Source organism: Bos javanicus, chromosome 20 (assembly GCF_032452875.1).
Source record: "Bos javanicus breed banteng chromosome 20, ARS-OSU_banteng_1.0, whole genome shotgun sequence".
In the NCBI taxonomy this organism is placed as follows: domain Eukaryota; kingdom Metazoa; phylum Chordata; class Mammalia; order Artiodactyla; family Bovidae; genus Bos; species Bos javanicus.
This window is the reverse complement of record NC_083887.1, coordinates 32390345-32520419: the sequence shown is the minus strand read 5'-3', so window position 1 is coordinate 32520419 and position 130075 is coordinate 32390345. Positions and strand designations below refer to the sequence as shown.

At 37.8% G+C, this 130075-nt stretch overlaps 1 protein-coding gene across 5 annotated transcripts; it reads left to right on the top strand.

Annotated features, from left to right (window-relative positions):
* Nucleotides 1–8387: 8387 nt before the first annotated feature.
* On the top strand, nucleotides 8388–77908 carry FBXO4 (F-box protein 4). Of its 5 annotated transcripts, none has more exons than XR_009731787.1 (8): nucleotides 9100–9370; nucleotides 10603–10838; nucleotides 12758–12978; nucleotides 16948–17023; nucleotides 17135–17310; nucleotides 21064–21239; nucleotides 21652–21845; nucleotides 77810–77908. XR_009731787.1 is itself a non-coding variant. In XM_061393626.1 (7 exons), the coding sequence occupies exons 1-7, from the start codon at nucleotides 8903–8905 to the stop codon at nucleotides 21739–21741; spliced, it is 1125 nt and encodes a 374-aa protein (XP_061249610.1). In that variant the 5' UTR covers nucleotides 8388–8902; the 3' UTR covers nucleotides 21742–22013. The 5 variants fall into 5 exon arrangements, 3 of the variants coding, with proteins under 3 accessions (XP_061249610.1, XP_061249611.1, XP_061249609.1); XR_009731786.1 differs by lacking the exon at nucleotides 77810–77908 and adding an exon at nucleotides 60350–60486; XM_061393626.1 differs by lacking the exons at nucleotides 9100–9370; nucleotides 77810–77908 and adding an exon at nucleotides 8388–9052 and having other exon boundaries at nucleotides 21652–22013.
* Nucleotides 77909–130075: the final 52167 nt, after the last annotated feature.

Sequence of the window (130075 nt, the reverse complement as noted above, 5' to 3'; positions counted from 1 at the left end):
GAGCTTTAGTTCCTCCTCAGAGTTTATAGATAATGTTATAAACCATATCCTTTGAGCTGTTTTGCAAATTTCAAACTTTCACCACATGGAAGAAGTTAAATTGTAGGCCAACCAGAAGAACATAGGTCCCAGACTGATATGAACCAGAAGGATGTTGCTCTTGACTGCCACCAACCAATCAGAAGAATGTCCACAGGCCGATCAGGTACCCTGCAACTCTCTCCCTTACTCTGTCTTTAAAAAACTTTCTCTGAAAGCCATCAGCAAATCTGGGAGTCTTCTTTTGAGCATTAATGGTGCATGCCTCTTGTTTTGTGTCTGCAATAGATGCTGCACTGTCCTTCATGATCTGGGTGTCAGTAGATTGCCTTTAATGCATATAGGCAATGGACTCAAGTTTGGTTTGATAATGTATTGACAGTATTATTCTGGTCCTGATAACCTTCAGACAGAGTAGTTTAGTTGTTAGGAATATGGGTTCTAGAGCCAGAGGCCCTAACCCCAGCTCTCTTGTTTCCTAGCTTTGTGACACCATATAAATTATTTAACCTTTTTGTGCCTTAGCATTCTGTTGTTTAACACAGGAATAATAACCTGCTTCACAGGTTGGAAGAAAAAAACGAGTTAATCTTCGAAGTGCTTATTCAATAAACCAGAAATAGATGTTTTTCTGGAACTCTCTTACTTTTTCTGTGATCCAACAGATGTTGACAATTTGATCTCTGGCTCCTCTGACTTTTCTGAATCCAGCTTGAACATCTGGAAGTTCATCATTCACGTACTGTTGAAACCTGGCTTGGAAAATTTTGAGCATTACTTTGCTAGCGTGTGAAATGACTACAATTGTGCGGTAGTTTGAACATTCTTTAGCATTCCCTTTCTTTGGGATTGGAATGAAAACTGACCTTTTGCAGTCCTGTGGCCACTGCTGAGTTTTCCAAATTTGCTGGCATATTGAGTGCAGCAGTTTCACAGCATCATCTTTTAGGATTTGAAATAGCTAAGCTGGAATTCCGTCACCACTAGCTTTGTTCATAGTGATGCTTCCTAAGGCCCACTTGACTTCGCATTCCAGGATGTCTGGCTCTAGGTGAGTGATCACATCATCATGGTTATCTGGGTCATGGAGATCTTTTTTGTATCGTTTTTCTGTGTAATCTTGTCACCTCTTCTTAATATCTTCTGATTCTGTTAGGTCCATACCATTTCTGTCCTTTATTGTGCCCATCTTTGCATGAAATGTTCCCTTGGTATCTCTTAATTTTCTTGAAGAGATCTCCGATCTTTCCCATTCTGTTGTTTTCCTCTATTTCTTTGCATTGATCACCGAGGAAGGCTTTCTTATCTCTCCATGCTAATTCTTTGGAACTCTGCGTTCAAATAGGTATATCTTTCGTTTTCTCCTTTGCCTTTAGCTTCTCTTCTTTTCTTGGCTGTTTGTAAGGCCTCCTCAGACAACCATTTTGCCTTTTTGGATTTCTTTTTCTTGGGGATGGTCTTGATCACTGCCTCCTTTCAGTGTAATGAACCTTTGTCCAAGTTCTTCAGGCACTCTGTCAGGTCTAATCCCTTGAATCTATTTGTCACTTCCACTGTATAACCTGAAGGGATTTGATTTAGGTCATAAATGGATGGTCTAGTGGTTTTCCCTACTTTCTTCAATTTAAGTCTGAATTTGGCGATAAGGAGTTCATGATCTGAACCACAGTCAGCTCCTGGTCTTGTTTTTGCTGACTGTATAGAGCTTCTCCATCTTTGGCTGCAAAGAATATAATCAATCTGATTTTGGTGTTGACCATCTGGTGATGTCCATGTGTAGAGTCTTCTCTTGTGTTGTTTGGAAGAGGGGGTTTGCTATGACCAGTGCGTTCTCTTGGCAAAACTCTGTTAACCTTTGACCTGCTTCATTTTGTTTTCAAAGGCCAAATTTGCCGGTTACTCCAGGTATCTCTTGACTTCCTACTTTTGCATTCCAGTCCCCTATAATGAAAAGGACATTTTTTTGGGGTGTTAGTTCTAGAAGGTCGTGTAAGTTTTCATAGAACTGTTCAATTTCAGCTTCTTCGGCATTACGGGTTAGGGCATAGACTTAGATTACTGTGATATTGAATGGTGTGCCTTGGAAACAACAGAGATCATTCTGTCATTTTTTAGACTGCATCCAAGAATTGCATTTTGGACTCTTTTATTGACTATGTGGGCTATTCCATTTCTGCTAAGGGATTCTTGCCCACAGTAGTAGATAAAATAGTCATCTGAGTTAAATTCACCCAATGCAGTCCATTTTAGTTCACTGATTCCTAAAATGTCAATCAATGTTCACTCTTGTCATCTTCTATTTGACCGATTCCAAATTACCTAGATTCACCTTACCTGCCTCCTGAGAAATCTGTTTGCACGCCAAGAAGCAACAGTTAGAACTGGATATGTAACAACAGACTGGTTCCAAATCAGGAAAGGAGTATGTCAAGGCTATATATTGTCACCCTGCTTATTTAACTTACATGCAGAATACATCATGCAAAATGCCAGGCTGAATGAAGCACAAGCTGGAATCAAAATTGCCAGGAGAAATATTAATAACCTAAGATATGCAGATGACGTCACCCTTATAGAAAGCAAAGAACTAAAGAGTCTCTTGATAAAAGTGAAAGGAGAGTGAAAAAGGTGGTTTGAAACTAAAGATTCAGAAAACAAAGTCATGGCATCTGGCCCCATCACTTCATGGCAGATAGATGGGGGAACAATGGAAACAGTGAGAGACTTTATATTTTTGGGCTCCAAAATCACTGCAGATGGTGACTGCAGCCATGAAATAAAAAGATGCTTGCTCCTTGGAAGAAAAAGTTATGACCAACCTAGATAGCATATTAAAAAGCAGAGACACTTTGTGAACAAAGGTCTGTCTAGTCAAAGCTGTGATTTTTCCAGTAGTCATGTATGGGTGTGAGAGTTGGACTATAAAGAAAGCTGAGCGCCAAAGAATTGATGCTTTTGAACTGTGGTGTTGAAGAATCTCGAGATTCCCTTGGACTGCAAGGAGATCCAACCAGTCAATCCTAAAGGAAATCAGTCCCGAATATTCATCGGAAGGACTGATGCTGAAGGTGAAACTCCAATCCTTTGGCCACTTGAAGCGAAGAACTGACTCATTTGAAAAGACCCGGATGCTGGAAAAGATTGAGGGCAGGAAGAGAAGGGGGCAATAGAGAATGAGATGTGGTTGGATGGCATCATGGACTCGATGGATGTGAGTTTGAGCAAGCTCCTGGAGTTGGTTCTGGTGTGCTATAGTCCCTAGGGTTGCAGAGTGGGACATGACTAAGCAACTGAAGGGACTATCTGCCTTACTCATCAACCAGAATAATTATCTCCCCGTTTTTTTGGCCTTGTCCCTTTTGGAATATTAGTTCCCCGACCAAGGATTGAAAGTAGGCTTTTAGCAATGAGCACAGAATCGTAACCACTGGGCTGCCTGGGAATTCCCAAATGGCTGGTTCTTGTTCTGGCTAGTGAGCACTCACTAACGTTTGCTTAGTTCAAGTTGTGCTGGCATTCTAAGTGGGAAGCAGTTTTCAGAGAGGAAATTATTGATTGTATAGGCATCTTAAATGTTTACATTTAGTATGGGTGGAAGAAAACCTACAATTTTCAGAAGCTTTTCAGCCCCAGTCTCCAAATGTGTATATACCTGCTATAATATACCAACTTCTACAGTTACGATTCAGCTTCATTTACTGGGCTTCTGGTCTCACACTTAACTTTTGGTCTCATATTTAACTCACAAGTCAGATGCGTTTAATAAATATTAGTCATCTAAACATTATGCATACCCTGTTTCAAAATAGATTAAACTGGTAAATGCACATGACTGAGTAGCATGTAGCTTTAAAAAGCAAAGAGGAATATTTCTTTAAAATGCTATGGAGTGGTATTATTAAGTGAAAAGGTGGAAAAGGTATACAGTACTATTTAAGAAAGTATAAATGTGTTTGTATAACCTTGTTTATATTAAAAAAACAAAAAACAAAAAACAAATGGTTATGGTGAAAGGAGGAGATGGGGGGAGCGGAATCAGATGTAGGGGATCAGGATGTAAACTAGACTACTCTGAATATATGGTTAATTTTGTCCATTGGCTTGGGAATCACGTACTACATTTTTGCAGTTTTTTAAAAATAAGATAACATCAAGAAGAAAACTCCTAAAAATCCAAAACAAAATGAAGCAAATTAACTGTAATTGTGTAGCAAGTTGGTGGCTTCAATATACAGGAATGTTTCAGTTACCTTTCAGTTCAGTCATTCAGTGGTGTCTGACTGTGACCCCATGGACTGCAGCATGCCAGGCCTCCCTGTCCAACTCCCAGAGCCTACTCAAATTCGTGTCCATCATGTCGGTGATGCCATCCAACTATCTTCATCCTCTGTCATCCCCTTCCCCTCCCGCTTTCAATCTTTTCCAACATCAGGATCTTTTCCAATGAGTCAGTTATTCACACCAGATGGCCAAAGTATTGGAGTTTCAGCTTCAGCATCAGTCCTTTCAATGAATATTCAGGACTGATTTCCTTTAGGGTGGACTGGTTGGATCTCCTTGCAGTCCAAGGGACTCTGAAGAGTCTTCTCCAACACCACAGTTCAAAGACATGAATACTTCGGTGCTCAGCTTTCTTTATAGGCCAACTCTCACATCCATACATGACTACCAAAAAAAACCATAGTTTTTACTAGATGGATGGACCTTTGTCGTGTAAAGTAATGTCTCTGCTTTTTAATATGCTGGCTAGGTTGGTCATAGCTTTTCTTCCAAGGAGCAAGCATCTTTTAATTTCATGGTTGCAGTCACCATCTGCAGTGATTTTGGAGCACCCCAAAATAAAGTCTGTGACTGTTTCCATTGCTTCCCCATCTATTTGCTATGAAGTGATGGGACCAAATGCAATGATCTTAGTTTTCTGAATGTTAAGTTTTAAGCCAACTTTTTCACTTTTTCACTTTAATCAAGAGGCTCTTAATTCTTCTTCGCTTTCTGCCATAAGGGTAGTGTCATCTGCATGTCTGAGGTTATTGATGTCTCTCGGCAATACTGATTCCAGCTTGTGCTTCTTCCAGCCCAGCATTTCACATGATGTACTCTGCGTATAAGTTAAATAATCAGGGTGACCGTATACAGCCATGACATACTCCTTTCCTGTTGGAGTCAGTTATCTTTCAGTTCAGTTCAGTTCAGTCGCTCAGTCGTGTCCGACTCTTTGTGATGCCATGAATCGCAGCACAGCAGGCCTCCCTGTCCATCACCAGCTCCTGGAGTTTACTCAGACTCACGTCCATCGGGTCAGTGATGCCATCCAGCCATCTCATCCTCTGTCGTCCCCTTCTCCTCCTGCCCCAATCCCTCCCAGCATCAGAGTCTTTTCCAGTGAGTCAACTCTTGGCATGAGGTGGCCAAAGTACTGGAGTTTCAGCTTTAGCATCATTCCTTCCAAGGAAATCCCAGGGCTGATCTCCTTCAGAATGGACTGGTTGGATCTCCTTGCAGTCCAAGGGACTCTCAAGAGTCTTCTCCAACACCACAGTTCAAAAACATCAATTCTTTGGCGCTCAGCTTTCTTCACAGTCCAACTCTCATATCCATACATGAAACAGTAATTTGGACACCCTTAGTGTGATATCCCCAAGGGCAAAAAGAACTGGAAAGAAATCAACCTCCTTGATACTTACGTTGTTATTAAGTATGAAAATTGAAATGTATGTAATTAGAATTTTCAGTGTAAGAGAAGAGACATGAAATTAAGGTAAAAATTTTATAGTTCTAAATTTGAATAGGGAGTAATAACTCATCCCTTTATGTATATGAAGACCACTAAATAATGTCCAAATACCATTTCCCATTAAAATGAAGTAGGGCTCCTTGGAGATAAAGCCAATTCCAGTCTTGGGGAGGGTATTCAAATGGGTTGATTAGGGATAATTTTTCTTTAATTATCTAATAAAAGGAATTATAAAATTGGAATAGCAACATTTTTCAACTGTAAACAAATAACATTGATAACTGCTAAATCCTTTGAAGTGAGAAGTTTATGGAGCATTCAGTTACAAATGGATCAGACTTTTGAAACCATTAATCAGTTTGATATCAGAAAAGAAGAATGACTTACTTTGAGGCTTCCCTGGGAAGTCATTTTGTAAGAGTTCAGAACCATTTTAGTACTTCATACTTAAACTGATTTATTTGTGTTATTCCTAGAGAGGTAAGAGAAGTGCCAATTAATTTATGGTTCTTTTTCTTGTCTGGAATCCCTTGCAGAACTAAGCCTGAAATTGGATTGGTTATTGGCTTCTAGCAATGGCATGCAAGATAAATGATGAAACTTAATATTCAGATCTCACAGAACCTCTGGGGCTTTATTGGATTTCTGTTATTTGACATTTAGATCCCCAGATAATTTACTTTTGAAGTGTAAATACAAGCTCGTAAGCACTGTGTCCATTATTAAGCATTATCGCACTCTGCTATGTAGAATATAAATACGGATATAGATAGAGATAGAGATGAATATTATGTTAAACATATTATATATTTAATTATTTGTATAAATACACACAACTTATCTATGTTTCCTGTAGCTTATCATGATCCTTACAGGCTTAAATGTTTTTGTGAAGTTGCTGATCCTCTTCTATTTTTGAAGGTTATTTTAAAAATGGGATTAATTTCCCACTCTTGGGCACATATCTGGACAAAACTATAATTCAAAAAATACATGTACCCCATATTCATAGCAGCAGTATTCACACTAGCCATGACATGGAAGCAACTGAATGTCCATGGACAGATGAATGGAGAAAGATGTGGTATATACACATACAATGGAATATTACTGAATCATAAAAAAGAAAATAATGCCATTTGCAGCAACATGACTGGACATAGAGTAAACATAGTGAAGTCAGAGAAAGACAAATACCATATCACTTACGTGTGGAAACTAAAACATGACACAAGTGAACATATCTTCAAAAGGGACTCACAGAGATAGACCACAGACTAAACAGGTAGGAAGGGGAAGGGAGTGGGGGAGGGATGAAGGGGGAGTTCTGGCTTAGCAGAAGCAAACTATTATATATAGAATGGATAAACAACAAGATCCTACTGAATAGCACAGGGAACTATATTCAATAGCCTGTGTTAAACTGTAGCAGAAAAGCATATAAAAAAGTATCAGTTCAGTTCAGTTGCTCAGTCCTGTCCGACTCTTTGCGACCCCATGAATCGCAGCACGCCAGGTCTCCCTGTCCATCACCAGCTCCCGGAGTTCACTCAGACTTACGACCATCGAGTCAGTGATGCCATCCAGCCATCTCATCCTCTGTCGTCCCCTTCTCCTCCTGCCCCCAATCCCTCCCAGCATCAGAGTCTTTTCCAGTGAGTCAACTCTTGGCACGAGGTGGCCAAAGTACTGGAGTTTCAGCTTTAGCATCATTCCTTCCAAAGAAATCCCAGGGCTCATCTCCTTCAGAATGGACTGGTTGGATCTCCTTGCAGTCCAAGGGACTCTCAAGAGTCTTCTCCAACACCACAGTTCAAAAGCATCAATTCTTCGGTGCTTAGCCTTCTTCACAGTCCAACTCTCACATCCATACATGACCATTGGAAAAACCATAGCCTTGACTAGATGGACCTTTGTTGGCAAAGTAACATCTCTGATTTTGAATATGCTATCTAGGTTGGTCATAACTTTCCTTCCAAGGAGTAAACATCTTTTAATTTCATGGCTGCAGTCACCATCTGCAGTGATTTTGTAGCCCCCCAAAATAAAGTCTGACAGTGTTTCCACCGTTTCCCCATCTATTTCCCATGAAGTGATGGGACCAGATACCATGATCTTCGTTTTCTGAATGTTAAGCTTTAAGCCAACTTTTTCACTCTCCACTTTCACTTTCATCAAGAGGCTTTTGAGTTCCTCTTCACTTTCTGCCATAAGAGTGGTGTCATCTGCATATCTGAGGTTATTGATATTTCTCCCAGCAATCTTGATTCCAGCTTGTTTCTTCCAGTCCAGCGTTTCTCATGATGTACCCTGCATAGAAGTTAAATAAGCAGGGTGACAATATACAGCCTTGATGTACTCCTTTCCCTGTTTGGAACCAGTCTGTTGTTCCATGTCCAGTTCTAACTGTTGCTTCCTGACCTGCATACAGATTTCTCAAGAGGCAGGTCAGGTGGTCTGGTATTCCCATCTCTTTCAGAATTTCCCACAGTTTATTGTATATACATATAACTGAATCACTTTGCTGCACACCAGAAATTAACACATTATAAATCAATACTTTAAAAAGTTTGCAACAAAAAAAAAAAAAAAGTTTGCAACAAAAAAGGATTTTTTATATGGGTGATTTGGGTAATACATGAGAATGTTTTAACAACTGAGATAAGAGAATGGTGGGCAGAGGCTGATTCTGAAATTTATAAACCTCCATAGTTGATTATTTTCACGAAGAGAATGGGTAGCTGCATGTCCTGGAAACTGCAGGTTGACTGAGTTAAACCAGGTTTCTGTTTCAGTTCAGTGGCTCAGCCCTGTCCGACTCTTTGTGATCCAATGGACTACTGTACACCAGGCTTCCCTGTCCATCACCAACTCCAGGAGCTTGGTCAAACTCATGTCCATCAGTTGGTGATGCCATCCAACCATCTTCATCCTCTGTCTTCTCCTCCTGCCTTCACTCTTTCCCAGCATCAGGCATTAAGCACCAAATAGTGGAAGAGGGCCATCTATTGCATAAGAGTCGCCCAGACCCAGGCAAAGAGGAAAAGAAATGAGTTCCACACAGAGAGGGACGGCCTTGGGTGAAGTAACGCAGTTACAGAGGGGCAAAGGGCGAGAGCTCTTAAATCAATGGGTGAGGTCAGCGCGCCTGAGGTTGAGGCCTTAAGTGAGGGGCGCAGTGATTTCTGGTGGGAGCTTCAAGCTCCGCTGCGAACCACGCTCAATTGGGCCATCTCTCTTCCCGGCTCTGAAGGTTTCTTCGTCTGCGGTGGGACCGGGGTAGGAGGGCTGGGGTTGGGGAGAACGCAGGGAGCGGGGTGGGGAGGAGGAAGGGAAGGGAAGGGGGAGGAGGCGGGGCGCGGCTGTGCCGCGTCACCGTGCGGCGCGTCCGGAGAGGCGTAGGCAGCCATGGCGGGAAGCGACCCTGGCAGCCGAGGGAGCTCTCCTCAGCCTCCTCACAGCGACTGGGGCCGCCTGGAGGCGGCCTTCCTCAGCGGCTGGAGGAACTTCTGGCAGTCGGTTGGCAAGGAGAGGGCGGCTCCGAGGGCCTCCGCAGAGGAGGTGGACGAGGAGGCCAGTTCTCTGACGCGGCTGCCGGTGAGCATCAGTCGCCGCCCGCGAGGAACCGAGGGAGGGGCGCTCGCTGGGGCGGCCTCTTGGGGGGCCGGGGAGAGGGTAGCCCGCTGGGCCCAGCCTATGTCTGGCCCGGTCCGTGCAGCTTTACGGGCACTGTCGCCACCTGTGGGGCAGCAGTTGAAAAGAGACGCCTTAGCGTTGACGCTTGGTGCCTGGCAGCCGGACCCAAGGTTGCTGCGAAACTCACCTGCAAGGAGCGCCCTGGTAACCTGCCAGGTCATCCTCAGGTTTTCTCCCCCGAAAACGAGTCTGGGGACTGGGACACCCTGAACATCCTGTTGAGGAAATGCTGAGACCATTCCAGACATTCTTGGAAACATGGACAGCATTCAACGTCTGTGTTCTCAGCATCGTTCATCCTAGGCTTCACGTATCAAAACACACTCGGAGGGTTTTGCGGCTGTTTTCTTACCATGTATTTCAAGTAACAAAACCGACAAGTGAAATCAAATAACTAAGTTACAAGGGCCTCAAGTTACAGCAGGCCTTGAGAATTACACATCTCATTCTTTGTTAAACTGTTTAGGAAGATGGGAACACGGCGAGAGAAGAATATCTTAGAAATTAAAATTCTGTATCTTAGCTGGACTGTTGTCACTTCCCTCTGAGGTACATCAGAAATTGAAAACTGCAGGCTTAAATTTCATCCATGGTTCTCCTTGCAGAGATAACAGATTTTTACAGAAAAACACAGGTGACAGATATACTCTTTGATTTGATCTAATGATAAAATCAGAAGTTTGTTCACTTGAAAAGATTTTATTTTGAAGAATAAATTATTTCATTAAGTAATTTAATGCAAATAATGTGGTAGAATATTCATTAGGAGAAATTAAATAAACTGATTATTTTGTTTGAAAAATACCAGAACAATGGGTGGTTTTTCAGGAATGTTTCAGTGTGTCAAAATGAAGTGTTCATTATGATTCTGCCCTGAGGCAGGAAATTAACTTCAGCATGGTAAATTCATTAGTAAAGATAATGACTGTTAAGTTGATCTTTTGCTATTTAGTATAAAAATTGTTTTTTAATTTTGTAATTTATTGTGATAGATTTAATTATTAAAACGATAGATTGTTCAGTTGACCTTTCCCAGTATAATTATTAATTTGTAATTTATTTTTCAAAAAAACCTATCTGCCAAGGTAAATTATTCATCCCCTTTACCCACCTGCTGCTTCCCTCTGTTTCAGATTGATGTACAGCTATATATTTTGTCATTTCTTTCACCTCATGATCTATGTCAGTTGGGAAGTACAAGTCGTTATTGGAATGAAACTGTCCGAGATCCAATTCTGTGGAGATATTTTCTGTTGCGGGATCTTCCTTCTTGGTCTTCTGTTGACTGGAAGTCTCTTCCAGATCTAGAAATCTTAAAAAAGCCTATATCTGAGGTCACCAATGGTGCATTTTTTGACTACATGGCAGTGTAAGTATCTAGTTTTATGAACTAAAAAGAAGATATTAATTTGATTATAGCAAGTCAGTAGCCTAAGTTAGTCTTGGTCCTACAAATTTGTAGCATGAATTTTAGGTCTAAGGGTCCTTTTGTAAGAATTGGGGGTTAGGTTAAATAACATCACTCAGGACCTACTGTAAAGCCAAAAAAAAAAAAAAAAGTCTGTGACAGAAGATAGCACCTTAAAAAAAAAGAATATTTGTGCTTTAGGTGAGGATTGTTTTCCTGTGCTAGACTTAATACATATGGTTTTTTTTCCCCCCATATTTTAAGTTATTTAGAATCCTTATTCCAATACAGATGCCATTACATCAAGTCTTGTGAGACTCGTTGACTAAAATGTGCATGTGTATAATTTTAACTAGTGATGGCTCAGTGGTTAAGAATCCTGCAGTGCGGGAAATGTGGGTTCAATTCCTGGGTCAGCAAGATGCCCTGGAGGAGAAAATGGCAACCCACTCCAGTATTCTTGCCTGGAAAATCCCATGGACAGAGAAGCCTGGAAGGCTATAGTCCACGGGTACTCAAAAGTCAGACATGACTTAGTGACTAAACAGCATAGCACTGTAGTCTCACTTGCTGGTTACTTCCACATTGTCCCACAGCCAGCCGAGACATCAGGTGTATCTGTGGTGCTGTGGAACTATGTTTTCATAGGGATAGTAATAATCATAGTAATGAACATTTGTGATCTGACTCAATGGATATGAATCTGAGCAAACTCTGGGAGATAGTCAAGGACAGGGGAGCCTGGCGTGCTGCAGTCCATGGGGTTGGAGAGAAACGATTTAGTAGCAAACAACATGGCCATTTGTGAGCATATAAATTATTTCTGATTCTTGTTATCTAGAGTTGATTGTTATTGCTCAAATAATGCAAATTTAAAAAACTGAAGTTCAGACTATAAGTGGCTTATATGACTAATTAAAGTGGTGAGGTTTGGCCAAATCTACCTAGCTGCAACGTTGACTTTTTTTTTTTTTCCTTCTTAAATTACAAGATTCCTAAGTAAAGATGATTTTCTTATAAAGTTAGTGATTGTTTTAAAGGGCTTGATTTAAAGCCAGGCTTGATTTAAAGGGCTTTATTTAGATATGAGCAACTCTGTTTTAATTTTTGATGACATGTTGAATCACTTGTTTAGAAATTTATGGCTATTGAAAAAGCTGTTTCTTTCACATGATTCTTAGTTTGCTGGGTAACCTGTAATAAGTACTTATTGAACTGCTAGTGTTAATGGAAGTACTCTAAGAAATTCAGTTATATTGGTAGCTTTTAGTAATTTTTTTCTTTTTTACCTCTAAGGACATTTTTATGCTATCTATGTAGTTTAGTGCAGGGTTTCTCAGTCTTGGCACTATTGACATTTTGCACCGGGTGTTATGGGAACTGTCTTGTGTGTGCATTGTAGCATGTTTAATAGCATCCCAGGATCTGCTAGATGTTAGTAGCACTGCCCTACTCCCCCTGTAGTTGTAATAACAAAAATGTCTCCAGACATCAGCAGATATTCCCAGGGGGTGCAAAATCTCCCCAGGTTGAGAATCACTGCTCAATGTAATGAATTTTAACCATTAAAACACATGTTAGACCAAGTGTTTCATGAGAGAATCTAAATGAAAAAATAGAAAGTAACCACTTCCTGGAGAAGACTTCCTCAGTTACTTAACCACTACTACTACCATAGCACCTTGTGCTTTTTCTGTCATAGCACTTGACATATGTATTATTAATATAATAGTATCTGTCCTCCACTGCCCTCCATGAGGATTAGGACGGTAACCATTGTATCCCTTTTGTCTAGCAAGTTTTCGATGCATTATATATTGTTGAGTGAATAAATGGCTAAGTATTTGTGTTAATTATCTAATTGTGACAATTTTATACAGCTATAAAATGTGCTGTCCACATACAAGAAGATCCTCAAAATCTAGCCGTCCTATGTATGGAGCTGTCACCTCATTTTTACACTCATTGATCATTCAGAATGAACCACGATTTGCCATGTTTGGACCAGGTTTGGAAGAACTAAATACATCTTTGGTGTTGAGTTTGATGTCTTCTGAGGAACTTTGCCCAACAGCTGGTTTGCCTCAGAGGCAGATTGATGGTAATTTTCATGTTAATGTACAATTCATAATAAGTCAAACACTTTGAGCTTGACTCTAGTAATTACATAGAAAAAAATTAGTTTTTTAAATTATTTAACTCTTTGATGTAATGAAATGTACTAATTTGATGGATGGGAGCCCTCACGTCTCTATGGACGGAAAGAATTAATTTACTTTTTTATAAGAGGTAAGCTTTCTCTTACTTAGTCTAAAATATGAGATTATGTGAAAGCAAATTGTATGTTGTTAAAATGTTGTACCATATTTTAAAAGAATGTTACAGTAAAAACCGTTCAGCATCTACTATATTCAAAGTATTTTGATATGTCTTGGAATTTCCAAAAAGAGCTAAATTGTCACCTTACCTTTATTTCTATGAAAAACAACAGGAACAACAACCATGTAGTTAATTTGGTAAGTAGGATTTATAATAAACATGTGTAATAGTGGTCTAGCTTCTGCTTTACTTTTTCATTTGTTGAGGGTACCTATTAGATACTAAAGATGCAGTGATTTAAAACAGACAACATCAAAAATCTCCTCTTTGCCCTGAAAGGTGGTTAGTCTAGGTGAGGGCAGAGACATGTATACAGATGATTAGAATATGGTGTAATGAGCTTCTTTGTAGAAAGTTAAGGGTCATAGAAGGCTCTGCATTGAACATGATGCCTTATATGAGTCATTTTGATAAGCAGGGGTAAGCCATCAAAAAAAGGGTAAAATATTCTAAGCAGTGAGAACTGCATCTCTAAATTCTCAAAGTTTTGGGTGTGCATGACACACTTGAAGTAGCTCTGTGTGTCTAGAGTGGGGCCAAGTGAGAAGATGCTTATATGTCAGACTTAAGCATTATATTGAAGGATTTGAAGCAGAAAAGTAAGATGATCAAAATGGCATTTTAGATAGATCACTCTGGCTCCTGAGTGGAGAACTGATTAGAATGGGCTCCAAAGGCGTGAATACCCATTAAGAAACCACTATAATATTGTGATAAAATATGAAGGATATGGAATTGACTCAATGTGTATCAGCAGTAATAAGAATAATTCCTAGTTTCTGGGTCTTATTTTCATATTGGATGATGGTGTCATTCTTTAGGTTAAAGAAGCACAGGAGTAGGAAGAGAAACTTTTTATACAAGCAGAGATCAGAGATGCCTGCTATAAGCTAGCCATTTGAATGTGAGTCCCATTAGACGAGACATCTCAGCCTTTTTTTTTAAGAGGTTTTTTTGTTTTTGTTTTTTAAACTGTTTTTGGCTGCACTGGGTCTTTGCTGCTGCATGTGGGCTTTTTCTAGTTGTGGCGAGCTGGGGCTACTCTTCATTACAGTGCTCAGTTTCTCATTTTGGTGGCTTCTCTTGTTGCAGAGCATGGGCTTTAGGTATGCAGGCGTCAATAGTTGCAGCATTCAAGCTCAGTCGTTGCGGCTTGCAGGCTCAGTAGTTGTGGTGCACAGACTTGGTTGCTCTGCGACATGTGCGATTATTCTGGACCGTATCCCTTGCATTGGCAGATGGATTCTCAACCACTGGACCACCAGGGAAGTCTCTCTTGTCAGCTTTATTCTTAGTTGTATCTGTAGTGCTAGGCACATAGTAGACATTCAATACGTATTTGATGAATAAATGAATGATTTTATGGAATACTTTATGCATTCATGTGTCAAAAGAAAGACCTGGGCTAGAAGTGAAGATTTAGGAATCATATGAAGTCCATGTGAACTTGGAAGTTTCTGAAAATAAAGAAAATTGTGAGCCAGGTGATATAGTCTTCAGTGAATGTTTGGAGAAAGGGATTATCAAAAGTAGATTCATAAGTGACCAGGTTAAGGATGGGAAGATGGTATTAGAGCTAAATGGTGTGTGTCTCAAAGAGGTGGAGTTTTTTCAAGAGGGTTGGTGAGTAATGGTTTAAGACGTGGCATTGAGAAGTAAAGAGAACACTTATCTCTGTACCCTGAGATGTGATAGAATAAGCAGTTTAGTTACTGGAAGCCCACTGCAAGAGAAGCAGCACCTAGGCACAGGCCAGTTTCTGGTCGGGTCATGAGGTGGAAGGATCCCATTTCAATTAGAGGTTGGGGATATGGGGAAATTGGCTGATTATGAAATAGCCATTTCATTCTGCAGAGTAATTGTGATTGTTTGAAATTGCCAGTCTAACTGCTTCAGATCCTGCAAGGTCAGGGAAGGGTAAAGGGATGAGTCATTGGCAAGGTGGGGCAAAACAGCATGCAAATCTTATTGGACTGAGGTTAGATGCGTTGAGAAGGTAGTTTCTGGAAGTTAAACTGATGAAAACAAAGATCAGAGACATGGTTGTTGTTCAGTTACTCAGTTGTGTCCAATTCTTTGTGATCCCATGGACTATAGCATGCCAGGCTTCCTTCACCATCTGCTGGAGCTTGCTCAAAATGCATATCCATTGAGTCAGTGACACCATCCAACCATCTCGTCCTCTGTTGTCCCCTTCTCCTCCTGACTTCCATCTTTCCCAACATGGTAGAATGTTGTTATGATATCTTTGGGAAGTCCCCTGGTGGTGGAAGACTAGGGCCGCTTTACCTGAAATGCTTACAGACCCCGCTAGGATCTCTATATAATGTGTTGCCTGAAATGGTGATGTAAGATAGTATGGCATGGCTTCTTTAAATGTCTAGATTGGTTATAATGCAGGGATTAAGGATATGAAAGATGGAGTTGTTCTTGGGCTTCCCTGATGGCTCAGATGGCAAAGAATCACCTGCAATGCAGGAGACCTGGGTTCAATCCCTGGGTCTGGAAGATCCCCTGGAGAAGGGCATGGCAACCCACTCAAGTATTCTTGCCTGGAGAATCCCCATGGACTGAGGAGCCTGGTGGGCTACAGTCCATGGGGTCGCAAAGAGTTGGACACAACTGAGCGACTAAGCACAACACAATGAGGTAAGTAGAGGCCATATTATGTTAAAGTTTTATTTATCTGAAGAGCAGCAGCTTTGAAGAGAAGAGACATAATTAAAGACATTTTAAAGCAATCTCTCCAGCTGCTGTCAGAAGATTGGATAGTAGGGAACAGAAGTGGATTAGGAGCATAGTTAGAAATGATTACAGAAGTTCAAGTGAGAGATGATGATATCTAAATTAAAGCTGTGGGGTGGGAATGGAGAGGAGTAGACAGATCTAAAAGGATGTTTATTAATATATAGCAAAAAGACACAAAGCCAAAAAGGAGTAGAAGGATCTTTGCAGGAGGCAAGAGGAGAATCAACCCCTAAGTGTTAACACAAAGGAGGGAAGGAGTTAAGAAAGAAGGACAAATAATAGTGTTGAATGATTTAGATATAAAATATAATAAGTAATATTTAGCACCTGTTACTTACCAGTTATGTATGTGATCTTATTTAATGCTTACAATAACCCTAAAAAATGTGTATTATTTCTGTATTTCAGTGTCAAAACCAAGGCTCACAGAAACATGAGTATATGTGACAAATTCTAGCTCAAATCTAATTCCAAATTTCAGTGTTTTCCGTATTTCTTCAATTTTCTAAGACACCATGAATTTAAAAATGCCTTTTCAGAGTGCAGGGGAAAAACCCATTTGGTTGAATGTATACATGGAGTGTGAGACTAATGAGAAACAAAAAAAAAGTGAAACTAAGTCAGACTTGAGGATAAGTAGAAGTAGTTGTTATTATGCAGCTGCTACGGACAGGTTGATAATAAAGTTAATAATGATAGTGATGATGGTAAAAAAAAAAAAGCAATGTTAAAGCCTAGGAGTTTTTTATTCTGTATCCATGATTTACTATTTTGTGAATGAAAATTGCATATAGCATCTTTTCTTTAACATAAACATTTTATTCCAAAGCTATATATAACTTGTCATAGTTTTTTGTTGTTCTTTTTATACTAAGTAATTTTTGCATTGTCATCTTTTGCTATCTTTATTTTTTGTTTTGATAACTGTAATTTTCTCCTTTAGGTATTGGATCAGGAGTTAGTTTTCAGTTGAACAATCAACATAAATTCAACATCCTAATACTATATTCAACTACAAGGTAAGGCTACCTATTTAGCAGCCTACCTGAGACATCAGTAATAGAATATTTTAGAGGGGGTGAAGCCTGTTTAGTGTCTGTTTATGTTTTATATTTACATTTTTCTTATAGAAAGGAAAGAGATAGAGCAAGAGAAGAACATACAAGTGCAGTTAACAAGATGTTCAGTGTACAAAATGAAGGGGACGATCAACAAGGGAGCCGGTACAGTGTAATTCCACAAATTCAGAAGGTGTGTGAAGTTGTTGATGGGTTCATCTATGTTGCAAATGCTGAAGCTCATAAAAGTAAGCATTATCTTATTTTCTTTTTAAAAGCGCTTTCTTTGCAGAGCAAATAAGAAAGTATTTTTATAGGCTTTATTGTGGCTTGTTAAGAATATCATGGCTAATTTTATCAGTGTGATTCTGTTAATATTACTATCAATATTGGATTCCCCAACCTTGATGTGTGTTAGGATCGCCTGTGGATCTTGTTAAAAACATGGCAGCCTGATTCCTATCCTGATGGATTATGACTCATAGATGTGGGTTGTGTCTTGGCTCTGTTTTTTTAAACAAACTTTACAGAATTCTGATGCACACTGAAGTTTGCTACTATAACTACATAGTATTTTTTTTGTTGTTTCATGCTTCTGTACTTTTAGTTATTGATATTTTGTTTGCTTTTGGCCTTATTCAAATAATTTATGCAGGTAAATGAAAAATTTTAGGTTATTTTAATCATCCAGATAGTAGAGTGTGAGTTAGTAGAGTTGGTGGAGTGTTCAGTAAAGTGGATTAGTTAAGAACACTCTCCATATATTCTGAATAATTGCCATTCATATTGATAAAGAGCATGAAAATAGAATACTATTGGGCCATAAGCCAATATTGTAATTTCTTTCCCAAATCCATTGTGAACAAGGTAGGGCATAAATATGCACTATATTATTCTCACTTGGAAAAAGGTAGAAGCAGTCCACTTCTGAAAGAATTTACAGTTTATAGTGCACTGAAATTATAACAACAGAAGCCAAATGCAGCTCAACTACTGACTAATTGGACTTGTCTCACTGCATAAATGGCCTAACAGGAGAAGAAGCATACCCATTTGTAGAAGTAAATCCTTTTTACCTCAGTCTCTTCTATTCTTCCACATAAAAACCTAGCATTAAATTAAAAAGTATGATACCAAAAAAAAAAAAAAAAAAAATGAAATGACCCGTTCTTAAGAGATAAAGCAGTCAATGGAACTAGACCCAGAAATGGCCTCAATATTGGCACCCTCAGAAAAGGACATAAAAAGAACTATGATTAATATGTTGAAGAATCTAGTAAAAAAAAAAAAAGTGACCAATATATGTGAACAAATAGAGATTTTCAGCGGAGGGAAAGAAGCTATGAAAAAAGTAAAATGGGTGTGCTAAATACCAAAAATACAACAGGTGAATAATTCCTTCAATGGACATATCAACGAAGGAAACCTTTTGTGAATGTGAAGATAGATCAATTGCAATTACTCAAATTAAAGAGATGGGTTTCCCTGGTGGCTCAGTGGTCAAGAATCCGCCTGTCAATGCAGGAGACATGGGTTTGATCTCTATTCCAGGAAGATCCCACATGCTACAGAGTAACTGAACCTTTGTCATAGAGCCTGGGAATCACAACTACTGAGCCTGTGTGCTGCAGTTATTGAAGCCCATGCACCCTAGAGTCTGTGCTCTGCAGCAAGAGAAGGCACTGCAGTGATAAGCCTGTGCACTGCAATTAGAGAGTAGCCCCCACTTGCCACAACTAGAGAAAAGCCCACATAGCAACGAAGACCCAGCACAGCCAGAAATTAATTAAAAAATAAAAATTTTTAAAAAGGAAAAAATTGGTAGTGGAGGGCAGAGCAAGAGCTGGGGAAAACCAATGAAGTGATCTAACTCAGGGTTGACATTTTCTTAAAGGTCTAGGTAGTACATATTTTAGGCATGTGAGCCATATAATCTCTTACAGTTACTCAGCTCTGATACTATAGTGCAAAAGTAGCCATAGACAGTTTGCGAATGAATGGGCTTGGCGGTTTTTACCAAAATAATTACTTATAAAAATATCTATAGTGTGTGGTATGTGGACCCCTGATTCAATTTATATGTGATTGGAGTCCCAAAATATGAAGAGAGTAAGAACAGGGAAAAAGAAATTTCTGAACAAATAATGACCAAAGCTATTTCAAAATTGCTGAAAGACAATAAACCACAGATCCAAGATTCTCAAAGAACTCCAGACGTGGTAAATAAAAAATACAGATACATTGTAGCCAAACTGGTGAAAACAAAAGATAAAGAGAATATCTTGAAGGCAGCCAGGGCAAAACAAAACATACATATAGAGGACCAAAGATAAGGACGGAGACTTTCTGATAGAATTTTGCTGTAAGCTAGACAGTAGCAAAGGGAAATCTTTATAGTATTGAAAAGGGTGGGGTGGGGGGGATAAAATCCAGCAGAGATATCTTTCAAAATGAAGGCAAAATCAAGACATGTTTTGGACAAACAAAATCTGAGAAAGTTCAGTCAGCAAATTTTTATTACAATAAATATTAAAGGAAACTTTAGGGAAAATAGTATACCAGGTGGAAAACTACATTTACAGAAAGGAAGAAAAAGCCTTGGGATAGAAACAGTATAGCTATACATAAAATGTTTTTTTCTAAGTTTAATTTCTTTATCATTATTTAAAGGAAAACATGATATTTTTTAAAATAAAATATATTGTAACAATATTACACAGCACTGGAAAGACAGAAATGGAAATGTTGTAAGGTTCTATATGTGAAGTTATATAATACTTTTTAAAGGTAGACTGTTGTAAGTTTAAAATATACTTTGTAAATCTTTGAGCAACCAACCACCAAAGAAGTATAACAGATATAATTAAATAAGCCAGTAGTGAAGATAAAATGTAATCATTAAAGAAGTCAGTTCAAAAGAGCACAGGAAAAGAGGGCAAAAGGAACAAAGAATAGATGGGACAAGTCAAAATTCAATAAATATGTGATAGACTTAAATGTACTGTGTTGATAATTACATTCAATGTTTGTTTTCTATTAATATATAACAAATTACTGCCAACCTAGTGGCTTAAAAATGCATCTATTTATTAGCTCAGAGTTCTTTATGTCAGCAGTCTGAGTACAGTATGGCTGGGTTGTCAGCCAAGTGACTCACAGGCTGAAATTAGGGTGAGAGATGGGTTACGTCCCTTTCTGGAGGTTCTGGGGGAAAATCTGCTACCTAGCTCACTCAGATTATTGACTGAATTCAGCTTACTTTTGTAGATCTGAGGTCCCTGTTTCCTATCTGGCTGTCAGCTAGGGGCTGCTCTCAGCTTCACAAGCCATCTTCATTTCTTGCCATGTGACCCCTCTGTCTTCAAATCCAGCAATGGAGGATCTCTCTGACTAGGAAGAATCTAATCTGTTTTAAGGGCTTACCTGACTAGACTAGGCTCACTGATTATAGTCTCCCTTTCTTGAAGTCAGCTGTGTCTTGTAATATAGCCTAACCATGTTGGTGATATCCCATGTGTTCACAGATTCTTCCCACACTCAGAGGAGGGAATAGAAAAGAATTTGAGTTATTAGGGTTATTTTAGAATTCTGCCCACCACCAAATGTCAATGACTTACACTCCACTGAAAGGCAGAGATTTTCGATTTCAATAAAAAAGCTAGACTCAATCATATGTTTAAATTTTAGAAACTCTGGCCTTTGAAAGAAAGGGTAGTGACGGCTACAGAATTTGTGAGAAGAAAATACTTTTATCAGAGTAGTTTTGCTTTTAAACCATAGAAACATGTAAGTGGTACTGTTTTGTTCTCTCTGATTTCATCTAAATCCTGATCCTTGCAAGGCTGATTAATGTAGTTTTATGAAAGATCAGTAAATGAACACAGCAATAGAGGGATAGATGCAGTTTGTTATGTTTGGATCCTGGTAATTTTTATAGTTTTCAATTTTGTATTATTATTTTTTAAATAATGAAAATTAAGAACTTTAACTACATTCCTTAGGACATGAATGGCAAGATGAATTTTCTCGTATTATGGCAATGACTGATCCAGCTTTTGGATCTTCCGGGAGACCAATGCTGGTTTTATCTTGTATTTCTCAAGCTAACGTAAAAAGAATGCCCTGTTTTTATTTGGCCCATGAACTGCGCCTGAATCATCTAAACCACCCATGGATGGTAAGGTTCTATTTTCTCTAGTGAGAAAAATCTCATTTTATTTTTCACTCTGATTTCTAATTTATTTTATTTTTCTTTATTCTTTACTATTCATTCTTTTTGAAAGAATAGCATTCTAAAAGTCAGTTTTAATAGCTTAATCAGTGGGAGATATTTGATATCAAAGCTGAGTTCCAAAATAAGTAATAAACTTCATATTGATAGTAATTATAAGACAGAAGAGAAGATGGTATTTTTAATCTAAACTCTCTAGAAGACAAAACCTGGTTATTTACCCACAGTTTACTGGGATTTTTTTAGTCCTATTCGTTTTTGAGTGTCCAAAAAAATGTCCCACATAATTATAAGTATTTGTGCTTAGTTTCTTAGTAAGTTTCTTAGTAACAAATGGTCTCTTTTTATTTGCTTATAGGTCCAGGACACTGAGGCTGAAACTTTAACTGGTTTTTTGAATGGTATTCAGTGGATTCTTGAAGAAGTAGAATCTAAGCATGCAAGATGATCCTCCTCGTCAACCTTGGCAACTGAAAGCATTTGAAACTTGTTACTAAGGTCATGATGTGGATATTTGCTCAAGTCAGCTCATTCTGCCCTGCCTTTTTGCAGGTAGGCTTTATGTTGGACAGCTGTCACCACTTTAATTTTTATATAACTTTTACTTTTTACCTTAGATCAATTACAAGAAAAAAGTTTCAGTGGTAGCATTTGGCCCCAAAATGAACCTTTTAAGATTTTTTAATAACTTTCATATATATATATTTTAATATTAAATTCTGAAAAGAAAAAAAAAAACAAGTTTGTGCCTCTCTCATTCTTCATGATTTCTCTTCTGTTCAGTTCAAAGATTGCCATCGTGGGGAATAGCAACTTTGCTAAGCTTTAAATAGATTCTTTTCAAGGGTCCTTAACTGGTTATCAGAAAATAAGTTTTATCTATTTTTAATAAATATCCTGCTTAAAGATTTGAATATTCACTGAAATTTCATTTACTGGTATGGCCATACAACTTCTTTTTCTTTTCTGAAATAGTCGGAATTAACTTTTTGTCTTATTCAATACTAATTCAGTGAAAATAACTGGAAATTCTTGCTGTTTTCAAATAACCTGAAAGCTCATGAAGTGCTAAAGCCAGATTTTTTTCCTTGCTCATGAAGAAAATATTCCAGAGACATTCATGATCATATGACCTCCTACTCACTAATTGCTTCCACTTTGCAGAGGAAACAATCCTATCTCAGTGGAATTGAGGGATTTAAAAATTACAGTTAAAAAGAGCATTATATTCTCAGTGGTGCTGCACCCAAGAAACAGCCTCCGTCCTACAAGTGGGTGCCATTCTGAAGAAAGGAGCTCTCACATCTTGGGTGCACTTACTCATCCCTTAACTTGAGCATTTGTAGTTGGGGGAAGAGTGAGAAATGCTGACATCCTGCTTTTCCTAGAAAGGAAGCCCTCTGACTTGGGGAGAGAGTGCTGTTTCCTTGACTGCCTTGGTCTAGAATGGAGTTTCTGTCTTTCTGAGCTGGAGGAGGGATGTCTTGGTTCAAATCCCACATACTCTTACTGTTCTTACTGAGTTGTTGTTGTTTTTTGTGTGTGCTGTGTACCCTTAGATTTTAATGATTTTTTAAAATTAATTTTCTCCAGTTTTTCTGGGGAACCATCACATGATATTCTTCATGCTATTATGCCAAAAATATATCCTCTCCACTTTTAATTATGTGTAGTTAGGTGGCTCAGATGGTAAAGAATCTGCCTGCAATGCAGGAGACCTGGATTCAATCCCTGTGTTGGGAAGATCCCCTAGAGGAGGGCATGGCAACCCACTCAGTTATTCTTGCGTGGAGAATCCCCATAGACAAAGGAGCCTGGCAGGCTACAGTCCATGGGTCGCAGAGAGTTGGGCATGACTGTGACTGAGCACATGTTACCTCATTCTTTGCTGATGTTGGTAATGTATTTTCTTTTTTTCTTCGTGATCAATCTGGCTAGAGTTTTATTGATTTTATTATTCTCAAAGAGCCAGCTTTTGGTCTTACTAATTTATTCTATATTCTGTTTCATTGATTTATGCTCTAATCTCTATTTTTCTGCTTTTTAAATTATAAAACTTCAATTTTTTTTTTTTTTATATTATTAAGGTACAAATTTAGGTCATTGTAGGCTTGAGGCACAGTAGTAAAGAAACCTTCTGCCAGTGCAGGAGGTGCAAGAGACAGGTTCCATCCCTAGGTCGGGAAGACCCCTGGGAAAAGGAAATGATAACCCACTGAAGTGTTCTTGCCCAGAAAATTCCATAGAGGAGCCTGATGGGCTACAGTCCATGCGGTTGTGAAGAGTCAGACACTACTGAGTGACTGAGCACGCACATACACATGGGGTTGCAAAGAGTTGAAGATGACTGAGCAGTTCTTCGAGTATGCATGCATTGAAGTATTGCACTTACATATATTGTAAATTCCAGAAGACAGTGTTATCAATTTTTGATGAAACAGTCATATGTATTAAAAAGAAATTAAAAGAAGAAAAAAATTTTTAAATAATAAAAGTAATCTTTTATTCTTTTCAAGATATAGGCATACCTCATTTTATTGTACTTTGCTTTATTACGTTTCATAGATAACTGTGTATTTTACAAATTGAAGTTTTGTGGCAACCCTGCACTGAACATGTCTATCAGCACCATTTTTCCAGCAACATTTGCTCACTTAATATCTCTGTCACATTTTGATAATTCTTACAATATTTCAAGCTTTTTCTTTTTACTGTATTTGTTATGGTGATCTATGATCAGTGATCTTTGATGTTACCACTCTGACTTGCTGATAGCTCAGATGATGATCTGGAGAAGGCAGTGGCACCCGACTCCAGTACTCTTGGCCTGGAAAATCCCATGGACGGAGGAGCCTGGTGGGCTGCAATCCATGGGGTCTCTAAGATTGGGCACGACTCAGCGACTTCACTTTCACTTTTCACTTTCATGCATTGGAGAATGAAATGGCAACCCACTCCAGTGTTCTTGCCTGGAGAATCCCAGGGACGGGGGAGCCTGGTGGGCTGCTGTCTCTGGAGTCGCACAGAGTTGGACACGACTGAAGCGACTTAGCAGCAGCAGCAGATGATGATCAGCATTTTTTAGCAGTTAAGTATTTGTTAAGATATTTACATTTTATTTTTAAAATTAATTAATTTATTTTAATTGGAGGCTAATTACCTCACAATACTATGGTGTTTTTTTGCCATACATTGACATGAATCAGCCAGGGATGTACATGTGTCCCCTATCTCAAACTGCCCTCCCACCTCCCGCTGCATCCCATCCCTCTGGGCCATCCCAGTGTACCAGCTTTGAGTACCCTGTTTCATGCATCAAACTTGGACTGGTGATCTCTTTCACATATGGTAATATATATGTTTCAATGCCATTCTCTCAAATCATCCCACCCTTACCTTCCCCCCTGGAGTCCAAAAGTCTGTTATTTATATCTGTGTCTCTTTTGCTGTCTAGCATATAGGGTTGTCATTACCATCTTTCTAAATTCCATATGCTAATGCTATGCTAAGTCACTTCAGTCATGTCCGACTCTGTGTGACCCCAGAGACGGCAGCCCACCAGGCTCCCCCGTCCCTGGGATTCTCCAGGCAAGAACACTGGAGTGGGTTGCCATTTCCTTCTCCAATGCATGAAAGTGAAAAGTGAAAGTGAAGTCGCTCAGTCGTGTCCGATTCTTCGAGACCCCATGGACTGCAGCCTACCAGGCTCCTCTGTCCATGGGATTCTCCAGGCAAGAGTACTGGAGAATGTACCACTGTACATGTACCACTGTACTGGAGAATGTACCACTGCCTTCTCCCAAATTCCATATATATGTGTTAATATACTGTATTGGTGTTTTTCTTTCTGACTTACTTCACTCTGTATAACAGGCTCCAGTTTCATCCACCTCTTTAGAACTGATTCAAATGTGTTCTTTTTAATATATGAGTAATAGTCCATTGTGTATATGTATCACAACTTTCTTCTCCATTCATCTGGCAATGGACATCTAGGTTGCTTCCATGTCCTAGCTATTGTAAACAGTGCTTCAGTGAACACTGGGGTACACATGTCTCTTTCAATTCTGGTTTCCTTGGTGTGTATGCTCAGCATTAAGATTGCTGGGTCATAAGGCAGTTCTACTTTCAGTTTTTTAAGGAACCTCCACACTGTTTTCCATAGTTGCTGTACTTGTTTGCATTCCCACCAACAGTAAGAGGGTTCCCTTTTTTCTGCATCCTCTCCAGCATTCATTGTTTCTGGACTTTTTGATAGCAGCCATTCTGATCAGTATGAGATGGTACCTCATCATGGTTTTGATTTGCCTTTCTCTGATAATGAGTGATGTTAAGCATCTTTTCATGTGTTTGTTAGCCATCTGTATGTCTTCTTTGGAGAAATGTCTGTTTAGTTCTTTGGCCCATTTTTTGATTGGGTCATTTATTTTTCTGGTATTGAGCCACATGAGCTGTTTATATATTTTTGAGATTAATTCTTTGTCAGTTGCTTCATTTGCTATTATTTTCTCCCACTCTGAAGGCTGTCTTTTCACCTTGCTTATAGTTTCCTTTGTTGTGCAAAAGCTTTTAATTAGGTCCCATTTATTTTTTTTGCTTTTATTTGCATTACTCTGGGAGGTGGGTCTTGCTGTGAAGATCCTCTGGAAGAGATCTTGCTGTGGTTTATGTCAGAGAGTGTTTTGCCTATGTTTTTCTCTAGGAGTTATATAGTTTCTGGTCTTACATTTAGATCTTTAATCCATTTTGAGTTTATTTTTGTGTATGGTGTTAAAAAGTGTTCTAGTTTCATTCTTTTACAGGTGGTTGACCAGTTTTCGCAGCACCACCTGTTAGAGAGATTGTCTTTTCTCCATTGTATGTTTTTGCCTCCTTTGTCAAAGATAAGGTGTCCATAGGTTTGTGGACTTATCTCTGGGCTTTCTGTTTTGTCTACTGCTCTGTATTTCTGTCTTTTTGCCAATACCATACTGTCATATAGCTTTGTAGTGTAGTCTGAAGTCAGGGAGGTTGATTCCTCTAGTTCCATTCTTCTTTCTCAAAATTGCTTTGGCTTTTCGAGGTTTTTTTGTATTTCCATACAAATTGTGAAATTATTTGTTCTAGTTCTCTGAAAAATACTGTTGGTAGCTTGATAGGGATTGCATTGAATCTATAGATTGCCCTGGGTAATATACTCATTTTCACTATATTGATTCTTCTAATCCGTGAACATAGTATATTTCTCCATGTATTTGTGTCATCTTTGATTTCTTTCATCAGTGTTTTATAGTTTTCTATATATAGGTCTTTTGTTTCTTTAGGTAGATTTATTCCTAAGTATTTTATTCTTTCTGTCACAATGGTGAATGGGATTGTTTCCTTAATTTCTCTTTCTGTTTTCTCATTGTTAGTATATAGGAATGCAAGGGATTTCTGAATATTATTTTATATCCTGCAACTTTACTATATTCATTGATTAGCTCTAGTAATTTTCTGATGGTGTCTTTAGGGTTTTCTATGTAGAGAATCATGTCATGTGCAAACAATGAGAGTTTTACTTCTTTTCTAATCTGGATTTCTTTTATTTCTTTTTCTTCTCTAATTGCTGTGACTAAAACTTCCAAAACTATGTTGAATAGTAGTGGTGAGAGTGGGCACCCTTGTCTTGTTCCTGAGTTTAGGGGAAATGCTTTCAATTTTTCACCATTGAGGATAATGTTTGCTGTGGGTTTATCATATATGGCTTTTATTATGTTGAGGTATATTCCTTCTATGCCTGCTTTCTGGAGAGTTTTTATAATAAATGGATGTTGAATTTTGTCAAAGGCTTTCTCTGCATCTATTGAGATAATCATATGGTTTTTATCCTTCAATTTGTTAATGTGGTGTATTACATTGATTGATTTGCGGATATTGAAGAATCCTTGCATCCCTGTGATAAAGCCCACTTGCTCATGATGTATGATCTTTTCAATATGTTGTTGGATTCTGTTTACTAGAATTTTGTTGAGGATTTTTGCATCTGTGTTCATCGTGATGTTGGCTTGTGGTTTTCTTTTCTTGTAGCATCTTTATCTGGTTTTGGTATTAGGATGATGGTGGCCTCATAGATGAGTTTGGGAGTTTACCTTCCTCTGCAACTTTCTGGAAGAGTTTGAGCAGGATAGGTGTTAGCTCTTCTCTAAAGTTTTGGTAGAATTCACCTGTGAAGCCATCTGGTCCTGGGCTTTTGTTTGTTGGAAGATTTTTTATTACATTTTCTATTTCTGAGCTTGGGATGGATCTGTTAAGATTTTCTGTTTCTTCCTGGTTCAGTTTTAGAAGGTTATGGTTTTCTAAGAATTCATCTGTTTCTTCCAAGTTATCCATTTTATTGGCATATAATTGCTGATAGTAGTCTCTTAATGATGCTTTGTATTTCTGTGTTGTCTGTTGTGATTTCTCCATTTTCATTTCTAATTTTGTTGATTTGATTCTTCTCCCTTTTTTTCTTGATAAGTCTGGCTAATGGTTTGTGTATTTTATTTATCTTCCCAAAGAACCAGCTTTTAGTTATGTTGATTTTTGCTATAGTCTCCTTTGTTTCTCTTTCATTTATTTCTGCCCTAATTTTAATGATTTCTTTCCTTCTACTAACCCTGGGGTTCTTCATTTCTTCTTTTTCCAGTTGCTTTAGGTGTAAAGTTAGGTTATTTATCTGATTTTTCTCTTGTTTCTTGAGGTAGGCTTGTATTGCTATGAACCTTCCCCTTAGCACTGCTTTTACTGAATCCCATAGGTTTTGGGTTGTCATGTTTTCATTTTCATTCATTTCTATGCATATTTTATTTCCTTTTTTATTTCTTTCATGATTTGTTGGTTATTCAGAAGCATGTTATTTAGCCTCCATATGTTTGTATTTTTAATAGTTTTTTTCCTGTAGTTGACATCTAATCTTACCACATTGTGATCAGAAAATATGCTTGAAATGATTTCAGTTTTTTTGAATTTACTAAGGCTATATTTATGGCCCAGAATGTGATCTATCCTGGAGAATGTTCTGTGTGCACTTGAGGAAAAGGTGAAATTCATTGTTATGGGGTGAAATGTCCTATTGATATCAATTAGGTCTAGCTGGTCCATTGTATCATTTAAAGTTTGTGTTCCCTTGCTAATTTTCTGTTTGGTTGATCTGTCCATAGGTGTGAGTGGGATATTAAAGTCTCTCACTGTTCTTGTTAATTTCCCCTTTCATACTTGTTAGCATTTGCCTTGTGTATTGAGGTGCTCCTATGTTGGGTGCATATATATTTATAATTGTTACAGCCTCTTCCTGGATTGATCCTTTGATATTATGTAGTATCCTTTGTCTCTTTTCATGGCCTTTATTTCAAAATCTATTTTTATCTGATATGAGTACCGCTACTCCTGCTTTCTTTTGGTCTCTATTTGCATAAAATATCTTTTTCCAGCCCTTCACTTTCAGTCCCTTGGTTTGAGGTGGGTCTCTTGTAAACAGCATATATAGGGGTCTTGTTTTTGTATCCATTCAGCTAGTCTTTATCTTTTGGTTGCTGTATTCAACCCATTTACATTTAAGGTAATTAATGATAGGTATGATCCTGTTGCCATTTACTTTATTATTTTGGGTTTGAATTTATAAACCTTTTCATGTTTCCTGTCTAGAGAAGATCCTTTAGCATTTGTTGAAGAGCTGGTTTGGAGGTGCTGAATTCTTTTGCTTGTCTGTAAAGCTTTTGCTTTCTCCTTTATATTTGAATGAAATCCTTCCTGGGTATAGTAATCTAGGTTGTAGGTTTTTCTTTCATCACTTTAAGTATGTCCTGCCATTCCTTTCTAGCCTGAAGAGTTTCTATTGAAAGATCAGCTGTTGTCCTTATGGGGATACCCTTGTGTGTTATTTGTTGCTTTTCCCTTGCTGCTTTTAATATTTGTTCTTTGTATTTGATCTTTGTTAATTTGATTAATGTGTGTCTTCGCCTTGGGTTTATCCTGTTTGGGACTCTCTGAGTTTCTTGGACTTTGTTGGCTATTTCCTTACCCATTTTAGGGAAGTTTTCAACTATTATCTCTTCAAGTATTTTCTCATGCACTTTCTTTTTTATTTCTTTTTCTGGGACTCCTATGGTTCAGATGTTGGGGCATTTAACATTGTCTCAGAGCTCTCTGAGGTTGTCCTCATTTCTTTTAATTCTTTTTTCCTCTCTGCTTCATTTATTTCTACCATTCTGTCTTCCATCTCACTTTTCCTGTCTTCTGCCTCAGTTATTCTACTGTTGTTTCCCTCCAGAGTGCTTTTGGTCTCAGTTATTGCATTATTCATTGTTGATTGACTCTTCTTTATTTATTCTAAGTCCTTGTTGAATGTTTCTTGCATCTTCTCAATCCTTGTCTCTAATCTATTTATCTGTAACTCCATTTTGTTTTCAAGATTTTGGATCATCTTTACTATCATTCTGAATTCTTTTTCAGGTAGACTCCCTATCTCCTACTCTTTTTGTTTGGTGGGCATTTATCATGTTCCTTTACCTGCTGAATATTTCTCTGCCTTTTCATTTTGTTTAGATTGCTGTGTTTGGGGGTGCCCTTTCTGTTGGCTGGAAGTTTGTGGTTCCTCTTTATTGTGGAGCCTGCTCCCTACGGATGGGGTTGGACTAGTGGCTTGTCAAGGTTTCCTGGTTAGGGGAGCTTGCGTCCATGTTCTGGTGGGTGGAGCTGGATCTCTTCTCTCTGGAGTGCAATGAAGTGTCCAGTAGTGAGTTCTGGGGTGTCTATGGTTTTGGTATGGCTTTGGGCAGCCTGTCTTTTAATGCTCAGGGCTGTGTTCCTGCTTTGCTGGTGAATTAGCCTGGTATGTCTTGTTATGGAACTTGTTGGCTCTTAGGTGGAGCTTGGTTTCAGTGTAGATACGGAGGCTTTTGGATGAGCTCTTGTCTATTAATGTTCCCTGGAATCAGGAGTTCTCTGATGTTCTCAAGTTTTGGAGTTAAGCCTCCTGCCTCTGGCTTTCAGTCTTAGTCTTAGAGTAGCCTCAAGACTTCTCCATCCATACAGCACAGATGATAAAACATCTAAGTTAATGGTGAAACAATTCTCCACAGCAAGGGACACCAAAAAGGTTCACAGAGTTACATGGAAGAGAAGAGGAGGAGGGAGATAGAGGTCACCAGGAGGAGAAGAGGGAGAGTCAAAGGGGAGAGAGCAATCTAGCCAGTAATCAATGCCCTATGTGCTTTCCACAGTCTGTAACACCCAGAGAGATTCACAGTTACTTAGAGAAGAGAAGAGGGAGGAGGGAGATAGAGGTAACCAAGAGGAGAAGAGGGGGAGTCAAAAAGGGAGAGACCAATCTAGCCAGTAATCAGTTCCCTAAGTGTTCTCCACAGCCTAGAATACCCAGAGAGATTCACAAAGTAGAGAAGAGAAGGGGAAGGGAGGAGATAGAGGTGGCCTGGGGGAGAAAAGGGAGTGTCAAAACGGGAGAGAGCAATCAAGTCAGTAATCGCACCCCTAAGTGAAAGTGGATACTGAAGATTAGATTCTTTTTTTTTTTTTTTTAATTGGTGCCCCGCCTCTTTCCCTTTGTGTTGGTCATCTTGGCGAATCAGCCTGAGGGGCCGGGAGAGAAACCAGAGGCGAGAGGCGGCGGGAGCCACGCGCTGGCCTTTACCTGGCTGAAGATTAGATTCTTAAAGGTACATAACTGATAGCAAATACCAAAAAGCAAAGATTAAAAATCTAGTGTAGAGGCTAGACTCTCAAAAATACAATATTAAAAATACAAAACAAAATCACAAAAATTGTGAAAAATATACATGAAGTTTGCTTTAAAATTAGGGTCTTTTTTTGGCAAGGTAACAGGAGGTTATAAAAATGAAAATTAAAGGAGAAATGAACTTGAATTACAAAAATTAAAAAGTGATAATTGTAAAAATATATTTAGGAACGTCTCTGGAGCTGTTGTGGGCAGTGTGGGGTCAGTTCAGTTTCAGATAGTTCCTTGTTCCAGCTTGTACTTGTTCTCAAAGTCTGAAGGCCGCCTCCAATACTTAGTCAGTGTTAACTACAGGGTTTTAATCTATTGCACCTGTCACTTCCAGAGCGAGTCCCTATTCTTTGTTTATTTTGACTTCCTCTATTTGCAAGTCTCTTTGGTGTCTAATTTCTGCCCTGACACAAAGGGGTGAAGGTGGTCACTTATTTAGGCTCACTTGTTCAGTTGTGTCATGGGGAGGGAGGAACACTGCAAACAAATATCGCTGACGTGTATGGGGAGTGCTCGCAGTGTATGGACTGCATTGGCTTTGCCCCAGCTCACAGCAGCATGTGCTTTCCGGGTCTTCACTGCTCTGGCTCCAGGGTGCTCTGCAGGGCACTGTCCAAAGCAGGCCCTATGTTTCATGCACTTCCCAGGTCTAAGCCGCTCAGGTTCAGGTTCTCGGGTTCTCCTCAAGGGCACAGACTCGGTTGAGCGTGCATTTTGTGCCCTTCCCGGGTCTGACCAGCTCAGGTGACCAGGTGCTTGGTGAGCACACTGTTCCAGGTGGGCCGTGTGTCTTAATCACCTCCCTGGTCCTGGCTGCTCGGCTTCCCAGGTGCACTGTGAGAGCACCATCTCAGGTGTGCCATATGTCTCTTTTGGGGAGCTGATCTCAGGCTGCGGCCCTCCTGGCAGATGTCAACCATCCAGGATCCTAGGAAGACACGATTAGCAACTGGGAGCCTGCTCACAGTTTGCTGGAGGATGCTGGTCTCTGGGGCTGAGATTAGAGCAGCCCCTTGCCTTCCGGCTCTGGCTGTTGCACACCTTCCTCTCTGCCTCCGGTGGTGGTAGGGAGGGGCCTGTATGCAGCCTGGTAGCTCTCCTTTGGTATTCACTCAATCCTTTTGTTCTGTGAATGAGCCAGGCTGTGAGTTAGAGCCTTTTGCAGGAAAGTTCTCTCTCTTTTTTTTTTCCCTTTCTGGCAATCTCACAGTTTGGGTTGCTATCTCACATTATCCCCTTCAGATTGTCCTCAGGGCATTCAGGCCCAGTCCTTACACTAAGGACCGATGACGCCACCCACACCTCCCTGTCCAGATCCCCCTCGCTGCTGGTGGATACCAGCCTCTGGGCTACTACTTTGCTGGCAGTTGCGGTTAGGTGCCTGTTCTGTGGGTTTTGTTTTTTTTTTTTTCCTCCCAGTTATATTGCCCTCTGAGATTTCAGAACTCCCCACAGACCCGCCTGTGAGAGGGTTTCCTACTGTTTGGAAACTTCTCTTTCACAACTCCCTCCTCAGGACGGATCTCCGTCCCTAATTCTTTTGTCTCTTTTTGTCTTCTATATTTTGTTCTACCTCCTTTCAAAGAGAATGGGCTACCTTTCTGAGTGCCTGGTATTCTCCGCCAGCATACAGAAGTTGTTTTGTGGAAGTTGGTCAGCATTCAAATGATCTTTTGACGAATTTGTGGGGGAGAAAGTGGTCTCCCTGTCCTATTCCTCCACCATCTTGGGACTGCCCCCTTACATTGTATTTTTAAACATAATACTGTTGCACACTTAATAGACTACATGAGTTTGTGCATGCTCAGTCACTCAGTCGTGTGCAACTCTTTGTGACCCCATGGACTGTAGCTTTCAAGGCTCCTCTGTCCATGGGATTTCCCAGGCAAGAATTCTGAAGTGGGTTTCCACTCCAGGGGATCTTCCCAACCAGGATCAAATGCATGTCTCTTGTGTCTCCTGCATTGGCAGGCGAATTCTTCACCACCACACCACCTGGGAAGCCTACAGTATACCGTGAACATAACTTTGTATGTATTGTGTTAGCCAAAAAAATCATTCGTTTTTTCTGTAGGCTGACTCTAGTAGTGCTTAGTTGTCTTTAATTTCATTCAAAGCAATTTTGTTAGATTGTATTGGAACAGTTCTCATATCAGCATGCATTAAAAAACTTACCAGCATTGGTGAATTTTTGTGTAGCCATTTTAATGTTGAAGATGGAAGATAAAAACCTCATTTTTGGCATGTTATGCTGTATTATTTAAAGAATGGTAAAAACATAACTGAAAGCAAAGATTTGTCCCGTGTATTTAGAAGGTGCTGACCCTGATCAAACATGTCAAAAGTGGTTTGCAAAGTTTCATGCTGGAGATTTCTCTCTGGATGATGTTCAGACCAGCTGAAGTTGATAGTGATCAAATCAAGACATAATTGACAACAATCAATGTTATACCATGCAAGAGTTAGCTGACATTCTCAAAATATCCAAATCAAGCATTGAAAATCGTTTGCACCAGCTTGATTATGTTAATTGCTTTGATGTTTGGGTTCCATGTAAGTCAATTGAAAAACTTCTTGACTATATTTCCACATGCAATTCTCTACTGAATGTGACAAAAGCATTCCATTTTTAGAACAAATTGTTATGGGTGATGAAAACTGTATACTGTACCATAATGTGGAATGGAAGAGATTGTGCTTGAACAATCACTAACCACACCAAACGCCAATCTTCATCCAGAAAAGGTGAGGCTATGTATATTGTGGGATTGGAAGGGAGTACTCTATTAGCATCTTCTGGAAAACCAAATGATTAATTCCAACAAGTAGTGCTCCTAGTACTACTAGGAAAACAATAGAATGGGAAAGACTAGAGATCTCTTCAAGAAAATTAGAGATACCAAGGGAACATTTCATGCAAAGATGGACTCAATAAAGGAGAGAAATGATATGGACCTAACAGAAAGAGAAGATATTAAGAAGAGGTGGCAAGATTACACAGAACAATTGTATAAAAAAGATCTTCACAACCCAGATAATCACAATGGTGTGATCATTCACCTACAGCCAGACATCCTGGAATACAATGTAAAGTGGGCCTTAGGAAGTATCACTATGAACAAACCTAATAGAGGTGATGGAATTCCAGTTGAGCTATTTCAAATCCTAAAAGATGATGCTGTGAAAGTGTTGCACTCAATATGCCAGCATATTTGGGTTAGGGAAAACTCAGCAGTGGCTACAGGACTGGAAAAGGTCAGTTTTCATTCCAGTCCCTAAGAAAGGCAATGCCAAATAATGTTTAAACTACTGCACAGTTCCACTCATCTCACATGCTACTAAAGTAATGCTCAAAATTCTCCAAGCCAGGCTTCAACAGTATGTAAACTGTGAGCTTCCAGATGTTCAAGCTGGATTTAGAAAAAGTAAAGGAACCAGAGATCAAATTGCCAGCATCCGTTGGATCATCAAAAAAGCAAGAGCGTTCCAGAAAAACATCTATTTCTGCTTTATTGACTGTGCCAAAGCCTTTGACTGTGTGGATCACAATAAACTGTGGAAAATTCTGAAAGAGATGGGAATACCAGACCACCTGACCTGTCTATTGAGAAATTTGTATGCAGGTCAGGAAGCAACAGTTAGAACTGGACATGGAACAACAGACTGGTCCAAATAGGAAAAGGAGTACGTCAAGGCTGTATATTGTCACCCTGCTTATTTAACGTCTATACAGAGTACATCATGAGAAATGCTGGGCTGGAAGCACAAGCTGGAATCAAGATTGCCGGGAGAAATATCAATAACCTCAGATATGTGGATGACACCACGCTTATGGCAGAAAGTGAAGAAGAACTAAAGAGCCTCTCGATGAGGATGAAAGAGGAGAGTGAAAAAGCTGGCTTACTGTTCATCATTCCGAAAATGAAGATCATGGCATCTGGTCCCATCACTTCATGGCAAATAGATGGGGAAACAGTAGAAACAATGGCAGACTTTATTTTTGGGGGCTCCAAAAATCGCTGCACATGGTGACTGCAGGCATGAAATTAAAAGATGCTTGCTCCTTTGACCAACCTAGACAGCATATTAAAAAGCAGAGACATTACTTTGTCAACAAAGGTCCATCTCATCAAGGCTATGGTTTTTCCAGTAGTCATGTATGGATATGAGAGTTGGACTATAAAGAAATCTGAGCGCCAAAGAATTGATGCTTTTGAACCATGGTGTTGAAGAAGACTTTTGAGAGTCCCTTGGAGCACAAGGAGATCCAACCAGTCCATTCCAAAGGAGATCAGTCCTGAGTGTTCATTGGAGGCACTGATGATAAAGCTGAAGCTCCAATACTTTGGCCACCTGATGCGAAGAGCTGACTCATTTGAAAAGACCCTGATGCTGGGAAAGATTGAGGGCGGGAGGAGAAGGGGATGACAGAAGATGAGATAGTTGGAAGGCATCACCAACTCAATGGACATGAGTTTGGGTAAACTTTGGGACTTGGTGATGGACTGGGAGGCCTGGCGTGCTGTAGCCCATGGGGTCACAGAGAGTCAGACACAACTGAGTAACTGAACTGACTTAGTGCTCCCAGTTAGACCAACTGAAAGCAGTACTTGACAAAAAGTGTCAAGAGTGAGTCAACAGAAAATGCATTATCTTCCATCAGGGTTATGCACAACTGCATGTTTCTTTGATGAATAGGCAAAAACTGTTACAGCTTAGTTGAGATGTTCTGATTCATCCTCTGTATTCATCAAACATTGTAACTTTGGATTTCGATTTATTTCAGTCTTTATAAAATTATCTTAATAGAAAAAGTTTCAGTTTCCTGGAAGACTGTAAAAGGCACCAGGAAGAGTTCTTGGCTCAAAATGATAAAAAGTTTTGGAAGACGCAATTATGAAGTTGCTTGAAGAATGGCAAAAGGGAGTGGAACAAAAGGTGAAACTGTTATTCAGTAAAGTTCTTGGTGCAAATGAAAAATGTGTCTTTTATATTTATTTAAAAACCAAAGAAACTTTTTGGCCAATCCAATATTTGGGAACTGAACAATTTGTGTGATTCTATTGTGATAATTTGCTGTATTGCACTGGTATGCCAATACCAGTACTGGTATGCCAAGGTATGCCAATATATATAAAATCATTGGTTGACAATTTTATTCTCTCAGCCCTTCAAGATGTTCTTTTTTTCTCTTCTATACTCTAATTTCCAATAAGTCATTCACTAATTGCATCTTCAGTCCTTTGAATATAATTTTTTTTTTTTTTACTGCTTTCAAGTTTACTTTTTATCTTTGTTTTCAACACTTTTGTTATAGTGCATCCAGGTATGGTGTCTTTATATTTATCCAACTTGGAGGTTGTTAATGAACATATTGAATATAGAAATTCATCTCATTAACCAAGTTAGGAAATTTGGGGTCATTATTTCTTCAAATATATTTTCTTCTCCTTTCTCTCTTCTCTTCTTCCCTTTTAGGTCTCCATTGTGTAACACCATAAAATATGTTGTTATTTAACCTATCCCTGACTCTTTACTCATTTTTTTTTCAATCTTTGTTCTGTAATTTGGGCAGTTGCAATTGATTAATGTCCCTCAAACTCCTCTTTTGTCTCTATCCTCTTGTTAAATAAACCCCAAGAATTTTTCAATTAGATGTCATGTTCTACAATTTCCTTTTTTTTAAGTTTATTTTTCTTAGATTTTTTTCATTGAGAGGATACGTTCCTTTACATCACTGAGAATGATTGTGATGGCTACTTTAAAATCCTTGTCTGTTAATTTCAAAATCTGAAAGAATGGATTTCAGTTGATATTCTCTTATTAAGGAAAAGAGTGTCATTCTCATTTTTCTTTATTATATTGAAGAATTTTTTATTGTATCCTGAAAAATAAATATACTAAGTTGTGGAGACTCTGGAATCTGTTATTTTTCTCCAATAGTTCATGTTGTTTTCATTTGAACAGTTAACATGTTTAGATACAAATTGCAGGTTCTATCCAGTTTGGGCAATAGCTGTACTCTCAGTTCATGTCTTTGTTTAAGTGAGCAGCATAAGTGGTTTTGAACACAAGATTCAGACAAAGATATAGACAGAGAATTAGGGGATTCCCTTCCTAGATTTTTCTTTTCTAAGACTTCCCCTTGTCTCTCTAATGACTGCAATTGGCCTGCGTTGGTAGGCTCATTCCTCATGCCCCAGAGGCTGTGATTATTCTACCAGTTCCCCATGCTACAATGTATATATACCAATACCTACCCACAATCTACAATTTAAAAAAAAAAGTGGGAAATCACTCTGTCAAACTTCCCAGAGAGTGTATATTTTCTACCAAAATTTGCCTGCTTCTCTTGACTGTTTAGTTGTATCAGGTAACTGCTTTTTTATATTATATTCTCTGTGGAAGAGTTAGCCCAGTAGTAAATTGTTGGACCAAAAATCATTTTGACACTATAGCTATGTCACTTTATATTATTTTTTAGTACTTGCTCTTTTGTTGTTCAGTCACTAAGTTGTGTCTGACTCTCTGGGACCCCATGGGCAGCAGGCTCCTCTGTCCTCCACTATCTCCTGGAGTTTGCTCAAATTCATGTCCATTGAGTTGGTGATGCTATCTAATCATCTCATCCTCTGCTACCCTCTTCTCCTTTTCCCTTTAGTCTTTCCCAATATCAGGGTCTTTTTCAGTGAGGCAGCTCTTCGCGTCAGGTGGCCAAAGTATTAGAACTTCAACATCTGTCCTTCCAATGAATGTTCAAGATTGCTCTAGGAATTGTAATATACATTTGGAAATAGACTCTTAGGTTGACATTTTTCTTTCAGCACTTTAAAGATATAATTAATTACCTTTGGCTTCCATTGTTTTTGATAAGTGTCAGCCATCTATGCTATTTTTGTTCCCTGAATTGATTGAGTTATACTTCCCTGGCTACTTTAACTTTCTCTCTCTCTCTTTTTTTTTTGAAGACACTTATTTATTTTTTCACTGTAGTGAGTCTTTGTTACAGTGCATGGGCTTTCTCTAGTTGCAGTGAATGGAGGCTACTCTTTGTTGTGGTGCGCATGCTTCTCATTGCAGTGGCTTCTCTAGTGCAGCACAGGCTGTAGGTGCGAGGGCTTCAGTAGTTGCAGCACATGGGCTCAGTAGTTGCGGTTCTCAGGCTCTAGAGCTGGGCTCAGTAGTGGTAGGGCACAGGCTTAGTTGCTCCATGGCACATGTGATCTTCCTGGACCACATGGATCACTGGACCACCAGGGAAGCCCTAATTTTTTTTTTTTTAATTTTTAATTTTCAGTGGTTTGATCTGTCTCAGTGTGATTTCTTAGTTTTGAACTAAAGAACTGAACCTCTTGGATCTCTGGCTGACCATCAGTTTTGTAAAATCTTTAGCCAATATATTTAAATATTTCCTTTGTCCAGTTCTTTCTCTTTACAGCTTCTGGAACTCCCAGTTACAAATATATTAGATCATTTGACATTTTGTCCCACAGGTCTCTGATAATATTATTTTTTATTATTTATTTATTTGCCACACCATGCAGCTTATTTTTTTTTCTATTCTACCTAGTTTCTTATATATAATTCATTTTTTAAAAATTGAGTCATACTTTTTAATTCTAAAATTTTCATTCTCTTAGAGCTTCTCTTTTTCTGCTAAAATTAGCTTTTCATTCATTCTTTCTTTTCTACTACATTCTTTAACATATTTAAATACTTATTTTAAAAATCATTTTAAATTAATTTCATCATCTAGGTCATTTGGGAGCCTATCTCTCTATTCACTATACTTTCTCTTGACTTGGGGCCACATTTTTCCTTTTTCAGTATATATTTCCTATTTAAAAAAAATTATATGCAGAGAATTTTTCCTTAAGAGAATAGTAGATTGTGAAATAGGTAATACTTTTTATTTTGTCTTTTGTTTTTTAGGCAATTTCATTCATCCTTCCTATTTTCATCAGTCAGGCTTGGTTGACTTGGAGCTAGACCATGTCTTTATTTAACTTAACTCTTTTGCAAATCAGATCATATCTTTCCATTGATGCCAATCCCCAATATGTTATGCTACCACCAAAGAACTGGTCTCATTGATACCATCTGGAAAGGGATTGGGTTGCCTGTATAGTCAGTTTCAGTTCATCTCTAGATGTAATTCTAGCAGTCTTGAAACCTAAGCACTGAATAAAAATGTAAGAGATTTTTCTGCCTTCTTTGTCTCTTGCTAAAATTCCTGCAGGGATGACTTGGGAGGTTCAACGAGTTGTCTTCACATCTGGAGTTCTTTCATCTGTTCAATACAATATGTTGTGCTAGTCATTTTGTCATTAAAGACTTCAGTGGTATTTTTCTCATCTCAGCAAAATCTTGCTTTCTATGATGGGGCTGCTATTCCATCCAAAGATACCCAAAATAGGCAATTGGTTCCATAAAAGCAGTGTAGCTCTTTGATCACTGAAATAGCCTGATTCTCTTTGGAATTTAGTTTATTCAGATTTCTTTTATATACTATTCTTTGATGACTTAAAGTATGATTTTTATTTTATCCTGTATTATTTTATTGCAATAATAATCTTTTGTGACCTTCTACATTCTATCTGAAAACAACTGTTAGTGGTTTTTACCTGTCTTTTAAACACCTTATCACCTACGATGTCCTAGATTACAATGTTCATTTGTTAAAACATTTTTTGTGTTATGTCCATGCATTATCTGAACTATACTAACTTACTATTATATATTGTGAGAAGTTCTCACATAGTCTCATTTCCTCATGATTTTCATCATTATTTCATTTATACTATACAGTATGATGACATTTTACTATTTTTTGGTGGAATTTTGTTTACCTTTGTATTCTTTGATCCTTGGAATAAGTCCTAAGCAAATTTGTATAACATATGAGATCTTATTCTTGATACCAATCTCATCAAATTAAATTTCCTGTATTTAAAAATTTCTAGTTGCTTATTTTTCTACATACTGTATAAGAAGTTGTTAAAGGTGGTATAACTAAATTATCATGTGTGAGGACCCTAAAATCAGATTGGTACAGATTCAAATCTTAACTGTATTACTTCATGATCTTGGGCAAGAGCCTGAGTTTCCCTAATTTAAAATGAAGATAACAGTAGTATCTACCTTATAAGGATCTTAAAAGTTTTAAATAAATTAAACATTCCTTTGCCAAATTACTATTTTAACTAAAATTTATGTTTTACAGCTAATAGTTTGTATCTCTTAAACCCCTCTTAAGGTCCTATCCTTATTATACCCCTCCCCCTTTCCTGTCCTCATTGGTAACCCTAATTTGTTCTCTGTATCCGTGCATCTGCTTCTTTTAAAAATGCACGATACTGGATGCTTGGGGCAAGTGCACTGGGACGACCCAGAGGGATGGTATGGGGAGGGAGGAGGGAGGAGGGTTCAGGATGGGGAACACATGTATACCTGTGGCGGATTCATTTTGATATTTGGCAAAACTAATACAATTATGTAAAGTTTAAAAATAAAATAAAATTAGAAAAAAAAATGATATACTTTTAAGTCAGAAATCTAGATGAATAATTCACTAATAAAGTAGAAGGTAGTAACTGGTAATAAATCATTTGTTACCTTGTATAGACTTGGCACCCCATTCCAGTACTCTTGCCTGGAAAATCCCATGGATGGAGGAGCCTGGTGGGCTGCAGTCCATGGGGTCACTAAGAGTCGGACACGACTGAGCGACTTCACTTTCACTTTTCACTTTCATGCATTGGAGAAGGAAATGGCAACCCACTCCAGTGTTCTTGCCTGGAGAATCCCAGGGACGGGGGCGCCTGGTGGGCTGCCGTCTATGGGGTTGCTCAGAGTCGGACATGACTGAAGCGACTTAGCAGCAGCAGCAGCATAGACTTATTACTTTAACCTAATTTTTGAGGTTGTTTTTATGAACATTATTATGTTCAAGAACCATTTGAATTTTTTCTTCTTTGAGCTTTCTGTTTATGCCTTTTGCGATTTTTCTATTCAGTTGTTCTTTTTTGCACCTCAAAATTTAAAGGCCTTTGTGTATCAGGGAGACTAATCTTGTCTATGGTGTATGTTGAAAAAGTATTTTTTCCCAATTTATCAATTTGTCTTCTGACTTAACAGACAGTATTTTGAATGTGTAAAGCTTTTTAAAATGTAGTCTAATTTATTAATACTTTCTTTGCCGTTGTTTAGTTGCTAAGTCGTGACTGATTCTTTACCACCCCATGGACTGTAGCACCCCAGGCTCCCCTGTCCCTCACTATATCCCGGAGTTTGCTCAGATTCATGTCCACTGAGTCAGTGATGGTATCTAAACATCTTATCCTCTGTTTCCCCCTTCTCCTTTTGCTTTCAGTCTTTCACAATATCAGGGTCTTTTCCAGTGAGGCGGCTCTCTGCATCAGGTGGCCAAGGTACTGGAGCTTCAGCTTCAGCCTCAGTCCTTCCAATGAATATTCAGGACTGGTTTCCTTTAGGATTGACTGGTTTGGTCTCCTCCTTGCTGTCCAAGGGACTCTCACAAGTCTTCTCCAGCACCACAATTCAAAAGCATCAGTTCTTCAGCACTCAGCCTTCTTCATGGTCCAACTCTCATATCCATATATGACTACTGAAAAAACCATAGCTTTGACTATACAGACCTTTGTCGGCCAAGTGATGCCTCTGGATTTTAATAATGTATATTGAAGAGTGTTCTGCCTATGTTTTCTTCTAAAAGCTTTATGGTTTCTGGTCTTACATTTATGTCTTTAATCCATGTTGGGTTTATTTTTGTATATGGCATTAGAGAATGTTCAGTTCCATTCTTTTACATATAGCTGTCCAATTTTCCCTGCACCACTTATTGACAAGATTGTCTTTTCCCCATTGTATATTCTTGCCTCATTTATCACGGATTAATTGAACATAGGTGTACGTGTTTATTTGGGGGCTCTCTGTTCTATTCCATTGATTTATGTGTCTTTTTTTGTGCCAGCAACAAATGCTGTTTTGATTACTGTAGCTTCATAACGTAGCCTGAAGACAAGGAGTGTGATTCCTCCAGCTCCATTCTTTCTCAAGTTTGCTTTGGCTGTTTGGGGTCTTAATGTTTGCATCAGTTCAGTTCAGTTGCTCAGTTGTGTCCAACTCTTTGTGATCCCATGGACTGCAGCATGCCAGGCTTCCCTATCCATCAACCAACTCCTTGAGCTTTCCCAAACTCATGTCTATCTAGTTGGTGATGCCATTGGTATTTCCATACAAATTTAAAAATTATTCGTTCTAGTTTCGTGAAAAATGCCATTGTATTTTGAAAAATCCCAAAATGTACTTTGATAGGAATTGCATTGAATTTGTATATTACCTTGAGTAGTATAGTCATTTTAACAATATTAATTCTTCCAATTAGGAACACAGTATATCTTTCTGTGTGTCTTTGATTTCTTTCACCAGAGTCTTATAGTCTTATAGATTTTTGAATACCTCATTTACTCTAGGTAGGTTTATTCCTGGGTGTTTTATAGTTTTAGATGTGATGATGAATGGGATTATTTCTCTTTCTGGTAGTTTGTTGTTATTGTATGGAAATGCAGCAGATTTTCTCTGTGTTAATTTTGTACCTGCAATTTACTGAATTCATTGATGAGCTCTAGTAGTTTTTTGGTAGCATCTTTAGGATTTTCTATCTTGTTTCAAGTCATCTGCAAATGACAGTTTTAGTTCCTTCTTTTCAAATAGGATTCTTTTTTTTTTTTTTGGTCTGATTGCTGTGGCTAGGACTTCCAATACTATGGTGAATAAAAGTGGCAAGACTGGACATCCTTGTCTTGTACCTGATCTTAGAGGGAATGCTTTCAGCTTTTCCCTCTTGGGTTTGATGTTAGTTATGGGTTTGTCACCTACAGTCTTTATTATGTATTCCTTCTGTTCCCACTCTCTGGAGAGTTTCTATCAAAAATGAATGTTGAATTTTTAAAAAAAACTTTTTATGCATCTATTGGGATGATCATATGATTTTTATTTTTCAGTTTGTTGATATATGGTGTATCACATTGACTGCAGATACTGAAAATTTGAAACTCTAGTTTCCTATTTTTGTGATGTCTTTGTGTATTTCTTTCATGATGTACTCTGCATATGAGTGAAATAAGCAGGGTGACAATATACAGCCTTGACGTACTCCTTTTCCTATTTGGCACCAGTCTGTTGTTCCATGTCCAGTTCTAACTGTTGCTTCCTGACCTGCATACAGGTTTCTCAAGAGGCAGGTCAGGTGTTCTGGTATTCCCATCTCTTGAAGAATTTTCCACAGTTTATTGTGATCCACACAGTCAAAGGCTTTGGCATAGTCAATAAAGCAGAAATAGATGTTTTTCTGGAACTCTCTTGCTTTTTCCATGATCCAGCTGATGTTGGCAATTTGATCTCTGGTTCCTCTGCCTTTTCTAAAAGCAGCCTGAACATCTGGAAGTTCACAGTTCATGTATTGCTAAAGCCTGGCTTGGAGAATTTTGAGCATTACTTTACTAGCGCATGCTGCTGCTGCTGCTTCTAATTCGCTTCAGTCGTGTCCGACTCTGTGCAACTCCGTAGACAGCAGCCCACCAGGCTCCTCTATCCCTGGGATTCTCCAGGCAAGAACACTGGAGTGGGTTGAGATGAGTGCAATTGTGCGGTAGTTTGAACATTCTTTGGCATTGCCTTTCTTTGGGATTGAAATGAAAACTGACCTTTTCCAGTCCTGTGACCACTGCTGAGTTTTCCAAACACACTGGCATATTGAGTGCAGCACTTTTACAGCATCATCTTTTAGGATTTGAAATAGCTCAACTGGAATTCCATCACCTTCACTAGCTTTGTTCATAGTGATGATTCCTAAGGCCACTTGACTTCGAGTTCCAGGATGGCTGGCTCTAGGTGAGTGATCACACCATCGTGATTATCTGGGTCGTGAAGCTCCTTTTTGTACAGTTCTTCTGTGCATTCTTGCCACCTCTTCTTAATATCTTCTGCTTCTATTAGGTCCATACCATTCTGTCCTTTATTGAGCCCATCTTTACATGAAATGTTCCCTTGGTATCTCTGATTTTCTTGAAGAAATCGCTAGTCTTTCCCATCATGAGAAACACTGGTCTGGATGAAGCACAAGCTGGAATTAAGATTGCTGGAAGAAATATCAATAACCTCATATATGCAGATGACACCACCCTTATGGCAGAAAATGAAGAAGAACTAAAGAGCTGCTTGATGAAAGTGAAAGAGGAGAGTGAAAAAGTTGGCTTAAAGCTCAACATTCAGAAAACTAAGATCATGGCATCCGGTCCTATCACTTCATGGCAAATAGATGGGGAAACAGTGGAAACAGTGGCTTACTTTATTTTTGGGGGCTCCAAAAGCACTGCAGATAGTGACTGCAACCATGAAATAAAAAGACATTTACTCCTTGGAAGGAAAGTTATGACCAACCGAGACAGCATATTAAAAAACAAAGATATTACTTTGTCAACAAAGGTCCATCTCGTCAAGGCTATGGTTTTTCCAGTAGTCAGGAATGGATGTGAGAGTTGGACTGTAATGAAAGCTGAGCACTGAAGAATTGATGCTTTTGAACTATGGTGTTGGAGAAGACTCTTGAGAGTCCCTTGGACTGCCAGGAGATCCAACCAGTCCATCCTTAAGGAGATCAGCCCTGAGTGTTCATTGGAAGGACTGATGTTGAAGCTGAAACTCAATATTTTGGCCACCTAATGCAAAGAGCTGACTCATTTGAAAATATCCTGATGCTGGAAAAGATTGAGGGCAGGAGGAGAAGGGGACAACAGAGGATGAGATGGTTGGATGGCATCACCAACTCAATGGACATGAGTTTGGGTAAACTGTGGGAGATGGTGATGGACAGGGAGGCCGGGCATGTTGCAGTTCATGGGGTCGCAAAGGGTCGGACTCAACTGAGTGACTGAACTAAACTGTATATTTCTTTTTCTTTTATTTTGATATGTTCTTAAATATTGTTAATATTATATGTCATATGAAAATATTTTGTATTTCTTATGTTGTATATTTTTATGGTTGTCTTTTTACAAGTACTTGAATGCCTATTTTCTTAGATTTCTCTTTTAGTGACCCTTTTTACCTCTTTCTGTATTTCATTTTCACTATGTTATTTGCTTTGATTTTTGATTATGGCCCTCTTTATAGTCCCAATGTGTGCTGTTCTTCCTTGGTCATCATACAAGGTATGATGAATTTATCTTCATTTTTTCCCCTGTGTTGCTAACTTTCATTTTACATCTTCTTATTTTTATGTTCATTTCTATTTTAACTTTTAAATATATTCTTTAAGTTTTTTTTTCACATAAATGCTCGTTTAAAGGTATTTAATTTTGATTGGCATGTTTTGTTTTCATTTTTCTTTGTTTTGTATTTGTTTCAGGGTAATCGTTTTCATCATCTGAAATGTTTTGATTTTCACTGTTTTTATTTTCTATACAATACTTTTAATATAGATATTGTCTTCTATCTTTTGTTAATTTTAGGAATGGCTTACATTTTTCTAGGCCAGCATTAACAGTTGTGTGTAGAAAAGGAGGAGTTTGGTAGTGTATTAAATTTCTTAGCTCATGAGTGTCCTCTTCTGTTGTTAATGGTGAAATTCAGGTTCTTTGATTAATGTATACATTCTTTGAGTGTCATGAGAGGATAATGAAGTCTTCTGAAATTTGTTTTATTTTTGTGTAGAAGAGATATTTTTTATTGCTTATTTCCTTCTTTCCCCTCACCCTCAAACTCATATAAATCCTTCTCCTTAAAGTTATTCCCTTTCCAATTCTTTTCCACTCTTCGAGAAGGGGTACAACTCCCACTTCTGATTGCAAACATTTTCAAGGCTTTCCCCCCTGATTCCCCATAACCAGAACTCTGAACATCTGAATATCAAACTTATTCTCAGCATTTATGCCCAAAGGGTAGGACTCTACTTCTTTTGGAAAATATCAATATTCCATACCTTAAATGCTTATTTGCTGCTTTAATGTGGGCTCCAGTAGTGCCTCTAATGTTTATTTCCCTAGTTATTTATAAATTGAAGTCTTTTTCTGTTTTATTCATGCTGTAGACATGAGTTATCAGTGGTTTTACTTATTCTTTCAGATCTGTATGATATTCAGAAGGTGTATGGAGATTCTAATTTAGGTGACCCCATTTATCCTATGGTAGTCTAAAATCAAATCACTTTATTTTTGAACAAATGTAATTGTTAGGCAAGTCTTCTTTCCTTGAACTGCAATTTCCTCCTTATAGTTTTTATCTATCAATTCTAGTTGTGTCTTCTGAAACAAGAAAGAATAAATCAAATATACAGCCCATAAAACCTTCTTTTCTCTGGAATAATTACCCTTTGATCCTTCAACCACTCTTCAGGTGGTAAAACTTCAAGTCACCCCTCCCTGCATCTGATCACTGTCTTTATCAAAGATATTAACTTCTCCAGTTCATAGTTTCCTATACTGTATTTACCAGCATAACTTGGAAACACTGTTGCTACTGGAAGATGCTAACAGTAGCAATTGAAAAGTTCACTCTTAGAACAGTAACTTTCTTTCATGCAAATATAATTATTTATGTAAAGAAATAAAGGAAAATTGAAAATGGGAAAAAGCATGTTTTTATATTTTGCTTTCAACAAAAGACAATCATCAGTTGACTGATCTACAAACACAGCAAGTATTTGTTTTGACTAGAAGAACAGTTCACATGTCTAAATGTTTCTAACCAAATGTAGCAAATAAAAAGTAGAATAGCCTGAATGAATATGAATATTTGTGAATCTTTTAACTAGGAGTCTAAAGCTGCAAACTTAGTGCTAATGAAATAAAAGAGTACTGCTTTGCTTGTTCTCATTTTATGTAGCACTGGCAGTTACACTTTTTAGGTAATGATGCAAGCAGATCCTAGGTTGCTGAAAGTTTCAACACAGAGCACAGTATACTTAGAGGGTTCAGATAGGAAGATGATAGGAAAATGTGGGGAAATTGGATGGGGCAAGTGGGAGTTGAAAAAGAAACGTGAGCATAGGATTTTCTTACCAACTTTGGGGGTGGCTCTTGTTGAAAATGGAAGTATATGAAGTTAAATGAGGCATTTTCTCTATGTGACTTCCCTACCTCCACTTTCAATGTGATTTCATACCTCTATTAAAGGGCAGAGAAATAAATCTGAAGATTTGGATTCAGAAAGAAGTATCAGTTTAAGTCTAGAGGATATGGGAACTTTGCACCGGGAGTACTAGTTTTCTAGTTCAGAAGTGTTCAACTTCTGTTCAGCTTTGACACATAAAGGATGATGTTCCCATGCATTACACAAGGCATTTGCATTATCTAGACTTGCCCTCTGTAATTCTATCTCCCTTTCTCTTTGGAAATATTGGGAGGCAAGTGAAATAAAGTGACTTTAATATGGGATTAAACTTGAATCTTATCAAATTTATTTTAAAGTAAGTCTTCCTAAAAGATGATGCTGTTAAAGTGCTACACTTAATATGCCAGCAAATTTGGAAAACTTAGCAGTGGCCACAGTACTGGAAAAGATCAGTTTTCATTCCAATCCCAAAGAAAGGCAATGCCAAAGAATGTTCAAACTACTGCACAATTGCACTCATCTCACATGCTAGCAAAGTAATGCTCAAAATTCTCCAAGCTAGGCTTCATCAGTACATGAACCGAGAACCTCCAGATGTTCAAGCTGGATTTAGAAAAGGCAGAGGAACCAGAGATCAAATTGCCAACATCCACTGGGTCACAGAAAAATCAAGAGAGTTCCAGAAAAACATATACTTCTGTTTTATTGACTAAGCTAAAGCCTTTGACTGTGTGGATCACAACAAACTGTGGAAAATTCTTAAAGAGATGGGAATACCAAACCACCTTACCTGTCTCCTGAGAAACTTGTATGTAGGTCAAGAAGCAACAGAAGTGGACATGGAACAATGGACTGGTTCCAAATTGGGAAAAGAGTACATCAAGGCTGCATATTGTCACCCTGCTTATTTAACTTATATGCAGAGTGTATCATGTGAAATGACAGGCTGGATGAAGCCCAAGCTGGAATCAAGATTGCTGGGAGAGACATCAATAATATCAGATAGGCAGATGACATCACACTTATGGCAGAAAGTGAAGAAGAACTAAAGAGCATCTTGATGAAGGTGAAAGAGGAGAGTGAAAAAGCTGGCTTAAAATTCAACATTCAAAAAATGAAAATCATGGCATCTGGTCCCATGACTTCATGGCAAATAGATGGGGAAACAATGAAAACAGTGAGAGACTTTATTTTCTTGGGCTCCAAAATCACTGCTGATTGTGACTGCAGCCATGAAATTAAAAGACACTTGCTCCTTGGAAGAAAAGCTATGACCAACCTAGACAGCATATTAGAAAGCAGAAACATTACTTTGCCAACAAAGGTCCATATCGTCAAAGCTATGATTTTTCCAGTAGTCATGTATGGATGTGAGAGTTGGATCATAAAGAAGGCTGAGTGCCAAAGAACTGATGCTTTTGAACTGTGGTGTTGGAGAAGACTCTTGAGAGTCCCTTGGATTGCAAGGAGATCCAATCAGTCATTCCTAAAGGAAGTCAGTCCTGAATATTCATTGAAAGGACTGATGCTGAAGCTGAAGCTCCAGTTCTTTGGCCACCTGATGCAAAGAGCCAACTCACTAGAAAAGACCCTGATGCTGGGAAAGATTGAAGGTGGGAGGAGAAGGGGACAGCAGAGGATGAGAAGGTTGGATGGCGTCACCAACTGGATGGACATTGATCAAGCTCTGGGAGTTGGTGATGGACAGGGAAGCCTAGCGTGCTGCAGTCCATGGAGTCACAGAGAGTCAGACACAACAGTGACTGAACTGAAATGAAATCATCATCATGGTTATAAATAGCTTGATATATAATAGTCTCAGTCCAACATGACTGAGTGACTGGACAAAAACATGATAGTCTCCAAATATTCTACTAATCAGGCTCTCTCAGACATAATAGAACAGAAGGGCTCACAGACCAAATCAAGATAATTTAATCATGTTGTTAGTTGAATCAATTGAAAGCATACAACAAGGAGCAAAGGGAAAGAAGTGAGGTAGGTTAATATACTCAGGGTAGTGTTCAAGCAGGATTAAGTTACTATGCCACCTGAATCCTGTGTTACACATGTTCCTACGTCCTCTTTCTATCCCTCTCCCCACTCCTCCCTTACCTTCTCTTCTTTCCTCTCCCTCCTTCTTCACTCTCCACCTCTCTCTCTCTCTCCTTCTCCTCTCTCATATATGAATTCCAAATTATGTAATTAAGGCCATATAAACACTCTCCTTAAAGCAGAAACCTCTGAGCAAAGCACTGAATCATATAATTATGATGCATCATCCACATCTAGCCAATCTCTCTATTCTGAATTTTCAGTAAAAGGATTTAGTTATTTGAACACCAGCTGTTGCTCTGTTCTCAATATTGCATATAATAGAAGCATTTGTAAACTACTCATGTTGTCTTTTTCTATGTACTTAGGAAGACAGGATGTTAATTTTTATTTTAATCACTTCATAATCATTGATTGCAACAAACAGTTTGTCTGAAATCTGAGGAACATGCAAAAGAGAGACATCAGGGGCTAATCTCAATTAAATTCTTAAATTACATTTTGGAATGAAAACTAAAGCATAGACACTAATGGTATAAAATTTATCTCAGATCATTATTTCTTCAAGAAAATTGGAGATACCAGGGGAAAATTTCATGCAAAGATGGTCATGATAAAGGACAAAAATAGTGAGAACCTAACAGAAGTAGAAGAGGTTAAGAAAGGTGGCAAGAATACACAGAAGAACTATACAAAAAATTCTTAATGACACAGATAACCAGAATGGTGTAGTTACTCACCTAGACAGACATCCTAGAGTGTGAAGTCAAGTGGGCCTTAGGAAGCCTTACTATGAACAAAGCTAGTGAAGGTAATGGAATTCCAGCTGAGTTATTTTGAATCCTAAAAGGTGATGCTGTGAAAGTGCTGCACTTAATATGCCAGCAAATTTGGAAAACTCAGCAGTGGCCACAGGACTGGAAAAGGTCAGTTTACATTCCAATCCCAAAGAAAGGCAATGCCAAAAATGTTCTAACAACCATTAAATTGCCCTCATTTCACCTGCTAGCAAAGTAATGATCAAAATCCTTCAGGCTAGGCTTCAAGAGTACATGAACTGAGTACTTCCAGATGTACAAGTTGAATTTAGAAAAGAGAAAAGGCAGAAGAACTGGAGATTAAATTGCCAACATCCACTGGATCATAGAAAAAGCAAGAAAATTAAAAAAAAAAATCTACTTCTGCTTCATTGACTACACTAAAGGCTTTGACTGTGTTAGTCAGAATAAACTGCAAAATTTTTAGAGATAGGAATACCAGACCACCTTCTGCCTCCTGAGAAACCTGTTTGCAGGTCAAGAAGCAACAGTTAGAGCTAGACATGGAACAACAGACTGGTTCCATATTGGGAAAGGAGTAGGTCAAGGTTGTATGTTGTCACCTGCTTATTTCATTTTTATGCAGAATATATCATGCAACTTGCTGGGCTGTATGAATCTCAAGCTGGAATCAAGATTGCTGGGAGAAATGCCAGCAACTTCAAATATGCAGATACCACTCTAATGGCAGAAAACAAAGAGGAACTGAAGAGCCTCTTGATGAAGGTAAAAGAGAAGAGTGAAAAAGCTGGCTTAAAACTCAACATTCAAAAAACTAAGATCGCTTCTGGTCCCATCACTTCATGGCAAATGGATGGGTAAAATGTGGAAATAGTGGCAGATTTTATTTTCTTGGGCTCCAAAATCACTGCATGCGGTGGCTGCAATCACAAAATTAAAAGACACTTGCTCCTTGGATGAAAAGCTATGACAAACCTAGACAGTGTATTAAAAGGCAGAGACATCACTTTTCTGACAAAGATCTGTACAGTCAAAGCTATGATTTTTCCAGTAGTCATATATAGATGTGAGAGTTGGACCATAAAGGAGACTAAGCTCAAAGAATTGGTGCTTTCAAATAATGGTGCTAGGGAAGACTCTTGAGAGTACTTTGGACAGCAAGGAGATCATACCTGTCAATCCTAAAGGAATCAACACTGAATATTCATTGGGAGAACTGATGCTGAAGCTGAAACTCCATGACTTTGGCCACCTGCTACAAAGAGCTGCCTCACTGAAAAAGACCCTGATGCTGGGAAAGATTGAGGGCAAGAGGAGAAGGGGGTGACAGAGGGTGAGATAATTGGATGGCATCACTTATGACTCAGTGAACATGAATTTGAACCAACTCTGGGAGATAGTGGAGGACGGGAGCCTGGTGTGCTGCAGTTCATGGGATCACAAAGAGTTGGACACGACTTAGCAACTGAACAACATGATAAAATGGACAAATGTGTGGTGTGAGTTGTATGTGTTTATGTTTCTTCACTTCTAGAGAAATTCCAGAGTAAATTGACTAAGCTACATTACCTAGATAAAGCAGAGTTTGCAAATTTGCAAAGTTTTTGACAACTAAAAGGGTTTTTATACATCCTATGTTACTCCCTCTGTGGAGCAGAAAGTGATCATAGGGAATACTGTTTTGTTTTGGTTTTTTTCTGCACTGGGTCTTCGTTGTGGCAGGTGGGCTTTCTCTAGTTATGGTGCAAGCTTCTTGTTGCAGAATATGGGCCATAGAGTGCACAGATTCAGTAGTTGCATCACATGGACTTCTCTAGTTGTGGTGCAAGGACTTAGTTGCTCCATGTCATATGTGATCTTAGTTCCCAGACCAGGGATTGAACCCTCATTGCATGCATTGGAATATGGATTTTCAATCATTGGACCACCAGGGAAGACCCTATGTTGTATCTAAATTTGATATTGTACAACACCTAGAAGATCCTACTTGGGTGAATCTGAAAGGAAAAAACCAGCATTTCAGTGATAATATGCAGACTATATAGATTGAAACTGGTTTTAAAAAGCATGATACAGGAATTTCTAATCAAGATAGTAGATTCAGAGAAACAAAGTTTATATTCCTGAATAAACAACAAGAAACTGAATAAAATATATGAAAAAGTTTTTGTAGGTGTTGAACATTAAGCAATAAAGGGTAGTGATTCCATTCACTATTTGAATAGATGAGATGACCTAAATTGTCCAGCTTATTACCCGCAGATTTCCCAAGCCACAAGGGAGAAAGAGTCCAGATAAAGTGTAGTGGTCTTCCTAAACTGAGAAGATGAAGCTAGGAATCTGGGTACACCAAGAACTGAGAGTTCATAGGGAAGAATATAACAGGAAAAAGCTGTTCAGAGACAGGGAAAGAGCTCTCTGGGGATCTGCAAATCCTATGTGTCTTCGGTTGACTACTGGTCACTGCATGAAGGTGAGAAAACTGCTTGATGTAGAAGGGATTAGAGGAAGTAATACTCAGTATTTACAGAGGGTGCCAGCCAAATGGAAAACTTCATAATTTATGGGATTTGGATAGAGGACTCAGAAGTGTTTTGCCCCAGCAGTAGCAGAATCATTCCTAAATTAAATGCTGCTCTTTCCTTCTAACAGTGCTTATAAACTAGACCTGGATGGCTCAAACTGTTCCTAAATAATAACATCACAGAATAAAGCTCAAGAATATTTAAAAGAATTCAAAAATACACAGCATCCAACAAGACCAAATCAATAATGTCCAATCAAAATTATCAGTATGCACAGAGCAAGGTATATGATCCATAAGGAGAAAAATAATCAAAACCAATCTAAATGGGACGCAGAAGATAGAATTAGTAAACAAGAACAGTAAACAATTGCTATATTTCTAAGTTTAAGAATCTGGAGTAAATATTGCACATATTAAGTAAAGACAGAAAGTGTTAAAAAGACCCTCAAGTTAGACTTCCAGGGATGAAAACTGCAAATGAAAAACATACTATTGGGATTAATGACGAATTAGACACTTTAGACACTGGGGAAGAAATTATTATGGAACTTGAAGACATAGTAATGAAACTATACAAATGACGAACATAAGAATGACTGAAAAAAAAAAAAACAAACCCAGCATTAGTGAGTATTTAATAGTACAGATGTGCCAGAGATTTGATGAATCCTCTTAGCTTTTGCCTGCTTTCAAATGGCTCTATTTTGACTTCATGTTAAAAGGACATTTTTACTGGATACAAAATTATAGATTAACTTTTTTTTACATATCAGTACTTTAAAGATGCTATTTAATTGCTTAACTTTCATTGTGTTTTCTGATAAAAAATCAGCTGTCATTCTCATCATTGTTCATTGTCTGTAATAATATCTTTTTTCATTTCAAGATTTTATCTTTATGCTTTTGATTTCAGCAGTACAACTATGATATTCCTAGGTGTAATTTTTTTTTTAATTTACTGTTCTTGGGTTTCACTGAACTTCTTAGGTCTATGGGTTGAAGTCTTTTCTCAGTTTTGGAAAATTGTTGGTCATTATCTTTTCCAATATTTCTTCTGCTCTGTTCCTTTTTCTTGTTTTGGGTCTCCAGTTACATAAATGATAGCCCATTAGATTTTGTTTCACAGTTATTGAATGTTTTGATCCCTTCCTCTTTAATTTTTTTCACTTTATATTTGAGTTTGACTAATTTCTCTTGTCTTCAAATGCACAGATTCTTTGATGTGTTCAGAATGTGAATGAGGCCATCACAATAATTCCTCATCTTATATTTTATTTTTTTATTTTTAGGATTACCATATGGCTCCTTTTTGTAGTTTTCATCTACATAGGGAACAAATTCCCCATCTGTTCACCATGCTATTCATCTTTTCCATGCAATTCCTTAATATATTTAATCATTGTTATTTTATTTTTGATTAATTAATTTTAATTAGAAGATAATTACTTTACAATATTATGATGGGTTTTTGCCATACATGAGCATGAATTGGCCATAGGTATACATGTGTCCCCCCATCCTGAACCTCTCTCCCCACCCTATCCCTCTAGATTGTCCCAGAGCACTGGCTTTGGGTGCCCTGCTTTATGCATCAAACTTGCACTGACCATCTATTTTATATATGGTAATGTATATATTTCAGTGTTATTCTCTAAAGTCCCTCTGGTAATTCTAACACTTAGACCATGTTTGGACCAGATGTTAATGAACTGTTTGTTCTCTTGAGTGTGAGTCACATGTTTTTTTTCCTTTTTTCATGTCACAGTTTTTTAAATATTTGGATATTGACAATAGAACAATAGAAACTGAAATAAATAATATACCCAGAGAAGGGCACATTCATTCTGTCAAGCCAGTAACATGAAGAATTGAGTTAATCTCATTTAAGATTTAGTTGGATCTGGGCTTAGCTGTTTCTTTAGTTAGGTTTATCTTTACCACAGGCTTCAGATAATTAGTGCAAGGGATCAGAATTTTCATTTCAGTCAGACAAGGGACCTGAGTACCTGGAGGATTTGTTTCCATTCTCCTGCTTTGCTCGCAGCCTTCCTGGGACCCTGCTTGTCTACATCTCAGAGGAATGTCTCTAGGTTCTCTTGCTTCTCTCCCAGCCAAAAATCAGTCATTGCTTTGTACCCAGGGAAGAAGGAAAGTTATGACCAACCTAGACAGCATATTAAAAAGCAGAGACATTACTTTGCCAACAAAGGTCCATCTAGTCAAGGCTATGGTTTTTCCAGTGGTCATGTATGGATGTGAGAGTTGGACTCTAAAGAAAGATGAGGGCAGAATAATTGATGCTTTTGAACTGTGGTGTTGGAGAAGACTCTTGAGAGCTCCTTGGACTGCAAGGAGATCAAGCCAGTCAATCCTAAGGGAAATCAGTCCTGAAAATTCATTGGAAGGACTGATGCTGAAGCTGAAGCTGAAGCTCCAATACTTTGGCCACCTGATGTGAAGAGCTGACTCATTGGAAAATACACTGATGCTGGGAAAGATTGAGGGCAGGAGGAGAAGAGGACGACGGAGGATGAGATGGCTGGATGGCATCATCGACTCAATGGACATGAGTTTGGGTGGACTCTGGGAGTTGGTGATGGACAGGGAGGCCTGGCGTGCTGCGGTTCATGGGGTCGCAAAGAGTCAGACACGACTGAGCGACTGAACTGACTGACCTAAAGATTTCAGTTCAGTTTTTCCTATGCTGCCTTCAGACTTCAAGAAACCTTCTATGCTTAAACCTCAGGAAGAATCTCTTTCAGCTTCCCTGCCCCTCCCTCAGTCATAGATTATCACTGCTCTTACTCTGTGTACAACCGGGAGAATTTAAGGTCCTTGGTAGGGCAGCTCTCTCTCAATATTTCTGCACCTCTTCACCAAAGTTAGGTGCCTGGTGCCTTGTATCTGTAAAGCCTGAGTGCTCAAAAGTTTCTTTTAACATTTCTACTCCAGCCCCAACATTTTTCATGACTACTCTGTGAAGTATTGGTAGGTGGGTGTACTCTGTGTTCTAAAGATTCTAAACTATCATATCAGCTCGCACTTAGTCTACAAAAAATTCTTAAAATTTCAGTAGTTTTCTTCTTAAGTTTCCCCAGTTATCTTCTTATCTTTCTTCTTGCTCTGATGGCTTTGTCCTTTTCTACTGCTTCAGCAAGAATGAAAGAAACTGTTGCATTGCTTCCCTCCAAAGAGAGGTTTGTGACTTTCTGGATTTTAATTCATGAGATATTTTTCTCCATCATTAGCTCTCTTGACAGATTTATAATAAACCATGATTTCATGGGTTATCTGGCTTGTACTATTGTTAGGGTAGAAAGGACATTTTTCTTGCAACTTTCTATATTCTAGGCAGAAGCTGACATCTGACAGTTTACATATAAATGATTGTTTAACCTTTCAACATATATATGTTTTGGAATTGATTTGTTAGAATCATTCATCATATTCTTTCAAATACCCTGGGTGGTGGAAAATCTTTAGTTCCAAAAATCATATCTGCTCTAAAATAAGAATAGCAATCAAAATTAAGTTTATAAGTAATGCTGCTGATGAAATTTAGCAGTATTATTAGCAAAAATGTAAAATAATTAGGCTCATTTCCTTATATTTCTTTTAAACATCTTTTGAAGAAAATTTTATATAAACAGTTCAAAACTGGTTTTGAGTGATGACAGCATCATTAAAATAAGAAAACTCTTTCTTATGTTTAATTATGTGATAGCAATTTAAACCAAATAGTTAGGAAGATGCAATTTTAAAATCCATTTTCATTGCTCATGAGCTATCACCTCACACTATCAGAATGATCATCATCAAAGTCTACAATCAAGAAATCCTGGAAAGGGTGTGGAAAAAAGGGAATCCTTCTACACTATTGGTTGGAGTGTAAACTGGTGCAGCCACTGGGGAGAACAGTATGGAGTTTCCTTAAGAAACTAAAAAGAGCCATCAGATGATCCAGCAATCCCATTCCAGGGCATGTATTTGGAGAAAAACACGGTTTGAGAGGATACTTGCTCCCCAGTGTTCACTGCAGCACTGTTTACAATAGCCAAGATATGAAGGCAATCTAAATGTCCATCAACAGACGAATGGATAAATAAGATTTGGTACTAATACACAATAGACTGTTAGTTATTAAAAATATTGAAATAATGCCATTAGCAGTAACAGGAATGGACCTGGAGATTATCATACTTAACTAAGTGAAGTAAGTCAAACAAAGACAAATATCATATGATATCACTTATGCAGAATCTAAAAAAAATTATACAAATGAGCTTATTTACAAAACAGAAACAGACTCATAGACTTAGAGAATGAATTTATGGTTGCCAGGGAGGAAGAATGAAGGGGGAGGGATAGATTGGGTGTTTGGGATTGACATGTATACACGGCTATATTTAAATTAGATAGCCAACAAGATCCTCCTGTATGGTGCAGGGAACTCTGCTCAGGATTCTGTAATAACCTAAATGGAAAAAGAATTTGGAAAGAATAGATATATGTATGTGTATAACTGAATCACTTTGCCGTACATCTGATACTAACACAACATTGTTAAATATACTCCACTATAAAATAGAAAAAATTTAAGATGATTTTAAGTGCTCATATACCTGCTTCAAATACCTGCTTTTAAAATTCTTTAAAATATTTGATTTTAGTTCTTCTTAATAATGCAATGCAATCGATAATACATTTTTTCCATTTTATGATTTTCTTTGTAAATGCAAAAATAGATTTTTTTTCTTAGTTTAATTGAAAATATGTCATAGCCATCTTTACCTTATTTACAACTGCTTTAATTTCATATGAAGCATTTTCGGAGGAAGATAAATACATTTCATTCACAAAAACGAAAGTCGGAAACTTTTACAAAAATTGAGAAGCACAGAAAAGTGGGACCAGACGTGACACAACTCTCCCGGCAGAGGGCAGCACTCAACGGGAAATCAAATGTCACAGGAGAACGCTTCTGAACTTTTGCATTATGTACCAGAGCCTGGTCAAAGCATCAGGAAACATTATTTTAACATTTATTTTAAATATCGAAAAACATTATTTTAACTAAATTTTAAAGAGTCATAAAATGACTACACTTTCTTTAGAGGCTTAATATTTTGGCTAGGTATTTACTTACAGGTGTTTTTTTCTGTCAATACCATAGTTTCAGTTCAGTTCAGTCTCTCAGTCGTGTCCGACTCTTTGCGACCCCATGAATCGCAGCACGCCAGGCCTCCCTGTCCATCACCAACTCCCGGAGTTCACTCAGACTCACGTCCATCGAGTCAGTGATGCCATCCAGCCATCTCATCCTTTGTCGTCCCCTTATCTTGCCCCCAATCCCTCCCAGCAATCAGGGTCTTTTCCAATGAGTCAACACTTCGCATGAGGTGGCCAAAGTAATGGAGTTTCAGCTTTAGCATCATTCCTTCCAAAGAAATCCCAGGGCTGATCTCCTTCAGAATGGACTGGTTGGGTCTCCTTCCAGTCCAAGGGACTCTCAACAGTCTTCTCCAACACCACAGTTTAAAAGCATCAATTCTTTGGCACTCAGCTTTCTTCACAGTCCAACTCTCACATCCATACGTGACCACAGGAAAAACCATAGCCTTGACTAGATGGACCTTGTTGGCAAAGTAATGTCTCTGCTTTTCAATATGCTATCTAGGTTGGTCATAACTTTCCTTCCAAGGAGTAAGCGTCTTTTAATTTCATGGCTGCAGTCACCATCTGCAGTGATTTTGTAGCCCAAAAAATAAAGTCTGCCACTGTTTCCACTGTTTCCCCATCTATTTCCCATGAAGTGATGGGACCAGATACCATGATCTTCGTTTTCTGAATATAAGCCAACTTTTTCACTCTCCTCTTTTCACCTTCATCAAGAGGCTTTTTAGTTCCTCTTCACTTTCTGCCATAAGGGTGGTGTCATCTGCATATCTGAGGTTATTGATATTTCTCCCAGCAATCTTGATTCCAGCTTGTGCTTCTTCCAGCCCAGCGTTTCTCATGATGTACTCTGCATATAAGTTAAATAAGCAGGGTGACAATATACAGCCTTGATGTACTCCTTTTCCTATTTGGAACCAGTCTGTTGTTCCATGTCCAGTTCTAACTGTTGCTTCCTGACCTGCATATAGATTTCTCAAAAGGCAGGTCAGGTGGTCTGGTATTCCCATCTCTTTCAGAATTTTTCACAGTTTATTGTGATCCACACAGTCAAAGGTTTTGGCATAGTCAATAAAGCAGAAATAGATGTTTTTCTGGAATTCTCTTGCTTTTTCCATAGTTTAAGCACATATAATAATTTATTGTATTGTATATTTACTTATTACTGCTTTCTGTGTAAGATATAATTTCTTCTAATTATTGAAAATGACTTATTTTGAATTTCATTGGTATACTCATGTCTTGACAATTGCAGTATTTATTAAATGCAGTATTCTTATATTTTATGAATGTCGATTATGTCTGCATGAGACATCATTTTCTTTTATCCTCTAGACTGGTTTTTAAGCCTTTTATTTATATGGAAGTTTTTTTTTTTCCATTTAGTGTTGTTTTTGTCATTTTCTAAGTGCAAGTTCCTTTGCAAATGCTTTTGTCTTGGCTTATTTTGGGTGTCCTTATTTTATCTTCTGCAGTTCAGTTACACATGTATCGACACATGGTCAGATACAGAAAGCAAAGGTTGGTGCCTGCCAGCAGTATCCTGCAATTGTATATCCTGTATAATGCCTAACTTTTCCCATTCATCCCTTACTCTTTTCTTATTATGAAATATATATACTTACAGAAAAGTTCATAAAATATACATGTACTGTCAAATGAATACTTAAAAAAGAAATACTGGTATAACCCAAGTCAAAAAATAGAACTTTGGCAGCATCCAAGAACACCCACTTTGTTCATGGCTTCTCCCTGATTATAATTCTATCCCGCACCCTGGAAGTGTACACTCTTCTGGCTTTGTGATAATCATACCTTTGTTTTCTTTTATGCTTTTAAACCTATATGTGCATCTATAAACATTGGTGTGGTTTAGCCTGCTTTGAACTTAATATGAATAATAAGACTCATACTTTTGAACTTATTTTTATCTTTCTTCTTTTGTTCAATATTGTGTTTGCAAGATCATCCATACTATACCATTTGGCTATATAATTTTCTTAGTAACTTATTGTTCCATTGTATACATATTTCAGAACTCATTCATACTATTGTAAGTGGAGTTTAAGGTGTTTACAGGTTTTTTGTTGCCATAAATATTCTTACAAATGTATGCTAGTGTATATATTTACATATTTTTAGGGTGGTATTAGCATACTTTAACATTTCCCTGGTGAAATACCTCTTGGACTTTGATATCCAAACTTCAGAATATAGATGTCTTTGCAATATACTTGTCAGCTGATTTATACTTAAAAAATTGTATTTATGTCTCACAAACTCAATACTACATTTTAAACAAAACAGTATACATGTGGGAGGGGAAATCTGGGTTATATCCAGATAGAATTGTTAAGTATTAATGTTTTGAAAGGTGCAGCTAGAATCACCAAAGGGCATGTGTGATGGTTAATTTTATGTGTCAACTTGACTGAAAGGGTTGCTCAGATATTTGGTTAAACATGATTCTGGATGTATCTTTGAAAGAGTTTCTGGATGAGATTAAGATTTGAATAGAAAGAGTAAGTTAAATAGAGGCCCGTTTCTAATGTAAGTGAGCCTCATCCATTTCATTGAAGGCTTGAATAGAACAAAAGGCTGAATAAAGGAGAATTTTCTCTCTCTGCCTATCTTCTAGCTAGAATATTGATCTCCTGCTTTTAGACTTGGACTTGGATAGGAACTACAACATTGGGTTTCCTGTGTCTTCACCAGATTTCTGGGTTCAACTGCAGATCTTGGAACTTCTCATTCTCCATAATCACGTGAGCCAATCCCTTATAATAAATTATATATGGTATATTACATCAATTGGATATCATAAATCTATATAGCTGTATCTATATCTGCAATTGGCTCTGCTTCTCTGGAGAAGCCAGACTAATACAGCATGTTGATGCATACAATGAAACTGTTTGAAGTAACCACATTAGTCATTTAATGAAAACTTTATTCATTTTATATCTTAACATGACAGCTTGCTACATATATACATATATATAGACATTTTACTCTGACTTATGTTTTAGGAAATTAGTTGAGGTTTTAGATCAATACAAAAACATTATAATTTTCCTTATTTAAAATATTGAGAAATGGATTCAATTAGCATATTTTTAATCAAATGGGGAATTTTGAATATAGTGTATTAGAAGAGACAAAAGGTACTGAAATAGAAAGTAAAGATTATTTACTTAAAAAGTAGTTTGACAAAGAGTATGTACAATACGATTTTATATTGATGTGACACTACAAAGGTGTGTATATTGTGTGTGTGTGTCTGGAAATATAGACATTAAGATAAGTAGTAGTGATGGTCTCTGGTGGTGAAGGATTGATTTAATTATACTTTTCTACAATGTTCATGTGCTGCTTTTGTAATAATTTTTAATCAAGTTATACTTAACACACAATGATATATTAGTTTCAGGTATACAAAATAATGATTCATTATTTTTATACATTATGAAATAATCACCACAGTAAGTTTGGTTGCCATCCGTAACTACACATGATAATAATTTCTTAAATATTAGGTAATAAATTAGATAGTAAAAAGTCAGTCCTGTAATAGATTAGTTTTTTTTTTTAACTGATTAATTTTAATGGAGCATAATTCCTGGTAAAAATTGAGATATAAAAGACAGCTAAATATTTTCTGCCTAATAATAATTCTAATTCTATGCATGACTAGCATCTTATATGCTAGATAATCTTCCTGGAAATAACAATTACCTTGATAATTATTAAAAACACCACTCCATAGGCTCGTAGCTTCCTTAGTGGCTCAGACGGTAAAGAATCTGCCTGCAATGTGGGAGACCTGGGTTTGATCCCTGGACTGGGAAGATCCCCTGGAGAAAGGAATGGCTACCCACTCCAGTATTCTGGCCTGGAGAATTCCATGAACGGAGGAGTCTGGCAGGGGCTGCAAAGAGTCGGACAGGACTGAGCAACTTTAACTTTCTTCCACTTTCACTTTATAGATCATAAGTCACCTAGTGTCTTCCCTCCTGATTATGTGCACTTTAATGTGGGTCTTAAAATAGGTAGAACATGTCTTCCTCTATTCTTCTAGCACTTTATATTTGAAGTTCCATCATTTTCAACCCTGTTGTGTCATATTTAGTTTATTAAAGAAGAAATAAATTGATTAAAATAAATTATGAGGAGTTTGCAGATAGCTGTCTGTAGTTATATACAGAGTATTATACTCGCATTTACTTCATTTACATATATGTATTTTTTAAATGCACCTCTTCTTTCTCCCTGTGACTCTTGAAAGCTTGGATTATAATCTGTCAGTTTTAGTACATTTTTATTCTACATGAGAAATTCTTTTATTGATTGATGCGATCATAAAACAATGATCAATGCATTTTAGTGCATTACAATGATTTTAGTGCATAAGTGAACACAAAAGTGAATAAGTAAGGTTCTTTGTCCTCAAGGAGATCCCAATTCAGAAAAGAGAGGAAGAAGAAATGTGCTAAATAGATCTATGAACAAAATAATTTCCAAACCAATAGAATTTCACTTATTTTATTCAGCAAATATTTATAAGTATTTATTAGGCTCCAGGTTCTATGCTAGAAACTAGGCTTCAGAAAGAAAATATATTGTTTCTCCCTTTGAGTTAGCAATAGTCTAGGATAGTAGACTAATAAAGAGATAAACAGACTAACTACGATCAGTATGATTAGTAGCACTTAATCAGTGGTTCTCAAATAGGGAATATTTTGCTTCCCAGAGGACAGTTGGCAATATCTGCAGACATCTTTGATTGTCACATTTGGCATGTGTATGCTGCTGGCATCTGGTACTAAAATAAAGATACTACTAAATATCCTATGATGAAGAGAACAGCCCTGCACAACAGTTATTAGGTCAACAACATCAACAGCAATGCTCTTGATAAACGTTACACTAATCATTGAGTGTTTTTGGTTTATGTAAGAGAAGTGTCTAATCCAGTAAAGATAAGTAGGGGAGAAGGGATGGAATGTTTTTATAGAGTCTGGAGCTGAAGTTTGAAAGACAAGTGGAGGTCACCAGGCAGAGGGTGTCAGCAAGGTAAGTGAAGAGTGCCATGGGAACATACAAGAAGGAAAGTCTAATTTAGGAGAATGATGAGGAGTGGGCATGTATAGACAACTGTCAAAGAAGGCTTCTTGGGGATATTTGATGGTTTAGTCACTAAGTCGTTTCTGACTCTTGCGACCCCATGGACTGTAGCCTGCCAGGCTCCTCTGTTCATGGGATTCTCCAGCCAAGAATACTGGAGTAGGTTGCCATTTCCTTCTCTAGGGGATGTTTGAGTCATGTTTAAAAGAATGACTAGGTGAGGACATAGGCATATGGGGGATGGTGTTGGAAAAGTTCTCAAATTTCAGTTTCAGATTGAAGTTTATAATTCTGCCAAGTGTCATCTTGAGAAGTGGTGCATTTAAGTCCTGTAAAATAACAAAAAAATTGCATATGCCAATAATAACTTATTTGTACCATAAGGGGATCATCATATTTTAGAGATTACATCATATTTAAGAAAGTAATAGAACTTGGTTGCAATGAATATATAAGAATATTTATTGCAGGTTTAATTTCCAAATATTTGGGAATTTTCCAGATATATCTATTTTATTGATTTCTAGTTTAATTCTATTATGAGCTAAAGACATTGATCTCTATCCTTATAAATTTGGATAAGTTTGTTTTATGGCCAAGAATACTATTTATCTTGCTGAATGTTCCATATACACTTGAAAGAAACAGTTATTCATCAAGAGGGAAGGGACATGCATATGTTGGGCTTCCCGGTGGCTCAGACGGACCTATGGCTGATTCATGTTGATGTTTGGCAGAAACCAACACAATTCTGTAAAGCAATGATCCTTCAATTAAAAAATAAAAAGTTGAAAGAAAAGAAAAGAAAGAAATGCTTATTCAAATGTTAGATTGAGCATTCCATAAATGTAAAAAATATGACCTTATAGTGATAGATTGGTCAATAGTGTTGCTTCTCTCTTACATCTTTACTAATTTCTTGTCTTTGTTCTAGCAATTACTGAGAGAGGAAGTGTCAAACTGTTAATTGTGGGTTTATCTATTTCTCTTTTTAGCACTATTAATTTTTGTTTTATATATTTTGAGATTTTGTTAATAGGGATCTACACATTTAGAATTCCTAAGTATTCTTGGAGAATTGATCATTTATTATTATCTAATTTTTCTCTTAAATATTGATAATATTCCTTGTTCTGATGTAACTGTATGATATTATTATAGCCACCCAAGCTTTCTTGTGTTGGTGTTGCATGGTATATCTTTTCCCATCATTTTACTTTTAATCTAACTATGTTTTTGTATTAAGGAGATTTCCTATAAATAGCATATCATTTAAAAAATTCCAATCTGACAGTCTCTGTTTTTAATTGGCACATTTAGATCATTCACATTTTGTCACTATTGATATGGTTGGATCAAACTCTCTGGTTACTCAAACATTTTCCTTATGATTCCATTTTATTTTCACTATTAATTTACTGTCTATACTTCTTAAAAAACTTTAGTACTTTCCCTAGAGATTATGATGTATTTCTTCAGCTAATCAGTCTGCCTTTATAACATTCTGCTTCATGTGTAGAGTTTTTTTTTTTCCTTATATACCACTGACTTCAAAAGAGTATACAGTCATGCTTACCACTAATTACATTATTAAAAATTCTGAAATCTATATTCCTTAGTCTATGTCTAGCAAATGTTCAATAACTGCCTATCAGGAAGAAAAAGTCCTGATTTATAGTCTTTGATAATTTCTGTGATATAACGTCTCCAACCATGGCCTGTTGCTAGCTACTATTGTGCTATCACTAAATGTAGATTTAGAAAGAAAGGAGACAATCACTGCACTGAGCCAGTACAAGCTGGCTCTAGTACATGATTTTGAGTCCATAAGCTCCCCTGGTATTGCTAAGACATGTCCTTGGTTCTTGGTTACTATTCATATTTACTGGGCCTAAAGCTTTCAATTCTCAGACCTACAAATTTAACTTTCAATATCTAAGAAGTCTGCAATTACCTTTCATCCTCTTGCAGGTTTATCTTCTCGTAATGTTAAAGACTTCAGGTTCATTAAAAATGATCTATCCCTTCCAAAGAATTTCTTTCTACCTTCAAAAAAAACCTACCAGTGTCTCCCATATACCTATTTCTATTAACCATGTCTGAAATCAATCTAAAGACAAAACAAAACAAGTAGATGCATCAGGCCATTCTGTAGTTGAAAGTTATTTGTGACGGTTACCCAGGAGTTGGCTGCACTAGCATTGGAGCTTATAGCAGATTTAATTTGGAAAGGATGTGGGAGGGTTAGAGAGCAGGTTTGCATGTTTTCTTCCCAAGACAATGTGATTCATTGGATTGATATATGTTAGCCCAAAGGTCTGCGTTTTGAAGACCTAAAATGACTGCCTTGGTGTTCACTCATAGTCAGCTACTAACTCTCCCAGTGTGAATCAAGTGGTGACTCTGGCCTAACAAGATGAGATCTTATTTACAATGGAACTGGGGAAATGGAACAACTGTTGAATATTTGGAACCTCCTGGGAGAGTCTGCTGCAAGACAGCCTTAAAAGTGTTTCATTTCCAATGTCTTTATAGAAGAGAGAATCTGAGTCACTTATACTACTACTACTAAGTTGCTTCAGTCGTGTCTGACTCTGTGCGACCCCATAGACAGCAGCCCACCAGGCTCCACCGTCCCTGGGATTCTCCAGGCAAGAACACTGGAGTGGGTTGCCATTTCCTTCTCCAATGCATGAAAGTGAAAAGTGAAAGTGAAGTCGCTCAGTCATGCCGGGTTCTTAGCAACCCCATGGACTGCAGCGCACCAGGCTCCCCCGTCCATGGGATTTTCCAGGCAAGAGTACTGGAGTGGGGTGCCATTGCCTCATAGTAAATGTTTAAATAAAGATTTTGGGGGAGGGGGTGGGTATGTGCTGAAGAGAAAAATTATAGAAGCTCAACATATTTGAGAACTCAAATGCTAAGAGACTGGGAAAGGTCATCACAGACTATTAGTATATATTCAAGAAAACATTTTGAATAATAGTGAAGTTCACTACAAAAACAATTAGATTAATATTTCTTGTGTTGTTGTTTCTTCACATTCCAGGATGAAAACAGTAAAAAAGGGTTGAAGAGTCTTAAATCTCATTTCTCATTTCTTACTCCTTTTTTTAAAATTTTTGCATAACAATCATCACCAATATATCAACTTTCTTCTAAAGGAGGAAGTTGGAACATAAAACACATCTTTATGATAAATAAAAGCATGTAGACAGGAGTTGTAAATCATTTAAATTTTCTTTGGTATAGTGATTCCAAAACATTACTTAGTGAACTATTATTGGTATTAATCACCTTTATAGCCAAGAAATTCAGATTTTTCTCCAAATGTATGGTTTTCCTTTTCTGTGAATTAAAGAATATTTACATAAATTTGTCCTAATAATAACATTTTAAATACATAAGAACCATTTTGTTAGACTATGGCTACTTCTGCTTTTTTTTTTTGTTTGTTTTTTAAAACCATGTATTTTTTCTACAATAAGAGGAATAAATACTCATTATTTTAAAAATTGGAAAATATAGATGATACTTATAAATAAAACAGAAAAATCAACCATAACATGAACATGCAGAGAAAAACCTATTAATATTCATAGAATTTCATCTATACACTTTTATGACATATTTTTAAAATTTGGAATTATACTGTATGAGTTCAGTTCAGATGCTCAGTCATGTCCGACTAGTTGCGACCCCATGGACTGCAGCACCAGCCCTTCTAGTCGATTACCAACTCCGAGATCTTGCTCAAATTCATGTCCATCGACCCATGATGCCATAAAACCATCTCATCCTTTGTTGTCCCCTGCTCCTCCTGCCTTCAGTCTTTCCCAGCATCAGGGTCTTTTCCAATGAATCAGCTCTTTGCATCAGGTGGCCAAAGTATTGGCGCTTCAGCTTCAGCATCAGTCCTTCCAATGAATATTCAGGACTGATTTCCCTTAGGATTGACTGGCTTGATCTCCTTGCAGTCCAAGGGACTCTCAAGTGTCTTCTCCAACACCACAGTTCAAAAGCATCAATTCTTCTGCACTCAGCTTTCTTTATAATCCAACTCTCACACCCTTACATGACTACTGGAAAAACCATAGCTTTGACTAGATGGACCTTTGTTGGTAAAATAATGTCTCTGCTTTTTAATATGCTCTCTAGGTTGGTCATAACTTTCCTTCCAAGGAACAAGCATCTTTTAATTTCATGGCTGTAATCACCATCTGCAGTGATTTTGGAGCCCAAGAAAATAAAGTTTGTCACTGTTTCCACTGTTTCCCCATCTATTTGCCATGAAGTGATGGGAATAGATGCCATGATCTTCATTTTTTGAAAGTTGAGTTTTAAGCCAGCTTTTTCACTCTCCTCTTTCACTTTCATCAAGAGGCTCTTTAGTTCCTCTTCCCTTTCTGCCATAAGGGTGGTGTCATCTGCATATCTGAGGTTATTGATATTTCTCCTGGCAATCTTGATTCCAGCTTGTGTTCACCCAGTCCAGCATTTCATAAGATGTACTCTTCATAGAAATTAAATAAGCAGGGTGGCAATATATGGCTTTGACATACTCCTTTCCCAGTTTGGAACCAGTACATTGTTCCATTTCCAGTTTTAACTGTTGCTTCTTGAAATGCATATAGATTTGTCAGGAGGCAGGTAAGGCAGTCTATATTCCCATTTTTTAAAGAATTTTCCACAGTTTGTTGTGATCTCACAGTCAAAGGCTTTGGCATAGTGAATAAAGCAGAAGTAGATGTTTTTCTGGAACTCTCTTGCTTTTTTGAAGATCCAATTGAATTGGCAATTTGATCTCTGGTTCCTCTGCCTTTTCTAAATCCAGCTTGAACATCTGGAATTTCATGGTTCACGTAGTGTTGAAGCCTCACTTGGAGAATTTTGAACATTACTTTGCTAGTGTGTGAGATGAGTGCAATTGTGTGGTAGTTTGAACATTCTTTGGCATTGCCTTTCTTAGGGATGGGAATGAAAACTGACCTTTTCCAGGCCTGTGGCCACTGCTGAGTTTTCCAAATTTGCTGGCATATTGAGTGCAGCACTTTCAGAGCATCATCTTTTAGGGTTTGAAATAGCTCAACTGGAATTCCATCACCTCCATTAGCTTTATCCATAGTGATGCTTCCTAAGACCCACTTGATTTTGCATTCCAGGATGTCTGGCTCTAGGTGAGTGATCATCGTGGTTATCTGGGTCATGAAGATCTTTTTTGTATAGTTCTTCTGTATATTCTTGTCACCTCTTCTTAATAATATATTATGCTTCTGTTAGGCCCATAGCATTTCTGTCCTTTATTGTGCTCATCTTTGCATGAAATGTTCCCTTGGTATCTTTGATTTTCTTGAAGAGATCTCTAATCTTTCTTTTTTTTTTAAATTATTTTATTTTATTTTTATTTTTAAACTTTACATAATTGTATTAGTTTTGCCAAATATCAAAATGAATCCGCCACAGGTATACATGTGTTCCCCATCCTGAACCCTCCTCCCTCCTCCCTCCCCATACCATCCCTCTGGGTCGTCCCAGTGCTCTAGCCCCAAGCATCCAGTATCGTGCATTGAACCTGGACTGGCATCTCATTTCATACATGATATTTTACATGTTTCAATGCCATTCCCCCAAATCTTCCCACCCTCTCCCTCTCCCACAGAGTCCATAAGACTGTTCTATACATCAGTGTCTCTTTTGCTGTCTCGTACACAGGGTTATTGTTACCATCTTTCTAAATTCAATATATATGCGTTAGTATACTGTATTGGTGTTTTTCCTTCTGGCTTACTTCACTCTGTATAATAGGCTCCAGTTTCATCCACCTCATTAGAACTGATTCAAATGAAGTCTTTTTAATGGCTGAGTAATACTCCATTGTGTATATGTACCACTGCTTTCTTATCCATTCATCTGCTGATGGGCATCTAGGTTGCTTCCATGTCCTGGCTATTATAAACAGTGCTGCGATGAACATTGGGGTACACGTGTCTCTTTCCCTTCTGGTTTCCTCAGTGTGTATGCCCAACAGTGGGATTGTTGGATCATAAGGCAGTTCTATTTCCAGTTTTTTAAGGAATCTCCACACTGTTCTCCATAGTGGCTGTACTAGTTTGCATTCCCACCAACAGTGTAAGAGGGTTCCCTTTTCTCCACACCCTCTCCAGCATTTATTATTTGTAGACTTTTGGATTGCAGCCATTCTGACTGGTGTGAAATGGTACCTCATAGTGGTTTTGATTTGCATTTCTCTGATAATGAGTGATGTTGAGCATCTTTTCATGTGTTTGTTAGCCATCTGTATGTCTTCCTTGGAGAAATGTCTATTTAGTTCTTTGGCCCATTTTTTGATTGGGTCATTTATTTTTCTGGAGTTGAGCTGTAGGAGTTGTTTGTATATTTTTGAGATTAGTTGTTTGTCAGTTGCTTCATTTGCTATTATTTTCTCCCATTCTGAAGGCTGTCTTTTCACCTTGCTAATAGTTTCCTTTGATGTGCAGAAGCTTTTAAGGTTAATTAGGTCCCATTTGTTTATTTTTGCTTTTATTTCCAATATTCTGGGAGGTGGGTCATAGAGGATCCTGCTGTGATGTATGTCAGAGAGTGTTTTGCCTATGTTCTCCTCTAGGAGTTTTATAGTTTCTGGTCTTACGTTTAGATCTTTAATCCATTTTGAGTTTATTTTTGTGTATGGTGTTAGAAAGTGTTCTAGTTTCATTCTTTTACAAGTGGTTGACCAGATTTCCCAGCACCACTTGTTAAAGAGATTGTCTTTAATCCATTGTATATTCTTGCCTCCTTTGTCAAAGATAAGGTGTCCATATGTGCATGGATTTATCTCTGGGCTTTCTATTTTGTTCCATTGATCTATATTTCTGTCTTTGTGCCAGTACCATACTGTCTTGATAACTGTGGCTTTGTAGTAGAGCCTGAAGTCAGGTAGGTTGATTCCTCCAGTTCCATTCTTCTTTCTCAAGATCGCTTGGGCTATTTGAGGTTTTTTGTATTTCCATACAAATTGTGAAATTATTTGTTCTAGCTCTGTGAAGAATACTGTTGGTAGCTTGATAGGGATTGCATTGAATCTATAAATTGCTTTGGGTAGTATACTCATTTTCACTATATTGATTCTTCCAATCCATGAACATGGTATATTTCTCCATCTATTAGTGTCCTCTTTGAGATCTCTAATCTTTCCCATTCTGTTGTTTTCCTTTATTTCTTTGCATTGATCACTGAGGAAGACTTTCTTATCTCTTTGTGCTATTCTTTGGAACTCTGCATTCAGATGGGTATATCTTTCCTTTTTTCCTTTGCCTTTCACTTCTCTTCTTTTCTCAAATGTTTGTGAGGCCTCTGCTTTGCATTTCTTTTTGGGGGGATGGTCTTGATCACTGCCTCCTGTACAATGTCAGGAACCTCCATCCATAGTTCTTCAGGCACTCTGTACATCAGATCTAATCCCTTGAATCTATTTGTCACTTCTACTGTATAATCGTAAGGGATTTGATTTAGGTCATACCTGAATGGTCTAGTGGTTTTCCCTACTTTCTTCAATTTAAGTCTGAATTTGGCAATAACGAGTTTATGGTCTGAGCCACAGTCAGCTCTAAGTCTTATTTTTGCTGACTGTATAGAGTTTCTCCAACTTTGGCGGCAAAGAATATAATCAATCTGATTTTGATATTAACCATATGGTGATGTCCATGTGTAGAGTCTTTTCATATGTTGTTGGAAGTGGGTATTTGCTATGACCAGTGCATTTTCTTGGCAAAACTCTGTTAGCATTTGTCCTGCTTCATTTTGTACTCAAAGGCCTGTTACTCCAAGTATCTCCTGTCTTCCTATTTTTGCATTCCAGTCCCCTATGATGAAAAGGAAATCTTTTTTGGGTGTTAGTTCTAGAAGGTCTTGTAGGTCATCATAGAATTTTCAACTTCAGCTTCTTTGGCATTAGTGGATGGGGTATAGACTTGGATTACTGTGATATTGAGTGGTTTGCCTTGGAAATGAACAGAGATCATCGACAAGAGAATGTTCAATTCCACCAAAAAAAGCTACTCCACCTCCAAGGGCAAAGGAGAAGCCCCAACAAGACAGTAGGAGGGGTGAAATCACGTTTAGAGTCAAACCCCATACCAGCCAGAGATGCTCAAAGGGCTTTAACAAAACCTTGCATGCACCAGGACCCAGAAACTCCACAGAGACTGAGCCACACCTGCCTTTGAGTGTTTGAGTGTCTCCTGTGGAGGCATGGATCAGCAGTAGCTTGCCACAGGGACAGGCTCTCTGGTTGCAGCAGACCTTGGACACACAGTGTGTTGCGTAAGCCCTCTTGGAGGAGGTCACCATTAGCCCCACCATAAAGCCACTGAGCAGATGACCCACAAACTGCAGAGCAATTATACTAAATAAATTCTTGCACTGTTAGGAAAGTTCTAGGACACACAACAGATTTCCCAACTTGAGGATCCAGCAAAGGGACTAAGAACCCCCAGGGAATTTGACTTTGGAGGCCAGTGGGCTTTGATTACAAAACTTCCACAGGACTGGGGAAACAGACTCTTGGAGGGCACAAACAAAACCTTGGCACACCAGGAGCCAGGAGAAAGGAGCAGTGTCCCACAAGAAACTGAATCAGACTTGCTTGTTATGTCTGGCAGAGGTATGGGTCGACAGTGGCCTGTTGCAGCATTTGGGGCACTGAATACAAAAGTGGCGGCTTAAGCCCTTTTGAAGGATCCCCCATTACCATCATTACCCCTACCATAGTTTGGCCTCAGGCCAAAACACAGTCCTGCCCATCAACAGAAAATTGGATCAAAGATTTACTGAGTGTGGCCCTGCCCATCAGAACAAGACCCAGTTCCCCCACAGTCAGTCTATCCAATCAGGAAACTTCTCCACAAGCCTCTTATCCTTATCCATCAGAGGGCAGACAGAATGAAAACCACAGCCACAGAAAACTAACCAAACTGATCACATGAACCACAGCCTTGTCTAACTCAATGAAACTATGAGCCATGCCATGTAGGGCCACCCAAGATGGACAGGTCATAATGGAGAGTTCTGACAAAATGTGGTCCACTGGAGAAGGGAATGGCAAACCACTTCAGCATTATTGCCTTGAGAACCCCATGAACAGTATGAAAAGGCAAAAAGATATGACACTGAAAATGGACTCCCTAGGTTGGTAGGTGCCCAATACACTACTGGAGAAGAGTGGAGAAATAACTCCAGAAAGGATGAAGAGATGGAGCCAAAGCAAAAACACCCAGTTGTGGATGTGACTGGTGATGGAAGTAAAGTCCAATGCTGTAAAGAGCATATTGCATAGGAACCTGGTATGTTAGGTCCATGAATCAAGGTAAATGGAAGTGATCAAACAGGATATGGCAAGAGTGAATATCAACATTTTAGGAATCAGTGAACTAAAATGTACTGCATTGGGTGAATTTAACTCAGATGACCATTATATCTACTACTGTGGGCAAGAATCCTGTAGAAGAAATGGAGTAACCCTCACAGTCAACAGAAGGGTCCGAAATGCAGTCTCTAAAGTGACAGAATGATCTCTATTCGTTTCCAAGGCAAACCATCATACTGTACAGTTTCAAATACAAATATTTCCACCAAGAATATATGAGAGCATTTTCCTGTTCTATATTTCATTTGCTAAATCATATTGAATGCTTCTGGCTTCCCAGTGGCTCAGCAGGTAAGGAATCTGTCTGCAATGCTATGTGCGTTTGATCCCTGAGTTCCTGGTAAGATACTCTGGAGTAGGAAATGGCAGCCTACTCCAGTATTATTGCTGGGAAAATCTCATGGACAGAGGAGCCTGGCAGGCTACAGTCCATATAGTCACTGAGAGTCAGAACTGAGCACACATGAGCATGCATCTTTTACTAAATAAAAAGAACAGTGTGAGCATTTGTCTCAAGTTTTTCAATTATTTCCTTGAAAACTTTCAGTTCAGTTGCTCAGTTGTGTCAGACTCTTTGTGACCCCATGGACTGCAGCATGCCAGGCTTCCCTGTCCATCACCAACTCCTGGAGCCTACCCAAACTCATGTCAATCACATCAGTGATGCCATCCAACCATCTCATCCTCTGTCATCCCTTCTCCTCCCGCCTTCAATCTTTCCCAGCATCAGGGTCTTTTCAAATGAATCAGCTCTTCACATCAGGTGGCCAAAGTATTGAAGTTTCGGCTTCAACATCAGTCCTTCCAATGAATATTCAGGACTGATTTCCTTTAGGATGGACTGGTTTGATCTCCTTGCAGTCCAAGGGACTCTCAAGAGTCTTCTCCAACACCACAGTTCAAAAGCATCAATTCTTTGGTGCTCAGATTTCTTTATAGTCCATCCATTCATGACTACTGGAAAAATCATAGCTTTGACTAGATGGACCTTTGTTGGAAAAGTAATGTCTCTGTTTTTTAATATGATGTCTAGTTTGGTCATAGCTTTTCTTCCAAGGAGCAAGTGTCTTTTAATTTCATGGCTGTAGTCACCATCTGCAGTGATTTTGGAGCCCCCCAAGAGATAAAATCTGTCACTGTTTCCATTGTTTCCCCATCTATTTGCCATGAAGTGATGGGACCAAATGCCATGGTCTTAGTTTTCTGAATGTTGAGTTTTAAGCTGACTTTCTCACTCTCCTCTTTCACTTTCATCAAGAGGCTCTTTAGTTCTTCTTCAATTTCTGCCATAAGGGTGGTGTTATCTGCATATCTGAGATTATTGTTATTTCTCCCGGCAATCTTGATTCCAGCTTGTGCTTCATCCAGCCTGGTATTTTGCATGATGTCCTCTGCATATAAGCTAAATAAGCAGGGTGACAATATACAGCCTTGATGTACTCCTTTCTCAATTTGGAACCAGTCCGTTGTTCCATGTCCAGTTCTAACTATTGCTTCTTGATCTGAATATAGATTTCTCAGGAGGTAGGTCAGATGGTCTGGTATTCCCATCTCTTGAAGAATTTTCCACAGTTTGTTATGATCCAACAGTCAAAGGCTTTGGTGTAATCGATAAAGCAGAAGTATGTTTTTCTGGAACTGTCTTATTTTTTGATGATCCAACAGATGTTGGCAATTTGATTTCTGGTTCCTCTGCCTTTTCTAAATTCAGCTTGAACATCTGGATGTTCTGGTTCACGTAGTGTTGAAGCCTGGCTTGGAGAATTTTGAGCATTACTTTACTAGCGTGTGAGATGAGTGCAATTGGGCAATAGTTTGAACATTCTTTGGCATCGCCTTTCTTTGGGATTGGAATGAATCCTGTGGCCACTGGTGAGTTTTCCAAATTTGCTGGCATATTGAGTACAGCACTTTCACAGCATCATCTTTCAGGATTTGAAATAGCTCAACTGGAATTCCATCACCTCCATTAGCTTTTTGTAGTGATACTTCCTAAGACCCACTTGACTTTGCATTCCAGAATGGCTCTAGGTGAGTGATCACACCATCGTGGTTATCTAGGTCATGAAGATCTTTTTTGTATAGTTCTTCTATATATTCTTGCCACCTCTTCTTAATATCTTTGGCTTCTGTTAGGTCCATAACATTTCTGTCCTCTATTGTGTCCATCTTTGCATGAAATGTTCCCTGGGTATCTCTGATTTTCTTGAAGAGATCTCTAGTCTTTCCCATTCTATTGTTTTCCTTTATTTCTTTGTATTGATCACTGAGGAAGACTTTCTTATCTCTCCATGCTATTCTTTGGAACTCTTTGGTATTCAAATGGGTGTATTTTCCCTTTCCTCCTTTGCCTTTCACTTCTATTCTTTTCTTAGCTATTTGTAAGGCCTCTTTAGACAACCATTTTGCCTTTTTACATTTCTTTTTCTTGGGGATGGTCTTGATCACTGCCTCCTGTACAATGTCAGGAACCTCCTTCCATAGTTCTTCAGGCACTCTGTATATCAGATCTAATCCTTTGAATCTACTTGTCACTTCCACTGTATAATCATAAGGGATTTGATTTAGGTCATACCTGAATGGTCTAGTGGTTTTCCCTACATTCTTCAATTTAAGTCTGAATTTGGCAATAAGGAGTTTATAATCTGACCACAAGTAAGCTCCCAGTCTTGTTTTTGTTGACTATATAGAGCTTCTCCATCTTTGGCTGCAAAGAATATTCAATCTGATTTTGGTATTGACCATCTGATGATGTCCATGTGTAGAGTCATGTTTTGTTAGAAGAGAGTATTTGGTATGACCAGTGCATTTTCTTGCCAAAACTCTGTTACCCTTTGACCTGCTTTATCTGGTACTCCAAGGCCAAATATCCCTGTTACTCCAGGTGTCTCTTGACTTCCTACTTTTGCATTACAGTCACCTATAATGAAAAGGACATCTTTTTGGGGTGTTAGTTCTAGAAGGTCTTGTAAGTCTTCATAGAACTGTTCAACTTCAGCTTCTTTGGCATTAGTGATTGGGGTATAGACTTAGATTACTGTGATATTGAATGGTTTGCCTTGGAAACTAACAGAGATCATTCTGTCGTTTTTGAGATGGCATCCAAGTATTGCATTTCAGACTCTTGTTGACTATGATGGCTACTCCATTTCTTCAAGGGATTCTGACCCACAATAGTAGATATAATGGTCATCTGAGTTAAATTCACCCAGTGCAGTACATTTTAGTTCACTGATTCCTAAAATGTCGATGTTCACTCTTGCCATATCCTGTTTGATCACTTCCATTTTACCTTGATTCATGGACCTAACATGCCAGGTTCCTATGCAATATTGCTCTTTACAGCATTAGACTTTACTTCCATCACCAGTTATATCCACAACTGGGCATAGTTTTTGCTTTGGCTCCATCTCTTCATCCTTTCTGGAGTTATTCCTCCACTCTTCTCCGGTAGCATTTGGGCACCTACCAACCTAGGGAGTCCATTTTCAGTGTCATATCTTTTTGCCTTTTTATACTGTTCTTGGGGTTCTCAAGGCAAAAATTCTGAAGTGGTTTGCCATTGCTTTTTCCAGTGGACCACATTTTGTCAGAACTCTCCAACATGACCCATCTGTCTTGGGTGGCCCTACACAGATTGGCTCATAGTTTCATTGAGTTAGACAAGGCTGTGATCCATGTGATCAGTTTGTTTAGTTTTCTGTGATTGTGGTTTTCATTCTGTCTGCCTTATAATGGATAAGGATAAGAGGCTTATGGAAGTTTGAAAACTTAACCACTAGCCATAGCTCATATGCCAATGACATCTTCACTTGGCTTAGTGATTTAAAATTGTATTTATTCGATGAAAAGTAAGTGAAAACATTAGTTGTTCAGTCCTGTCTGACTCTTTGTGACCTCATGGACTGTAGCCTACCAAGCTCCTCTGTCCTTGAAATTTATTCAGTAGGTACCTCCCAATTTTATTGATGATTCAATTTAATTCAATGTCTTTGATTAATAGCAAGTTTAAAATTTCTTTTATATTTTTATATAAATTGTATTACTTCTGTGAATGATCAGTTCTTTTGTTCATTTCTTTTGGGTTACTAGTGGTTTTTGTAATAATTTTTATGCTTTTTACAAAAGTAATTCATTTTTTATATTATTTATGCCAAATGTTACTCTAATTTTAAAATTAGTTTTTTTCTGATATGTCATATAGTCAAATTTATTGATTTTGCAGTTATGTATTTTATTTATTTATTTTTAGTTTTTAAATTTAATTTTATTTTTTAACATTTATATTGAAGTAAGGACTTTCCTAATAGCTCAGCTGGTAATGAAGATGCCTAAAATGCAGGAGACCCCAGTTCGATTCCTGGATTAGGAAGATCCGCTGGAAAACAGATTGGCTACCCACTCCAGTCTTGGGTTTCCCTTGTGGCTCAGCAGGTAAAGAATCTGCCTGCAATGTGAGAGACCTGAGTTAGATCCCTGGGTTGGGAAGATGCCCTGGCAAAGGGAAAGGCTACCCACCCCAGTATTCTGGCCTGGAGAATTCCATGGACTGTATAGTCCATGGGATCATAAAGAGTCAGACACAACTGAGTGACTTTCACTTTCAATTCATGGCTGATTAACAGTGTTGTGATAGTTTCAGGTGAACAATAAAGGGACTCAGATACATATATCCATTCTGATTCTCACAGTATAGAGCATATTGTGTATTTTCCATAGAACATGAATTAACTTAAGTAAATATGTAATTAATATTTTCTAATGCTTGATTTTGTCTACTAAATTTGCCAAAATCCAAAAATGGAGATGGTATAGACTCTAATGCTACCATTTCAGTGAATTTCTTCAATGTATTATAATTTTCATATTTGATATTAAAACTATCTATTACTGAAGGGCTGCCCAGGTGGTGCAGTGGTAAAGAATCCACCTGCCAATGCAGGAGGATGGTAAAGAGTCTGCCTGCAATGCGGGAGATTGGGTTCGATCTCTGGTTTGGGAAGATCTCCTGGAGCAGGGAATGGCAAGCCACTCCAGTATTCTTGCCTGGAAAATCCCATAGATGGAGGATCCTAGTGGGCTACAGTTCATGGGGGTCACAAAGAGTCAGACACAACTGAGAGACAAAAGAAAGATTGCAAGAAAGCAAACAGAGATGCAAGAGACACAAGTTCATTCCCTGGGTTGGGACTATCCCCTTGAGAAGGAAAAGGCAATCCAGTCCAGTATTCTTGCCTAAAAATTTCCACGGACAGATGAGCCTGGCAGGCTAAAGTCCATGGGGTCGTGAAGAGTTGAATATGACTGGGCAACTGAGCATATACATACATCTAGTACTGAAAGTCTCTTAATGATAGCCATCATCTTATTATGAATTGAAATGCTTATCATTATAATTTAATCCTCTAATATAATTTATGTATCATGATTTTTCTTTGTCCAGTTTTATTATTACCTCTTTTTCATTTTTTAAATTTGCCTTTTTCTACATATCTTGGCCCATAATTTTTTTTTTTACATATTTGTACCATTTTGTTTAATTTCTTTCAGTTCAGTTCAGTCACTCAGTCGTGAACTACTCTTTGCGAAACCATGAATCGCAGCACGCCAGGCCTCCCTGTCCATCACTAACTCCCGGAGTTCACTCAAACTCACGTCCATCGAGTCAGTGATGCCATCCAGCCATCTCATCCTCTGTCGTCCCCTTCTCCTCCTGCCCCCAATCCCTCCCAGCATCAGGGTCTTTTCCAATGAGTCAACTCTTCACATCAAGTGGCCAACGTACTGGAGTTTCAGCTTTAGCGTCAGTGCTTCCAATGACCACCCAGGACTGATCTCCTTTAGGATGGACTGGTTGGATCTCCTTGCAGTCCAAGGGACTCTCAAGAGTCTTCTCCAATACCACAGTTCAAAAGCATCAATTCTTCGGTGCTCAGCATTCTTCACAGTCCGACAACTTTCACATCCATACGTGACCACTGGAAAAACCATAGCCTTGACTAGATGGACCTTTGTTGGCAAAGTAGTATCTCTGCTTTTGAATATGCTATCTAGGTTGGTCATAACTTTCCTTCCAAGGAGTAAGCATCTTTTAATGTCATGGCTGGAATCACCATCTAGAGTGATTTTGGAGCCCCCCAAAATAAAGTCTGCCACTGTTTCCACTGTTTCCCCATCTATTTCCCATGAAGTGATGGGACCAGATGCCGTGATCTTAGATTTCGGAATGCTGAGCTTTAAGCCAACTTTCCCAGTTTCCTCTTTCACTTTCATCAAGAGGCTTTTTAGTTCCTCTTCACTTTCTGCCATAAGGGTGGTGTCATCTGCATATCTGAGGTTATTGATATTTCTCCCAGCAGTCTTGATTCCAGTTTGTGCTTCTTCCAGCCCAGCATTTCTCATGATGTACTCTGTCTAAACTCATTTTATGCTGGAGAATTTAAGCCATTTAAATTTACTGCTGCAATCTGTATATTTGTTCTATTGTATTTCTCTGATTTCATTTGTTAATTTTTGGATAACTTCTTTTCTGTGTCTTTTTAGATATATATTTCTCCAGTATTTGCAATGATAAATGCCCTATTTGAAAATTTCATCAGTATATATATTACACTTAAATTAAACTTCTTTAGTCTGTATCAAATTGTCAGATAATTAAACATTATCATTTTAGTCCCCAGGATTTAAATCCACTTACTTTCTTTTCCTTCTCTCTATCATGCCTCTATAATTGTTAATATAATTTATTATTTTGATAATCTAGTCTAGCAGGTGAGAGCTAGCAAACAGCCGCAATAAAATAGATGATATGGAATTGCCACCTATTTGTGAGTCTCAAATCTTATTCATGGGATGTGTAATAGATTCTAACAATGAGCTGTCCATCAATTTTAGTTTTTAATGTTATAATTTTATATTTTGTGTTTATAAAAGTATTTATTTTGGAAAATGTAAGAATTTAAAACTGATTTAGTCAATTTTATGACTATGCCAAAGCCTTTGACTGTGTGGATCACAATAAACTGTGGAAAATTCTGAAAGAGATGGGAATACAAGACCACCTGACCTGCCTCTTGAGAAACCTATATGCAGGTTGGGAAGCAACAGTTAGAACTAGATATGGAACAACAGACTGGTTCCAGATAGGAAAAGGAGTACATCTAGGCTGTATATTGTCACCCTGCTTATTTAACTTATATGCAGAGGACATCATGAGAAACGCTGGGCTTGAAGAAGCACAAGCTGGAATCAAGATTACCAGGAGAAATATCAATAACCTCAGATATGCAGATGACACCACCCTTACGGCAGAAAGTGAAGAGGAACTAAAAAGCCTCTTGATGAAAGTGAAAGAGGAGACTGGGAAAGTTGACTTAAAGCTCAACATTCAGAAAACTAAGATCACGGCATCTGGTCCCATCACTTCATGGGAAATAGATGGGGAAACAGTGGAAACAGTGGCAGACTTTATTTTGGGGGGCTCCAAAATCACTGCAGATGGTGACTGCAGCCATGAAATTAAAAGATGCTTACTCCTTGGAAGGAAAGTTATGACCAACCTAGATAGCATATTCAAAAGCAGAGATATTACTTTGCCAACAAAGGTCTGTGTAGTCAAGGCTATGGCTTTTCCAGTGGTCATGTATGGATCTGAGAGTTGGACTGTGAAGAAAGCTGAGTGCCAAAGAATTGATGCTTTTGAACTGTGGTATTGGAGAAGACTCTTGAGAGTCCCTTGGACTGCAAGGAGATCCAACCAGTCCATCCTAAAGGAGATCAGTCCTGGGTGGTCATTGGAAGCACTGATGCTAAAGCTGAAACTCCAGTACGTTGGCCACCTGATGCGAAGAGGTGACTCATTGGAAAAGACCCTAATGCTGGGAGGGATTGAGGGCAGGAGGAGAAGGGGACGACAGAGGATGAGATGGCTGGATGGCATCACCGACTCGATGGACGTGAGTTTGAGTGAACTCCGGGAGTTAGTGATGGACAGGGAGGCCTGGTGTGCTGCAATTCATGGCGTCACAAAGAGTCGGATATGACTGAGCAACTCAACTGAACTGAACTGAACTGATAATGTTATCCAGACAAAAAGTGAAACATTTTAATTTACCTTTTATTCAGACTAAATAAATCATCACAGCTACTTTAAATTAACTCATTAGAGCTCAAAGAATAATGTTAAATGTGACAAGAATTTGAGGAATAGCTCAGTTAGGTTTCTGGTTATTTGTAGTAGTTGGACAGGTGTCTGATCTTGTATTACAAGGACATTAAGGTTCATCATCCTTATTCTTGGCTTTGGATCATCTTTTCTAAGATGGAAACTTCCTTAAGGGCAGACACAGTTAGCCCCATGTTTTTCTTCTCCTGTTTTCCTCCACTATAAAGCAGAGGTTTTCATTTCTGTTTTGGCTAGGGGAGTATAAAGATAAATGAAACCCGTGTTGCTAGGTTGAAATTCAGGTAAGAGGATGACAAATGGCTATTATTTTTACTTTTATGTTATAATCTGCTAAATTTTAGTTCATGTAGGAAAACAGCTCTGAGTGATTGCATTCACTTCATCTTTCTTGTTCAGCTTTCTTCCATGCATGAAAACCCCAAATGGGAAACATTCCTAAGTTGTATGGAAAGACTTCTGTTCTAATGATGTGTTTTGTATCTTTCCTCTACATTATCAATGTGCAACACCAATCTAATTTTCTCCAAGTTTTGTTCTCTTCAAAAGATTTTCTGTCTACCCTTCTCAATTCCTCTTACTATGATTTAGACCAGTCTTCATTATTTCCTGCCTAGATTGAACAGCAAAATTCTCTTAACTGATTTCCATGCATCCAGTCTCATTCTTTCCTAAACTCTTTCCCAAACTTCCATCTTTGAGATTTTTTTTTTGAGATTTTTTAAAATCATCAAATCAGAGTATGTCATTACTGTTCTAAATAATCCAAATGCCTCTCATTGCCTTCAAAAAGAGTTTGGCAAGACATGTAATTTCCTTTACAATCTAGTACTGAGACACCTCTATATTTATTTATTAATTTATTTAATAGAGCCTATAACTTTATATTTGACACATAAAAGTTTTCAGATAGTAGGAATAAATCTTTATGGATGTTGCCAATGATGACGGTGGGTGTAGCATTGAAAGAAATAGTTCTGGGAGGCAACGGCAAGCAAAGTCAGTAATAAAAAAGCAGCAAAGTCAAAATCTATCCTTCAATTTATTTATTGGATTTTCTACAATTACTAAGGGACGATACATATTTAAAATGAAGTTTAAAGAATGGCAGGAGAAAAACTCTAGGCTTGATAGGTACTGAAAAAGAAGAAAATAGGCTTAATGTTATGAGCTATGCAGAAGGGAGGTTAAGAGTGCTCTTCAGAAAGTCAGGCTGGATTATAATTCTAGTTCTTCTGTTTACTAACTTGGGATAACTACCTGACTTCTTTGTAATTTGGTTTCTTTGGCCAAATGGATAATACTAGTGTATTTATTTTAAGCTCATTGAGAGAACCTAGTTGATTCACGTAAAGAGCTTGACAAAGTAAACTTTAAAGGAAACTTAGCTATCATTGTTTATATTATTGTATTTACCATATTTACCTAAAAAGAGAAAATAGAGACTTTTGTTAACTAGATATAGAGAGTTAGATGACAGAAGCCATCAACTACTTCCTGGACTACAGGAAAACTCCAATTATTAAAATGTAAATAAGGAAAATAAATATGTTACCACCTGGTTCTTAATTTAAAAGGTAGAACACATTGTTTCCTCCTTCTGCTACTCAATTATTTCAAATATTCTATTTAAAATTTATGATTCTTCTTTTTTTCTTTGAGAATAAAAGGTTACACATTTGATTCATACATGTATTTCAAACTCAGCATTCAGTTATGGTTGTAATAATCCTTGAAATTATAACTTTTTTGGGTAAATTTAGAAAGCATTGAATGAGGTTGGGTGAGAACAATCCTTGAGACAATTTTAGAGTATGTTCAGGTTAAATTGTGATATAATAGCCCTCATTTAGTTTGAAATGATTTTCTTGTCCTCCTGTCAATTTCTTTTATCACTTGGCTCCGTTTTGGGCATAACCACTCAAGAACAAATTTTACTATTTTTGAGTAAAAGCATAAAAAAAAATCTATTGGCTCTAAGATTACTTTCATTTAGGGGGATGTGTATGTGGAGTTGGGAGAGAGAAAAAGGAAGATATAAAAACAAGGAAAGACAGTCATTTTCAGGGAGTTTTCTTGAGTTAAGGACAAATGTAGCCTACTAATTATTTTCTTTCATTCTGTAATAAAATTGAACTTTGATGAGCTTAGGTCCAGGGAACAAAATGTGATGCTACCACTTATATTCATGTATTAAATTCATTGGGTGCTACAGTGGAATGATCTGTTTCTCAGAACTTGTTTGTTTGGGATATTTGTGTGAACTTTTTGAACTTTACTCTTTCACTCAAGTATTAACCCTGGGCAAGACAGTCCACAGATCCCAAATTGTGATGTTATTATAAGCTCTCAGAAGGCCTAATACTGCAAAAATGCATTTGTTCTGAACATAAGGTGGAGGGTTTTGAGTCCTTAAATCCTTCTGTTATTGATTTTCTCAAGCAAGTAAATAATATAACTTTTTTTTTTTTTAACTTTACAATATTGTATTGGTTTTGCCATATATCAAAATGAATCCACCACAGATAGCTTTTGGGTGGGCAAAATAATAAAATTCTAGTATTTATGTAAATTGTTGTGATTTATTTTTTATTTTCATTTCTCTTTGCCTTAATATGGAGATGTTAAAGTCTTCCTGCTCTTTATAGAGAAAAAAACTCTCCCAGTTTAAATCCATTTAGCTTTAATGCCTGATTTCAGTTTCATACAAGTAAAAGCTATATTCTCTCTAACTAAAAATAAATGAAACATAGCACACAGGAGTTTGTTTATGAATGTGCTGTAATCTAAGAATGAGGAGTTTTTCATAGAAAAACCAGACCTCTATGATTTTAACCTTAATGGAAGCAATTAGGCTGGTTGTTATTTGAGATTAGTAGCTATGGTAGTTTAGAAAGGTTTTTTCTTTTTTTTAATAGAATGGAAATCATAAATATCAGCTCTATCTCAAAACAAAGCAACCATTATTTCTCCCAACCTCAGTTTGTTTGCAGCACATCACAAATTCTTTAAATTACCAGTAATATCCTGGCCTTTCCTGACCTGGGGAGTCAAACTACTTTTTTCAAAGGACTTTATCAAATATCTGTCTATGCATACTTATATATATATATATATATATAGTTGGAGGGTCTTCCCATTTCTGAGTCCAGTTTAAGCACTGAAATACTATAGAAATGGAAAAAAAAAACTATACATATGTGTGAATAAGCTCCTTGTGAGTGCTATTGTTGTAAAGGAATGACCTTGAACTTTTTTGACATTTATACAAGCCTGAGTGACATCTTATTGTAATGTCTTTTGTAGCATCTGTGGATTGAAATGTATGGTATACATAGCATTCACATAGTTCAATTCAGTTGTTCAGTCATGTCCAACTCTTTGCGACCTCATGGACTGCAGCATGCCAGGCTTCCCTGTCCATCACCAACTCCCGGAGTTTGCTCAAACTCATGTCCATTGAGTCGGTGATGCCATCCAACCATCTCATTCTCTGTCGTCCCCTTCTCCTCCCGCCTTCAATCTTTTCCAGCATCAAGGTCTTTTCCAATGTCAGTTCTTTGCATCAGGTGGCCAAAGTATTGGAGCTTCAGCTTCAGCATCAGTCCTTCCAATGAATATTCAGGACTGATTTCCTTTAGGATTGAGCATTCAGATAAACTAATGAAATATTTGCTTATGTGCAATTTTATAATCTTCATATAAAAATGAATTATGTTTCTGTCAGAAGATCATGATTCACCATCGTACAACATTCTCTTTCTTCTCCGGCACCTGATAAAAGACGAGCTTCTTTGATGGGACACAACATGGGAAAACACTGAGAAGGGCAAAAGGGAAATTGGGGATCTTCTTGTGTATTAGCTTATCATGTAACATACCTAAATACTGTCTCTGCATGTTCATCTGGCAGAGATGATCCTCAAGGAGGCATCCTCAAATCCTTGAGGATGTGGGGAGGAGAGGTGGGGATTGAGGAAGAGACAGTGATGACTGATGTGCAGGAGCATGTAAGTCATGTGCAAATACTCTTTCTCCTTTCTTTTTCCTCCTCATTTAATTACCACTTCCCCTACTGCTCAGGCCAAAAATCTTAGAAAAAACCTCGAATACACGCTTCCCAGGTGGCACTAGTGGTAAAGAACCTGTCTGCCAATGTGGGAGACATAAGAGATGCGGGTTCAGTCCATGGGTCGAGAAGATCCCCTGGAGGAGGGCATGGAAACCCACTCCAGTATTCTTTCCTGGAAAATCCCATGGACAGAGGAGCCTGGCAGGCTACAGTCCATGGGGTTGCAAAGAGTCAGACATGACTGAAGTGACTTAGCATGCACGGCACTGATTTCTTAGAAATTGGTTCTAGTTTTAAAACATATTTATCCAGCAGACAAAAAAAAATAGATATAGAAGATATGAATAACAAAATTAACTATTTGACTTAACAGAGCTATGTGGAACACTAAACCACCAATGACAGGATTTATATTCCTTCTAAAGCCCATGAATGTTTAGCAAAATAGACCATATGATGTGTCATAAGTTGAACAAATTTCAAAGCATTGAAATCTTTCATTGTATTCCCTGACCACCATGAAATTAAGTTAAATGATTAAAAAAAAATAATGAAGCCACTATAATGCCAACATTGAGCACAATACTAGTGAGCCTGATGAATCTCATTTGGGCTAAAGAATTTTCAGTTCATATTATCAAGGCTTGTAACTTAATTAAATATTATCACTGGCTATTCTTAATCAAAGTGCTTATGAAAAAGTAGATTCAAATGTCAGCAGTGGAGAAATAGTTTAATAGTCTGAATAACTTCTAACTAAATAAACAGATGTAATTAACTTAGTTAAATTTGGAGTGGTATTTTAAAGCCAAACAAAGTATTAATTCAAAATTTAACTCAGAACTTAGCATTCTAAATTCCCATAAGACCTTATTTAGTAAACTGCTATAGAGACAAATGGGAAGACATTAGATTGCTAAGTGATTAGTGTAATTTAGATAATTTTCTTTAAACCTCCCTTTGCATACATAAAAATGTATTTACCTTTGGGCTTATGGCAACCTGACCCAATTAAATAATTTGAAGATCACAACCAGTTAAAACAATAGCAGGAGTCAGGTGCTTTGTGTGTCCTGAATTTTTGAATTTTGAATCGCTCAATTTGTTGAATTGCTCAAGTCAGAACTATCTACTTAGTGATGATTTACTAATTCAAGAAGTGTCTCTACAAAATATTTCCGTTACCTCCTTTTCAGCACCTACTTTTCATTCATCCTAGCTTAAACATCACCCAGTAAGCTTTTTTATTAGCTATGTGACTCACCAGTCTTCACAGTCTAGGCTTTAGCATCAGTTTCTTTAAGACTAGGGGAGAGGAGATATGGCAGGGGAAGAATATATTTGCCTGCCGGGTACACTCTGACTCCAGAGGGACCTACTAGGTTTATAGTGTGTGCATGTGTGCTAAGTCGCTTCAGTCATGTCTGACTCTTTGTGACCCTATGGACTATAGCCCACCAGGTTCCTCTGTCTATGGGATTCTCCAGGCAAGAATACTGGAGTGGATTGCCATTCCTTTCTCTAGGGGATCTTTCCAAACCAGGGATCGAACCCAGGTCTCCCACATTGCACGCAGCTTCTTTTCCATCTCAACTACCAGGGATGGTCTCCTAATTACCCATTTTGTTAAAACTTCAGTGGGCTTTTAGTATAGTATAAGGTTGATGCTATCCCCCTAGAAATTCCTAGTCTTTTCCCTGCTTGATAGTCTTCCAAGAGCTACTTGCAAAAGCTTAGAACTTATTAACTTGCCCAAAATATAGTCTTTGTTTGCTCTTCTGGGCTCCTGAACATTGGTTGAGATAGAAGTAAACCATGCTGATTGGGCTCTTTAGATTTCTCCTATTCAATCTCAAATGGATCTTTGCTACTTGACAATTCCTGTATTAATTCCCTTTGGATTCTGGTATATTTCTTGTTATTCTAAACTTTTTGCTCTCTCCTAAAATCCTTAACCTCAATTTCAGCCCTGCCTTCTCACTCTTAGCAGATAATTATCTCTTAATTCATAGAGTATTTAACAACATACATTGTTTTGTCTTTCTCAATTAAAAAATATTCTACATACCTTCAATTTCCATTTCCTTTTAAAAAGAAATATCCCTCCTCTTATATAATAAATACATACATTGTTCTATTTAGATTTTTCTCTAACTCTTTATGTGTTGTTGAAACTTAGTGCATAGTTGTTTTATTTGAACTAATATTAGGTTCAGCAGTCAGTTCAATACCTACCTGTGAAATGAAAGTATATAGTCTTTGTTTATTTGGGGCACATGAGTAATGATGTTTTACAGTCTTTTAGAGGATCTGAGAACTTAGAAGATGAAGTCAAATTTCTGCCATGGCTCTTTTGGACTCTTAATGAATCCATATTTTTTCTGCTTATCTTCAACCATTGGAAAAGAAACTTGAGGAGAGCAGAAGAGGCAGAGTGGGATCTCCTACTCAGTACTGTGATCCTGGAGGAAACATTTCTCAGCTCTGTTATTATGAATGGGAGGCACCCAGGGAGCTGTTTGGAGCCAGCCTTGCCTTTACAATGGCAGGTTGATTCTTTGGGGGAATGTTTTCAGATTTGAACTGAAAGTGTTTGGGAGTTTTTTCTTCGTATTTGTTTTTAATTAACTGGGACTTTTGAAGAGACTTCCTAAAATAAGTGATTTCTAGAATGGAAAACTGCTCAAGGTGAAATCTTTTCAACAAGTAGCATGCCCCACTCTTTCTACTGCCACATTTGAAGACTTCCAGTTATATAATTCTACCAGCCACTAATTTTTACTGTTTTTTTTAAAAAACAAGCGCATTCTTCAATTATGAATTGTTTCCTTTTAAGTGAAGAACATAAGAAAACTTGAGAGGAGAAAATTGGATCATACTATAATCATTACTTTGTAGCTCACTTTTTTAAATGTAAAAACACATTGTGAAAATTTTTTCATGGATTTAAATATTTAGTATTAATAGCATTATTTTAATGGCCACATTAATATTTTCCCTTCTTCATTAATTTATTCAAAAATATTTTTGAACATCCATGGTGTATCAGGTGATGAGGGTAAGGTAGTAAACAAAATAGATAAAACTTCTCATTCTGAAGCTTACATGTTATTTCTTTATGCACATGTATTAGAACTGTCTTAATCAATCATCTCTTTTTTGGTCTATTAGATTCTTTTTTTTGTTATTACAAATTATAAATCATGTATAGTTGAAAATCCTTTTATTATAGGTTTGTGCATGTTATTATTGTATCATGAAGCAAAGTTCTAGAAATGAAATTATTCAGTTCAATTCAGTTGCTCAGTTGTGTCTCTTTGCAACCCCATGGACTGCAGAGCCAGGCTTCCCTGTCCATCACCAACTCTTTGCAACCCCATGGACTGCAGAGCCAGGCTTCCCTGTCCATCACCAACTCCCGGAGCCTACTCAAACTCGTGTCCATCGCATCAGTGTTGCCACCCAACCATCTCATTCTCTGTCATCCACTTCCCCTCCCACCTTCCATCTTTCCCAGCATCAGGGTCTTTTCCAATGAGTCGATTCTTCACATCAGATGGCCAAAGTATTGGAGTTTCAATATTGGAGCTTCAGCATCAGTCTTTCCAATGAATACTCAGGACTGATTTCCTTTAGGATGGACTGTTTGGATCTCCTTGCAGTCCAAGGGACTCTCTAGAGTCTTCTCCAACACCACAATTCAAAAAACATAAATTTTTGGCGCTCAGCTTTCTTTATAGCTCAACTCTCACATCCATACGTGACTACTGGAAAAACGATAGATTGGACTAGGCGGACCTTCATTGGCAAAGTAATGTTTCTGCTTTTTAATATGCTGTCTTGGTTTGTCATAGCTTTTCTTCCAAGGAGCAAGCATCTTTTAATTTCATGGCTGCAATCACCATCTGCAGTAATTTTGGAGCCCCCCAAAATAAAGCCTGTCACTGTTTCCATTGTTTCCCCATCTATTTGCCATGAACTGATGGGACCAAATGCTATGATCTTAGTTTTCTGAATGTTGAGTTTTAAGCCAACTTTTTCACTGTCCTATTTCACTTTTATCAAGAGGCTTTTTAATTCTTCTTCACTTTCTGCCATAAGGGTGGTGTCATCTGTGTACCTGAGCTTATTGATATTTCTCCAGACAATCTTGATTCCAGCTTGTGCTTCATCCAGCCTGGCATCTTGCATGATGTACTCTGCATAGAAGTTAAATAAGCAGGGTGACAATATACAGCCTTGACATATTCCTTTCCCAATTTGGAACCAGTCTGTTGTTTCACGTCCAGTTCTAACTTTTGTTTCTTGATCTACATACAGATTTCTCAAGAGGTAGGTCAGGTAGTCTGGTATTCCCATCTCTTTAAGAATTTTACACAGTTCATTGTGATCCACACAATCAAAGGCTTTGGTGTAATCAATAAAGAAAAAGTAGATGTTTTTCTGGAACTCTCTTGCAAATTATTAATAGATGGAAAATTATTAATTGCCAGATTCTCTCTAGAAGAGCTAGGTTTTTTCTACATTCTTATCATTGGTTAGTATCACTTAAAATTATTTTTCTATTTCTTTCTTAATTAAAGCAAGAGCCCTTTCTTTCTTGGCTTCCTTTTAGATGAAGGACTGTTTATATCTTGTATATTCCATATATATCCTGTATTTTTAGTTAAATGTCTCAACAAGATAGTAGCAAACCAAATCACAATCTGAGTTGAAAGGATAAATTGCTAAAAATGTAATTGTGTCAATGGCTTTAAACTGATAGCATTTGTTTCTGTATCACTATATACTGACACAAAGCTTGGTATATAATAGACATGCAGTAAGTGTTGAACTTAATTTTTAAAATGTATTCTTCTTAATTAAATATGTGTTCTGCTTTAAATGAAAGAAAGTCTCAATGTTTAGTCTCATTCCTTTGTTTCTTTATTTAGGAATGATTTTTGAATAGAGGTTGATATTACAGTTCATTACCATGGTAACAATCATAATCTCACAAACACCAGGCTTTTTAAATGACACTTAATCACTGAAAAGAAGAGAAGTAAAAAGCAAAGGAGAAAAGGAAAGATATAAGCATCTGAATGCAGAGTTCCAAAGAATAGCAAGGAGAGGTAAGAAAGCCTTCCTTGGCGATCAATGCAAAGAAATAGAGGAAAACAACAGAATGGGAAAGACTAGAGATCTCTTCAAGAAAATTAGAGATACCAAGGGAACATTTCATGCAAAGATGGGCTCAATAAAGAACAGAAATGGTATGTACCTAACAGAAGCAGAAGATATTAAGAAGAGGTGGCAAGAATACACAGAAGAACTGTATAAGAGCTTCATGACCCAGATAATCATGATGGTGTGATCACTGACCTAGAGCCAGACATCCTGGAATGTGAAGTCAAGTGGGCCTTAGAAAGCATCACTACGAACAAAGTAGTAGTGGAGGTGATGGAATTCCAGTTGAGCTATTTCAAATCCTGAAAGATGACACTGTGAAAGTGCTGCACTCAATATGCCAGCAAATTTGGAAAACTCCGCAGTGGCCACAGGACTGGAAAATGTCAGTTTTCATTCCAATCCCAAAGAAAGGTAATGCCAAAGAATGCTCAAACTACCGCACAGTTTCACTCATCTCACATGCTAGTAAAGTAATGCTCAAAATTCTCCAAGCCAGGCTTCAGCAATATGTGAACCATGAACTTCCAGATGTTCAAGCTGGTTTTAGGAAAGGCAGAGGAACCAGAGATCAAACTGCCAACATCTGCTGGATCATGGAAAAAAGCAAGAGAGTTCCAGAAAAACATCTGTTTCTGCTTTATTGACTATGCCAAAGCCTTTGACTGTGTGGATCACAACAAACTGTGGAAAATTCTGAAAGAGATGGGAATACCAGAACACCTGACCTGCCTCTTGAGAAACCTGTATGCAGGTCAGGAAGCAACAGTTAGAACTGGACATGGAACAACAGACTGGTTCCAAATAGGAAAAGGAATACATCTAGGCTGTATATTGTCACCCTGCTTATTTAACTTCTATGCAGAGTACATCATGAGAAGCGCTGGGCTGGAAGAAGTACAGGCTGGAATCAAGATTGCCAGGTGAAATATCAATAATCTCAGATGTGTAGATGACACCACCCTTATAGCAGAAAGTGAAGAGGAACAAAAGAGCCTCTTGATGAAAGTGAAAGAGGAGAAAGAAAACTTTGGCTTAAAGCTCAACATTCAGAAAACAAAGATCATGGCATCTGGTCCCATCACTTCATGGGAAATAGATGGGGAAACAGTGGAAACAGTGTCAGACTTTATTTTGGGGGGCTCCAAAATCACTGCAGATGGTGATTGCAGCCATGAAATTAAAAGACGCTTACTCCTTGGAAGGAAAGTTATGACCAACCTGGAAAGCATATTGAAAAGCAGAGATATTACTTTTCCAACAAAGGTCCATCTAGTCAAGGCTATGGTTTTTCCAGTGGTCATGTATGGATCTGAGAGTTGGACTGTGAAGAAAGCTGAATGCCAAAGAATTGATGCTTTTGAACTGTAGTGTTGGAGAAGACTCTAGAGAGTCCCTTGGACTGCAAGGAGATCCAACCAGTCCATCCTAAAGGAGATCAGTCCTGGGTGTTCACTGGAAGGACTGATACTGAAGCTGAAACTCCAATACTCTGGCCACCTGATGCGAAGAGTTGACTCATTGGAAAAGACCCTGATGCTGGGAGGGATTGTGGGCAGGAGGAGAAGGGGATGACAGAGGATGAGATGTCTGAATGGCATCACCGACCTGATGGACATGAGTTTGAGTGAACTCCAGGAGTTGTTGATGGACAGGGAGGCCTGGTGTGCTGTGATTTATGGGGTCGCAAAGAGTCGGACACGACTGAGCAACTGAACGGAACTGAATCACTGACAAAAGGGCTGAAAATTTTTTTCATTTGTGTTGTGATATCTTAATAGTTAGCAATGGTGTACAAAAGGAAATAATGTAGATATTCAGATAAAAATATGCAATTTTGATTACTTTTTGAGCCATGGGAGAGTTTTGATGTCACTGTATTGTAGGTATATTTTGACCTATCAATGATAAAACATTGTACGATAAAAATGGCAAAGGATTTATAGGACTGAAAATCATGAGGCCTGAATTTTAGGTTCCTCTCTGCAACAAATTACTGCCATCATTTAATTTCCTCATAAAATATATACAGTTTTCTTCTAATTATGACATACAGTTATATTGGGAATGTTGGAGAAGACTCTTGAGAGTTCCTTGGACTGCAAGGAGATACAACCAGTCCATTCTGAAGGAGATCAGCCCTGGGATTTCTTTGGAAGGAATGATGCTAAAGCTGAAACTCCAGTGCTTTGGACACCTCATGCGAAGAGTTGACTGATTGGAAAAGACTCTGATGCTGGGAGGGATTGGGGGCAGGAGGAGAAAGGGACAACAGAGGATGAGATGGCTGGATGGCATCACTGACTCCATGGACGTGAGTCTGGGTGAACTCCGGGAGTTGGTGATGGACAGGGAGGCCTGGCGTGCTGCGATTCATGGGGTCACAGAAGAGTCGGACACGAATGAGCAACTAAACTGAACTGAACTGAATGAACTCATACATGTAAACACATGCTTTAAAGTATGAAGTAAATTGTAAGATGTTACTGTCCTTCTTATAGAAGCTGATTTACATAATTTTATATGACCTAAGCATGATGGAGATTGGATCTTTGGTTTTCACATATATATCACTCTACCTTGTAATGGTTTTTAATAAATGTTTTAAAATTGATTGTGGTGATCATTGTGCAATTCTGTGGATATCATAAAAACTGAATTGCACCCTTTATGAAGTGAATGGTATATAAATTAATTCTCAATAAAGTTGATTTTTTTTAAAGCCCATTAGCTATTGCTGTTCAGTCGTTAAACCACTAAAGAATTTTAGCTGGACATCTTTTCATGTGGTACTCAGCTATCTGGTCATAATAATAGGTTTCCATTCTTAACCTTCCCTTTTGCTGTCTTTCAAAAAATCAGACCCTTTAACCTGATAAAACAAAAGGATTCTGCTTCCTTTAGCCCCTAAGAAGGCAATCCAACGTTCTGTTTAAAAGCAGAGGTATTGTAGCCTGGGGTCCAACCCTCAGCTTTGTCCCTTTAAAGCTGTGTAATAATGATGCTTAGGTCACTCTCTCTGTAGTGAGGATGGCAGGAGTAACTCTTCCATAGATATATGGTGTACATTAAATGAATTAATACAGGTCTTAGAGCATTGACTTTCAAGTAATTTGTTGTTGTTATTGGTCAGTCAATAAGTTGTGTCTGATTCTGCGACTCTGTGGACTACAGCCTGCCAGGCTTCCCTGTCCTTTATTAACTCTTGGAGTTTGCGCAGACTCATGTCCTTTGAGTCTGTGATGCCATCCAACTTCTCATCCTGTGTTGCCCACTTCTCCTGTTCTCAGTCTTTCCCAGCTTCAGGGTCTTTTCCAATGAGTTGGCTCTTTGCATCAGATGGCCAAAATATTGAAGCTTCAGCTTTAGCTTTGGTCCTCCCAATGAATATTTCGGGTTGATTTCCTTTGGGCTTGACTAGTTTGATCTTCTTGCAATCCAAGGGACTCTCAAGAGTCTTTTCCAGCACCACAACTCAAAAGCATCAATTCTTTGGTGCTCAGCTTTCTTTATAGTCCAACTCTCACATCCATACACGACTACTGGAGAAACCATAGCTTTGACTATATGTATCTTTCTCAGCAAAGTGATGTCTCTGCTTTTGAGTATGCTGTCTAGTTTTGTCATAGCTCTTTTCCAAGGAGCAAGCATCTTTCAAATTTGTGGTGGCGGTCACTGTCCGCAGTGATTTTGGAGCCCAAGAAAATAAAATCTGTCACTGCTTCCACTTTTTACCCATCTATTTGCCATGAAGTGATGGGACCAGTTGCCATGATCCCAGTTTTTTGAAAGTTGAATTTTAAGCCAGCTTTTTCACTCTTCTTTCACCCTCATCAAAAGGCTCTTTATTTCACTTTCTGCCATCATAGTGGTATCATCTGCATATCTGAGGTTTTTGATATTTCTCCCAGCAATCTCTATTCCAGCTTGCAATTCATCCAGCCTGGCATTTCACATGATGTACTTTGCATGTAAGTTAAATAAGCAGGGTGACAATATGCAGCCTTCTCATACTCCTTTCCCAATTTTGAGCCAGTCCATTGTTCCATGTCTGGTTCTAACTGCTGCTTCTTGACCTACATACAGGTTTTGTAGGAGACAGGTAAGGTCATCTGGTATTCCCATCTCTTTAGCAATTTTCCAACAGTTTGTTGTGATCCACACAGTCAATGGGTAAAAGCAGCTCTTACTATCAAATCCAAACTGTGACCCTTCTTGTCATATTCTCAAACGCATTAAGGTGTTCTGATATATAAAGAGCTCTCCCTTGAGGATTCCATAATTTAGTAATAGAAAATATGGATAGAAAATTTGAAATGAAAACAGTTCCTTTTATGTATGCTCAGATTTCCTTTTATGTTTACTCAGATTTTTATTCAAGGATATCTTTCTCTTGTATGGTCAGTTTCCTGTAGAAGGAAGAAATAACTATAGTTCTTTAGTCATTTACTTTTGTGAAGTGTGATGCGAGAACATTTGTATATATTAAATAGCTACATCCTTTTTGATAACATAATACATAAACATAATTTAAACATAATTATATGTTTAAAATATCCAGTGTAGACTTCATGTATACTCAAATGGATGTGCCTGGCACACAGAAGTGTTCAATAAATCCTTGAAAAGCTAAATGGATGAATGAGCTCAAACAGTATGAAATTATTTCCAGTTTCACTGAGGTCATGCCCTGGTGCTTAGCAGCAAATTGGTTGTGATGTTATTACCATCACTTTGTGTTTATATATTGCATTTTGCTTTCCAAAGCACGTTTACATCTTATTTTGACAATAGCTTAATACATGTAAGATATGTATTTTGTGATTCCAGTTATACATACTACAATTGCATATGCTTGTGTAATGCATCTTGCTTAGAAACATTTCCATAAGTTGTGTATTAATCATTTCATCCTCAGAACAATTTTTATGAGATAGATTGGACTGGTAACACAGTCTTAATTTTCAAAGGAGAAAAATGTTACTGTACAACTTTATAAGGAATTTAATAATAGAATTAGATAAATTATGGAGTTAAGACAAAAATGGAGACTTAATGCTTCACTTTGACTTGGATTACATGCCCATTTTGGTACCTCCATGGCCTGAAGGAAACAATATTTTAATTGTTCAGACCTGGTACTTATGTTCTCTGTGGAGCTTTTTAAGCTACATAGACTAAGAGAAGGGGGGAAAATTCTTCAAATGAAAATGTGGTTCTGTTTTCAAAAGAAGGATTGGAGGCTGGGTTGGCAAAAGAAATAACTGAATCTTGTGACATCTATCCAGCTTTTTACCACAGTTGCCTGTGACTTGGATTTCTATATTTCTATAAACAAACAGCGAAATGGTCAGTTCCAAGTTGTTTATCACTTCCTTTCTCTAACGTCCCTAACATACCATACCCAGACTATACCAAACATTCTTATAGATTTGCAACAGTCAGGTTTGCTGAAACCATTTTTGAAAATTGAAGTAGTGATGATTTACAGTGTTTTATGAATGAAATAATGCCATTTGCAGCAATTTTGACATTGATGGAACTAGAGATTATCATACTAAGTGAAGTAAGCCAGAAAGAGAAAGACAAATACCATATGATATCAGTTACATGTGGAATCTAAATTATGAAGTCTTTTCTTTAACTTAAAAAATTTATTTTAGTATATTCAGAAAATTTAAATTTTGCAACCAGTAAATTGTTGTTTTTTTAATTAAGAAAGAAACAAAATAGCATGTATGGAGGAGGTAGGTAGTTTTTTTTTTTTTTAATGGTGAATAGAGTAGAAGTACAATGACTCAGATCTTTGAGAGGAAAAGAGAATTCCAAATCTGTTCAAGAGTGCTAAAAATGCTAAAATAGTGTGTTTTATCCTGGATTGAATGAATAACAAAAATAGCAAGAATACTTGAGTACCTAAGATCATAAAAATCACACATATGTTTAAAAATCATTAGGACTGGCTAGCTAGGCAGGCTCCCACCTGGGCGGCCTCATGCCCTCCAGCCACCACCTTGGCTGGCTCTTAATGGCCCAACTGCCACTTCAGCAGGCTCCTGAGCCAACTGCAGCCTTCACGGGCTCAGGGAGCAGATGTCAGTAAGTTGCCCACATGTAGAGGTGGGGCGGAAACCATAGCTGAGCCCCGGGGGTTGAGTGACTTAGGAAGCAGCGCTGAAATCTCTCCCCACAGCTGCATATGCTGTGGATTTATATCTCCACTGCCCTCTTTGTAAATTTAGCACTGGCAGGGCATCTGAATGGACACTGGATGCTACTACAACTGAGATAGGTCTGGTCTTAGCAGCTGTAGACTTTGTGGGTGCGTGCTTGTGGGGCCCAGGCCAGGCCAGGATCTGAGCTGCCTTCAGAGCTTCCACTGTAGGTCAAATGAACACAGTGGTCTTGGGACCAGACTTCAGTTGATCTGTACTGGTGGTCTTGTGAAAACAACACCTGAGGGACCCTAGGGCTGATCTCTGGTATTCCCATAATTGAGGTGGGGTTGAGGGCAGGGCCAACAACAGCAGGTGAAAGGTGACACAAGAGAGCGCACTTGGTGAATGGCTCTGGCAGAGGAATACTCAGAGGCTCCTCTCTCAGTGGGAGAGTTCCAATCGCACCTACCTCATACTTCAGCTCAGAAATGGATCTGGGGGCTTCCATCCCAACAAGTAGGCAGCAGACTCTGCCCTTCACAGGGCAGTGACAACCACAGAGCAAAGAGGAGACCCTGCTCAATATCCAGTGCAAGTTCTGGTCACCACAACGCCAATCACACCCCCTCTCCAGGGGAGAGTGGCCAGCATACACTGAGGAAAGAGACAGCAGGCAGGCATCCATACTAAAAACAGCCCTCGTACCGAAAGCACTAAACATGTGCAGACTACATAGGGATGTGCCCACATATAAATAGCCCTCCAAGACCACAGTAGATAATTGTTTCTTCTGAACTCATACAGCAAGAGAAATATAAGTAAAATGAAGAAGCAGAAGAACCACTTCCAGTCAAAAGATCAAGAGAATTCCCCTGAAATAAGAAACAATGAAACAGACCTCTTCAGTCTAATAAATACTGAGTTCAAAAGGAAATAATAAAAATAATGAAGAAATTAAGAGAGTCTATTGACAAAATTGCAGATTACTATAATTAGAATGTATAAAGAACTAGAAATTATAAGGAAGAACAAATAAAAATTAGAACTTCATTTGCACAGACAAAATCTGAACTAAAATCAATGAATAGCAAAATAAATGATTCAAAAGAACAAAAAAATGATCTGGAAGATAGAATAATGGAAATTACCCAATTAGAACCACAGGCAGAAGCTTAAATGAAAGGGAACTGCCATAAGGCTATCAGCTACTTTCTCTATAGAAATGTTGCAGGCCAGAAGGGATTGGCAAGACATATTTAAAGTCCTAAAAGGGAAAAAATCTTCAACCTAGAATACTCTACTCAGAACATTAACATTTAGAATAGAAGGATAAATAAAGAATTTCTCAGATAAGCAAAGACTAAAAGAATACTTCCAACCCAGAGATCAAACCCAGGTCTCCTGCCTTGCAGGTGGATTCTTTACCAACTGAGTCACAAGGGAAGTCCAAAACCTATCCTAAAGGAAATATTGAAAAGTCTTCTCTAAATAGAAAAGAATTAAGAAGCTATAGGAAAGAGAAAATCACAATTGGAAAGTAAATCACTTAAAGAAAAATATTAGCAAATAACAACACATAAAAAGAATCACACACTACGAACAAGTTGGATTCATCCCAGGGTCACAAAGATTGTTCAACATCCACAAATCAATCAATGTGATATAGCACATCAACAAAAGAAAAGACAAAATCCACATGATCACCTCAATAGATGCAGAAAAATCATGCAGTAAAATTCAATATCCATTCATGATAAAAACCCTTACAAAAGTGGGGTGTAGAGGGAACATATATCAACATAATGAAAGTTATTTATGACAAAACCACAGCCAATATTATAGCTAGTGGTGAGAAGCTGAAAGCCTTCGTGCTAAAATCTGGAAGAAGACAAGCGTGCCCATTCTCACTACTTTTCTTCAATATAGTATTGGAAATCATAGCCACAGCAATCAGACAACAAAAAGAATAAAAGTATTCAAACTGGGAAATTGTTGTTGTTGTGCAGTCGCTCAGTCATGTCCAGCTCTTTGTGATCCCATGGACTGCAGCACACCAGGCTTCCCTGTCCATCACCAACTCCCAGAGCTTACTCAAACTCATGTTCAATGAGTCGGTGATGCCATCCAACCCCATCTTATCCTCTGTCACCCCCTTCTCCTCCAGCCTTCAATCTTTCCTAGCATCAGGGTCTTTTCCAATGAGTCGGCTCTTCTCATCAGGGGGCAGAAGTATTGGAGCTTCAGCTTCAGCATCAGTCCTTCCAATGAATATTCAGGACTGATTTCCCTTAGGATGGACTGGTTTGATCTCCTTGCAGTCCAAGGGACTCTCAACACCAACACTACAGTTCAAAGCATCAGTTCTTCAGCACTCAACCTTCTTTACAGTCCAACTCTCACATCCATACATGACTATTGGAAAAATCATAGCTTTGACAAGACGGACCTTTACTGGCAAAGTAATGTCTCTGCTTTTTAATATGCTATCTAGGTTTGTCATAGCTTTTCTTCAAAGGAACAAACATGTTTTAATTTCATGGCTGCAGTCACCCTCTGCAATGATTTTGGGGCCCAAGAAAATAAAGTCTGTCACTGTTTCTGTTGTTTCCCCATCTATTTACCATAAAGTGATGGGACCAGATGCCATGATCTTCATTTTTTGAATGTTAAGTTTTAAGTCAGCTTTTTCATTCTGCTGTTTCACCTTCAAGAGGCTCTTCAGTTCTTCTTCGCTTTCTGCCAAAAGGGAGGTGTCATCTGCATATCTGAGCTTATTGACATTTCTCCCGGCAATCTTGATTCAAATTGGTAAGGAAGAGGTAAAACTGTCATTATATGCAGCTAATATAATACTATATAGAGGAATCCTAAAGACTCCACACAGGAACTACTAGAACAGAAAACTGAATTCAGCAAAGTAGCAGTATATAAGATTAAAACACAGAATTTAGTTGCATTTCATTACATGAACATTGAAATATAAGAAAAGGAATGTAAACAATCGATCTCTTTTAAAATCCAATTAAAAAAAATACTTGAGAACAAGCCTCACCAAGGAGGTGAAAGACTTATATCATGATAACTACAAAACATTAGTAAAGTAAATTGACGATGATTGAAAGAAATAGAAATACATCCTGTCCTCTTGAATTGAAAGAATTAATACTGTTAAAATAACCATATTACCCAGAACAGTCTACAAATTTAATGTGAGCTCTATCAAATTACCCATTTCATAGAACTAGAACAAATAAGCCTAAAAGTTATACAGAAACTTATAGTCAAAGCTATGGTTTTTTTCAGTAGTCATGTATGGATGTGAAAATTGGACCATAAAGAAGGCAGATACCAAAAGCTTGAGGCTTTTGAATTGTGGTGTTGGAAAAGATGCTTAAGAGTCCCTTGGATTTCAAGATCAAACCAGTCAATCTTAAAGGAAATCAATCCCGAATATTCATCAGAAGGACTGATGCTGAAGCTGAAGCTCCAATACTTCAGCCCCCTGATAAGAAGAGCTGACTCACTGGAAAAGACCCTGATGCTGAAAAAGATTGAGGGCAGGAGGAGAAGGGGGCAACAAAAGATGAGATGGTTGGAGGGCATCACCGACTCAACAGACATGAATTTGAGCAGGCTCTGAGAGATAGTGAAGGATAGGGAAGCCCGACAAGCTGCAGCTCATGGAGTTGCAAAGAGTCAGACATGGCTTAGTGACTGAACAACAACACAGAAGACCCAGAATTGCCAAAATAATAATGAGTAGAAAGAACATAGCAGGAGACTAATCCCCTTCCCTCCTCCAGGTTTAAGACAATGTTGCAAAGATAGTAATCCAAACAGTGTGGTACTGGTACAAAAATAGAAATGCTGATCAATGGAACAGAATAGAGAGCCCAGAAATAAACCCACACAGAATTAATCTTTGACAAAGTAAGCAAAAATATACAGCAGGAAAAAGACAGCTCTTCAGCAAGTGGTGTTGGGGAAGCTGGACAGCTGCATGTAAATCACTGAAGTTAGAACAGACCCTCACATCATACACAAAAACTCAAAATGGCTTAAAGACTTAAATATAACACGAGACACCATAAGACTCCTACAAAAGAACACAGACAAAATATTCTCTGATATAAATCATACCAATGTTTTCTTGGGTCAGTTTCCCAAGGCAATTGAAATAGAAGCAAAAATAAACGTGGAATCTAATCAAATGTATCAGTTTTTGCACAGTGAAGGAAGCTGTAAACAAAACGAAAAGACAGCCTATGGAGTGGGAGAAAATATTTGCAAATGATGAAACCAACATTAAGGGGTTAATTTCTAAAGTATACAAACAGCTAATAAAATTCAATAACAGAAAGCAACCCAATAAAAAAAGGTCAAGAGACCTAAATAGATAGTTCTCCAAGACATAGGTGGCCAATAGACACATAAAAAGATGCTCATCATTTCTAATTATTAGAAAAATGCAAATCAAAATTACAATGAGACAGCACCTCACACTGATCAGAATGCTGCTTCTAAGTAGCTTCAGTCGTGTCCGACTCTGTGCGACCCCATAGATGGCAGCCCACCAGGCTCCTCCGTCCCTGGGATTCTCCAGGCAAGAACACTGGAGTGGGTTGCCATTTCCTTCTCCAATGCATGAAAGTGAAAAGTGAAAGTGAAGTCACTCTGTCGTGTCCGACTCTTCGAGATCCCATGGACTGCAGCCTACCAGGCTCCTCCATCATGGGATTTTCCGGGCAAGAGTACTGGAGTGGGTTGCCATTGCCTTCTCCACTGATCAGAATGACCATTATTTTAAAAGGTAGACTTTTTAATAAATAAATAATAAATGCTAGAGAGGGTGTGGAAAAATGGGAACTCTCTTACACTGTTGCTGGGAATATAAGTTGGTACAGCCAAAATGGGAAGCAGTATGGACATTCCTTAAAAAACTAAAAGTAGAGTTAATATATGATCCAGCAATCCCACTTCTTGGCATATACCCAGACAAAACTGTAATTCAAAAAGATACACGCATACCTATGTTCATAGCAGGACTATTACAATAGCCAAGACATGGAAAGAAGCTGAATGTCCGTTGACAGATGAATAGATAAAGAAAACATGGTAAATGTACACAATGGAATGTTACTCGGCCATTAAAAGGAATAAAATAATGCCATTTACGGCAACATGAATGGGTCTAGAGATTATATGCTAAGTAAGTCTGACAGAGAAAGACAAATTATCTTATAATATTGATTTTATGTGGAGTCTAAAATACAACACAAATGAACATATCTATGAAACAGAAACAGACTCACAGACAGAGAACAGACTTGTGATTGCCAAGGGGGAGGGGGCACGTGGGAGGAAGGGATTGGGAATTTGGGGTTGGCAGATGCAAACTATTATGTATAGGATGGATAAACAACAAGGTCCTACCATATAATACAGGGAACTATTTTCAATATCCTGTATAAACCATAATGAAAAAGAATATATATATATATGCATAACTGAGTAGCAGAAATTAACACAACATTGTAAATCAACTGTACTTCTTTTTTTAAAAATTATTAGGACTGGAAAAAATGATTACAAAAGTTTTGGAAAACGTGTCACATACAGATTCAAAGCTCCATCTGAATCTCTGAAACATAGGCTGATTTTTTACTACTTCAAAGAAGAAGAAATTAGAATAAAGTGGAAATACCCATAAGCAGACAAAAACCTTGGTTTCAGTTCAATTTCTGCCTTTTGGAAAAACCACAGAAGGTTTCTGGGCTTTGAATGGGCAGGTTTGGGCAGAGTTGGCTCTCCCTGAACTTTGCGGTTCTAAGTAGTGCTTTTGAATTGACAGTTGAAGAGGATGTTAAAGACCACGGATTTTATCTTCTTCATCTTACAAGTATGGAAACTGGGGCACAGCGGCATTAATTAATTAATTAATGTGTGAATATCAGACTGGTTATTTTTAAAACTGGGTAGCAAGTTGCCAAAAACAATTGATGGAAACTTGATACATAGGGGAAGAATACAATACTTTTCTCTCACCTCTTCTGCCCGAAATGTTCAACCATTTATAGCTCTTATTACTTGTAGAGAAAAGAGACAAGGTAAAAGGAAGAGGAGAGAGAGAAGAGTAAGGAGAAAAAACACAGCACAAGAATATGAGGGATGCTGGAGAGGGCTCATCCTCTGATGTGATAAAACAGTGAAGCTCTTTCTAAAGAATTAGAATAGGCTTACCTTATGCCCCTCGGTCAAGATTCAAATTGTAAGCTTCATTTGCCTAAGTATACTTAGTATGTTTAGTATCCTAAGTATACTTTCTGATGGTGCTGGATAAATAGCTCTTAGGAGATATTTTGAACTATATTCTTACATTATGCTTCAAACTTTGCTTATCTTGAAAAGCTAGAAATACATTTATAAAACATTTTTAGATGTTCGAAGTTGTTTCAAATGAAGATTTATACTTTTCTCCTCAAGTTACTGAATCACTGAACTAATGTTTCCTAACTGCTAGAGAAGAAATCTTTCCTCTTATTCTCGGTCCTCCTTCTGAACTTTTTATTAAGTACAGGCTACTTTTCTTGAAAAGCTAGAAATACATTTATAAAACATTTTTAGATGTTCGAAGTTGTTTCAAATGAAGATTTATACTTTTCTCCTCAAGTTACTGAATCACTGAACTAATGTTTCCTAACTGCTAGAGAAGAAATCTTTCCTCTTATTCTCGGTCCTCCTTCTGAACTTTTTATTAAGTACAGGCTACTTTTCAGAGAACAGTTCTCTTAACTGTTGAAGAACTTTGTTGTAGAATATTTTTATTATTGCATCTTAAAGAAGAGTATTTCCTCCAGGGTCATTACAGCTGCAGAGAAATTGATCAAATATTTTTCCTGTACTATCATCTCTTTCTCACCAGTAGGGGGCACCTGAGGATTTGAACCAAATCTTTTCATCCATTTATATTTCAAAAAGTCATATTGACCAAGTTGTATCTAGTTTTAACCCCTTTGGGTTCCTAACTAATATATATATATATATATCCCTCTGTTGCCTATCAGTAAATTCCCAATCCCTTAGCTTGGAACTTAGGACCTTTTGTAATCTAACATTTCCTGGTGAAGCCCTTCTTTTTACTCTTCTTTGTTTATCAAGTGCTGTCATGTAACCAGTGTTCCAAATGCTTGGCACTTTTTGTATTTCTGTACTTCAATGTCTTTTATTTTAGTCTGAGGCACTACCCTGAGTTTTCATGAAATTGAGTTCATGAAATCACAGTTCAGTTGGTACTTTTCTATCATCTCTCCACTATGAAATACTGGTATCTGTACTTAATGTCAGTAAACAATTTCTAAGTTAGAAGCTCTACATGCAAGTGTTGATCAAGAGTTTATTTCCCATTATGTTAAGAAAAATTGTAGTGTGTTTTATATTACACCCAAACCCCCCAATCAATTTTCTAAAATGTTGCTGTAATATACATGCCTGTGTATAAGAAACAATAATAGGGTTTAAAGCACTTAAACCTATAGTAGTTACTTTATAGGAAATAACATGAGTAACATACTGTGATCCAAACACCTTTTCTATATAGGGGGGCAAATAACACAGCAGTAAATGCATTTGTTATAAAACCACAGACAAAAAATTATACAGGAAACCAGTCAATTTCCTCTGTGAGTTGATATTTACCAAGTGATGTATAAATACAATGTTTGAAGAAAGTTGAGAGGCAAGTGTTGGGAGAGTAATTTCTTCGATTCAGTCTAGCTGCAACAAAGATTTGAATGGTGGATCAGTGTTAGAGCTTGGTTGCAGCTCAGAGTTTTATTTGGTAAACAAAGGATAGTACACATCTGAGGCATGAGGGTGGGCTGACCCCTGAAGGAGAGGTCCCAAACCTCTTGGCTCCTTCTTTTTAAACTTCTTGTCTCCTCCCTTCCCCTCAGCCTGCCCTATGCAAATTAGGGCTAGCACTTACTATCAAGAAGGGAGTGTGTTTGTTTCACCTGAGGTTCCCACTCCAGTCTGGGATTTTCCCTTTGTATCCTTTTCAACAGCTTTTTCCCTTTCTTTGTCTTTTAGCCTCTGGCCATTTTGGACTCTCTCTCTCTTTTTTTTTTTCCTCTATCTTGATGAAAGTGAGAGGAGAGTGAAAAAGTTGGCTTAAAACTCAAGTTTCAGAAAACTAAGATCATGGCATCCGGTCCCATCACTTCGTGGCAAATAGATGGGGAAACAATGGAAACAGTGAGAGACTTTATTTTCTTGGGATCCAAAAATCACTGCAGATGGTGACTGCAGCCATGAAATTAAAAGATGCTTGCTCCTTGGAAGAAAAACTATGACCAACCTAGACAGCATATTAAAAAACAGAGACACTACTTTGCTGACAAACGTCTGTATAGTCAAAGCTATGATTTTTCCAGTAGTCATGTATGGAAATGAGAGTTGGACCATAAAGAAAGCTGAGCTTTCTTATCAAATTGAAGAATTGATGCTTTTGAACTGTGGTGTTGGAGAAGACTCTTGAGAGTTCCTTGACTACAAGGAGATCAAACCTGTTAGTCCTAAAGGAAATTAGTCCTAAATATTTGTTGGAAGGACTGATGCTGAAGCTGAAGCTCCAATAGTTTGGCCACCTGATGGGAAGTACAGACTCATTGGACAAGCCCCTGATGCTGGGAAAGAATGAAGGCAGGAGGAGAAGAAGGGGGCAACAGAGGATGAGATGATTGGATGGTATTACCGACTTGATGGACATGAGTTTGAACAAACTCCAGAGGTGGTGATAGACAAGGAGGCCTGGCATGCTGCAGCCCATGGGGTCATAAAGAGTTGGACACGACTGAGAGACTGAACATGAACTGAAACCCTAGTACCTCGGAATGTGTCCTAATTTGGAGACAGGGTCTTTACAGAGGTATTCAAGTTAAAGTGAGTCCTTTGTTAAAAGTTAAAGTTGGGTGGGTCCAAATTCAATAAGACTGGTGTCTTATAAAAGGAGCAATTTGGACATGCATAAAGAGGTATGCATAAAGGCAAAATGATATGAAGAGACACAGGGGAAAGATGGCCATCTACTAGTCAAGGAGAGAGTCCCCTCCCTAACACTCCTTAGAAGGAAAAAACCCTGCCAATAATCTTAATTTTGGGCTTATAGACAGTTAATTTCTGTTCTTTAAGCCTTCCAGTTTGTGTTACATTGTTACAGCAGCCCTAGCAAACCAATATATTGCTCTAAGAGATGAAAGGCTGGTTTAAGACAGAAAACTTCTTATCTTGCCATATGACACTGTGGTGTCTTTCAGGCATCATATATGCATGTGATTCTGGTGCCCTAATTATTGGACATCAGTTATTGTATTTGAATGTAACCTGAGAATTTTATTCTGTACATCCTTTTGTTTAAAATGTTTGGAGTTTTGAGGATGCAAATATGAATAAATAGAAAAATACAAATATTTTCTAGAATAGAGATTGGTAAACTTTTCCCTAAAGGATCAAATAATAATATTTTAGGCTCTGTGGCCATGTGGTCTCCGTGGCAACTACTCAGTTCTACTACTGTAGTGAGAAAGCAGCCATGGTTAATACATACATCAACAAGTCTGGCTGTGTTCCAATAAAACTTTGTTTATGGATCCTGAAATTTGAATTTCACATAGTTTTCAGTGTATTCTTCTTATGATTTTTCCCTATTCATTTAATAAATGTGAAAATCATTGATTTTTAACTTGTGAATTATACAAAAACAGATGGCAAGCTAAACTTTGCCTGTGGGCTATAGTTTGACTACTTTTCCTATAAAAATGATCTGTGAAGTTTGGTTGTTAATTTTATGTGTCAGTTTGGCTAGACCTTTGTACCTGATATTTGCTCAAACATTATTCTAGCTGTTTCTGTTAAGATATTTTTTAGATGAGATTAGAAAGAGAAGATTAGAAAGAGAATGGCAACCTACTCCAGTACTCTTGCCTGGAAACTCCCATGAATGGAGGAGCCTTGGTAGGCTGCAGTCCATGGGGTCGCTAGGAGTCAGACTTGACTGAGTGACTTCACTTTCACTTTTCACTTTCATGTATCGGGGAAGGAAATGGCAACCCACTCCAGTGTTCTTGCATGGAGAATCCCAGGGACAGGGGAGCCTGGTGGGCTGCCATCTATGGAGTCGCACAGAGTCGGACACAACTGAAGTGACTTAGCAGCAGCAACAGCAGCAGCAGCATTTAAATCAGTAGACTTTGAATGAAGGAGATTGTTCTCTATAATATGATTGGGTGTCATTTGATCAGTTAAAGGCCTGAAAAGGAGAAAAACCTGAGCCCCACCCAACCCTCCCTAAGAATAGAAATTCTGTCTTCAGACTTGTACTCACTCTCCCTTGGGTCTCTGGCCTGTTAGCCCACCCTGCAGAGTTTGGCCTTGCCAACCTATGTAAGGCAATTCCTTAACAGAAATCTTCATTTCTCTTGATATGTGTGTATTTTGTTGTTCAGTCACTAAATTGCATCCAAATCTTTATTATCTCATGGACTACAGCATGTCAGGTTCCTCTGTCCTCCACTATCTCCTGGAGTTTGCTCAAATTCATATCCATTAAGTCAGTGATGCTATCTAACCATCTCGTTCTCTGTCACCCTCTTCTTTTGCCTTCAATCTTTACCAGCATCAGGGTCTTTTCCAGTGAGTTGGCTCTTTGTATCAGGTGGTCAAAGTATTGGAGCTTCAGCATCAGTCCTTCCAATGTATATTCAGGGTTGATTTCCTTTAGGATTGATGGTTTGATCTCCTTGCTGTTCAGGGGACTCAGGAATCTTCTCCAGCACCACAACTCTAAAGCATCAATTTCTTAGTACTCAGCCTTCTTTATGGTCCAACTCTCACATCTATATATCACTAGTGGAAAACCCATAGCTTTGACTATATGGACTTTTGTCAGCAAGGTGATGTCTCTGCTTTTGAATATACTGTCTAGGTTTGTTATAGCTTTTCTTCCAAGGAGCAAGCAAATTTTCATTTCAGAAAATTAGTGTCCTAAAGTAGGTACAAGCTATAAAAATTTAGAGGAAGAAGGACTTACCACTCAGATTCTCTAGTAAGCATTTCCTGGTAAAATACCTGCTTTTGTGGGGTTTTTTTGTTTGTTTGTTTGTTTAATGACTAATTAAAATAATCAGGCTTCTCCAGATAAACAAAATCAATAGGATATATGTGTTTATATACATATAGCCTTGTATACTGGTTTTGTGTGTATATATATACATATGTTTATATACACACATATCCTATCAGTTTTGTTTCTCTGGAGAAGCCTGACTATTGTAATTAGTCATTAAACAAAAAAATCACAAAAGCAGGTATTCTTATCAGGAAATGTTACTAGAGAGATGATCTGAGTGGTAAGTCCTTCTTCCTCAAAATTTGTATAGCTTGTACCTACTTTATAGCACTAATTTCCTAGAGTAGTGTTGCATTATTTAAACTTACACAAATTAATAGGCATAGTTTAGCAACAGTTTCACAGTAAAAATTCAACAGGAAATCACTGTAAAAAGATCTTTTGCTTGTTTCGTCTTTATTATATTTCATATATTAATGTGTACATTGTGCATTTAAAAACACTGCAATTAAACTGTGTATGCTATACTTTTTGGATAATTTAAGAGGTTTTCAAGATATGTTTTGATTACACTTTTTCCACAATCTAGGAATTGATTTTAAATTTTAAGCACCATGTGAACTATGAAAAGAAAAAGAAAGTGAAGTTGCTCAGTTGTGTCCAAATCTTTGTGACCCTATGGACTGTAGCCTACCCGGCTCCTCCGTTCATGGAATTTTCCAGGCACGAATACTGGAGTGGATTGCCATTTTCTTCTCTAAGGAATCTTCCAACCCTAGGATCAAACTCAGGCCTCCCGCTTTGCAAGCAGACTCCTTACTCTCTGAGCCACCAGGGAATCCCATGTGAGCTATAGAGAGCTGCAATTGACTTATGTTAAAATTTTAAAATTACTATCCATTCTTAAAGTTAATTTCACAAAATCCTCAGGGGTGGAAATCTATATTATTCTTTTTATTCCTCAAATAAAACATTTAATAACTATTTACTAATTATAATTCATGGATATGTGCTACATCTGAGAGGAAAATTTTATATTGCATATATGCCTAGATTGAGTCCCCAGTCACTTTCTTTATCTATTTAATGGTGGGTGGGTAATACAAATAGCTTTAATGCAACATTCATTTTCACCTAGAGCTAATGAACATGATTCTTAGGTAGTCTAACTCATTAAACCTTAATAGTCTTACTTATAATATACTTAAGCATTCTTGTAAAATTATATCTTTTCATACTTAAATAGCAAATCCATTTCATCAGTTGCATGGAATCAATACATAGTTGATTATTTCTTCTAGGTTGTACATTTTATTGGCATGCACTTATTTGTAGTAGTCTCTTATGATTCTTTGTATTTCTGAGTTGTTGGTTGTAACTTTTTTATTTCTTATTTTACTGATTTGGGCACTATCTTTTTTCTTGATGAGTCTGGCTAAAGATTTATCAATTTTGCTTATAGTTTCAAAGAGCCAGATTTAGTTTGATTGATCTTTTTATTATTTTTTACTCTCTATTTCATTTATTTCTGCCCTGATCTTTATGATTAATTTCTTTCTACTTAGTTTGTGTTTTGTTTGTTCTTTTTTCTCCATTTCATATAGGTACAAGGTTGGCTTGTTTATTTAAGATTTTTTTCTTATTTCCTGAGATAACCTTGCATTGTTATAAACTTCCCTGTTAGAACTGCTTTTGCTATGTCTAGTAGGTTTTGGATTGTTGGGGTTTTGTTTTCACTTGTCTCTTTGCATTTCTTGATTTCTTCTTTAATTTCTTCAGTGATCCTTTGGGTATTTAGTAGCATACTGTTTGCCCTCTACATTTTTTTTTTTTTTTGGTAGTTTTTTCTTGTAATTGATTTCTAGTCTCATAATGTTGCAGTTGGAAAAGATGCTTGATATGGTTCCAATTTTCTTGAATTTACTGAGACTTGTTATATAGCCTAGAAGAGTGATCCATCCTGGAGAAGGTTCCAAGTGAACTTAAAAAGAATATATATGCATTTTGCTTCTTTTGATTGAAGTGCTCTCTATAGATCAATTAAATGCATTTGATCTAATGTGTTTTTTAAGGCCTGTGTTTCTTTATTGATTTTGTTTCTGGATAATCTGTCCATTGATATGAGAAAGGGTTAGAAGTCCCATACTCTTATTGTGTTAATGTTGATTTCTCCTTTTATGACTGTTAATATCTTCCTTATATATTTAGTTGAGTGCAAATATATTTTCAATTGTAGTATCTTCTTGAATTGATCTCTTAATCATTTTTAAGAATTATTTTTTTGTCCTTTGTAACAGCCTTTATTTTAAAGTCTACTTTGTCTGAATATTGCCAGTCCAGCTTTCTTTTGATCCCCACTTGCATGGAATATCTTTTTCCATCCCCTCGCATCCAGTCTGTTCAGTTCAGTTCAGTTCAGTTCAGTACAGTCGTGTCAGACTCTTTGTGACCCCATGAACTGCAGCACGCCAGGCCTCCCTGTCCATCACCAACTCCTTGAGTCCACCCAAACCCATGTCCATTGTGTCGGTGATGCCATCCAAACGTCTTATCCTCTGTTGTCCCCTTCTCCTCCTGCCCTCAATCTCTCCCAGCATCAGGGTCTTTTCAAATGAGTCAGCTCTTCACATCAAGAGGCCATAGTATTGGAGTTTCAGCTTCAACATCAGTCCCTCCAATGAACACCCACAACTTATCTCCTTTACGATGGACTGGTTGGATCTCCTTGCAGTCCAAGGGACTCTCAAGAGTCTTCTCCAACACCACAGTTCAAAAGCATCAATTCTTCTGTGTTCAGCTTTCTTTATAGTCCACTCTCACATCCATACATGACCACTGGAAAAATCATAGCCTTGACTAGATGGATCTTAGTTGGCAAAGTAATGTCTCTGCTTTTTAATATGCTGTCTAGGTTGGTCATAACTTTCCTTCCAAGGAGTAAGCATCTTTTAATTTCATGGCTGAAGTCACCATCTGCAGTGATTTTGGAGCCCAGAAAAAATAAAGTCAGCCACTGTTTCCACTGTTTCCCCATCTATTTCCCATGAAGTGATGGGACCAGATACCATGATCTTCGTTTTCTGAATACTGAGTTTTAAGCCAACTTCTTCACTCTCCTCTTTCACTTTCGTCAAGAGGCTCTTTAGTTCCTCTTCACTTTCTGCCATAAGGGTGGTGTCATCTGCATATCTGAGGTTGTTGATATTTCTCCCGGCAATCTTGATTCCAGCTTGTACTTCCTCCAGCCCAGCGTTTCTCATGATGTACTCTGCATGTAAGTTAAATAAGCAGGGTGACAATATACAGCCTTGACGTACTCCTTTTCCTATTTGGAACCAGTCTGTTGTTCCATGTCCAGTTCTAACTGTTGCTTCCTGACCTGCATACAGGTTTCTCAAGAGGCAGGTCAGGTGGTCTGGTATTCCCATCTTTTTCAGAATTTTCCACAGTTTATTATGATCCACACAGTCAAAGGCTTTGGCATAGTCAATAAAGCTGGAACTCTCTTGCTTTTTCGATGATCCAGCGGATGTTGGCAATTTGATCCCTGGTTACTCTGCCTTTCCTAAAACCAGCTTGAACATCTGGAAGTTTATGGTTCACGTATTGCTGAAGCCTGGCTTGGAGAATTTTGAGCATTACTTTACTAGAGTGTGAGATGAGTGCAATTGTGTGGTAGTTTGAGCATTCTTTGGCATTACCTTTCTTTGGGATTGGAATGAAAACTGACATTTTCCAGTCCTGTGGCCACGGCTGAGTTTTCCAAATTTGCTGGCATATTGAGTGCAGCACTTTCACAGCACCATCTTTTAGAATTTGAAATAGCTCAACTGGAATTCCATCACCTCCACTAGCTTTGTTCATAGTGATACTTCCTAAGGCCCACCTGACTTCACATTCCAGGATGTCCGGCTGTAGGTGAGTGTGAGTGATCACACCATTGTGATTATCTGGGTCATGAAGATCTTTTTTGTACAGTTCTTCTGTGTATTCTTGCCACCTCTTCTTAGTATCTTCTGCTTCTGTTAGGTCCATACCATTTCTGTCATTTATTGAGACCATCTTTGCATCCCATGTTCCCTTGGTATCTCTAATTTTCTTGAAGAGATCTCTAGTCTTTCCCATTCTATTGTTTTCCTCTATTTCTTTGCATTGATTGCTGAGGAGGTCTTTCTTATCTCTCCTTGCTATTCTTTGGAACTCTGCATTCAAATGGGTATATCTTTCCTTTTCTCCTTTGCTTTTTGCTTCTCTTCTTTTCACAGCTATTTGTAAGGCCTCCTCAGACAGCCATTTTGCTTTTTTGCATTTCTTTTTCTTGGGGATGGTCTTGCTCCCTGTCTCCTGTACAATATCATGAACCTCCATCCATAGTTCATCAGGCACTCTATCAGATCTAGTCCCTTAAATCTATTTCTCATTTCCACTGTGTAGTCATAGGTAATTTGATTTAGGTTATACCTGAATGGTCTAGTGGTTTTCCCTATTTTCTTCAATTTAAATCTGAATTTGGCAATAAGGAGTTCATGATCTGTGCTACAGTCTGCTCCCGGTCTTGTTTTTCTGACTTTATAGAGCATCTCCATCTTTGGCTGCAAAGGGTATAATCAATCTGATTTTGGTGTCGACCACCTGGTGATGTCCATGTGTAGAGTCTTCTCTTGTGTTGTTGGAAGAGGGTGTTTGCTATGACCAGTGTGTTCTCTTGGCAGATCTCTGTTAGCCTTTGCCCTGCTTCATTCTGTACTCCAAGGCCAAATTTGCCTGTTACTCCAGGTGTTTCTTGACTTCCTACTTTTGCATTCCAGTCCCCTCTAATGAAAAGGACATCTTTTTTGGGGGGTTAGTTCTACAAGGTCTTGTAGGTCTTCATAGAACCATTCAACTTCAGCTTCTTCAGTGTTACTGGTCGGGGCACAGACTTGGATTACCATGATATTGAATGGTTTGCCTTGGAAACAAACAGAGATCATTCTGTCATTTTTGAGACTGCATCCACGTATTTGATCCAAGTATTGCATCCAGTCTGTATGTATCTCCTGATCTGAAGTCAGTCTCTTGTAAGCAGCATATATACAGGTCTTGTTTCTGTATCCATTCAGCCACTCAATTTATTTTGATTTGAGCATTCAATCTTTACATTTAAAATAATTATTGATATGTATGTCATTTTGTCAATTGTTTTGGATTTGTTGGTATTAGAATACTCTCTAATACCATATACAAGAGTAAACTCAAAATGAGTTAAAGGCCTATATGTAAGATGAGATATTATAACAAGCCTAAAGAAAAACATAGGCTGAACATTCTTGAACATAAATCACAGCAATATATTTTTTGGATCCGTTTTTTAGAGTAAAGGAAATAAAAGCACAAATAAACAAATGGGATCTAATTAAGCTTAAAAGCTTTTGCAAAGAAAAGGAAACCATTGACAAAATGAAAAGATAACATGGGAGAAAATATTTACAAATAATATGACCAGTATGATATTAATATCAACAACTATAACAGCTCATACAACTCAACATCAAAAACACAAACAACCCAATTAAAATGTGGGCAGGAGAAGTAAATAGACATTTTTACAAAGAGGAAATGCAGATGGCCAACAGGCACAAGAAAAAATGCTCAGTACCACTAATCATCAGGGAAATGCAAATCAAAGCCATAATGAGATATCACTTCAGACCTGTCGTAACGGCTATCATCAAAATAACACAACTAACAAATGTTAACAATGATGTGGAGAAAAGAGAGCCTTCATACACTGTTGATGGGAATGTAAATAGATGCAGCCACCATGGAAAACATTATGAAGGTTTCTCAAATAACTAAAAATAGTACCACCATATGACCTATTAATTCTACTCCTGGGTATATATTTAAAAAAAGCCAAAACACTAATTCAAAAAGATAAATGCACCCCAGTGTTCATTGCAGCATTATTTACAGTTGCCAAGATTTGGAAGCAACCTCAATGTCCATCAACAGATGAATGGATAAAGGAGATGTGGCAAACACAATGGAATACTATTCAGCCATTAAAAATGAAATTTTGCCATTTGTAGCAACATGGATGGACTTGGAAGCAATTATGCTAAGTGAAATAAGTCAGACAGAGAAAGACAAATTCTATACGTTATCACTTACATGTGGAATCTAAAGAATGCAATAAACTTATGAATAAAACGAACAAACAAACAAAAAAAACCAGACTCACAGATATAGAGAACAAACTATTAGTTTTCAGTGGGGAGGGGTAGGGACAATATAAAGATAGAAGAATAAGAGAGACTAACTATTGGGTGTAAGATACATTCAAGGATGGGGAATAAAGCCAATATTTTGTAATAATGGAGTGTAATCTTTAAAGCATATAAAATTTAAAGATTTTTAAAATATTAAATTAAAAACATAGTAGACCAGTCTCAAATATTTCTAGAACTGGGTGGTGATAAGGGCTGCTTTCTGGTTAGTAGTCACATATGATACAAGATCCACTCAAAGGTTTCCTATTTCTAATCATTTGCCTGTATTTGTTACCATAAGAAACTTAACAATTTGGACTAGCCATTGAGAAGGGGAAGAAGAATAGCCAGAAGGAAAGGAAAAGAATGAATAATGGACTTGGGAAGAATCATATGAAGATGACTCTAACTAGAGAATAATGAGACATTGTGGAGTTATTGGTAACTTATTGCTAAGAGATTTAGAATTCCAAGAAGCTGGAGTCTACTAGGTAATGTGTGAATAATAAGTAAGAAATTGGTCACATATTGGCTCGGGGATAATTTCAGTTAATGATGCAACAAAGTCGATAGGTCATGGGTGTTCCATTATCTTACATTCAGCTGAACTCTTTTAATGAAGAACTAAGTATTGACATAGGCCTAATCTAGAATGTATGCCTGATCCTGTTTTAGAGTTTTGGGGACTAGACATACCGGCTTGATTTTTTTTTTTTTTTTTGCTTTCCCTTCTCATCCCAGAGCAGAGCTACTAGAAGTAAATTTGGGCAGATTGATGGAAAATCTTTTCAATGGGTTTGTCTTGATAATACAGTGTGGTCAGGGCTGGATTCCTTTCCAGGATGTTGTGGTTAACTCTAAGGAAGCATGTCCTAATAAACTTGCTGGCATACTTTCACCTCTTACCTAAGTTCCATTCCTAAATAGGATGTGTACGATAAGGGAAAATTATAAGATTTGTTAATTAAAGATATTAGAGCTGAAGTTCCAATACTTTGGCCATCTGATGCGAAATAGCTGACTCATTGGAAAATACCCTGATGCTGGGAAAGACTGAAGGTAGGAGGAGAAGGGGACAAGAGAGGACAAGATGGTTGGATGGCATCACTGACTCAATGGACATGAGTTTGAGGAAGCTCTGGGAGATGGTGAAGGACAGGAAATCCTGGCGTGCTGCAGTCCATGGGGTCGCAAAGTGTTGAACGTGACTGAGTGACTGAACAATGACAACGACTGAGTGACTTCACTCTCACTTTTCACTTTCATGCATTGGAGAAGGAAATGGCACCCCACTCCAGTGTTCTTGCCTAGAGAATCCCAGGGACAGGGGAGCCTGGTGGGCTGCTGTCTATGGGGTCGCACAGAGTCGGACACGACTGAAGCAACTTAGCAGCAGCAGCATGTCAAACTTGCCAATGGCTTCTTTCACCTATGGGTAGAATTCTTTGTTTTAGGAAGAATTACTCAAATTTTTTTCTTTTATGTATGTGGATGTGAAACAATTAAGCAGTTTTGTTTAGGAAGTAACAAATACTTTTCTCAAATGACTTAATATGCTAAGCTCAAAATAATTTTGGGAAAAACTCAGGAAGGTTGATAAATTTAAATGAGAGTCAAAAGGCCACAGAAGGAAAGCTATAGAGACATTGGATTGCTTTTTCCTTGAAGTTCAACGTAATTCAAATCTCTGATGGGTTCGGGAACTCTAATTAAGAGAAACTGTCAAGAATTAGACAGCAGGGTCCCTAAAGAGTTCATGGATGTGTCTTTAACAGGTGGTCTGGGCATAACTCCAGGGACTAGTTTGACCTGGGAGAAAGCTGGAAACCCTGGCTCTACAGATGCCTCTTCAGTAAAATGCCTGAGTCTGTGTGTGTGTGTGCATATGTCTGTGTATCTGAAAATCTGTGTTACTAAAGAGCTGTAACTTTGGATGCCCAGGCCTGATGCAGAGACATAGTCCAAGAAACTTGTGCTTTTCCAGTGAGATGGAGAGGGGAATCTTTTATTAGGCACTGTTTTCAGTGGCTTAGGACTCATCTAGGCTCTGGGCCCCTAGATTTTGGTGGCAGTGAATACCTCAGTCATTATGAGTTTGGACAGCAATCCAGGACTGTGTTGGGTTTCTACAGTGTTGTGTTGGGGGTTAGGCACACCTTTCATCACCACTGGACTTCCAGCAGGGAATGAGGATTGCATTGGTTTGCTTCATTGCTTGTTCCCAGCAGCAGCATCATATGCCAGAGCTGTCCATAAAGACAGAAGCATTGGGGTGCAAGAGTCAATGAAGGAAAGGCCTTTAAATCTAGGTGAGTTGTGTGTTAGTTTCTGAATCTGGACTTCAGTGTCTTCATAAGCAAAATGGGCATGATTATAACTCCTTATTATAGGTTTGTTGTGAAGATTAGACACACTAATATACATGAAAGACTCACAATGGTGCCTGTAATAAGGCAGTGCTCAGTAATGTTAGATAGGAGAAGTAAAGAGCAGAAACCTTATAGGGAATTGACTAAATTTTCCATTTTTTCTCCATAAGTATGTAGAGTCACATCTGAGATGAATGGTTTGTTGTAGATTCAAGATGTGAAGGGAGATAAGACTGTAGTTATTTGATTCAAATATTAAAAACAGGGTTAATACCACTTTTTATCCTAATTTGGTGAAGTTGAACATATCTTTTCATATTTCCACTTAGGTGTTCTTAACAGTTTATCTAAATTATTTCTCCTCAAATTGTCTTGTTGGCTGATATTTCTTTCAAGCAATAATAACCATTCCCAAACCACTCAGGCTAAAAAGTCTGGATCTTGCTTTAAGTCCTTTTTCTTCTTTGGCATCTACCCAGTTAGTCCCTGTTACCCTCTCAGTTTTTCCTTCATAGTGATCCTTGAATCTGTCCTTTCCTCTCCATCCTCACCTTTATTTGTCCAACTAGTCCAGACAAATTCCCAATAAGCTGCATTTGCTCAAGTGCCACAGGACAGAAATAGGTTTTATGAGCTTGTGTTGAGTTGGGAGCAAACAGGGCTGTACCCTGGCAAAACGTGAAGTAGGTAAAGTTTGGCTTTGTCACCTTACCCTTTGCCAGCCTTTCCCCAGAGGTGAAGAAAGCTGTAGCTTCTGGCCAGGAATGCACATCAGCAAGGGAATTCTTCATGAATTCAGTGCTAGCTAATGACTTCCCACTCAACTGCAAAGAGAAGGCAAGAATCTAAGGTTTGTCTGTAAGCTTCCTTCCAAGACCATATGTTCCCTGAAGGTAGACTATATAGCTATTTATTTTTTCTAACCACTGTAGCCTAGTCACAGTGTAGGATAACTAGATGGAATTATAAGAAAGGAAAAAATATCAAGACTGCCAATATCTTTAGAGAGATAGCGATTTGACTTACTTCTCTGAGGCAAGTGTGGCTTCTTTGTTAAGAAGACTTAATGAGACTTCCCCACATCACCCTCACACTACTTCCATACCCTCATTTTTCCATCCAAAAGTCTAGGACTTTTGATTTGTTCACTGTGATTTTTAACATTTTGGAGAGAACTACACATTAATTCCTGCAGCTTCTGTCCCTACATATACTGGTATTCCCTTTATCTGTGGATATCACATTTGAGAATCATTTTCAGTAATTTATCCTATAAAAACAAGGATATTTGTGAAATGTGAATATAAAATAATTTTGTATTATTGAATATGCTTTTTTAAAATTCCATCCTTTCATTCCACATATCTGACATACAACTCTGAGAGAGAACAATTTCTTTAAAGCATGTAGGCATTTAGGTTCAATAGGTCTGAATTAAAATCCCAGCGCCATGATTTGCCAGCTAAAGTTCCTTCAGCATGTTATTTAAACTCTCTGCATCTGTTTTCTCTGCTATTTCACTAGTTTTTTTATGTTGTTGTTAAAAAAATAACATATGTAAATTGCTTTAGCTCAATGCTTGGCACATAAAGAACACCCAAAAAAGAAAGTTCAGTGTTTTAGCTAAAATGGATTTTAGTTATCAGTTCACCTAAGTCTGCCCTTTTTAAGATGAGGAAAATGAAGTTTGGGACTAGAATCCATCTGTGACTCCCTACAAGCTCGTTGGTATTCATCAGAGAGCATGAGTTTGGAACTTGAAGGATTTGAGTTTAATTCTGGATTTTTCTGATCACTTCACCAAATTTAACTTTTCTCAGTCTTAGTTCTTTCATCAATAAATCAGGGGTAAAATATCTCCTCTGATACGTTATATAAAAGGCGTTGGAAAAATTACTGGCATAGTGTGAACGTACAAAATGTCATAGTTTTCCCAGTGCCATACCAAGGTTGGGGCAGTAGGCATGATGTGCTCCAGGTATAGACAATGAGGGGTGGGAGAATATTATCTGTAGAGGATTTAGAAATGGAAATAAAACCAACTAAAATTGGTCTTATTTCTATTATCATTGCTATACATAGCAACACTAAGCATGTGATTCAGTCACCAATAAACATTCCTCTCTGAAGAAACTCTTTGGTTGGTCTGAGTTCTAAACAATTGTTGAGAATACTGTTGAGATTAATTTTATATGTATATGTGGCATGTTTTATGACTTTTCCTTAAAAAATGTATTCTAAATTGAAGTTAATTCAGAGAAGAGTTAGTCCTTGAGGCATACAGGTGACTTGTTCATTTTGAGAGTGATTTTGTAGTGAAGTAGCATTTGCCTTCTTCATACTCTAATCAACCCATATCTTCAGGCTGATTATGCTTCCAATTTATTAGATATACCCATATTTATCTCAATCTCTTATTTAAGCATAAATATGCTAATATGACACTTTCTGAATATTAGTTCTCCTACAGTCAGAAGCTGGGAAGAAGACTCAATTCTCCACTCTTTCTACTCTGGTAGATTAATGGTCAGAAGGAATGTAACTAAACTGATACTGCCAAAGAGAAAAGTATGCCATGGAAACATAGGTTAAGGTGTGTTTTTGGAAATCATAGGATAATGGAGAGACCGATCTCAGGAGATTCAGTTTCGAAGTGAGTGACTGAAAACATCACAAGTGTGATAAGTCATTTGGAATGTGGTGACCACCTAGTATTTATTTTGGAAACAGAGACTGAGATTTGTCCCCAAAGTGATGGCACAAAACAAAGGCAAGGGAGTAAAAAGGGAATCACTAGGAGGCATTCAGTGAATCAGGAAAAACATTAAAAGTGTGTTTGGATAGAAATATTCAGTCCTGTTAAGGAAGAATTGATATCATCTTGGGGAGCACAAAGAAAAGATGGAAAAAAGCAAATACATTAATCAATTAAAATAAAAATAGAGCAATGAGTCAAGGAAGTGTTAGTTTCCAAACTATTGTTGCTGTTGTTCAGTCACCCAGTAGTGTCCAATTCTTTGTGACCCTATGGACTATAGCCCACCAGGCTCCTCTGTCCATGGGATTTTCCAGGTAAGAATACTGGAGTGGGTTGCCTTTTCCTTTTCCAGGGGCTCTTCCTGACCCAAAGATTGAACCTGTGTCTTCTGAGTCCGCTTCATTGGCAGGTAGATTCTTTACCACTCAGCCACCTGGAAATCCCTAGAAATATGTTGGGGGTTCTTCAAAAGATAATCTTCTCTGCTGAAAGGAGAGAGATCTAGGAGAAAAGCTCTATTTCCCCTCATCTTTTCTCACGGGTATGTCGTTATAGATTTGCATGATGTTTAGAACATAGCCATCTTGCATCCAGGAGAAGAGACATATTTGAAGCATCAAGGGTAGCAGAGTAGACAGCTAAAAAGCGCTGGCTCTTGCCTGGCATGATCAAACCACACACCAACCTTGTAATTAACTTCATAGGGACTTCTTTTTATATTTTTAGATAAATATTTTTTATTAGTGGTACTGAAACATTATATTCTCACTAATACGTTAAATTTTTATTAATGTAAAATATTTTAAGAAATAAAAATTGAACATATAACTTTTTTGAAATTCTTTTTAAAACACTTAATGATGTAAAAATTTATGCTCAGGTTGCAGAAGCCATATTATTTTAATATTTTGCTGTAATGGCTGTTTTACTTGAAAAGAAAAACAATGGAAGAACTGTACAGTTGACTCTGGTACTAAATAGTGACACTAATTTTTTAATCGCATATACCATTGGTGCAAAGTTTTTCCTTTTTTATGCAACCTTCTTCGCTAAAATAAGGTCTTTACATTTCAGGAATGTTAGTCAGGTAATCTGTTACTTGAAGCCGAAAGTATCCTAACTGCTAACAAGACTGATAAGAAATCAAAGCAGGAAATTTATTAAACAGCAATGTTTAGACAGTGTTTCAAATGATATTATTCTTTTCCTTTATACTTTAAGCAGTAGAAAGAGCAAAAGGAAATGTGTATTTTATCTTTAGTTCATACTGGGAAGCATAAAGAAAGCAATTTAGAATTTTCCCATTCACCAAAAGAAAAAAAAAAAACAGTTTATTCTAATTTTTGTCCACTGGAGAGTGAAAACAGCTGTGCCATATATGCCTGAGGGAAGAGGAAGCAATGATCCTAGAATACAGTTTGTCATCCTAATTTCCTCTGACATGGGGCCTCAGGCCATGCCATTCTTAAAAGTCTGCAAATGGTGTCAGGACAGGCATCAGATGCTGAAAACCAGGCAAGGGTGGCACCAGAAAATAAAAATGTAAACAAGTGCAAAAATACTTGTAAAATATTAGCAAACTAAATTCAGCAGTCCATTAGCAAATATCATAAAGAAATAAAAGTAAGATATTAGTAAACTCTCGGTGCAATTAACTAGGTTAACAGTTAAACAGGGGACAGCTGTATGATTAACTCCATAGATACCAAAAGTGTGTTGGTTGCTCAGTCGTGTCCCACTCTGTGACCCCATGGACAAGGGGTTTCTCTGTCCATAGAATTCTCCAGGCAAGAATACTGGAGAGGGTTGCCATAACCTTCTCAAAGATGCCAAAAATCCATTGTCTATTGTTTCCATTTTCTGTTCTTTCATTTTTCATTTTAATTTTTAAAATATTTACTTATTTATTTTCGGCTGCACTTGGTCTTTGCTGTGCAAGGGCTTTCTCTATTTGTAGCGAGCAAGGGCTACTCTAGTTATGGTGCACGGGCCTCTCATTGTGGTGGTTTCTCTTGTTGCAGAGCATGGGCTCTAGGTGCTCGGGCTTCAGTAGCTGCATCATGCGGGCTCAGTAGTTGTGACACACGGGCTTAGTTGCTCCATGGCATGTGAGTTCTTCTTGGGACCAGGGATCAAATCCATGTCCCCTCCATTGGCAGGTGGATTTTTAACCACTGAACCCCGAGAGAAGCCCCTGTGTTCTTTTGAAATGTAGCAAGAATTTAATGGCATTTACCAGGCAAAGGAGTACAGAATTCTTCTGTATTTTTATAGTATTTTCCCAAAATTTTACAGTCATCTTACCCACTTCTAAGTCATTAGGTTTTTAAAAGTGATTTTCCTTTATAAGTTTTTACAAAAAATGATTATTTTCATGTCTATTTTTCATCATTATTCTGTAATGGTGATTGAATTGCACAGTTATAGTCATAAAAACAAAGAGATCAAATAGAGTTTTTAACAACGCAACTTCATCTTTGTAAATATGACTCAGCTGATGGGGAAAATGCTGCTACCACTACTAAAAGGTAACTTTTTAGCTATGTTCAACTTCTTTTCAGTATGGTAAATAGAGAAAATACAAAGGTTTGGTAAGTCCCATTAACTTATATCCAACTGCTGCTGCTGCTGCTAAGTCGCTGCAGTTGTGTCCGACTCTGTGCAACCCCATAGACGGCAGCTCACAAGGCTCCGCCATCCCTGGGATTCTCCGGGCAAGAACACTGGAGTGGGTTGCCATTTCCTTCTCCAATGCATGAAAGTGAAAAGTGAAAATTAAGTCTCTCAGTCATGTCCAACTCTTAGCAACCCTATGGACTGCAGCCTACCAGGCTCCTCCGTCCATGGGATTTTCCAGGCAAGAGTACTGGAGTGGGGTGCCATTGCCTTCCCCGTTATATCCAAATATGTTTGTCCAAAACCACAGCCATTAGCCACATGTGGCTATAGAGCATTTGAAATGAGGTTAGTGTAATAGAGGAACTGAATTTCGTATATAATTAAATATGAATAAATTTAAAGTTATATTCTAAAAGCAATACCCAATTCAATCACTGAAAAACTTTTAAGTATATTTGGAGCAAGTTGTATATGTGAATCTACTTTTACAGCCTAAATATATAAACTTTAAATATAAATCATGTATTTTTAACAAAAATTTAATATCTATTCAGGGTCTTTCGTGTTTCCATACAAATTTTAAAAAGATTTGTTCTAATTTAAAAAAATGCCACTGGTATTTTGATAGGGATTTCATTGACTCTGTAGATTGCCTTGGGTAGTATAGTCATTTTGACAATATTGATTCTTCCATCCAATAATACAGTATCCCTTTCCATCTGTGTGTGTCATCTTCAGTTCCTTTCATTGTGTTTTATAGTTTTTGGAGTACAGTCTTTTGCCTCTTTAGGTAGGTTTTTGTGTGTGCTTTGTTACTCAGTTGTGTCTGACTCTTTGCAACCCCATGGACTATAGCCCATCAGGCTCCTCTGTCCATGGGATTCTCCTGGTAAGAATACTGAAGTAGGTTACCATTTCCTCCTCCAGGGGATCTTCCCAACAGGAATTGAACCTGTGTCTCTTGCATCTCCTGCATTAGCAGGTGGTTCTTTACTTTCCACATGGCACTGGTGGTAAAGAACCACGTGCCAATTCAGAAGATGCAAGGGACTCAGGTTTGATGCCTGGGTCAGAAAGACCCCCTGGAGGAGGGCATGGCAACCCATTCCAGTATTCTTGCCTGGAGAATCCCAAGGACAGAGGAGACTGGCGTGCTATAGTCCACAGGGTTGCACAGAGTCAGACAAGACTAAAGCAATTTAGGATGAGCACAACAATCACCTGAGCCAGGAGTTAGGTAGGTTTATTCCTAGGTATTTTATTCTTTTTGATGTGGTGGTAAATGGGATTGATTTCTTAATTTCTCTTTCTATGCTTTGCTGTTTGTGTATAGAAATGCAACAGATTTCTGTATGTTAATTTTGTATTCTAAAACTTACCAAGTTTATTGATGAGCTTTAATAGTTTTCTCGGAGAAGGCAATGGCACCCCACTCCAGTACTCTTCCCTGGAAAATCCCATGGATGGAGGAGTCTGGTAGGCTGTGGTCCATGGGGTCCCTAAGAGTCGGACACAACTGAGCGACTTCACTTTCACTTTTTACTTTCATGCATTGGAGAAGGAAATGGCAACCCACTCCAGTGTTCTTGCCTGGAGAATCCCAGGGACAGGGGAGCCTGGTGGGCTGCCGTCTATGGGGTCACACAGAGTTGGACACGCCTGAAGTGACTTAGCAGTAGCAGTAGCAGTAGTTTTCTGGTAGCATCTTTAGGATTTTCTATCTGTAAGATTATGTCATCTACCAACAGCGACAGTTTTATTTCTTCCTTTCCAGTTTGAATTCCTTTTATTTGTTTTTCTTCTCTAATTGTTGTGTCTAGGACTTCCAAAACTACATTGAATAAAAATGGGGAGAGTGAGCATCCTTGTTTTGTTCCTAATCTTAGAGGAAATGTATTCAGCTTATCACCATTGAGTATTATATTATCTGTGGGTTTATTATATATGGCCTTTATTATGTTGAGGCATGCTCCCTTTATTTCCATTTTCTTGAGAGTTTTTAAAATCATAAATGGGTGTTGAATTTTATCAAAAGTTTTTTCTGCATCTATTGAGATGACCATATGGTTTTTAATTCTTCAATTTGTTAATGTGGTTTATCACTTTGATTTGTGGGTACCAAAAATCCTTGCAGTCCATGATCCTTACTTGATCATGATTTATGATCCTTTTAATATATTGTTGGATATGCTAACGTTTTGTTGAGGATTTTTACATCTATGTTCATTAGTGATATTGCCTTAAATTTTTTGTGTGGCATCTTTGTCTTGTTTTGATATCAGGGTGATGCTGGCCTCATGGAATGAGTTCAGAAGTGTTTCTTCCTCTGTAATTTTCTGAAATAGTTTCAGAAGGATAGTATTAACTTTTTTCTAAGTGTTCGGTAGAATTTACCTGGAAAGCAATCTTGTCCCAGACTTCTGCTTGTTGGGAGCCTTTAAAGTACTGTGTCAATTTCATTCCTTGTAATTGGTCTATTCATATTTTCTATATCATCCTGGTTCAGTCTTGGGAGATTGTCTTTTTTAAGAATTTGTCCATTTCTTCTAGGTTGTCCATTTTATTGGCATATACTTGTTCATAGTAGTCTCTTATAGTACTTTGTACTTCTGTGGTATAAGTATTGAAAGTGTTAGTCACTCAGTCATGTCCGACTCTTTGCAACTCTCTGTCCATGGAATTCTCCAGGCAAGAATACTGGAGTGGTTAGCCCTTCCCTTCTCCAGGGGATCTTCCTGACCCAGGGACTGAGCTTGGGTCTCCTGCATTGCAGGCAGATTCTTTACCATCTGATCCACCAGGGAAACCTGGTATCAGTATTAACTTCTCTTTTTTAATTTCTTGTTTTATTGATTTGGGCATGCTCTCATTTTTTATTAATATGTCTGGCTAAAGGTTTATCACTTTCATTATCTTTTCAAAGAACCAGCTTTTAGTTTCATTGAGATTTTCTATTTTTTGTTTCTATTTCATTTATTTCTGCTTTGATCTTTATGATTTCTTTCCTTCTACTAACTTCAAGGTTTGTTTGTTCTTCTTTCTATAGTTCCTTTAAGTATAAGATTAGATTGTTTATTTGAAATTTTTGTTTCCTGATGTAAGCTGTATTGCTATAAACCTCCCTCTTAGAAATGCTCTTGCTGCATTCTGTAGATGGACTGCCATTTGCAAATGATATGACTGATAAGGGATTAATATCCAACATATGTAAACAGCTTATACATTTCAACATAAAAAACCTCAATTAAAAAATGGGCAGAAGAACTTAATAGACATTTTTTTTTTCAAAGAGGATAGGTAGATGGCCAACAGGCACACAAAAAGATACTCAACATTGCTAATCATCAGGCAAATGCAAATCAAAAGCAGAGTGAGAAATCACCTCACACCTGTCAGAATGACTACCATCAAAAAGAACACAAATAACAAATGTTGGCAAGAATGTGGAGAAAAGAGAGCCATCACGCACTGTTATTGCGAACGTAACAGATGAAGCCACTGTGAACAGCAATATGGATTCTCAAAAGGTTTCTCAAAAGACTAGAAATAAAGCTATCATATGATTCAGCAATTCCACTCCTGAGTATGTCCCCAAAACCACAAAACTCTAATTCAAAAAGATACACGCATCCCCAGTGTTGATAGCAGCATTATTTACAATTGCCAAGATATGGAAATAACATAAGTGTCTATCAACAGATGAATGGATAAAGAAGATATAGTATATATACACAATGGAATATTACTCAGCCATGAAAAAGAATGAAATTTTGCCATTTGCCACAAGATGGGTGGATTTGGAGGGCATTATGCTAGGTGGGCTGCAGTCCATGGGGTTGCTGAGAGTCGGACGCGACTGAGCGACTTCACTTTCACTTTTCACTTTCATGCATTGGAGAGAGAGATGGCAACCCACTCCAGTGTTCTTGCCTGGAGAATCCCAGGGAGCCTGGTGGGCTGCCGTCTATGGGGTCACACAGAGTCAGACACGACTGAAGTGACTTAGCAGTATGCTAGGTGAAATAAGTTAGAGAAATACTATATGATATTACTTATATGTGGAATCTAAAAAGTATAAAAAACTAGTGAATATAACAAACAAGAAGCAGATTCACAGATATAGAGAACAAATTAGTGGTTACCAGAGGAGAGAGGGAAGAGGAGCAATAAAGAGGTGGAGGAGTGGGAGGTACAAACTATTGTGTGTAAGACAGGCACAAGGATGTGTATACAACATGGGGAATATAGTCAATATTTTGTAATAACTGTCAATGTACTGTAAGCTTTAAAAATTGTGTAAAAATCAGCATCTGAACTAAGATGTAGTATAAGTATAGCATACATACTAAAATTTGAATACTTACTGTGATAAAAAGATAAAAATAAAAATATCATTAATAATGTTTATGTTGTTCACATGCTGAAATGACAGTATTTGGGACATAATGAGTTAAATAAAATAGATGGTGAAAATTTTATCTATTTCTTTTACTTTTTTGATGTGGCTACTAGAAAATTTTAAATTATGTATTTAGATTTCATTATATGCTTTTGGATAGCAGTGATTCAGATATTTAGCTGGGAGAGTTTCTACTGTTTCTTTTAAGTCGTATAGTACACTTATAATGACTAGAGAATTTTTATTCTACAAAACAACTTACGTACCTTTACAAATATAACATACTGGGCATTTATTTTATTAGTGTTATGACAAACGATAAGAAACAACCTCAATGGTTTTTTAATAGGGTAAAATAAATGATATTTCAAACACACATGGAATGCTAATCATAAAGAAAATAAAATACATATATACACAGATGAAAAGATGGTCATAACACCTCAAGAATATAATAGGTCATGGAACAATATATATATAATGAAATCCAATTTTTAGTAAATAATTAAGACTCTATAAAAGTTATGCACATTTTCACTATTTTCTATAGATTTCTATATTTTTTGCATTTTCAAAAAGCATGTTTCATAGTTAAAAAATAATTAAGTGACATGGATAGTGACATACAACAACATTTCTTTACTATTTGTTGATCTATGCATCTGTGTTCTAGGTTGAATAATGGCTATAAAATCATAATTTTCAAAATCATTGATGATTTATAGGATCAATCTGTAGGTAAAGCACAAAAGACTTAATTTTAGGTATAGAAAAATTATGAATATTACAAATCCTGCCAATGTAAAAGTAATCAAATTTGGAGATAGTAGGAGAAGAAGGCACACTTGCTGATTTTCTCATCTCAGATAATGGAAAGTCAACAGATGGTGTCTAAAAAATTACCATTTAATTACAATTTGAGTTCAAAAATTTGTCACAATGAACTGAATGTAAATAACAACAAAATTATTTTTGTGCTGCTGCCAAGTCGCTTCAGTCGTGTCTGACTCTGTGTGACCCCATAGACGGCAGCCCACCAGGCTCCCCCATCTCTGAGATTCTCTAAGAACACTGGAGTGGGTTGCCATTTCCTTCTCCAATGCATGAAAGTGAAAAGTGAAAGTGAAGTCTCTCAGTTGTGACTGACTCTTAGCGACCCCATGGACTACAGCCTACCAGGGTCCTCCGTCCATGGGATTTTCCAGGCAAGAGTACTGGAGTGGGGTGCCATTGCCTTCTCCTATTTTGGGGCTAGTGAGCTAAATTTTCATCCTTCATCAATTCAATTCAGTCGCTCAGTCATGTCTGACTCTTTGCAACGCCATGGACTGCAGCATGCCAGGCTTCCCTGTCCACCACCAACTTTTGGAGCTTGCTCAGACTCCTGTCTATCAAGTCGGTGATGTCATCTAACCATCTCATCCTCTGTCATCCCCTTCTCCTGCCTTCAATCTTTCCCAGCATCAGAGTCTTTTCCAATGAGTCAGTTCTTCCTTCATAGCAAGGAGTAAAATGAAATTATCTGATATAAATCAAATGACAATTGAGATTCTTTTACTAAACATTTCATAATTATTTATTGACTGGAATAAATATATAATAAGCTAGTGAAATCAGTAAACAAAAAATTCTGATCCAAATAAATGTTATAAAATAGTTTTAGGAGGGTGACATGATAAATAGAAACCAATATGGATGTTATATAATTTCAGATTATGTTTATCCATAATTACCATAAAACTTCATAAATACTGACTTAATAAAGTTACTTTTCTCATGAAATAAAAAGTGTGGGTTTTCAGTTCACATCTGATATGGTATCTCAACAATGCTCTCAAAGAACAATGGTCTTCTTTTCTCTCCACTCTGCCATCCTTAGTAGGGATAGCTATACAACTAGCTTTCTGTCTGCATTCCAGTAAGGAAGGATGAAATGGATAAGCTGGCTTAAGTTATGTCTCATTGGCATAACTGAATACCATGGCCTCCTTTAGCTAGAAGGAAGCTGAGAAATGAAGTCTTTATCTTTGCAATACCTACATGAAAGGAAGCTGGAATGGGTTAGCCCAGGATTGTTAAGTGACATCTAAACTGACTTCATGGATGAAAAGAAGGAAGCCAGGCAGATCTCTCTCTTGGTGCACTTGGACTGGAGCTGAGGACAGGACAACTGAAGCATAGGATGCAAACTGAAGTGTAGTACGAGATGAGGTTAGAAAGGCAGACAAGAATCAGACCACTCAGGGGCTTCTCAGTCATGATTAGGCATTTCAATTTTATTCTAAATGTAGTATAAGAGTTTAAACAGGGTTTGACTTAACATTTTAAAGACTTCTCTGGCTGCTGTACAGAAATTGGATTGAAATGTGACAAGGATTGAAGCAAGGAGTCCAGTTAACATCTATTTTAGTGGTTCAATTAGGAAACAGTTTGGGTTGGAGTAAAAGGAGCAGATATGTGTAGAAGAGGAAATATTCAAGATATATTTTGATCAGATAGAATTCTTTTGACATTGACTGATTGAATAGAAAGGAAGAAGAAAAAGAAAGAATTAGGGATGATTTTTAATATGAGCATCCAAGTAGATCGTGGTGCTATTTACAGAAGTTGGAGAGACTAAGTGGTATAAATAGTTTAGGATAGGAAATAGGCGGAATCTAGAATTCTATTTTAGAGTTGTTAATTTTGCAAAGCTTGTTACACATGCAAGCTGGAAGCTGGCTTTGGGAGTCCAGAGCTCAGTCAAGAAGTTATGGTTAGAGTTAAAATATTTGGAGTCATCAACATAAAGACAGTTTTCCAAGCCACAGATTAAGCATACAATTTAGAATTGTGGTGATAACCACTGGAAAATTAAAAGCAAAATTAGTAAAAAATTATTTTTCCAGGGAAAGTGATTGGGGTTTGTGGAATTGGGTGGGACGCTTTAACTTTTTATTTGGTTCTGTGTAATTTTGTTTGTATTTTAATTTCATACATATATTTTTAAAAGAAATATAATGTGAAAGAACAGCAATTGAGAAATAATAAAATGGCACACAGATTAAAATGTATGACTTAGTGTATTCATTTCACACTTTTCCTATATTGATCTAAATATTCATGCTGGTGGTGGGAGCCAGTTATTTCAGAAGGACAAACTAGAATATTTGGTTTTAACAAAAGCTAAAGAAAACTCATAGATATTTTAGTATTCAGGACCCTACAATTAGCAATTTGGTCTCTTTCACAGTCTGGGTTAATTTTGGAAACACTTTGACTACATCTTTCTGAACAAGAAATTTTGGTTTAGCTTTTAAATGATCTCAGTGACACAAAGGGTTTAAATAAATTCTGTGGGGCCTTGGGTCCATTGCACTTCAGAATGTCTCAATTCATTCTCCTCATTTGCCCTTCCCTTTACCTTCTTAAAGTGACTCCCCAAAACCCACTGGAACTTCTAAGTAAATGGTTGTAGTCTTTTGTGAAAAAAAGAAAATTAATATCTGAAGGAATACCTCAATTATAAATATGGAATTAGCTGATTTTATTTAATTGGAGTATAATTGTTTTACAATGTAATGTTAGCTTCTGCTATAGAGCTAATTTTATTATTGAGCAAAGCAAATACCCAGAATGCTTACAGGTAGCCAGAAAGCAGTCACAAAGCTGTAGGGGTACTAGTGGTAAAGAACCCACAGGTCAATGCAGTAGACTTGAGAGACGCAGGTTCGATCCCTTGTTCAGGAAGATCCCCTGGAGAAGGAAATGGCAACTCACTCTAGTAATCTTGCTTGGAGAATCCCATGGACAGAGGAGTCTGCTGGGCTACGGTCCATAAGGTCATAAAGAGTCAGACACTACTGAAGTGACTTTATACACACACACAATACACACATACACATGCTCCCCCAATGGCTCAGTGGGTAAAGAATCTGCCTGCAATGCAGGAAACAGAGGAGACTCAGTCTGATCCCTGAGTCGGGAAGGTCATGTGGTAGGAGAAATGGCAGCCCACACCAGTATTCTTGCCTGAAAAATCCCAGACAGAGGAGCTCTGTTTATAAGGAATTAAACTATATTTTCTATACATCATCCTACTTTTAGTAATAATCAGCTAGTATTCAATTTGCATCAGCAGTTACACTGAGTTTACTCTGACACCCTGTAGTTCATAAATTTTTATCCTGTTTACTCCGACATTGTTTTTTTCATAACTCTTTGTCAGATTTTCTCTGACATCCTGTTTTTCGGTAATTCTTCATCAGTACCTCCTACTGTTGTCCTTGACAGCAAATCTTACACAGGTGATTGGTCATATCCTTCAGTATTCCTCAGTGAGTTTAGATTGTTCTTTGTACCCATGCAGAAGAGCATGAGGGTAGCTGTGGAATAAAACCACAGAGTCTCCTGAAACACCCCCGAATGTTTTGGGTCATTGGCATAGGATAGCTAAAATGTGAAAGATATGGGAGTGTACGGATGAGGGAGGAGAGAGAAGCTCAGTTTGGATATTCTAGTTTGCTTTCTCCATGAGAATATAAGCAAGAAAGCAAGACTCAGATTATACTGCAAGTAAGTAATTAAAAACATATACAGGATTTAAAAAACTGAAATATAAATGTCAGTTTCCACAATGGTATCCAAGCAATTGCCAATATCAAGTATAAATATAATAAACTTTGAAATTCTTATCTACATAGTACATTCAGATCCATTTTCTGAATTTGAATGT

Excerpts from the sequence above, each read along its gene's own strand:
- FBXO4 (XM_061393625.1), top strand. The coding sequence starts at position 9,182 with ATGGCGGGAAGCGACCCTGGCAGCCGAGGGAGCTCTCCTCAGCCTCCT. Across the intron at positions 12,979-16,947 it reads GCCTCAGAGGCAGATTGATG|GTATTGGATCAGGAGTTAGT; the intron begins GTAATTTTCATG and ends TTTCTCCTTTAG. Across the intron at positions 17,311-21,063 it reads AAATGCTGAAGCTCATAAAA|GACATGAATGGCAAGATGAA; the intron begins GTAAGCATTATC and ends TACATTCCTTAG.